Source organism: Plectropomus leopardus, chromosome 15 (assembly GCF_026936395.1).
Source record: "Plectropomus leopardus strain MGB_pleo_1.0 chromosome 15, ASM2693639v1, whole genome shotgun sequence".
Taxonomy (NCBI): Eukaryota; Metazoa; Chordata; class Actinopteri; order Perciformes; family Serranidae; genus Plectropomus; species Plectropomus leopardus.
This window is the reverse complement of record NC_142190.1, coordinates 8,761,265-8,870,012: the sequence shown is the minus strand read 5'-3', so window position 1 is coordinate 8,870,012 and position 108,748 is coordinate 8,761,265. Positions and strand designations below refer to the sequence as shown.

The window sequence follows — 108,748 nt, the reverse complement described above, 5'->3', positions numbered from 1 at the left end:
ATAGTTTAAGTAAATTCAATCTGTATAAAAATGGAAGTGGGTCAATTATTTTTAAATAACTGATGGAGTAAGGGTGGTATTTAATAAGCTGCACTTCTTCCCACTCCTTTTCGGATATGTATGTGTATGTTTATATTTTAATTCTTTTCTTTCTTTTTCTTCAAATGTTCAAAATGAATTTAAATTCAGTTCAGTTCAACTCAGACATAATTATAGTGTTATATATCCAGTTTGCAGTTCTACACATGTGAGATGAATGGCTAGCTGGCCTCAGAGTGAAGCTAAATTTCTTTGGAGCCGATGCCACATTTTCTTCTTTTTCAGCCTTCGACCTCTGTTCTTTGCCTAAAAATACAACTTTTTACGTTGTCTTCTAATTGATTTTTTAAATAGCTGCATATTTTAAGAGGATGACATGCTGTCCTGCAGTGTAAGTTACTTTTTTTTGTCTTTCAATCTCAGAAATCAGTGCTTTCCACATCAATGATTTGTCACCAATAATTAACCAGATTTACATTTAAACAGTGAACTCTGCTGTTCTCCGCTGTTGCATAATTGTGTTTCTCATCTCATTAACTGAATGAACATTAATCTTTTTTCTCCCAGCAGGAGGTTCAGAGGTGAACAGTAACCACATCAGCCGTTAACCCTCCGAGACCATCAAACTCCCTCAATGCAGGTTTCTGCTTAGTGAGTATCTGAACATCTTGACTTCTGTGTGGCACAAACTTGTTTTTGCCTGTTTACTCAATGATCTTCTTTTGGATGGATTTTAAGACATTCTTAACATAATTATTTTACCCTTAGAAATATTCATTCATGTAAAATAAGTAACCCTTTTTAACTAAACGTCTAAAAAGGTCAGTGTATTCTTAAAGGCTACAAAGTATGCTAAAAAAACCCCATAAAATTTTCAGATATGGAATAAAATAATGTCATGATAATACAATAATATACAATATAATAATACAATAGTAATGTTTTTATTTGTGTATAATTTTCATTCATTTTTATCTACATATGGAGCAGGTCCTTTTCCACAGAGCCTGCCAAGTTTCTACAGTAGCCCAGAATGGACAAACCACATGCATGTTTATTTTTTGCTGTAAAGTTGGTTATTAGGTTATTAATCCCACACCAGGAAATTTCACACACTGCAGCAGCTCAAGAGTCAGAAGCAGGATACAAATTTCTGGCTGTGTTCGTGCATATGGCATAAATTTGGCAAGATTGTGTATTTTTGTTTAATCTTTCAAACTGCATGCATTGTATTATTTCTGGGTGTAGTACTATTTTTTTTTTGTTGTTGTTTGTTTCATCAAAAAAAAACATAGTTGCATCATGACAACCTGGCATTCATAGGATTAAAATTGTAATTAAATAGATAGAATATTTATGATTAGGACTGATGTTGGTTAAAAAAATATTTGACACTACACAAAAAATAATAATGCGTAAAAATCAGTGTTGCTGCTAATCACTGAAAAATAATAATCGCAGTATATTAAAAATCATTCTTTTTTTCATCTAAAAACATAGTGGCATCATGACAAAAACCTGGCATTTAAAGGGATAAAAATCTGAAAATCAGTGAATATTTGATATTAATGTTTGGGACTGATGATGGCTTAAAAAACTAAACGAAAGTACAAAATAATATATTATAATATTTTTTAAAGCTTAATTTTAAAAAGGATATTTTGTGCACAGAGCAATACAAGTGTGTGTAATATTAACGCAGGTCTTAAGGGTTAAAGTAACAGTAACTTATAGTACATCAACACCATGACTGCTCGAAACTTAAAGCTCCTTTTACTCACATTGACACGTTCCTCCAAAAGTAGAGGAGCATTTTTATTCCCAAATTAAAAGTGGAGCGTGTAATGGACCAGTAGATGGCACCAGAGCAGCGCAGCTCCACACTCCACACTTTGGAAGAAGTGATAAGTAGTAAGTGTGCATGAAAGGACAACCTTATATTAGAAATGTAACTAAATGTGATTTATTTCCCTTAATGTCCCTCAAATTTGCACAAAGAGAAAAATTGCCTTGTATGTTCCTCAACTGTATTAGCTATATTTTTAAGACTGATGCTCCCCAATAACTTATGTGTAGTGTCGTGAGGTAAGAAGAAAGTGAAGGATATTGATTTTCAGAGGACTTTTTTGTGGATTGACTTGTTGTTGATCAATATCATTAAAAGAATTCCTATTTGCCGATTAATTGACCTGCAACAACACACCATTTAGTGTTGTCTGTCTCCAGTATGTGATGCAGTTTGACTGATTGCATTTTTGTTGTAGAATTGTTCAGTATTGTAGCTATTGATTGTTAACAGGAAACCCTTAACCTGAAACAATTATAATGCCACATTTGGTTTGGATTTTACAATATAGGTCAGTATATGAAGATTTGCCTCGTGATTATCGGAGGCTGCAGTCCTCATCAAAAAGGCATATATATAAATATTTATCTAACTGTCTGCAATGACTTTATAAAATGTTTCTAGCGTGGGTGTAACCACAACTGTTTGTTTAAAATCTAAAATGTATTTTTTTAATAATTAAAATTATTAATTAGGGTTACCCTGAACATCTCTAAAAACTTTTGGTTAACCTGGAATATGCAAGTTTTGGTTCCTTGCAAAGTCAAAAATATCCTGGTGGTCCCCAGAGCTGTATTCTCAAAATAAATGTTATTACACCTACCAACTGAGGCTGTCAAATTTGACAGCTTGAACTTTTGTTTAAAAAATAAAATAAAATAAAAGAAATCTATTTTTATTTATTTATTTATTTATTTTTGCTGGCTGGATTTTTAATTTTTTTTTTTTTTGCTATAAGCCTTTAAAAAAAACACACAGGCTATACCCAATAGTGCATTTTAAAGAATATAATGGTAATAAAACATTAAATTCTGTTAATGTCCTTATGCAATATTTGACCACATAGTATTACTTGTCCAATATCCAAAAGCTTCCCATGTTATTTTTGCTGATATTGTATTTCTCAAACAGAAACATAAATGCTTATTTTCCAGTTATATCTGCTCAGGTGTCAGCCTACACATAGAAAGCGTTGAAAGTGTAAGGCTGTAATTAGGCGGATAGTTTTGTCTTAATTACAGCATATTGCATCCTCTTGTTATTTGTGACAAAGGGGATTACAGCAGGCCTGTTAGCTGGGCGCATGCTCAGTCTGCAGCACCCCCCTGCCTGCATCCCTATTGAGGACCACTCATGGATGTATAAAGACAACCACTGTCACACTCCCATAGAAAATATAATACATCCTGTTCAGTCCTTCAAAATAAAACAGTGCGGCGTTAACGTGTGTGAGCCAAAAGGGAAAAAACTGACACCTTTACATCAAATTAAGAGCCATGTAGGGGAGACTGGGGATGGTTGCAACAATTTTTGCATTTGTCTGTTACTCAGACACAATTTATATAACACCAACCAAGTTTTAATATATATGAGTTACACCTGCTTGCTAATTACCATAGCATTTCTAGTCACATTGATAGCAATTATTTTATGCTGCCCTCCAGAAAACTTGGATATTTTAGCCTCCGACCTGAAAAAGTACAATGGCAGCATCCATTGAAGGCCACCGAAGCGCACATTGTAAATGGTAAGAAATCAATGTAAAGGCAACCGTATATTTGCATATATTTAATTAAAATAGTACATCTACCATCATATAGTAAAACCTGTTAAGCATGTAAATTTATTTCAAAATATTAGTATTTAGTATTATAATGTTAATATTTATTTATAATATTAGTATTAAATATTATTACTAAAATAAAAGGAGGCGACTCCGCCGATGATGCAAGTGTCCATGAACTAGCCACTGAAACACCACTGCCATGTTTTGGGTTTTTTTACGCTTGGTATTGTGCACCTGGAGTGCTCCTAAGTCGGAAATTTCAACAGAGAAATCCCAACTTCTAACTTTGAAAGGAACGCAGCATTAAATGTGAAACTAATAAAAGTATATGATAGCTACTAGGAACAAAATATCAAAATATATGAAAACATTTTTACCGTCAATTATTAACACTATTTCAATGCTTTCTGCCATTTCTGCGGAAAGCATTGAAATAGCATTGAAATTTAGCATTAAATAGCATTGAAATACCATTGAAATTTAGCATTAAATAGCATTGAAATACCATTGAAATTTAGCATTAAATAGCATTGAAATAGCATTGAATTTTTTTCCCAGTCGTGATTACAACTTTGGAGGACTGTTCACGTGCAAACTTGTAAATATGGTAAATTTGATATTTACAAGGAGCACGTGAATGCCTCATATGACTCTTGCAGGTTCGAAAATATGGTCGCGTGGTCTGTTTTGATATGCCCGCTTCGCTCGAGCGTTGGTGCAACCGTCCCCAGTCTCCCCCACTTTAAAATCGATACTTTCACAGCACTGACACTCAGTCAGGCCAACAGACGCTCACAGACGCTAACAGACGCTCACAGACGCTCACAGACAGCCGACATTGACCTACGGCTGTCCGTTTGCTTTGCGCGTTAGGGCTAAAACAATCTTGTCAGCAACATTTCGTATTCATTTACACAACCAGCAATTATGGAGTTACATTAAACATCTTTTGGAGTTTTGTTTCTGGCAACCTGGCAAATGTAAGTACAATATGAACCCCTCTTTCGCTCCGTTTTTTACGTCTCCGCTTGCTAATTCAACACAGTAATATTCGACCGTTAAGCTAGCTAACGTTAGCTGCTAAATGCCCCATTAATGCTGTTCCCCTGTAAGTTAGCTAACGTTAGCATGACTTTGTTTGCTGTTTGGTGGTGGTGCGGATAACACACATAGGGGCTTCGAGCTTTTTTTGTGCAAAAAACAGACCGAATTTACCCAAAAATGTAAAATTGTGGGATAAAAAACGAAAATTTAGTGTTAGCAGAACGAAGCTAATGTTAGCTAGCGCAACAGAGGGACTGTCTGGTGACAGCTGTCTGTGGCTGTTTTGACATGACACATATACATTGAATCCATTGTTATTAAAAAAAACAGTCGATTAAAAGATTAAAATGTTGTGGGTAACTGATAGAAATATAACTGCCTATATTTTAAAAATACTTTTTTATTTAGCTAAACTTTACTGGAGATTAAAAGTAGCCTAAATAATACAAAGACAGACGGAAATTGAACAATAAAGAAGGTACAAAGCCAATGAGACAATATTTTAAAATCATGTAGTTGACAAATTTCCATAAAGCAGATTTTTATGATAAATGGTTATTATTTATATGTTTCAGAGACTGTACTAGACTAAAAACAATCTATCAGAAAACTTTTAAACATTTGTGTAATCTATATTAAATTTACCAAGCAGAGGTTAATCATAAAATTCAATTAATTAATATTGCTTTCAAGATAAATAATAACATCAGTGAGATTGATCTTTACATAATGACCAGTATTCCTTAAAATATGTATTTCCAAAAATTAAAAAGAATTTAAACAACTGTAGAACAAATTTATTAACGTTTAAGGATCCTTTGCAAAAGTTAAATTATTTCATCTAAGTCAGTAATTCTTGACGCTGTGATATTAGAAGGATCGAAATTTTGCAAGATTTTAAAATAAATATCTCTGATTTTCTCTTTTTATAAGAAAAATATTGGGCCTCGTGCAAGAAACAATATCCAAACAAATGTTCTCTTATTTTTATTTGTATCCATTATTTGTTCTTATTTTGTTAATACCCATTGATTTTTGAGACTCACCAGTGTTTTCTTATTTTTGCTCTTCTGTTTGGTAAGTAAATTTCATGAGTGGTCAAGAACACTTACCAAGATAAGAAAAAAAAAACCTTTGTATTCACTGTCCACAAATTGTTACCTAGAGCAAGGAAATATAAGTTTACATTTGGTGAACAGTTAAAGAAAAGCACAAATATAATCTAATCAAATTTAGATTATGTTTTAGAGTAATTATAATGATAAGATTTTAAACTTTCTGGGCTAAAGAAATATACTTGTGTTGTTGTGTTCAAGTATGTATAATTCAGTTACCGTGCATCTGTCTGCTGATCAGTACAGCATATTATTACAGTACTTAAATACATAACTAAGTACATTTACGTATTTAAGTACTGTACTTAACTCCAAAACTACATTACTTCTACATTACTTGAGTATTTCAATCTCATGCCACTTCCCACTTCTGCTCCACTACACTTCAGAGGGAAATATTGTACTCTTTACTGCACTACAATAGTTTAATAACTACTTTACAAATTAAGATTTGCGCATAAGTCAAATGTAAGTATTCAAGTTCAGACAAACAATTAGTAGATTAATTATAAAATAATTGGCAATGATTGTTTTAATGGAGTAGGTCATTTTTCATGCAAAAAACATTTCATGGTTGCAGCCTCTCATACTCTATGTATGAAGACTTGCTGCTTTTCCTTTTAATTATTTGAATTATTTTGATTTATTCAACTTGTTCATACCTCTTTGACTGCATACTTTTACTTTTAATACTTAAATACAATTCACTTTCACACAAGGCTTATATCAATTTCACTACTGCAGAAGTTCTTTGTCTTACAACTTTTTTTGGTGTCATGTGTCCAGTCTTGGCCATATTTCAGAGTCTTTGCACATGGCACAAAACATGCGCTTATATAGTGTTTAGGTGTTTTACAGTCAAGTGGGTTTCATCATTGGGCACACCTGGCAAGAGCAAATTTGGATAATTAAAAACGTTGTTATATCTGGAGTTGACCTCGTCTATATTTGCGTTGAAAGAAAATATAATAGAAATTTAAGATAATGTTGCTGTATGAGGTCCATTGTCCTACATTTTTATTAGTACATTTTAAACACACCATATAGTGTTTTATTTTGACATGAAGAGAATGTAACTTCCTGTGTTCAGGCTGTCTCCTCCGCGGCAGCTTGACGCTGTTTGGGTGAGGAGAGGAGAGAGAGGAGCTCCGCCAGCGGACCAGGGAGAGAGAGCGTGGTGAGGAATCCCAGCAGCCCCAGGAGAGTAAGAGCCGGACCGGCTGGACCCCCGGAGGAAGACCCGAGAGAGAACCACGTTGCCACGGGAGAGGCCTCAGTTCAGGTAACCGTGCAGCGAAACTGGTTCAGACTGCTTCCCGGGGCAGGCAGGTGCTTTGAGGGCTGCTGGAGATGGTGAGGCGGCGGTCGGCGAGCCGCACGAAGCGGTTTGTGAAATCTCAGGAGATCCGAGATCCTATTACTTACTTACCGTAGCCGTCTGATATGGCCTTATGGCCTCTGTGTCCGGGGTTGCTGAGCCGATAACGTGTAGTAAGGTGCTGAGAGGAAATATTTATCAAACCACCGTGTTGTGCCGGTGTGAAATGGGCTATACGTTTTTACTTTGCGCAAAAATAGCGGCATATATCTGATATCAGAGCTGATGTCCCCGCTGTGCAGTTTCTTTTTGTATGCTGCTGCTGAGCTTTGTTTTCATATTCAGTAAGAATACATGGGCGTTAATTGGGTATGGCAAAGGTGGGGCTTTACATCCCGAATTATGATGTTTTTAAAATTATAATGCACAGCAAATATAAAACCACTGTTGCTGTTAAATCTGTATGAAAGCTAGATCTGATAATAACATCAGTGAAGCATCCAGGAGCAGTGATAACCTCAAGCTTATAATTTAGTAACATAAAACAAAATATTACTCTGATTAAATAGTAATATCAGTCAGCAAAACCGATGGAAGGCTTTGTAAGTTCTGGTGACAGCTGAACTTGTTTATGTGTCATGTTTTAGATGCCTTTACTACCTCTGTCTGTTGCTGTGGGTCCTGTTTTCCTCTGCATGAGGAGCAATAAATTAATAATTTCCAGAAATGTGTTGTTCTGCAGAGCACTAAGAGGGGACTGAATGCACATTAATAGTCTATGCCCATGTGTAAGCTCTAGTTTAGGCTACTTGCCAGGTATAATGGTAGAAAAAAGTGGAGTCTTGGGACTCCCAGTAAGTCTTAAAGAGGTTTAAACAGGGTCTAAAATCATTATTAATTGTTTGGGGACTTTGAACAGTGGCCGATTAAATAGCAGATTTCCTTCTTAGCACTTTGTGAATGATATATAGTCCAATAAATAGCAAGCGAACATACATTTTCACATATCGATTTTTAAAATTAATTCTTGTCAAATATAGCTCCATGATTTTGATGTGTCCCTCAACCTTCAAGCACTTCCCATATGATGCTGAAGATTTTTTTTTAAAATCTCAAAACCTAAAAGTCCCACCTCAAATGTGCCCATTTGTATATTGTTGTCAGAGAGAGAGAGAGAGAGATAGAGAGAAAAAAAACATTATCCCACATGATTGAACCATAAGAAAAATCAATGCATTATGAGAATGTGACTCAAGTAATGAGTGCATAGCAGCCTCATGTTTTATAGTATTACTAGAGCAAAAAAAGAAGCATATAACTTTGTGATTTTTTGATAAGAGCTGCTCTCCCTCACATAAACATATCCAAGGGTTCATAGCAGGTAACTGGGCAATGTGCCATTTAGCTGTACGGGTGATTGTGTGATATCAGGAGTTAAAGTGAGTCGAGTGGACTTGTGAGCAGAGGAAAGTGACTTTTGGTGCAAGTGTCGTATGTCACGGCCAAGACTACAGTAGCTGGCAGCAGGAGAAGATACTGCAGAGAGGAGATCACGATGCTGGGAGGATGGGAAGCTGGGATAGCCCTCCTCCCTGATGCAGGAGGGAGGGAGGGGGAGGTGGGGGTGGATGAGGGATGGTCTGGCGCACCCCTCCCTCCCTTTTCTGTCTCTCTTTCTTTTCTCCCACTTTGTCTCCCTCTCTCTCCCTGGTATACTGGTGCATTACTGCTCACTGTTCACTTCTGTGAGTGTAATCAGTCTGTCAGCAGTAGCAGACTCAATCAGTCACTCCCCCACCACCACCGGCACCAACACCCGAACACACTCCTCCCTGATCTCTGACCAGAACACTGCCAGAATCTGCTGCTGCCTGCTGCGCACAGTAATGAGGTGATGCACAGTTATATGAACAGTTATCGTTATCTTATCTAAATGTCAAAAACATCAAAATCACTGTAATTATCTTTTTGGGGACTCAAAGGAGTAGCTATGATTTCTTTTGTTCCCCATCACTGACGGCATCACTTTTATAGCCTCTAATATTCATTTATTTTGCCTCTAATGTTTGTATTATTCTTTAACCCTTTAACACCTGGATCACCATCAGTTTTATTGTCTTGCAATCAGACAGCTTTGACAAGCATTTACACCTCTGAAACCAGAGGATTTTTTTGTACTTTCTGGTTTTGTTTTGAATAGATAGGAAAAATGCAATGAAAAACTTGGCAAGAAATGTCTCGTAAAATGACCTTTAAATTAGCTGTGGGAATTATTAGATATTATCAGAAAAAAATGTGAAAATGTCCAGAAAACCATAATTATATATTTGAAATTATGTTGCAGGGTTAATTTGATAATCCTGCGGCCACCATCCACTGTCTAGTGCTACATGTGCAGCTATTACCATTGCTATTATCTTTTCTCATCTCTACGTGTAAGATGACTGCACACTGTATATCAGTATTGAAATGGTCACTCCACAGAAACTCAGTAGCCTAGAGTCAGTAGCAACAACATGGCCACATCATACCCAGAATAAAACAGTTAAAGTAACAGACTCTGCTCCCTGTGATGCCAGAGAGCGTGTGCAGAAAATTGTTTAAGTGAAGGCCGGCACACCATTATCCTTTGGTGATATTGCCTCACTGGATGTAAGTAAATTTCACTCTTTTTCAGACCAATTGATTGGAAAAAGGAAGGTCGTCTACTGTGGGCGAAACACTCTGGTCCCATTCAGTGCTGTAAGAGAGGAGCTGTCCGTGGTGCTGATCAGTTTGCTCCGTGTGGTTCTCAGATGAATATTGTCCATGGTGCTGGGAGCCCCCACTACTGCCTTTTCACCATTTCCTTCTCTACCCATGCCTGATTAGCAGCATCAGGTATGTTCAGCCAATCAGAACCAGGAACCAGTTTACAAAGACATTTTAGACTGGTCTGTAATGCTAGACCAGTCTTAACTTAGATAGTCAAATGCAAGGTATGGCCCTGACATGACAAGCCAACAGTTGGCCATTGGTAAATGTTGGGCTGTCAGTTAGCGTCTGTCACCATAGTTTTTTCTGTGTTTCCCGCAACGTTATTGCTAGTTAACCCTTGATGGCTTTTTTCCCCTGCAAATTCAGCATGCTGAATTGATGTTGCTCAGTGTACAAAAAGATAAACGTAAGTGAGGAAAGCAAATAAAGAACTGAATCTCATTCTTACTCAATCTTTGAGCTCTTTCGTAGAAATTGTATGTAACTTTTTGTGTTAGTGTTCTGTAGATTACGGTAAATAAACTGGCAAATTAGCGTCTTGAATCCGTCTTGCGGGTCTTCTGGTGCCCCTTTTTAATGACGAACACAGACTACCTCCACCTGCTACAACGGAGAGCTATTTTCTCTCACACAGGTGCAAAAAGTACATCAGTTGGTCATTGGTTGTCTTCTCAGTGTGTTAAGGCGCAAATTTTTGGTGACAAAATAGGCGACCTGAGGCCTTTGTCGACACTAGTTTTTTGATGATGGTTTGGAGTATTTGGGCCTTAAGACAGTGTCACAGAAATAAAGACTTGTCAGTCCCCAGGTTAATGCAGTAAGTTAACCTTGGTGAATATTTGCCCCCATTAGGTGTGAGTAAAGGGGAGATACAACATTTGCTTTCAGTGGCAAAGCAAATTTCCATCTTCGCATGGTGTGGAGTTCAACTTTAATGAACTGTAATTTCAAGAGTGACAGGCTTGCTTGTGTTAGCCGTGCATCAATTTGGCAGTTGTATTTTTGAAATTCTGCCAATTTACTGTTATCAAAACTCTGTGGTGCTTTTGCCTGGATACTGTACAGTGCGACAGCAGTAGAATGAGATGAATGTTGACATCTGCTGACCAGCATTTGCTCTTGCTCAGTAGGGCTAGCATAGCAGAATGAAGCCAGGGCAGTTTGTAATCTGGAGTGATGCTCATATTCAGCCGTTTGTGCACGTGTGTTGTTCAGTTGCAGCAAAGATCATAGCCAGTCTGGGGCTGAGAGTGGTTTATTAGGACTGCTTTGGCCTCTAACTTCACAAGATGACAGGCTTCTAATACTGCTCAGTAAACAATCAGTGAAACACTGGAGGACAAGCTTTGCACACAGTCAGAAATGAGAGAGCATTATGAATTATTTGTTATCCTGGAACAACACGTTGGAACTGAAGTGTAGCTGGTGATTAATACACACTGCTAGAAACACTGCATTACACACTGTATTATTATGTCCACGTTGCTCCCATCTGTTGGAAGGGGCACTTTGTTTCCTTCTGCTCGCTCCTCAGAGTATTGATCATTGATGGAACAGCTTTCCCCTCCAGCTTTTCACCTCTCCTCTCTGCAGGAGCTGTCATTTCTGAATCATGACTCAATGGTTTCTAGGGGACTGCATCATCTGTCAGTCATATATTCATTTTGTTTTTAACAGAGAATTTCCTCTTCTGCAACATGTTTTTTTTTTTTAAAAAAGTTATTTAGCGAACTTTCTTTTAAAGACCTTTGGTGATCAAATAACGTTGTATGATGAATGATGGGAATGCCATCTTGCCAACATCTCCTCTTTCCCAGCCATCTTGTCTTTCTTTTTTCTTTACAGCCCATTATCTCGGAAATGTTGTAAACAAACTGGCCACTTTATGACTAATAGATTCCTTCCAGTCTCCTGTGGTTTGTTGCAGTCCCATTCTTCCTGTAGCGTGGGCAGTTTTTAATGCATTTCCATCTTTCAATACTTTCCCATCTGTTTTGCTTCCTCACTTGTAGAAGAAGTCTTATATCATCACAGATCACATCTTCCCAAACATCTATCCCACAGTACTTTTCTACATTAAAGCATCTGTACGTACTTATATAGTGGTGAAAGTTTCGCGCTTTTTCTTTATGCGATGCTTCAATCATAAAATTATTATTACTGATATTACTAATAATCAAATTACATGACATTTCGACCCTCTTTCTGAGGTGTATGCAGAAACTGTCACAGCTCAGAGATGTTGATGTAGTTTAGAAACAGTTGAATTAAACTGTTACCAAGGAACATTGAACACAATGACTGGGGTCAGATAAGACTGTTCATAAAAGTCTGGTATGCAAATGAAAATATAAGAAGTTGAAAGTAAGATTTATTTAACAGTGCATCAGGTAGAGTCTGAAATATCTTAAGACTCTGTACATCATATAGAGCAGAAACGACAAGCATGGATAACTTTCATTTAGAGCAGAGACACAGGCAGACAAGATGCTGTGCAATTTGCAAGACTTGTACACAATTTCAAAATAATTAGGTCTAAATGAATTAATCATTACAGGGACAGCCGTGCAGAACAGGAGTGTCAATCTGGAAAAGGAATTATTTTTGTCAGGTTGTCTGTAGACATGGAAATACACTCAGAGAGCACAGAATTAGAATGCTTTTTAACCAGATAAATAGATCTAAAGTAATTTTTGTAGTGTCTTTTAGCCCCCATAATTTCCATACTTCCAGCAGTGGCATGGAGCGTACGGTGGCCAGATGTTTGGGGATTGCTCCGGTTGCAAACTGGGTATCCCTAGTACTAACAAACATCTGTAAAACACCAAAATGTCTCAGTCATAGGCTACAACGCTCGCGGCCCTTTCCGACAGAACGTGTCAGTGCAGTTAGCAGTCATGCTGAAGAGAAAGTCGGACTTAACTGAAGACAAACAAAAATGCTGCGCTCATAGTTTTGTAAGGTGCACTTGGTAGGTGTGGTAAGCACTAGGGCTGACCCAAATTCGTCGTAGCTTCAGTTGTATTCCTCTGCTGTCCAAATGAGTATTCCAGTGCTCCATTTCTTTTACCGTTACTCCAGAAATCCCAAATAGCACATAAAGTCAGGAATAGAAATTCAACATAATTCATTATGCATCAACACTAATAATAGTTACATTCAGATAAGGTAATTAAAACTTAATAATAGTCCTAGGTTGTGACCACAACAGTTTGACCACTATTTACAGAAGTGTAAATGGTATTGGGGACAGCCACGCTGAAATAATTGTTCCTTATCTTAATGGAAATGCCTTTGGTTCCTGCTTAAGTGCATACATGTGGGTGTGCATGAACATGTGATACACTGGGTCCTAGTTAGGGAGTTTGAAAATATGATCACCCTAAGGTAGATGTTTTCAGCAAGATTTTTTAAATTATTTTTTTTTGCAATGTTAGCATCTAGCTGGTGAAAATAATGCAGCATTCAGTAGTTATAGAGCCAGATTTTCTTCTCAGATGGAGACCAAAATGAGAGAAAAAATAGGTCAATATTGGACTTGCATTCAATGCACAGAAACACGACCCCATATGAATGCTAATATTGCTACATGTCTGTTGGATGTGCTCTGTTGTCATAAAGTGTCAGATGTTGTGTTTACAGCTTGTTTCACTGCCCCCAAGTTAGCACTGACATAATCCTTGGATAATTTGAGCATAATACAGTATATCCACTATATTCAGTTTTAACTTGGAGCAGTCCTTGTTGTTATGATTACCACAGCAGTGAAGGCATTCAGTGAAGCAGCTTCTCAGGATTCGTTCTCTGCAGGTAATGCTGTTGGCTGTCCACGGAGGCCAGATGACAGCATGGTTTTCCCCATTGCAGTCACGAGCCAAGACACCAGGCCATCTGTCAGATTTAGCTTCCAACTGCGACCTCCTTGTTCCCCCAGGAATTTACTTTATCACTTACTCACAGAGTCAGCTAGCTTGTTAATGCCTCCGAATTAAAGTTACTGGATATTTTTGTTTAATTAAGGTCAAAGACGGCAGAATCAAGGCCTTAGTTAATGATAAAACAACACAGATTAGGTGTTATTTGAGACTTACACTTGTGGACCTTATCTACCAGTTTGTCATGGTATTTAAAAGGGTTTTCTTTAGAGAGGACCAATTTATTCAACACGCATATTTGATCATAATTTATAATAATGTGGTTAAATGTGTATATTTAAGTAAATATTTACGTTGATATTGAGCGTTTAAGTGTTTTATAATGCTGCTCCATAGCATGTTTCACTGCCTGTTTAGATTTAGCATGAGTCCACTGAAATAATTGGACCTCCTTGAATGTCAAGAAAAGTTACTTATGAATGCCATCAGGTTAATGATGTTTGAAAGGTACAGTTGTCAGATTTCAAGTTGCTCCAGTCCTGTCCTTTTTGGTTTGGCGTCCCTCCATTTTCTGCCCACTTCATTTTCCCCAGATATTAGATGTTATTGAGCACCGCTTAGAGGTGAACAGGTCAACTCAGCCCAATTAAAAAAAAATTTTATAGTGCTGTTTTGTGGTAATGTGGCATTAAGAGACTTAACCCGGATCTGGTTTTATTTCTTGTTGTGCTGCAGTGTGCTGATTGGGATGGATGATGAATTCTATATTATACTACAGTTATATCATGGCATAACATTCATTTAATGCACGTTTGTTTTTTTCTTCACTTTTATCACTTTTATATTTTTGCATACTTACTTAGATCAAAGTAGGCTTTTTCTCAGTAAAGAGTCAAATGTTGATTGCTGTAATTTTAGTATAGCTGCAACAATTGCTGTCAGTGTTGATAAATCTGCACATACTTTCTTGATGAATTGATTAATTGCTTGGTCTATAAAATGACAGTAAATAGTGAAAAGTAGTGATTCCCAAGCTGGCAGTCAAGACCCCTGCAGTGGGTTAAAGGATGAATTTGAGAGTTTTTCTACACAAATGGGAATTTACATCACCAATTTTTAATTATTTTTAAAATATCAGATGTGATAAATTGCTGTAAAAACACAGCCTAAGTCCAACAGTAATGTAAAATACAGCAAAATGCTATATATTTTGGTGCTTTTTGGTGATAAAAACAACACTGAACATCAGCATAGGAAGCTGTAAGAATGGATGGCATTGTGCAATAATTCATTTTCATTTTTAACAGAAGTAATAGTCTGGCAGAAGCCACATACAGCCATTGAAATCATTCAGCAGTTGTTGATCCTACTGTTACCTGTTTTTAAAATGCAAAGCAGTGATCTGAACAGAAGTACACAGCTGACACACATCACCGTCCACAACTGTCTATCATGCATCTCCACAGGACCACTTGTGCTTAAATTTTATTACTGCCTAACATGGGCAAAAATGGCATAAAATGTTCAAGGTCTAGAGTGAATGCTCTATGCGTCAAACACGTCCTAGACAACCTCGACAAGTGGTTTGAGTGATCTGATCACAGTTATTGTTGGTGGTTGTTTTACATTTGTTGTTGTTTTTTTGTTGTTTGGTCTTAATTGGGTATTTGATGCTATAAAAAGGGTGTTTGATGCCATGATTGATAGCTTTGTGTGCTAATTGTACTCTTGTCATTGGTCAGTAATAACATATTGAGAAAGCAAAATGATATTTTGGCATCTGGTTACTGAATTTGTGACTGAGGATAAACAGTGAACATTGCTGTGATAACAGAGTTGTCACTTACAACTTTTAGACTTCTGACACCTGCAATGAGAGGAAGCAAGTACGCACTGTTTTATTTTAAGAGGTCACAATTTCACAGCATATATCTTTCATGACAGGATAAAATATGAAACATAATATCACCCAACACTTTTAGTCTACCGGTAATGAGTGCAGCTGTGCTTGAAACATCGTTGTTGACGCGTTCAGTGACCTGAGAGGCTTTGAATTTGTGTAATAAATCTCTTGTTCATCATCAATAGTTCTGGCTGGCTATAAGTATTGATTATGAAATGAAACGACATGGGTAGATGAGGAAGTATGCAAAATTGATGACCATGAAAAGTTCAGCCATGAATAATTTTTCTCATTTGAAAAACACATCGACTCTCCAGGATTTGCTGATTGTGGTGCTCACAGTGTGAAGGCATAGTTACCTCTCTCTAAGGGTGCAACAAATGAGCATTTTATTTATTTATAATTAATTAGCCATGTAGTCAGAGCTCAAAATAATGTCTAGCTACAAGCTAGCAACTGGTTGTCAAACATAGTGGAGCATATAGCAGCTAACAGTCAGATATATCCTTTAGTCATGGTGAAGACAAAATCATAACTAAAAGAAGTTTAGTGCGAGTTATTGTGCTGCATAGGCACATATTAAAATAAAATTTAGGTTAAAAGGCGTGTTAAAGTGTTTGTGTTTATTCAGTGTTTCAGTATTGATTATTCCTTCGGTAGCTCCATCTTAGTTTGCCACCACGTTGACTCACCAGTCCCTTTGTATGCCCTGCCAGTACTGAGCTGATCAATGCGTACATGGCTCCTTTAATGCATAGCAATGATAATTAGGCCTCGGAGGATATCAGTGTATTGACAGATTAATCATTTTGACCCGCTGAATCCGGACTGTGCTCAAGGCAGCAGTGCACATCGACTTCCTATTTCCACTGAGGGCTTTCACCGTTAAGGTATTAAAGTCTGCTGGATTCAGCTGTCAGTCAGCTGTGTGTGAGTGAGTGGAAGAGCAAGAAGTGTAGTAGGGAGGGAAATTGGTTTCAAAAATACCAGGGGAGGTTACTTGTTAGAGATGAAATACAGTGTTCTTGAAACTGTGAGTGAAAGCTTGATGATGTGATGGGTATCTGTGAAATGTGATGTACAACTCTTGGTCTGACTGATGTCCCTCCCTGTCATCCCCGTTTTGTCCCTCAGGGCTGCAGTATGTTCACTTCAGTGAAGGCCTTTGAGGGGCAGCAGTACTCCACCCTGAAGAGGCAGTGCTTGCAGAGTGGCCTGCTCTTTGAGGACCCCCGCTTCCCCGCCACCGACGACTCGCTCTTCTACCAGGGCAACAGGATCGGACGTGTGGTCTGGAAGAGGCCTCGGGTAAGTTGGTCTGTTCAGTAAAAGAGTTTCAGCTGATGAAAACGGATAATTATTGGGGTGCCTAGTAGCTCACCTGGTAGAGCGGGCGCCCCATGTATGACGATGTGATCTTGCTGCAGTAGCTGCGGGTTCGATTCCAGCCCATGGCATTTTGCTGCATGTCATCCCCTCTCTCCCCCCCTTTCACGCTACACCTGTCCTATCAAAAAAAAGTTAAAAAGCCCAAAAATATATCTGGAACAACGGATAATTATTCATGGTTTTTAATAGATCTTTGTAACCATTATCAGTCTCCAAAAGTTCCAAGAAATTTACAGTAGCTCAGTTAACTTGAAGAACTCGGTTTAGAAATATGTTAGTTTTATGCAACCTTACATATGTAAACAGGGAGCAGTTACTGCATCTTTAAAACTTGCTTAGCTGTCTGAGCCAAAGGTCCCTTCACGAAGAGAGTTTGATGACTTATGACTAAGTACTTTACCAAATAAGAATATGATAGTAGTCATCAGTCGTTGCTCCACTCCACTCTTCTTGTATAAGCCGATACTGTATGCATGTTTCTGTAGCAGATGATATCAGATGCAGGGCTTCAGGATTTAGTGAGCTGACTCCCCTGCCACTGTTATCCCCCCACACAGCAGGCTGTGGCTCTGGATGGAGTAACCTCCTTCTGCCTGTGTGCCGCTGCAGCAACAGCCAGCGTGCATTGCCATGGAAACTGGGTCACACAGATTATATGTTTTGGTCTGTGCTGATGTCAGTCATGCAAACTGAAAACTGGAAGAAGTCAAGAGGAGAAAAGCAGGAGGAGCATCCTTTTCATTATTGTCAGGACACGATTTTCACTGTTGGTGGTTTATGTCAGGAGGTTGGGAACTCTAAACAGGCACATTTGATCTCGGCATTTTTAAAAAGATTTTTATGGATGCAGATGTACTGTATGGTGAGGTTGCTGTTGCTGACTTGGAATTGAAGTCTAAAGCTGCATGCAGTATCTGTAGTGAATTACAAACAAGTAAATGAGACTCCCTTTAGCCATTTTGTAGAGACCATTGTGGAAAGCACATTCCCTTTAGTCACATTTTAGTGTGGAGATAAAGAGGGATGTAATGATTTAAAATGGTTCTGAAAATTAGTTTGGGTTCTCTCTGGCATCCATGAGTATAAACCAAATCACCGTGACAATCACCTCCAGGTAGACAGCTGGCAGTTAATTACAAATGCGGAGATAAGTAATATTGGTAATCTTGTTTATTTCTGTTGTCATTTTCAGCCATAACTATAATGTGTTCAGATATATTGTTTAACATGGTGGTCTAACATATCTGACGTTTCTGCTGCAATTATTTTAACTTCTGTGTAGCTTTTTTCATCTTTGATAAACCAAATCTACCAGCATGGAAGCTGAGCAATGTACCACTTTGGATGGAACCGCGAAATGTGTTTCAGCTACGTCAGAAAGTCTATATTAATTTAGGTGTACGCTACATTTGAGAGTCCAAAATGGAAAAAAAAGCTGTTGTAGCTCATAATCTGTGCTGCACATTCAACTTTTACAGACAGTTGTTAGACAGTTGTCTTTTGAATGCATTGTGCAACTTATTGCCCTCCAAGCTAATAATGCAGTTAGCAAGGTGGTTAGCCTGGAGAGCCTCTTTCCGCTGATCAATAGATCTTTTTATTGACTGAAGCGATCCTGAGAACAAAATGCCAGGGAGGTGTAAACAGCACAGTATAGAGAAATTAGGAAGAAGCTTGGGGAGCTATTTTGACTCATTATTGTGGAATGTCCTGGCTGGTTAGCGTGTTAGCAGCATCGACTGTATAAGAAATGGATAAATGGATAATTGTACAGTACTGAAGTAAATATACTTGCTTACTTCTGCCACTAAAATTACCTAACACTTTCCTTTCACTATACTAACGCAGATTGACTGGAAACCTTTAACACATGCCCAATTTCTGCCTCTTCCTCCTAATGGTAACTGAAAGCTCATTCTCAATGCAGTGTTTCATTCAGGGGAGAGTGCATGATAATTAAGTTAAACATCAAACTACTTTGGGACAGAGTGGGTTTGAGAGAATGAAATGTTCAGAACTATCAAAATTTAATGAAGTTCCTGACAAAGGCTCATTTAAAATATGGCGCACACACACACACACACACACACACACACACAGATACTCTACAGTGCAACTCCACACTGTCAGAGTTGGATATTAAAGTCTTTCCAACTCCATCTATAAACCACAGTATGGTCACATATAGGGATGACTGATCTGATTTCACAGATCAGTATTTGGGCCAATAAAGGCATTTTTTAACTGATCTGGATTGGCTATACTGAGCTGATTATAGAGTCATTCAGTCCTTTGTTTTCCGTCAGCTGTCACAAAAGTGTTTTTACTCAGATTAACTCAAAATTATCTGTATAAAAGGATTTCACTACATCATTGCAGATACATTTGTAAGAGTTGTGATTTGTTTTGATTTGATGAACGTGTTAAAAGGAGCAAAATGTCAGTTTGCAAATTGTAGCCTGCATGTTGCCAATTTGATGAAACATTTTCCTGGACTGCAGTTTAACGTGTAAATACCAGGTTGCCCTAGTCAAACTGTCAAAACTGGCAGTGAATGACGCAGCAGTTTCTCGTGGTAACCCACTATTTGTGGACAAAGATTTAAGATATGTAGCAATAAATGGGATTCTTAACAGTTAGAGCTGTAATGTATGTTTTATGGTGAAAGATCATGGTGATAAATATAACGTTGTTTTAGCTCTACATGAGTGTTGTAGTGTAGGTTTCTGTTGATATTTAAAAGTAGGGGGAGGATTTAGCAGTCTGATATGTAGAACTGAGTGGATACTTAAGAAAAGGACAGAAAAAAAGGAGAAACATCCAATCTGGTAAATCATCTTCATGGTTCTCAAGAGACTTTAAATTTTTAGCTCATACAAAATTTGAATCTTCTGTCTCCACCAGTGAAAACATGGCAGTGAAAGATGTTTTCTGACACTTCTGTTCGCCCTCTTTTATCTGACATGTTTATAGCTGAAACAGATATCAGATCAAGGCATTTTGAAACATATATTCTGTTTCCTTTGGTATGAATCCTTGCAGTTTTTTAGACCCACTGATATATAGTAATTCATGTGCATATCTGGAAAATTTTATCATTTATTAATGGAGAACTATAACCACTGGAGTGAGGCCCTCTGTACCAATTTATGATGTAGCTGCTTAATGTTTTAAAACTTACCCACCATTTTGACTGAGAGGAGTTGATGACAAAATGTTCATAAAAGCTCATAAAGGGCCACACAAGTCTTTCCCTTTCTTCACCAGTTCCAATTTTTTATCAAAGTTCAACTGTGAAAACTATGGGAACAACAAGCAAGCAGCAATATCTTCACTTTCTTTGTTTGTAGCAGCCTTATTAGTACTTCTATTTATTGGAAATCAGCACTAATGAAAGAGGTAGAATAGATGTGAGGGGTTAGTCTTAAAGGGGAACCTATTATGCTTTTCCATATTTTGTGCCTTATATATAGTGTAGTGTTACAGTGAAGGATATTTATATTAAACACGCCTAAAGTTTCAAATAATGAGCAAAATAGTGAGCAAAAACCTTCAGTCCATTCTAAGTACCCTGTTTCCATATTTTTTCTGCTCTGGCTCCAATGTGATGTTATGGTGTGCAGGATTTCTTTATATGGTCATCTGATCCAAGCAAGCTTCTGCAGGTGTTTCCATTACATACACTGCTACATGTAGCTACATGTAGCTATGTAAGCATATAATCTTGGTTGCAGATGCTGCAAATTTCCTTCCAGTTTCAGATTATAGTCTGACTGGAACATGTCTGGTTTTGTTGTAGTTTTAGTGGTGATTTTTCACACAAGACAGTGCTGCAACTCTCCATTACAGTCACTTTTCAGTTGCAGTCACGGTGCAGAGACAACAAGAGACAGGTGCTAAAACAGTGTCTCAGACAGAGGGTGAATTCAGGTGTTTCAGCACAGACAGTATTAGGAAAATAAAGCATGTATACAGGTTCTAGTGAAAACCTTAAATACAAGTATGAACCTGAAAATGGGCATAATAGGTCCCTATACTATTTCTGCAAAATTGTAGCTTTGATTAGCGATATTAGCATTAACCCTGAGAAGCCAGAACACAGGTGAATTGTTTTTTTGTGCTTCATGTGTCCATGTCACAAATTGATTCATTTCGACTTAGAAACATTAAGATTTTATGTTATTTACTTAATTTCATTTAAAATTATTTTAGATATAAACTAGAATTAATAGTTTGTTACAATTAGATTTTGATTTGTCTTAGTTTCTTTCTCAGGGCCGAGAAGATCCTCACTCTCCCCCACTGGTGTTTCATTAACAAAAATACATGAAGAGGTCATTCCCTTATTTTTTTTGGGCGCAATATAGAGCTTTCTTTCTAACCACAACTATCTGGGCTTCTGGTAATAATTTGCACTACTAGGAAAGCTCAATTTGTGGTTTGAAAGCAAGAAACCTTGATTGCTCTGCACTTATGTCCCCAAATACATCAGAAAATGAGGCAGAAAGCTCCTTTTAGATGCAGAAAGTAAAACATGACAGGAATTGAGTTTCATGGTTTGGGCAGTTTTTATTTTTTGACAGAATATGAGAAGAAATGTCCCAAAACAAAGGTGGTACAAATGATATAAGTTGAAATATGTATAGTTGATGGGGAAGTATTATATGTTGCACTTAGTCAGTCAAGTTGCTCACAATGTGAAGATCACAGAGGTCATGTTATCAGTGGCAGGGTGAAGGTTCACAGGCTAACCGCCGCAGAGGTCGTTGTGCTTGGTGTTATCCCCGCTCAGATGCATCTAGGCGATATTTATGGTTGCAGTGAAGTCCCAGTGGCAAAGCATGCGAGCATAAAGAGCAGGCTCTAATAAAATGTTCCCCCTCTCTGTCTGTCTCACATTGTTTCTCAGCCTGTCTGTCTTTCTCCTGCTGCCCTTCTCCTCTTCCTCTCCCCGCCTCCCCTCCACTGATTTGTGTTTATTTATGTCTTGACTAGGCGAGGGTGGGCCGATATGACGGTCTGTGCTGTGAGACGATGGAAAATTTTCAGCTGACAGAGTTTTCTATATCATTTAAACCATGTTAGCTAGTCCTTTTATACGTTTGAATGTGTCAGGTTATTTTGGACAGACATTTTTGTCATTATGAATGTCTAGGTTAAATTCAGTCAGTCATAGTGGGCTGTTGATTGTGGATCTTAAAAATGGATCTTAAGAAATAGAATAAGTAAAAACCATACAATTTTTATAGTAAGACACGATATAAAAGCCAGACTAAAAAGGTAGGTTTTTAGTTTGCATTTAAAAGTATCAACATTTCTGGATCCTCTGGTAGGCTGATCCACTGTTTAGGAGCGTAATGGCTAAAAGCAGAATTGCCAAATGTCTTAGTTGTTTTAGTTGGAGGATCTGAGGGGCCTTCCTAGTTCATAAACTAAAAGCCTCTCTGAGATTTCAAAAGTATTTGTGTCTTTCTACTGCTTAGGCAGCCTAGTTTTATGTGAGGATCCTCTCAGTGAAATATCCCTTTAAATGATGAGGAATACGTGTCAAAATCCATTTATCTGCAGAGAACAAGAATGCGGGTTTGCAAACCTGTATGTAAACAATGCAACAATGTTTTTTTAAAAAAATCAGCTTCCCAAATGTTGTATTTGTTAAGCCTCAAGGATATACAGCATGAGCTTTGATGAGAGAAACTCAATGTGCATTTACAACCTGAAAAGATCTTAAAATTCTTGCTGCTTGATTTTTGTATTCAGTCTTTTTGTGCTTGTGGCTGGTTGTGTGCCTGGTGGTGTGTGTTTGCATGTGTGGCTCCTCTCTTTTACAGGCTGATGGATGGTGCTGAGGAGGGCTATGAAGCTGGTTGAAAGGTTCTCAGTAGCAGGGTAAATGATTAGGCTGTGCTCAGCCACAATATTCACATTACTTCAGTGTCTGCAGGGCCGGGTAGGGATCAATACTCTATTACTCTTCCACCTGAGTCAATCCCTGCACAACGGGCCACCACAGGGAGCTCCCGCTGCTGCTCAGACTCCAACAATCAATGCTGTTGCGGACAAGGGGGGAAAAAAAGTGATCAGAGATCTTAACTCCGGCATAGGTCAGACAGACATCTAAACATTGCTTCACATAGTTGTGACATGCACGTACAGACACACGATTCAGACAGGAAGTGCTCCAGTGCTGGTCTTTGTAAGGTGAGAGGGGCTGCTGTTAGAGACTGAAAGCCTCCAGGGAGCACTGCAGTGGCCTCTGCTTCTGATTAAAAGTTTGCTTTTGCAGCAATCAGCTTTGCAGAGTCAGCAAATTACTGACCTTGGTTGTGTCCTTTGTGTGTGCGTGCTCCCCACTTGAACATTAACCATAGTGCAGTGGTTCCCCACTGGTCCAGCTACTGGTTCCACATTTCTCCTTAGTCATTGGTTCTAGGTCCACACATAAGAGAAATTGCCACATATTTAATTTTATTTGACAAAATGTAATTAACATGTCGGCTTAAAACAGAATATATAATAATAAAACATTTTGAAAGGAGAAAGTGCATTTAGTTAAAACCAGGGACGTTAAGATATGAGGACATTGGGGGGTTAGCCCGGACGTCTGTAGAAAAAAAAACCTCACGACTGGCTTTTTTTTTTTTCTTCTTCAGCATAGTGGGGGTTAGTGGGGGCATTTCGTCCATCTCTATACACAGTCTATGGGCCCACCTAATAAAAATGACCAAAAATGACACCATTTATCACAGCCAGAAATTTTCACATTTCTGATGGTCCTTGAACACATTATGTGGAATGAACATTTCATGTGTTTTCCCCGAGTCAAAAAAATCCACACCCCTCCTCTGATAAATAAGTACCTTAGGCCTAGTCATATTTTTGAAAAAAAAATCGGCCACATAATACCGAGTACAGGGCAATGAAATAGTTACTGTTATCTAAAAAAAAACCCCAAGAAACTCTCACTCTACAGCAAGAAACTGGACTTCAAAATAGAAGCTCTGTGCTACAAACTCACTGGACATCAAAATAAAGTGTCTTTTTCACAAACTTATCATGGTCGTGAGTCACTTGGGGTCTATTCAGAATGGACCCATGGCCCATTTTCTACTGAAATCAACCAGTTTGGAGTTTGATTGGCATGTATACACATACACATGACTGATGTTTATGGCTGAAGCAGGATGGAGGGCTGACACTCAGATGTCACACATGGCTCACACATACAGACAAACACATTCCCACTCACATTTGCACCTACGGGAAACAGGAATTCTCCACTTCACCAGCATGTCGTTGCACTGTGGGAGGAAACTGTTGTCTAGGGACCAGGCAAATCTGCAGGCTTATAGTTTATTTCCTCTGGCAGATGCATTTGGCCCCCTCAGCTTTGGGGAGATTTCCAGTGTCCTGAGACGTGCCTGGCCAATCACAACCGTTTATCTAATATGGGGCATTTTCAGACAAATACCGTAAAGAGGATCCAAGATGGCTGCAGCTGATAGGGATATTTCTGTTGAAGCCAATGTTACGTCAGTATAGAACAAACTGAATGTTTTTTTTTGTTTTGTTTTTTTTTTGGTCAAAGGAAGAAAATATTGAATCTTCTCCTGTCATACGATAACCTGCATTCAATCTCATTGGCTATAGCTCACTGACAAAATACCCAGACCAGGTATTTAGAATGCAAGATATCTGGTGAGATACATCAATGAGCCTCTTGGCTAAGTCTTTGAAAAGTTCACACATGGTCAAACTAAATATGAGTATGTTATAAGTATAAGTATGTTAGATCACACTGTAGAAGATGGCTAAAACAGTTATTGACTGTGGTCATCAAATTGATCCTGACTTTCCAGTATAACTCAAACGGCAGTTGTTCAGGCAGTCCCTGTGGTCGCTGTGTGTGCTGCAGCCGTCTTTTTCCTCTTTTACTTTTCTAACCCTATTTGAGTGCTGCAAGTGTGTAAAGATAAAGAGCTGTTAAGTGGTGCTGTGCTTTCCGCTGTCTGTTGAGTAATGGCAGTGGTGCTCATCGACCCGCCGCTCCCATAAAGCAGAGAGCAGAAACAGACCGACTGTTCACACCCAGACACTGCCAGCAGAGATCTGCAGGCTGTAGTAAAAATTAAGTTGTTCTGTATTTTATATTGGGCCAGGTGTTAACCTCTTACATGTTGATATTGGCTCATCACGGAAATGATGGATATGATGAAGTTTGATATTATTTTTTAATTTGACATTAACTAAAAACATTGTAGTATGAAAGTATGGATGAATGTTTTTATTAAGTGATGATCTGAATAACATTTCCTAACTGTGCAATCTCAAGTTTTCTCTTCTACTGACTAGTTAATATTTTATACAGAACTTTATGAAGTCAAAATGAAATGTTCAAACTTTTCAGATATAAAGAGAAATGATCTTGTAGCTATTTTGCATATGTTTTCCATTTCTCCAGAGAATTAATAAATTAAACAAGTTTTTGGACATGTTGTTCAAACAGTGTCCAAGCTTCAAGCCTCTGGGTGGGCGTTTCCCTTAGCAACAGGAGACGAGCTGTCAACTTCTGGTGTGTGCAAAAGACTGGAGCAAGTTATAGCCCTGCAAAGCTCAGACAAATCCTGTCTGTCATAGCGGTTGCACTAGTTTGTCTTTATTTCTTAATTAGATTTTACTTAAGTTATCTTTAAGAGATCTTTTATTCCATCCTCTCTCATCTTGCTTAACAAATGATGTTTATTTGATATTAGTGACTGCTGCTGCTTTTTTGATGTCTTTTAAATATATGAATTTATTATTAATATTTTAGCAATTATTTTTGCATGTATCCTCTATTGAAGACATGGATTAATTGGTAATATTTTAACACTTTCATCCCCACAATTTGGTCCACTTATTACTTATTTATTGATTTTATTTCATGTATTATAACCCACCGCAGTGGAAATTTTTAAATGCATTTATGTCTGTGAAATTTTAACGATGGGCAGTAAATATTTCTACTTTCTATCCTATTTTGACTTCAGTTACTGTATATATGGAGTTCATTTTTAGGAGGTGCAAATGATTCTCACGTCTTTGGCAAACTTCTCCTCATATGTGACATTTATGCTGAAGTGTAGCCATTGTGTGTGGACAAAAGAGTGAAGGACAGGGTGTCTCTCTGTAAATGGCTAGTGTCGACCCATAGCCTGTTGTATTCATCCCACACACTATCACAGGAACCACAGGATATCTGTGTGTGTGTGTGTGTGTGTGTGTGTGTGTGTGTGTGTGTGTGTGTGTGTGTGTGTGTTTTGCATTGATGCGGATAGGTGTGTGTGAGTCCTGTACAGAGAGAGCAGCTCATTGAGCACCGTGTTGTTCGCTGTGATAGAGGTCCATCTGTACACACTGTGGCAGAAAATGGACCTCAACACAGCCACCACAGGAAATGTGATTTCATAAATGCACGCAGCCCTCCCACACTTGGGCAGAAGATCGTGAATATGATACGTGGGTGCATCAGGACAGATGGTCTTTTTCTGATTCATGAATTTGCCTCGATAACCCATTTATGCTCCTCTGTGTCTTTTATGGTGGATCGTACACACAGTATGTTAAACATAAACTATATTTGAGAGGTTTTTATACCCTGCAGAGTTTCCATTTCTGTATAGTTTCCTGCTGAAATAATTAAAAACACCACAATGAAAAGCTTTAAATCCTAAAAGGTCAGTATGAGCAGCTTTAATCCTGAAAACTGAATGCCTCAGTTTGACTTTGAAATGCACAAAGTGTCAGTGTTGAACCTCAAAGCTGCCACACTCTAAACTATTCTTTGTATGTCATGTAGGAGCTGTGTGAAGACCCTCACCTGTTTGTAGACGGCATCAGTGCACACGATTTACATCAGGGACAGCTGGGGAACTGCTGGTTCGTCGCGGCATGCTCCAGTCTGGCCTCCAGAGAGTCTCTGTGGCAAAAAGTGAGTGTGTCTTTCTGTATTTGTGTAAGTGTGTTTGTCTGTTGTATGTTTCTTCTCCTTTATTTGCTTTGTCTTTGTTTTCGAGCATCAACCAAAATCTTTGGTAAATCTCATATAACAGTGTGTCTGTTATTGTAAAATTTACACAACTCAGTAATTTTAACCGTTTTTTAAAGAACTAAACAGTTTGGGAAATGTTCTTATTTGTTTTTTTCTGAGAGTGAGATGAGTAAAATAACTGGTTGCCTAATAACAGCTAACCAGTGAAGACCGGAGGGTGGGCAGTAAGCTCTATTTTTCTGCATGTTAAAGCAGCTAGCCAGCTGTCTGTTCGCAAAGCCAACAGAAAATAAAATAAAAAGCAAAACATTTACATCACAAAACATCAACATTTGGCCACCTCTTAATGGATAGCACTTTGAAATGTGGTGCTAAAGCGTAACGAGTGCTGGACTAAAAGGAAAGCCTTCATTTATTTTACATCTTTTTAAAAAAAAATATAAATGAATCGATTAGTTCCCATTTTATCAGTGTCAGGCTATCAAAAGCAAAATTACCTAAAACTGACATCCTTAGCAAATGCAAGTTGTTAAGTGATATTTCACGTAAAGTATATACATCTTAATCAGCCTGAGACCAAGAATTGAATATACTATTCCAATTCCCAGCACATTTTTTTGGGTGAGCGGCCACAGATGATCAATTGCTCAATGGCAAAAAGCATCTTTTTAAGAACGTGTTTGCAAAGAGTCAACACCTTAACAAACAGGATCTTATATGGTAGAGAAGTACTAATAAAGAGTCTCTTTCCTGCACAAAAGCCTTTTTGAAAAAAGAACTTTCTATGTACTCAATCGTAATTATTCCATATTTTGTGTTTAAGTGTCCATTAAGAACCATTATGATAAGAAGTAAACACCAGAAGACTCAATAAAGCATCACAACGCCTCCTCGGTCACAGCGGACTCCGTCAGTCACTAGAAGTAGAGTCTCCCAGGACCAGAAGCACTAAGGCTAGATGGATATCCTGGCTTCTGTCAGTAGTGAATGTGTTTTTATTAGTGTCTTGTTTTATTTCACATGGCGAATCAGCAAGGGAGGATCTATAATATTTTCAGTGGTAGAAACGACAGCCTTAGAGGAAAGACGCAAGTATAGGTGAATGAATGGATGAATAGATAGACAGACAGACAAATAGGTGGATAGATAAAACCCTTTCAAGCAAAGCTCTCAACGAATCACAATTATATCTTCTTACATTTTCTTCATTCTTTGTTAATTGTAATTAGATCTGCAGACCATGCATAAAGATCCTTGAATTGACCATAAATAATTCATCTGGCTGTGGTTTCAGAGATTCCCTTTCATGCAGTGCAAATAATGTTTGAAGTCTTTCACACACCAAATAGAATAAATGTGTAAACTTTTCTGTGAAGACTGGCACCACAAATCCACTACTGCACGCGTCACTCCAAAACTGGTGGTGTCATATTAATAAAAAAAACTATATAATTTGAACTGTAGTGAGCTCTGGAGTTTCGGATGTCAGGATTATTCTGAAATGTTCTTTGGCATCCATCTTGACAGAGGAAACAAAGTGATTGCCGAGGTTTAATGGGATTTGAAACAAGATGCCCCGGCCTGTTGCAGCGAAATGCTGGATCGTGACAGTCTCAGAGAGAGTGTGTACATACGGGCATGTTTACACAGTATCTTCCTCCCTGTTTACTCTGTTTCTCGAGCTCTGTTTCACCGTACAAACACACACAATCATTATGCAACTCTATATCCTATGAGCATTATGTTTACTGCTTAAACCCCCTTTTTTCTATGTCTGCAGTTTTTGGTCAAGGATTTTGTGATCTTTTCTTTTTATGTTTTTCAGGGAGGGTTCACTCCTTGTTATTTGCTTTCTTGCCAAGAGCAATGCAGCTTTAGACTGTCAAATCCATTTTATTTGTATAGCCCGATATCACAAATCAAAAATTTGCCTAAAGGGGCTTTAATCTTTACAGGACATCTTCTGTCCTTAGACCCTTGACTCAGATTACAAAAAACTTAGGAAAAAAATGGAAGAAACCTCTGAGAGGGCAACAGGTGAAGAATCCTCTGAAGCTGTGGCACACCAAGCCGATAGTTGGCTGAATTCCTACGTTGGGCTGATGGAAAGCGTCCACAACCTTCGTCACTGTGGTGTGTCCCGCACCGTTGGCCCTCGTCAACCCTTGTTGGCTTTTTTCCGCCAATTCAATATGCTAATTTGGCTTTGGCACCCATGGAGCCTGTCGGTGAATGAAATCACTCTGATTGGCTGTTAAACTTAGCTCACAAGAAAGGGAAGTGAATAATGTAAACAAACGGCTAAGGTCAAGAGGGAGTGAGATAGAAACAAACTTGTCGTAAAAGTTAAGATCATTTTTCCTCAGCCATTTAGCTCTTTAGCAGAAGCGTTTCCTGGTGGTCTGTGTTGTTGTTCACTGGTGCACAAGAAATACACTTACAAATTACATTGTGTTCTAAATGTGCTAACAGGTTAACTAGTGTCATGACGCTCATCTGTTTTCCCGTTTTGAATGACTATTACAGATGACCGCCGTCTGCTGATATGGAGGTTGGATGGTTTGGATGGATGGATGTTGAATGTATGTGCTGGTTGGCCTTTGTTTTTGTGTGTTCATGTGCAACTTTTTGGCCGAGACACGGTGCCGCTAGTTCTCTGATGTCGGTTTGGTGTGTCTGGTCCTTTACCCTGGATGGACAGATGTGCAATAGATGTCATGTGCACAGAACAGACCAACATAATAAAATTACAGTAAAGACAGTCAGCATGACAAAATTAGAGATGTAAAGATATGAATAATGAAGGAAATGAATCTAAGAAGACGCCAAGCATCTTCCAGGTGTCTCCAAAGAGACAGAACCTGAGCCACATGACCTCTGCCAGGGGGCAAATATACACAGAGGTAGAGACAGAGACAACGGGAGAGGTTAAATCTCTTGGAGGACGAAGATTAGACAAGACCAGACAGACAACTGTCTGTTCTCCAGTTAAACCTTTCTTTTGGGTTTAGAAAGAGACATTTGATATCAAGTGTCAGGTGCACTTTGGTAAATCAGAGTGCTGTTGGGTCTGCCTAATGTAAAGTGTAGTTTGACATTGTTCTCTTTACTCTAAACTTTTGCACATCCCCTGATAAACATTTTTAGACATCCTGCACAAAACTGTACAGCTTACTCATTTTAAAACAGTTATATTGTACACATTTTTATAGTATTTTTCCCCTTTTTCAATGTATATGTCTTGACTTTTGCCGGATTTTGCTTTTATCTTTATTTCTACCTAATATCTAATTGTAGGCACCAAACACCAAAGCATATTGCTTGATAATAAACCTTATTTTGAATCACTTTCTTGCAGAGAATTAGATGAAAAAATTAAAGCCACTCGCATATCTGTAGTTACATTTAAGGTTACAGCCAGGGGCCAGTTAGCTTAGCATATCACAAAGACATAAGACTACTTCTTGGTCAGACACAAACTCTGTTTACACAGATTGTGCTACAGGGATGCTACAAAGTCATTTCTCTGTACCTCCTTTGGATTTTTACACAGAACCAAACAATGCCGGCATAAATGTGCTCCAGTGTGTGATTTTAGACAGCATGCAGGCATCGCAGACCCAAAGGAGACATGACAGGCGTCACATTTAACCCAACAGCATCAGCCTCTCAACAGCAACAACATGTGTGTGGGCAGTGCTTTATAAACAATATCAATGTCGGTTATATGGCAGCTGATCTCGCCCTCTGTTCCGAGGTTGAAGAGCTCCTGAATCTCATTGTTTTCCAAGTTTGTGGTAACACAGAATCGTCCAGAAAACAGGTCAACAGTGTCAGATTTTTCCCACTTCTGGTGGCTAACTAAATAGATTAATTTATGAATATAAAATATGTTCATTGTCTTCCATGTCTTCCACTCTAAATAGGGTTGTTTTTCCAATATTGATGTAGAAAATCTAAATTTTTCACTGGACAAAAACAGCCATGATATATGTTACAACTAACATTTTGACATAATAAAATTGTCTTCCATTTTTTTGAATTAGAAAATTGGTCTTAAACTTAGTTCTGAGTGGCATTAAATGTCTTTAAGTCTTATATATACCTTGCCTTAAGCTGCAGGAGCCATGAATTAAGGGTATTTTCCAAACTTTTGCCTTTGCAGCCTTATTTGGAGAAAATGTATTTATTATTCTAAAATTAAAAGACTGGGGAGGTATCCAAACTGACCACAGCAGATGAAATGTCTGAAATCACTTTGTCAGATTTAAACAATAGTGGAGGTTTTTTTATTAATTGTGCCGAGATGTTCATCTTTGCAGTCTTGTGTGTTGGTCGCCAGCTTTACTTCCTATGAAAGCAAAACAAGTAATGGTCCAAGTCTCACAGGAGCAGATACTGTTCCCCAGTGAGACCTTGGTGCTGGTGCTTCAAAACATTTTTACTTTGTATTGCTTTTGTTTGTTTTGTTAATTACCTTGAAAAATCAGCTGGACTTTAAAGTGCCTTTCGTTTAGCTGTAGAGCTTCTGATTTTGCCTTTCTTAGATCCTTGTTATTACTCAATGCAGTATCATGTTTAATTAAATATTAGCAGGGTATCTTTGTTTGTCATGACTAAATAATGACTTCATAAAAATTGTTTTACTCTTGCCTGCCAATGGTTGACGGGCAAAAAGATGTATACCAGTGAGGACTCTTAGTAATAATTTATATTTATTCATTCAAGGCTGAAAGCGAGTTTGATTTAGTTGAGAGTCCTGCAGCGTTACATTTTTTAATTTATTTTTTTAAAGTGGGAGAGTGGTTCAGGTGGCAAGTTAGTTACATGCTTTCTAGCAGCAAGAAACGAGTCTAATACCTCCTGACATCTCAGTTATTTTCTTTTCTCTCACACCTCATCTGACACGCGTCCTCTCATTCACAGTCACAGTTACTGCTTCATCTCCCGCTGCAGTGTAAAGCAGGGAGAATTCATCAGGAGGAGGAGGCTGAGAGATGAAATCCACATGCCTCCCCTCTCTCTTGTTTGTCAGGTTCACCATGCACGACAGAGACGGATGAGGCAGCAGGAACCTGTTCCCCCGTCCACTGGGGAAAACGCAAGCACATACACACAAATACACACTGTCTCTATCCATTATCTCACATGGGACTCATTTCTACCAAACCCGTCAGGGCTGGCTGTTTGTCAGAGGAGGAGAGAGTGAATAACATTTTTGCTCAACACAGAAGCCCAGAGAACCATCAGACACTGGTTAAGAAAATGCAGATACACCTTTTTGATTCATTGGATTTATTTGTGTTTGTATTAATGCCCAACATTGAAAAATACAAAGAATATTATGATCATCAAGTTCAGTAATAAGCAGTTTTTGTCAATGAGATCTGATGCAAAAGGAGGAAGAGAAGGATGCAGAGTGAAGTCTCGTCCTTGCAGGTTGTCAGATGATGTGTGATGTAGCCATTCATGCAAAAAATGCAGGTTTAACCTAAATTTAACTCTGCTTCTTTAACTAAATGCACACAAGCACAGAAGAAGAGTTTGTAGCAAGTTTCTCTCCAATTTTTACTCAACTATCCGCTGTGAAGGCAATAGAGCAGTCAACGGTCTCAGGGCTGCAGCCTTCTGCAAATGCAAACAGGAAGTACATCACCTTCCTTACTGTTGCCAACTCAGCGATCCTCTCGCCAAACTCGTGTGCATCTGCCTCATAGCACTGGACGGGTGTGTTACTGGCATCGTCTGCCGCCCTCCAGAAAACCCCAGCAGGCTCCAGCAGCTGACGTGTCATCAGGTTGGTGAGGTCAGGCGTCCAGAGCTGCGAGGTGGCCGTGATGGTGAGGCGTCCCGCCTGAGCCAGCTGCACAGTCCACCGCAAAAATCGGAGGGACTGTTTGGAGAAGTCCAGCCGGTACACAGCTTCATTGGGCAGGAGCAGGCGCTCTCCATCCTGCCTCTTCTGGCCTCGTTGCTGCAGAGACTGAACCCGCAGGCGCATCACCTCCGTCAGCTGAGTGTCCGGTCGGAAGGGCAGCTCCAACTCCACAGACATACTTAGACGGCACACCGCAGCAGGCTGACAGGTCGATACCAACTGAAGAGGCTGGATTAGATTGGCAGCTATGTTGAAACTAAGCGTCTTCACCGTGTCTCTATGCAGTTACTCTTACTCTTTGCTCTTGCCTGCAGGCTTGTGCAGTATGCTTGTGCTCATGTTTGTAACGTATTGATAGGAGTGGGCGGGTCTTACACAGGAGTGCACATGAGCAGAGATGCTAGGCAACACAATCTAATGACATTTGCAACCTTAGCACAGAGGTTGCCCTGAGGGAACTCTGCTTAGTTCTGTTTGTCACATTTGTTTGTCTTGTGTTTTTTCTTGGCTACAGATCCTTTATTCATTTACCTGCCATCGAAGTTAGTCATGAAGTTGATGTAAATGTGAACATGTGAACGTTTTTTGAAGAGTAAGGTAGCCTCTTTTATGTTGGTGCTGGGAGGAGGAGGGAGTGAGGGGAAAGCCTCTTTATTCCCTTCGGTGTATTGATAGACAGCAGGGGAAGCAAGGGTGCCTTCTGCTTGTGTTTCTGGTCAGTCGTCAGGTCACTTACCTACCAGAGTTCAGTTGCTGCATAGCGACACTTGGCCCAGATGAAGGCTGAGATAGATAGAGCCTTCGCTCTCTCGCTATCCACAGTGCAGTCAGACAGTAAGCAATAGCAGGGTGGAGTGCGAGAGAGATTGGCTCCCGAAGGATTACAAAATGACTCTGAGGTTTCTGTGGTGCAGTGCTTTGTTTTTTTTTTAACTCCCCTCCTCCTCTTTTTAAAGAAGCTGTTGCTGCTTCACGGGGCCAGTCCTCTGGAGAGGCCAGATTCTCTCCATCAGCACAGTGTCACCTCCTGTAGAGAGGTTTGACAGGAACTGCTGTTCAGTTAGCGCACCTTGACATCTCCAAGGACACCCGCTGGAACACTGTCACTTAATTCACATGTGGTGTCGCTCACTGCATCATTTGCAGTATTTGTTGCATGCCATATTCATACTGGTAGGGGTTTCACAGGTGCCCACTGGCAGGGTGCCTCTAGGTCGGGTGCTCTGCTGCGAGAATGAGTCACAGTGGGATCATAAGAGAGCAATGCATCATAAATTTTCAAGTGCAATCATAACATAAGGCAGAAAATACCTTTGTGTTCCCAGCAGCTGTTTTTAAGAAAGATAAATCAAATGCGCACCATCTGTTGGTCACGAAAACAACACACCTGCTGATATATTCTAGCAAAATCAAGCAATTCATTTAGTTGAATGTTTAAAAAAGATTTGCAAACCTTTTAGAAGCGAAAACAGCAATAAGGAGAACAGTTGTGAGCCACAAAGAATAAAGCCATAATGTAAATATTGAGTTGTATGTTTCTCGCCTGCAGACATGTTGCTACTAACCTCTGACATCACCACATGACATCACATTTCCCACAATGCCCTCAAGTACACTGGGGTGGTGTTACAAAGGCCGTACATTTGAGGCAATATGTTTTTAACTAAACATATTTAAGTATCTATTAGACATATTTTTATCAAACCTTTTACATTTTTAATGGTGGTTGTGAATTTATAACTGAAACATACAGAATTAACATATCAATAAAACTGTCTCTGTGACAGTTACATTAACAATATCAGCAAAGGTCACAGCCTGTGATGAGGGGCCAGAATTACAGTAGAGCTGTAGCTTCTTTATAAGAACCACTGATGTCATTTAATCTTGACTTGTGTTATCTAATTAGGCTAGTATACCTGTCATCTATTGATGCTTTCCTTAGATAACGGAGATTATATTCACATTTTCTAACTCATTGCAGAAGGCTGGACTTTACGGACACTTTTGAGTCGTCAATTTGACTGTAGTCTTAGTGAGTTCTTTTTAAAAGGTAAATGAATATTATCTGTTCAGGCAATATCTCTCTCTTTGACTGCATATGATGCTCTGTGTTACTCTGTAGTGTGCTTATCAACGGTACAATTTCATACCCACATGTGATTTTCTATGAATATATTATTTGTTGTTTACCTCTCATCGAAATAATAACTACAGTTCACAAAATGGAGGTTGGGTTGTTATGGTTTTACTGGACTACAGCAAATGCAGGCAGCTGAAACACACAAAGGCGTGCGCGCACACACACACACACACACACACTACAGTTATTACCTCTCACCCATGTCCTATTACAGCTGGATTTATGACTGAGAGAGCCAAGGTGATAAATTTGTCCCCTAATCCTAAATGCATCAGCAGACATGAGGGTACGCTGTCTCTCTCTGGCAGCCCACTCCACCTTGACATTATTTATGCTCCATGGACCACCGCCTGTTTGTTTGGCTTACCTGCCCTGTGCTCTCCCTCCTCCATCCTCCTCCCCTGCCCCCCTCCTCTCCTGCAGGTCATTCCCGACTGGAAGGAGCAGGAGTGGGATACAGAAAAGCCTGACTCGTATGCTGGGATTTTCCACTTCCGCTTCTGGCGCTTTGGCGAGTGGGTGGATGTGGTGATTGACGACCGGCTACCGACCGTGGACAACCAGCTGGTCTACTGCCACTCCAACGACAGCAACGAGTTCTGGAGCGCCCTGGTGGAGAAGGCCTATGCCAAGTTAGTATCACTGCCAACCAATATACAGATCCAGTTTAAAACAAGAAACACCACAAAAAAACCTCACCGTTGGATTTAATTTTTTAAACTTCTGCCTACCTAAACATAAACTTAAAACTTAAATCAACATCATCAGGATTTCCACCGTCATGGAAAACCTGGAAAAGTTATGCAATTTTGCAGCATATTCTCCAGCACTCGAAAAATTATGGAATTGGTCAAAATTATAAGTTTTGCAAAAATTATGAAATGTTGTTTGAAATGGTTGCAGTAATCTTTTATGGACAACCTTCCATGTAATGTAGCTTAAGAGCAGATTTATTTTCTGTAGCTGCTGATATAATGTTAGTCTGTTGTGCAACGATGTGTGACATTTTGTGTACCATCATGTATATTTCTTCATTTTCATCCCACGTTCCAATTCTCTCTTAATGTATGCCAGCTAGCTGCAATTATGTTCGCATCTGATATTTTTGAAAAACAGTGAGCACGTGGGTAAAGAAATATTTGTTAGTATTTGTTTGGTATTTGTTAGCCATTAATCTGCAGATTATTTTCTTGATTACTCCATTAATCATTTTGTCTGTAAAGTATCAGAAAATAGTGAAAAATGTCCATTCAACTTTTCCAAAATCCAAGATACTGTTTTTAAATGTCTTAAGTTGTCTGACCAACTGTCCAAAACTCAAAGATATTCATTTTACTTAAATTATAGTTTATTTTCTTGACTTATTGTTGCAGCTCTGGTGAATATAGATCTAATCTCTTCCTCTCCTTGTCAGGGTTTATGGCTGCTACGAGGCTTTGGATGGGGGAAACACAGCTGATGCACTGGTGGATTTTACGGGTGGTGTCTCAGAGCCCGTGGACCTGCTGGAAGGTCAGATGGCAACAGACGAGGTGGCCCGTAATCAGCTGTTTGAAAGAGTTCTCAAAGTCCACAACAGAGACGGACTCATCAGCTGCTCCATCAGGGTGAGCTAAGAGCTGCATGACAGTTTTTTTAATCATTATCAAGTTAATGTTGATTGCTATAGAATAATGACACCATCAGCGTCGACACTGATTTCCTATGAGCCTGGCTTGTTGTTATGCCACTGCATACATTCTCCTTGGAAACTGAAGCCTTGATTTACAGCACAAAGGGAGTGCATCAACCATTGCACAACCAAACAGGAAGCTGTGCTTTTGTAGTTCTCTCCAGTCACCAAAGAGAATCAAAGTCAGTTCTTTGCAGTAACTATCTACAGTAGTGAAAATGGTGAATGTCAAAAAAACATAAGTGTCTGTGGAAACTACCCAGCAAAAGAAAAAGAGCCCACTCAAGCGTCACTCAAGACACTCAAGCGTCTGTTGATACATTAGGGGCTTTGTCAGGCTGTACTTAAGGGTAGACTAAAGCTGGGCATACACTATATGACTTTAGAATTTTTTTTGTTGATTCCAACTCATACTGTGGGAGTAAATCGTCTGCGATGTAAAGCCAAAGCTCACAATTAATGTGCCCACACAGTACAGTCCACTTGTCAAGCCACGACCTGAGAGCTCACACTGTAGGTGTAGAAACGGTCTGTCGGTCCCTGCGGGCCATCCTGCTATTAACAATTGTCAATAAAGATTAGTTTGAAAGCTCTGAGATAGGTATTAGCAACCATGGATATAGCAACAATGCTAAAAAGGCAAAAACTTGAAAATCTGTGCAATCCTGTGTGCCGAAACCTCCAAGAAAAAGAGGTGCTGTACATATGGACTCGCAGATAGCTTAGAAGACATGGACAATATGGCTTGTCCATTTTGCAGAGAGAACTGGAGGTAAGCTACTACTGTTGTTTATTTGATAACTAATGTTAGCCATTTTTTCCATCCAGCGTTGTGTTGCTATGGCATTTTCAGATGCTGTTTTTGCCATTTTGCGCAGGCTCAGTGAGAAAAAAAGGCACTGACTTTGGGGAATCGACTTGTGGCTCTGCTTCAACTACGCGAGAGCCAAAGCTTCTAACATGTCAGAAATGTATGCAGATGATCAGTCCTCGCTCCCCCCTTTACACTGCACGGTAAACGATGCCCATCGTCGCCCAAAATTTGTCCTGATTCTAAAATGAGTCATGCAGCTCAAAAACGGGCTAAAATTGTACAGTGTATGCTTGGCTTATGCAGGAGAGGTCAGTTACTGTTTGTAAAAGCACTCGCCAGCAAAGGTAAAGTAAAAGATTCCCTAGTTTCACTCCGCCTTGCGTTTTGCCTCACTATACCTGCTTTTTTGGGGTCTGTGTCCACCATTTTTGTATCTTCCTCTTGGAGGAGTGTTGCTTACAGTCTTTCATCTGATAACTTTATATTAAGTCCTAAGTTCCGACCTCACCTGCTACCATGCCCAGAGACATCATGAACACAGAAAGCAAGAACAAAATAAAGAAATACAGGCAGAGGGCAGAATATCTGCAGATAAATATACTGCCACGCACTTCTAGTGGGTTATAAGAGATGATTGAGAAGGATTACTTCCGTCTGAGTCTACGCTTTGTGTTTTTGTTTAGGAAGACCCTGTATAGTATTCCTTGAGACAAAATGGTGCTCTGAGCTAAATGCTAAGATTTGCTCATCAGCACACAAACACAAAGCACAGCTGAGGCAGAGGGGAATGTCATTGGTTTTGCAGGTTGTCTGTGGAAAACCAAAGCACTGGACAGGATCACCAAAGTTATTACAATTCATGCTGAGGAGCTCATGAATGTCTGTTCCAAATTTTGTGCCCATCCATCTGTGTAACATTTTAACATTTCAATAAACCATAAGAATACTTGCCCTTCACATTTTTTGTAGCATTTCAACACCTGTTCTCTGAAAATTGTCTAATCCACCAAAGCTGACCCCTTGTGCCCCAGAGCCCTTTGATAATTAGAGTATTTTTTGCTCTGATATTAAAATCCAGGGAAGAAAAACTTTCTGTCTGTTGTGACTTTGTGGAGACGCTCGCTGCCCATGTCTCACGGCAAAGATATTAGCCTTCTTTAGTGCCAAATCTCTGCATAAATTCTCTCTGCAACTTTTCAAAGGCTCTTCAAAGCAGTGTCGTAATTTGTTTGAGATTACGTGAGGTACACACAAATGAATAGCACTTCTGATTCATCCATTTTGATGATGTTGTGCACGCCTTTTTGCTCTTCAAAATATTTGCACAAAGCCTCTGTGTTGTTATAGGAACTTCTTATACAGAGCACATGTACTAATGCCAGGATAATGTCGTGTCTAGAAAACAGTTTCATGTATTCAAGTTTTGTGTTTTTGTTTGTGTGTTTCTAATAGAGCTTAATGAATAATACTTGAGGATTTGAGGCAATAAAATCTTGGATTTGCCAAGTTAAGAAACAAGTGTACGCTGTCTTATGAATTTTATTTCTTGGTCCTCTGTCTCATGCCAGTCTTATTCCCCCGACGTCCTGCTCCAGCAACAACTAATTCACAATCCCTCATTGTGATTCAGAATCCAGCGCAGTTCAATTTTTAAATGATATGGCTCTTTTATATGCATGAGTTTTTACACTGGAGGGTCTATTGTTCAACTGTGAGCGTAATAAGAGCTGAGAGAATATAACCAGCACCATACAAAAGTGCATTTTCCACCCTTATCCATTGTTGTTACTTCAGTTTGTATTTCTCAATCATAAACTGTTATTCTGGGGATGCATGAATTTTACGCCTATCCTCAGGGAGACCCTGCATTTACTTCAGGTTTCTGATTCATGGATCAAGTAATGTAGTTGCTGTTTTACTGTCAGTATCATTTCATTTTCATCTGTTTTGGACAAAACAGGGGGAATTAACAGGACAGAAAGGCATGGTGGCTCTGTGATCCCAGTGTCCAGTGAATTTTTGTTTTATTTTGGACCTGAACCAAAACTAACCCTGGAAAACCTACATGAAGCTGACATTCATAAATGTATGTGGCTCAAATTTGGACCAGTTTTACAATTTTGATGACCATGAAACTCTCCTGGTTGACTCTCAGTAAAAACCTAGAGGGGCAGCAGGGAGAGTGCAGTCCTCCGCCAAGGCCAAATTTTGCAATGTTAACGAAAGTAAAACAAACAAACAAAAAAAATAATTATGTAGAATAACTTTAAATTCATAATTCATAACTAGGATAATTAGAAATATAAAGCTCTGGAATTTTTGTTTTCTAAATTCACTTATTGTTTGCAATGTACGGAACTTTTCTACCAAGTTGCTTAGTGCCCTTTTCTCATGTTTTTCAAAGAAATCGCAGCAATTTGCTTCAAAGGGTTGAATGGCTTAAATGCTTGTGAAAGGCATCTGAATGTAGCAAAAAAAAGTGATATCGATTGTGGTTTCAAAGGGTTAATGAGCACTGTGGTGATCACTATTCTTTCTGTTGCCTCCTATTTGGACAAACCATTGCTTTAAAACTCCATTAAGATTTCAATCTATTTATCCCGTCTGTCTGTGCAGCTATCTGTTTGTCATACTAATCAGGTTCTGAGTTGTTGCAACGATAATAGTGTATGAAATTTTACAGTGTCTCACCAAAAAAGCCAAGTGCATTGAACACATGATTATTGGATCGAAGAACCAATTTTCTGATAACGCTTTCTACTGACTCTCACCCCTCTTTTCCTCTTACCATCCAAAAGCTTTTGATTCACAAATGGTGCATTGCTCAAATTTGAAAGTGTCTCATCATCACTGTTGTTGAAAATCTTCCAGTGTGTGTGGTTTCCCAGGCAACAACAACAACAAAAACCCCATCATCTTTTTAACACAACTTAGATCAATGAGAGTCATCAAGTAGCTTCTCTTATTGAAAAGATTTAAGATAAATTTGGTGATAAAGCAGCACTTAAGTGTTCCACATCAGTAGTTCATGTAACAATGAAGCGAATAATTAAAGTTAGATAATGTAACAAAAAGCGTAGCTCACACTCAAGATCCTTGAGTAAAGTGTGCGTCTTTTAGCTCATTACTTTTGCACTGGATGTGTAAAAAAGCAAGTTACTGAGGAAGCTAATGGGACAATAAGTTTATTCAAAAGACATGTTTGTACTGTGGATTCTTGTCGGTCTTTTGTGGAGCAGTTCAGACTTATCATAGCCTATAAGCTACGATGGCTTCCACAAAGGTCACTGCTAGTCAACTATGCAACTTTGCATGGAGTGAGTCATCCACAAACCAGAAGGTTGGTGGTTCAATCGCCGGTGTGAATGGGTGAATGTGTCTCATAGTGTGAAAGCTAATTAACTAAATTAGATATGAAAATATGTTGCCTCTCTAGGCTGTTTTTCCATGCTGCCTCTCTTTGCCTGCTGAGCAACGGCTCTCACTGGTTTTTGCTGGCAGACCATTAAGCAGAATAAAATGACAAAAATTGCCCCAAAAATGTGCGCAAAGAAAAACAACTAGAGATGTACTCAGTCAGTCACTGATAGTTGATATATTTGTTCAGTCACCTGGTCCCCCAGTTCTCAGCAATTACTTTAGTGAATACAATCTTCTAAACAGTAGTAATAATGGCTAAAACTACAAAAATAAGACCCATGTTGTAATATATATTTGTTGAAGTTTAGTGTAACAGCTGTGCAATATAAGCAATCAAGGTGCATTCCCATACTGCGAATGAACCACAGTGTCCCTCGGTCGAGTCCAGTGGACCTTTGTTGGATCTCTCTTTTTGGTTTCCTGTCATGTTCCTGCTGTTTGTAATAAAGGGAAAAAAAAATCTCTATTCTATGTTCCAGACGAACACAAAAGCAGAGCTTTTGTGCGTTTTTCACTGCAAATTGCAACAGTGTCTCTGTGTTCTTTTTACCAAACACCTACCTGTTTGTAAGTTCCCTGGGAACTGTGCCAGCCTCCCTCTTTTACACATTTCCACAGATCCACAGAAGCATCTGTTTCCAACCTGTTTTGCTGTTTTCCAGGCGACCACGGTAGAGGACATGGAGGCACGGCTGGACTGTGGCCTGGTCAAAGGCCATGCCTACGCCGTGACGGACGTACGGAAAGTGCGGCTAGGTCACGGACTGCTGGCCTTCTTCAAATCGGAGAAGCTGCACATGATCCGCATGAGGAACCCCTGGGGAGAGAAGGAGTGGAGCGGGCCCTGGAGCGACAGGTTGGTAAATTGCAACACTGCCACCTACAGGCAAGGATGAAAAACTGCACCTCATCAAATCTCAACCTTGTCTCATTGAGCCTCCCTCATCCATCTGTCCCAATTTGGCACAATCATCTAGGTGAGTCAGACATTTCCAAAACAACGCAAACGATGTCTTTGTCCTTTTCAAATGTCACCTTGTTGCGACCTGTACAAATTTAACCAATTTCACAAATTTGATTCTTAAAATGTCGAAGGACACTGGTCCCGTTTGTCTCCCAAAATTTGACACACTGGTCTCCAAGAGGTTGGATGTGATGAATGAGCAAACAATAAACGACTGACCAAAGACAAACAGCATATAAAATACCCACAACGTAGCCAAGAATCTTGCACAATAGGGAGAAAGTCGTGTAGACAATGAAAAATGGAGATGCAATCAAGCTAATGGGCCACAGAGCAAAGACGAATGACTGAATTTGACCCCGTTTGAGCGTTGCTTGTTTGCAGAGAACAATATGAAACCGTGCAGTGCAGCTCAGATATCATTTTTAAGGGACTCCCCCAAAACAGACATTGAGCTGACTAACCTTTCAATTCAAATCAAAATAACTGGTTCCCACAAGTGGCCATTCAGTCAAGTGGACAAAGCTTTTATTACTCCCTCGAAAAGAGTGTTTCCTTCCTCTTTTACTTTACTCCTTTACTTCTTAGGGGAATAGGTAATGCTGAGATAAAGTTGCTCCCTTGACATCTCTCCGTCTTTGAATTGTTGAGCTTACCAGACTCTGTGAAACAAACAGGGGAGGTGGTAAAGCCGGATCATAATGGAGCCTGAATTATTGATAAAGCCGAAAGAGAGAAAGATGTTGTAAAGAGACATGAGTCATCTCTCCTCTTTCTCAATCACTCACTCGCTCTTTTCTGAATAATTTATTCATGGCTTGATTGAAAAAAAAATCTATTACTGTAAATGGAGTCTGACAGACTGTTGAGACGCGGACGCTTGTCAGTGAATCATAAACAGAGAGACATAAACACAGAGCTAATGCATCCTGTAAAAAGCCCGTGTTTCCCCTGAGCAGTGAATACAGAGTGGACCTTGATGTTTCCGTATGATTCACAGTAACAAATACACATATTCATCTGGCTCTCAAACATAATAGTGCCCATGAGGGGAAGCCACATATATCATTTATACATCTGAACTTGTTACAATTCCTGAGCATTTAAAATCACAATTATTATGATTATTAAAATATTTGCACTGAGGTATACCACTATTAATATATATGAATATTCTACTAATCATGAAAAGTGTTTTGAATAATTCATTCTTTAGTTGTTTGTTGTCTTGTAGCTCATCAGATTGATTGCTGTTCTTCTGCTTCGTGTCTGTGTGTGTTTGCTCTCATGTCTTTGCTCGCCGCAGTTCGGAGGAGTGGAACAAAGTGAGCAAGAGCGAGAGAGAAAAGCTGGGTGTCACCGTGCAGGACGACGGCGAGTTCTGGTGAGAACCATAAAAGCACTCACAGTTTATTTTGGGGTTCCCTTATCATTACTGTTTATTAAGTTGGTGCTGGCATGGTAAAAAAAAAGAATAATGACTTGTTCCTTTTGTCCTGGTTGTGTGTCGCATGTCTTGTGACTAGGACGTCTTGGGCTATTTGTGCTATGAAAGCTTTAAATAGTATAACATTTTGGGAATTATGCTTTTTTGCTGTCTTGCTGAGAGTTTGACAAGGAGAACAACATAACTCTGTCCATTACAGTACATACAGTAGATGTGTGTTGGTATGCCCCCAGTTTGGGGAAGTAGCACGATACTGCTGCTGAAGCTAAGCAATGTACTTTTGTTAAGGGGGAAACAACACAGCATATTTCAAAACATCAGTAACAGTTTACAGAGTTCGTGTGGTCATGAATAACCCAGAAAAGTCACTGAGTTTTGTTCCACGGATAACCTTCCACATAATGTAACAGCAAATTCATGTTCTGTAATTGCTGACAACTGAAAGTAGCTTTGATATGTGTCGACGTGCGCCAAGGTTTTGTTTTCCATCATGAAAGTTTGTTGCTCCTTTTCTGTACAATAGCTAGCTGAAATAATTTTTTAATAGAGTTTGAATCTAAAATGTTTGAAAAATGCCAGGAAAGTGGGCCAAGAAAAAAAACTTTATGAGTCTTTAAAAATTTATGGAAAAGTTTGGAAGTTTTGTCCATCATTTTCCAAAAGGGAACAGTTCTCCATCTTCTCTGTTGTCAAAGCCACCAGACTCCACTGACAGAAACAGTATTTTAACGTTGCTGAGCACAGGAGCTGCTGGGCTACAGCTGCCTCGATCAGCTAGTTTGTGTTGTTGTGTGAGTTTGGTAAATATGAACTAACCCTTTCAAACCCCAAAGTCACACCGTAACACAAACAAAGTACACAAATAAAGCAGCAATAGACCAGCAGCTCCAGTGTTACATAATGTTAAACTACTGTTTTTCTTAACGGAGTCTAGTAGGAAACAACTAGCCTTGATGAGTCAAAGGATGGCAAACTCTGCTTACCAGCACCTCTAAAGCTCTCTAACATTTATGTCCTGTTTATTTAATCTGTTCAAAATCTAAAATGTAGAAGAATATATTTTGTAGTTTCATAGAGTAATGAACCTTGGCCATGCCATAATTAGAAATCTTTAGAGGCTAATTTTGATACCTCTGACAGAGCCACGTTAACTATTTTCCTCTGTTTCCAGTTTTTGTGTTAAGATAAGCTAAACTGCTGCAACATCCTGTTTATCTTACAAACATGAGAGTGACATCAATTTTCTCATCTAACAGCAAGAAAGTAAATTAAGGTATTTCCCAAAATGTGAAACTATTCCTTCAAAGAGACTTTTCCCCTGCTAACATAATACAAATCCTTGGGAAATCACTTAATTGTAGATTTTGGGGGGATTTTTTTTAACAAAAAAAGACAAATCATGATATTTACAGGTATGTTTTTCAAATGTTCAAATTGATCAACATTTAATCTTATTCCATGTCAGCACCAGAAATCCCAACCTCCCTTTAACATGAAACCCTTTTCTTTGTTCCTAACTTCATTTCATTTCCTCTATTTTTGAACCTGTTAAAGGTCTTCTTCTTTCAAACTTCACCCTCTAGTTGGTATCCACTCTCTCCGGTCTCTTCTCTCCTTTCCTTTTCCTGCCCTCGTGCAGGATGACGTTTGACGACTTCTGCCAGTACTTCACTGACCTGATCCTGTGCCGCCTCATCAACACCTCCTACCTGAGCATCCACAAAACCTGGGAGGAGGAGGTGATGAGGGGCTCCTGGGTCCACCGCCAGGACCCGCTGCGAAACCGGTCCGGAGGCTGCATCAATCACAAGGCGACCTTCCTGCAGAACCCTCAGGTTTGTTAATGGAGGTAGTGTTTGTCTACATGTGCACAGTGGGGGAGGAAGTGTTAATGTCATTTACTTCAGCCACTGCATGTGTGTGTGTTAGAGAAATGTGTGAGCACTGTTTGAGTGTGATATGGCCCTCTCTTAAGAGTTTCCAGCAGTATCGTCTTTCCTTTTTAGCTGTGCATTTCGGTGGTCTGGTTTGACTTTTTCAACTATATTTTTTATTTTATTGGTTTTATGTCAGGTGTGCCCTCTTTTTCCTCAAGTGTTATCTTTCATTGGTCTATTTATCTTATTTTATTCCTTCCTTTATTTATTTTGATTCATGTATCATGCTCTTTTAATGGTCTGCTTGTTTTATTATTTTATTTAATTTTAACATTTCTCTATCAGTTCTGACTCACATATCTTTGTATTTTTTATAGATTTTATTTCTCATTTTATGAGATTATTATTTTATGAGGTTTTATTCTTAGTATTAATGGACTTGATTCACTTTTATGGTCAGTTGCTGGCTTTGTTTTGTGCCTGCAACTTGTACCTCACACTATGTTTAGCACATTACGCTTCCACCTGGAATGAAATTTGCTATATAAATAAAGTTTGGCTTGCTTCCTCTCTTCCCAGTACGTGTTTGATGTGAAGAAGGTGGAGGACGAGGTGCTGATCTGCTTACAGCAGAAAGAAAAGAGAGCCACGCCCAAAGAAGGCAAAGGGGAAAACCTCGCCATCGGCTTTGATATCCACCGGGTAGAAACACTCAACAAGCCCCCGCCAAACCTGAACAGTTAATAGATAAATAATACCTCAGGTGTACAAATTTCTGCTGTAACGTCTTCTCATCCTTCAGGTGGAGCTAAATCGTAAGTACCGTATGCACTCAGCCCAGCAGAAAGTAGCGGGCTCCATCTACATCAACTCGCGCTGCGTCTTCCTCAGGAAGGAGCTGAAGGAGGGCCGTTATGTCATCATTCCCACCACCTTTGACCCTGGGCAGCAGGGCGACTTCCTGCTCCGTGTCTTCACTGATGTGCCTTCAGACTGCAAGTAAATCTGAAATCTTACCCCTGAACACATTTTGAATTTTGTGAATCTACACATAGAGACTGTGATGAGAGACTGAGTTATTTAGCTCTGTAACTTTTAACCCTCGAGTCATAATTAAGTCACATACTGTAGGTCTGTCTGTAATGTGCAACCCCTCCTTAACTCAGTGTTACATTGAGTGCTGTGAAGAAAAGATGTACTGGTGGATTTCTTTTATTCCCATATTGATTTGTCTGGATAGGAACAGAATGCAATGTATGTATGTGATGGTCAGTCATAAAAGCTCCACAGTCCACTCAAGTGTTATTCTGGCAGACGTGGTAGCTAGCTAGCCTGCAGAGTGTACTATTAAATGTTTAACAACTGATTTAGCACTATAAAATGCATTAAGTTCAATAAAAAGACTTGTAGGCTGCATTTCAAGTCAAATGTTCATGGAAAGTTTTAGGTCAATAATGAATATATTTGTGCTGAGAGCTTTTTATGAAATTACAAATTTTGCAAGAACATTACAGTAAGAAAACTTTGGAACATGTTTTCGCTAAATATAGGACATAGTGACGTCTATAGTTCCTTTGCAAACAATCTTAAAACTTGGCTAAAAAGCACCCAGACCGGCCATCATAGCTAATTATTGACCTGTCTGCTCTCATTTGCTTGGCTTTTTGTCAGATTGCATCCACCCTGGTTTTACCTCTGTTCTCTTTATTGTAATATCAGTGATAATTTCAGTAACGAACTGTGACTAAACAACAAGACACTGATGAGACAGCAGTGACGTCAGTGAGCACTAACTGTGACTATGTCAACATGAGGTGGTACTGATGAAAAAGACAAGGCTAAAATGTAGTTTAAAAAACACTAAAATCTCTTATTGTTGTTAACAAACGAGGAAACTTAATATTATAGACACAGTCAAAGAGGACTCGGAGTGACTGATGAGTAAAATGTCAACAGTTTTTTTTGACTAAAACTATATAAAAACATTTACTGTTTTCTTGATTGTGATAAGAATAGACTGCCCAGTCTTTTAGTCAAGTAAAACTTGACAAAAAAAACCAAAACATGGAATAAATGTGCTCAAAACTAACAAGGACATTTTACACAGGACTAAGACTAAATAAAAATTTTGTTGACTATATGAACACCAAGTGCAATGCAATGTAATTTTATGTTGTCATGTTTGCATTGCTTGTGCTCCTTTACATGTTGCAGTCTTACTTCTCTAAGCTGTTTATCCTTTTCAGATATTTGTCTTTTAATTTCTCCCGTTCTAAATTTACATCTTTTGTGTTTTGTTGTTGTTTTGATGCCTTATTTAACATCTGGCCCAGGGACAAAAGGTTTAGAATTAGTGTTTTGTCAAAAACTGGCACATTTACAGGGATGGTGATCAATATGTGTTTAACAGCAGAACAGGGACTGTGGATTTCTTCCTCCATGACATTCGAAAATGATCTTTTATTATCCAGTATGAACAGGAGGAATAATTACAACTAGCTAAAACTGTTTCATTGATGGGATTTTACTTTTAAGATTGATTTGAAAAGTTGTAAACCAGTCCTTTAAATATGTAGCCATTGTAGAACTCCTACTTTTCGCTAGCTGCACACACAGTTGTTACTGCTGCGGCTCTTTGACTTCATTTCTTAGGAGTTTTTCACAAAGTTTTGCTATAATTTCAGCTCTCTGAACAAAAAATTATGTTGTGAAGTTTGCCTTTCAGCATCTGACTTTGGTACTCTTGTTCAAGAAAGAGAAAGTTTGAGGTGATAATGTGAAACAGATGCCTGGAAAAAAAAGTAATATCTTAATTTTAAGTCCAGCTGGCTTTAACAGCTTTACAACTGTCACTGTTTCTTTTCCAGAGAGCTGACTCTGGACGACCCCCCTCAGACATGTTGGACGGGGATGTGTGGCTACCCTCAGCTGGTCACTCAGGTCCATGTACTGAACGCTGAGGGTCTGCAGGGACAGGACTCCAACGGAGGTAGGACCAATGCACCCTCGTGTCATTGAATTTGCAATTTGATGGTTATGTTTCTATATTGTAAAGCGCTGTAAACTCCTGTGAACACCCACAGAGCTTCACTGCCTCAATCCCAATAAGGAAAGACTTCTGAGCAAAACACGAGGTACCACAGCACCATCTGCTGAAACTGTAGTTAGTTAGTTAGTGTTAGCCTGCAGTGTACAGTCCTTACCCCCTGGAAGCTCTTACACTGTGTGCACAAACCTGTAACTTCTGCAGCTCACTCACCTCTAAAGCCACTATGTGGAGTTTTTTTTAATGTTGTTATAGTTCCAACCTATTCTGTCAAATCTTAAAAATGAGACATTCCCGGTGAAAATTGGTGCAGCGCTGTCAGCCTTTTCACTCTGTATCTGCTGATCAGAACCTCATCGTGACTGTCACTGTGTCCACCAGAGGGCGCCACAGTCAGAAAATCTCATATCTTACACATAGTGGCTTTAATATGTAGATTCCTTTGCTGAGAGAGTAACAGTGGTGGAAGAAGTACACTAATCTTTTACTTACCAAAAAGTAAGTAAAGGTACTAATAAAGTAATGAAAAGATACTCTACAGCAAGTAAAAGTCCTGCGTTCAAAATCCTACGTAGTGAAAGCAAAGAAGTAACAGCAACTAAATGCATGATCTGCACCTAGGCTTGGCGGTATCTATTTTTTCATACCTTTATACGTTTCTGGATTTTCACTGGGGTGTACGGTATATGACAGTATCAGTGTGCGCCCCTCACTGCCGACTGGCAAGTTCGCTACGAGATGTCAACAAAAGGTAATATCCTTTCACCCGTTCCCTCATTCAACAGAGAAAGACAACCATACACCTTCTGAATAAATGTTTCTCTCTTCTGCCTACAGAATTTCTTCAGTTGTTGACACAAGGCATTTTACTATAAAACATTTGCAGGATCGTGTTGTTGACAATGCAGTAGCTTGCATGGCTTCAAAAATGAGCGGAATATGTGCTGCTGATGGAAATACAGTAGCTATAACAGAGGGCAGCTCTGCAGCAGCACCACAACAACAAATGCTGCCATTGTGAACACACACTGCTTATGCATGCAGTGTGGTCTGGGCGTAACCTCCAGGGCACGTAATACAAAACATCCTTAATACAACCTCTCTAGTATGAAGTTAATAGAAAGATGAGGGTCTGTATTTTTGACAGTATGTAAAATCACACCATCGGGATTTCTAAATACCCTAGTAAACCATATTACCATGATACCGCCCACGCCTATTTGCACCTGTCTCTATGACTTGATGGTGTGCAAGAACTTTTATGATATCACGACCTAGAGATGATGACCTGAATGATAATGAAAATAATCACACAGTGCAGTGTTTTGGAAATAAATTCTTCCCCCAATCAGTGCATATAATCTAATGTAGACGTGTGTAAACAAACCAGAGTAATCACACTGTCTGTTATCAGCACAATGTACTGATATAAAGACTTTTTCTCCCCTCAGCTGTAGATCCGTACGTGATCATCACCTGTGAAGGAGAGAGGGTTCGTTCACCAGTTCACAAGGACACACGCTGCCCAAACTTTGACATCAAAGGCCTGTTCTACCGCAAGAAACCCAAGGAGGGCATCCACGTCGAGGTGAGCTGTCGCTCTCTGCAGCCATCCAACTGACGCACTACATGCTGAACCACACATTAATGAGGGCTACAGCCAAAATGCAGCAGCTCGGCGCCTGCTGTGCTGCTGTTGTCAAAACCCACAGGTGTTGCAAGAGGTTAAAGTACTGGAAGTAAAATGAACTGTAAAAGATTTTGGCCATGAAGTATCAAACTTCACAACTTTATTTGAGACGGGTGACTTTCTGCTTTAAACTCATTAATCTTGCTGACATTTGGTTGAAGAACATGATCTATTCTTGACTAAAGACATCTCTCAACCAGGTTCACCCAAATTTAAAATAAATAAATCATCCCTTAGTTACTTCTAGTGGTGTCTGGCCATGTAGATACTTTAAGTTTTGTCTGTCTTTGTTTTAAGAAACCTGCCTTTTATCCTGCTACTCCTGAAGAGCTTCAATTGATGACCAGACTTTGGCGTTTGTTTGATAGTAACAGTCAAAAGGAAAGAGAACAAGTCATTTATGCACCTTATGAGAGTTTTTTAGCGACACATTGTGGCCATCTCTGTGGTGTTTTTAGCTGAATTTGGGTGTGTTTTAGTGAGACATTGCAACATTTCTAGCACTGTTTTTGCACTAAACATAGGTGTTTTCCAGCGACACATTGCGGTGTCTCAAGTGTGCACTTTCAGCTGTGCACTTTTTATTTTTATTTTTCTCAGCCCCTGTATCCTTTGACCATATTTCTCACCTGCCGTCATCATCCGCGTGTGTGACTATTTCAAATGAGAGTGCAGCTGCCAAGGAGATTTGCTGAACATCCATTACCAATCAATTACAGGCCAAATATCAGGCGTTGTTCGTAAACCGTGCAAGTGCACTTGTTAGGAAATTATTTACTTGTTATGGCAATATCAAGTTGCATTTAGTCAATCAGAGCTGGAAAATTGCAATTCTTGTATCCCGGTGAGGCATAAGTGTTTATCTGCTGCTCTGTCTGTGGAAGAGCTGGGCTTGTAACAATCTCCAAAATGAAAAACATGATATCCTCTCTGTGTCAACCTTGTAAAAATGTGTGTAAGCCATTGTAAGGCTATAACTGTGGACTTTCCTTAGTCCCTGCCCATAGCACAGGAGTACTCAACTTGCTTTGCTTGAGGGCCACTTTTGCAATATAAGCGATGGTCAGGGGCCAGCTGTAGCAGCCCCGTGCGTGTTTCTGGGATTTTATGACATTTCCAGGAAATTTCTAGGAATTTTGGAGATTTCTTGGATTTTCTGATGTGTGTAGAGTTACAGGACATTTCTAAGATTTCGGAACGTTTCTAGGATTTTAGGATGTTTCTCAGATTTCTAGAATTATGGGACATTTCTAGGGTTTTAAGACATTTTGGGGATTTTCAAACATTTCTAGGACTCTAGGACATAGCTCTGATTTTAGGACATTTGTAGGATTTTAGGACATTTCTCTGATATGAGGACATTTCTAATACCTTTGGACATTTCGGGGATTTTAAGATGTTTTTAGGATTGTAGGACATTAGGGCTTAGCTAGGATCTCTGTCAGGGGATGAGGGGGGTACCTTCACTGGCATTTTTTTTTGATAAGGAGCCCTATTTTGATGCTGTTTTATGCACTTTGAACCTTGTGTTTACTTAAAGTACAATAACAGTTCCCAGTGTTTATCATTTTATTTCTGTTGTGAATTAGAAAATGGGTGGGGGGCCACCCAGCACCCTATCGGGGGGCATATTTGGCCCGTGGGCTATAATATGAGTATCACCCTAGCACTTCTTATTCCTCTCTGTGCTTCTTTTACCTCCTTTCATCTCTTCATTTCTGTCCATGTGTATTTTCTCCTGTGCTTTTCTCTTTTATGACTGCTTATTGCCTTTTGTCTTTTCTTTCCTCTCTTTTACTGCTTTCCCACCTTACGCTTTTGGATCTGTGCCTTCATCCAACGAGCGGCCAATAGATCTACAACAAGAACATGATCGTGGACACCTTCCTGGGTCAGGTGATCATGTTCAGCGACCCCAACGAGCGGCAGGAGCAGCACACTCTTCACCTCCGCGACAAGGGCAGCCGTCAGGACAACGACCTCCCGGGGACGCTCACTGTGCGCCTCATCACCTCGACCACGCTCACCAACATCTGATGCAATCAATTGTGTGATTATGATGATCAACACTCAAGGTGGCGTTCAATCGTACCCGCCTGTCATGTCCGCCGTTGATCCTCCAACCATGGCGGGAGCTCACTGTGTCTTTTTTTCTGCCGCTTGCGCTTTTCTCTTCGTGTCTCCTCTTGTTTCCCCTTTTTCTTTTGCGTCACTGTTTCAATTCTTAAAAGGTTTTTGACGACCTTTACCTATATTTATGGGTGGTAATTGTCTACAAACAGTATTTGGGGTTTTGATAATATTGCTGAACACATTTTTGCCAAAATTATCCTTTATTTAGTGTTTGCTTCAGACGTGTGTTCTCACAGCAGGTTTCATTGCAGCTCTTGTAGCCAGAATCTCCAACAACATCTGAGCTACATTTTAACTGATTTTTAAAAATATTAGCCGAAATCAGTTCATTGGTGTGACCCGAAATCCACAAACTTCTTATTTTTCTTCTGCATATTGTTGTAATCAAATACACACACTCATCCATGCACACACAACACATATACAGACATTTCTGCACTCTCCATGCATGTGCCAATGTTTCCAAGGGCTATGCATTGCCTTAAGGTTGAGTCTGTCTCTCCACCTTGAGGAGGCGGGGGGATTAAGTTAAATATGTTCTTCATCAGCTGTCTGCAGTGTTAGCACAGCCTCCATTTCCGCTTTTTTCCCTCACAGTTTTAGTTTCTGTCTCCTATATATCAACATAACGTATACTCTTTAAATCTGTGGATAATCATCCCACGCCGTCGGCTCACCCAGACACCTCAAGTCTTCACCAGTTTGCCGGTGCTTTGGAGAGCATGCAGCACTGTCTGTCACTTTTTATCGTGGACTTTACAAAAGGAAAGCCAACAGCAGCTATTCTCTCCCTCTTTACTGAGAGCTTTTCTGTGTTGTTCTGTGAGCGCGCTCATGTGTGAAATCTTGCCTCCCGTCTTCCATCACTAGAACCACTTCAAACTCCCCGAGACGCTTTTCTGCCGGTTGCTATGGACGATCTCCAAAAACTGCATGGCTTAAAAAACTGAACTCTTTGCCTGTGATGCACATCTCTCCAGTCGTAGCTTAGCAGCCGGTGCTTTTGATAGTGCTACTCTTGTTCTTTGATCCCGCCCCCCACCCATGTGTACACCTTCCCAGTCCAGCGGAGTGCAAAGATTCACCCTGACATAATCAAGTGCTTTATGGGACCAAAGATGAGCCTCCGCTCTCTTAGTCCCTTTCAGACCGCCCTGGTCTGGCCCAGCTCGGCCTGGCCCAGCTCGGCCTGGCCCAAGCCTAGCTACAAACCACCACCCCCTGTGCCACATCATCTCTTAATGGCAACACCACTGCCTGACGCTTCCTCTGACTTGAGTCTTTTGGCCCAGGCCAGGGACTCATGCCACGTGACCCCGAGAGAAACAGCAGCTATGCGTCTGCTGTTGGCACAGAACAGGCGAGAGTGTGAGTACGGGTGTGGGAGTGTGTGGGAGTGTGTGGGAGTGTGTGGGAGTGTGTGTGTGTGTGTGTGTGTGTGTGTGTGTGTGTGTGTGTGTGTGTGTCCTGCTAGTTCTAGCGTTGCTCCGTGTGCAAGTATCTGGGAGTGTTTGAGAGTGAATGAATGTATATCTGTTAATCCACCTAGAAAAGAATTTTTGAGGAGAGGTGTGAACCGAAAGGAGAAGAGCCCTTTAGCGGAACACACACCTTGCACTTTATTTCATTATTAAAAGGGAAAAGAGACCCTTACGGATGAAAGAAAGAGGAGGGCGAGCAGAGAAGGCGTCCTGCCAAACAACCTGTGCCATCGCCTTGGTCCTGAATTTGCCTCCACGGCAGGAAAACAACATGGGACAAACTGTTGAGTGATTTCAGAAAGATTTCAGATGGCTTTTGCATATTGAACCAACACTGGTACAATGTAATCTATCTCTAACGAACTACGGCATTTCTCGATCATGTGGCCATCCGATTTGACCTTTTAGCACCTGAGCTTCTCGTGACGGAAGCCCAGACAGAAAATCACAACTTGTGTTTTGTTTTTTTAAAAGTGCAATATCATTGCAAAGACTTTTCATTCCAAATTTTATTGAGTTTGTGTCTTTGTCTTTTTCTTTCATGATAAGAATTTAAAATGTAAGTCATTATCGAGACATTTCCTTTGAATGTAAGACAAACAGTTAGTGGACTAATCTCTCAGTTAAACTATCAAGTCCGTTTTCCGTTTTCAGCGCCTTTTTCCATTACTTGAACTGTCACACATGGCATTTAATTGATCACACACACCTTTGTGTACAGCATCTTTATAAATGTGTCTTGCATGGGTTATTTTCCAATATGTTCATGGCCTTGTATTGTACTGTTCAATTGTTACTAATATATATATTTATTCTTTCTATCTCAAAAGAATCGGAAATGCTAGTTTGGAGCAGTCAGCATGTCTACACTAATGCATCTCATGTCAGTCTGATCATATCGACAGGTTTGAAACAGTTATGTCTTGTAATACAGTGATGCATTCATAATGCCTCTAGCATCGTGAACATTAGCAGCAGTTGTCGACTTCTATTTAGGTGCTATTTATCTTCTCTGCGCTATTTAGTATATTGTTTGGGACAGAAAATGAGTGCTGGGTAAAAAGACTGAATTTAGAAAATGTCATGTTAGCTTGCAGACAGACAGTGTTAAAAACTGCAGTGCCAAGCAGTGTTAGGTTAGACATGTTGAGCCTGTGCCTGGATAGCTGCTGTTTTTTATTTGCAGACCAGGTGGGCAAAGAAAGAAGCCCTTCTCCCATCATCACTGGGTACCGTCAAAGTGTCCTTGTGCAAGGCACTGAACTCCTAACTGCACCAGTGGAGCCTCGTTATGGCCAGTTATTGTACAGCCTCCCTGTGTGACTGACTGTACATATTTGTGTGAGTCTAATCCCCCCCCCAAGGTCAATACTGTGAATATGTTCAAATTCAGCTTGAAACGAGGGTGGAATGAAGGGTTGATTTGAAAGATTATTGGTGCCAAAAGAGTATTTTGTAGCTAAAATTTGGTGAAACTGACAAACCAGGGGGTGACACTTGCACCAGTTTGTTCTCCTCATGTTTACTGTTACAGTAGAGTCCCAGGAATAAATAACCAGCAATCTTTGAAAATGCAGAGGGTTGTCTGTGAACCCCAGATCGCCTCTAACCATCTGGATGAAACAAAATATTTTTCTTGCTGCAAGACGAGCAGGCACCCGTCACGTTGCCTTATACACCACCTCTTGTAAAAACATTTTTACCGTTACTGTTAGCAGCACGGTTTTGTTTTGACAGTTGAAAGTTTAGTTATAGGCAGCAACTCTGTGAGAAACCCTGAATTTATTCCTCCAGACGAACATGTTGCAGATTTAGAAAGAATTTAGGGTGAATTAAAGTTATTTTTCTGCTTCTTCAAAATTGATTTATTTTTTGAGTTAAAAAAAAGAAAGTCTAAATTAATTTTTTATGCAACCTGTCACCTTGATTCTAATTTCTGGCGGCCTATTAGCCTAATTGGATTAATTTAAATATATAAAAACATCTTGAGTAAAAAATGACTAAAATGACATGAATTTTTGTTGACTAAAACAAGACTAAAACTATTAAGGAAAACAATGACTAAGATGCGACTTAATCTAATAAGCATTTCTGTCTCGGGACAAAGACTTAATCTATAATCGCTGCCAAAATTAACACTGTTAGGAGGTAAGAGGGATACAGCTAATTTAAAAGATCAATAACACACAATTCACATGCTTTCTGCATTTGTATAATTTGACCCAAACTCAGATAATCACTTATATCTTGTGTACAAAATAAAACAGGTTAAACATTTTCTCATCCAAATGGTAAGAAGAGTCTTGGAAGATTATAGAAATCCCTTCTAAACAGTATTCATATTAGTAAGTAACTGTCTTGAATTATTTTTTTCAGAAAAATTGTCTCCTGGCTCTGATTTAAATGATAAAAGTAGTACAATAGAGGAACAAACTGGGTCAAGGTGACATTGGCATCAACTTTAGACTAACAGACACACATTTGAACCCTGATGTGGCTCGCTAAAATCACACACAATCTTCACCAAACCAAATTAACATGGACATTTTACATCACAATCAATTTTTGCTGATTGGACTGTCGCGAATTTTATAATCCTGAATTTGTCTTTTGCTGCCAGTACAATATTTACATTGAGGTTTCACATCAGGTGTTTCAGCTGCAACCAGTTGTGTTATTTCCTCCCTGTTTTTTTTTTTGTTTTGTGTTTTTTGTTGTTTTTTTCATCAGTATGGATGTGGCACAGAAATATATCAGCTAACACACAACCTGACAGCTTTGATATATGGGAGTATTTGGGGCTTCAGAGTCGCTGTGTCGCACACAATCCTACAGTAATAGTGAGAGTAAGGAGCCGAAATAACAGTGTGTCAAGCTCAATGTGAAATCTTATCAAACTTATGTGCCACAGCAGTGCCAAAAAGACAAACAGCCTATTGAAAAGGGATGCTTTTGTAAAGACGTGACTGTTGGATAAATGTAAGACAGGTTCCTTTTGTACCTTTTTTTTTTTTGTTGTTCTAAACTTCATGTCCTCTTTTGTTTTCGGAGTGATTCCCATTGCATCGCTATGGTTACTCATTTGTAATTGTTGCACATTATGATTCTCTGCCAAAAGTGTTACGGCTTTCACTGTTAACCACTACACACACACACACACACACACACACACACACACACACACACACACACACACACACACACACACACACACACACACACACACACACACACAGTATACTCAAAACACTCCAGCTACTAGACTAACCAGGCTTGGTTGGAGTGTGCGGACCTTGACTGGTTTTTTGACAGTTGCTATGAAGCTTGTCGGTTTTCTGTACATATTTTTCGCACGGCCATGCCAAAGCAGGTGTAGAGAACACGAAACCCTTCGAATTAACTGCTTACAATGGTGGTGACTTTTGTATGAATAAAAAAAAAAAAAAACCAATGCCAGTGCATGTAGCAAAACCGCTTCAAATCTGCTCGCTCCATTACAAATCACAGAATATATATTTTTGTTTTTCTCAGAGCGTTGTTAACCATAATATCCGCTGTTGCTACTTTGATAAACATACTGTGTGAAGTAGAAGGCTTCTGTTGCACACTTGCATGCGTTAAACAGTATCCAGTTTTCTAATATTTTGTATTCAGTAACCTGCAGTATACAGTATGTATATAAAAGTAGCAGCAACTTATGAGTTATTATTGAGATCCATGTTTTGATGGATGTTAAACAGTATATTCTAGACATTTAATTACAGAGGAAGATGTTCTTGTTCACTTCTTCTTGTGATCAGCAAGAATACTTTGAGGAATCAAGTAAATTATTCACCTTATTCTGAGCCCAATGATACCTTGCACGACTTCATTCACTGCACCGGCGTCTGTGAGAGTCAGTGGTATGCTACAGATGTCTTCACTTTCCTTGGAGGTTTGGGGAAAATATGTGATAAATTTGCCAATTAGCGTTATTGCAGAAAACTAGGTGAGAAGATCAATCTCACTCTCGTGTCAGTACAGCAATGTAAAGCCACCACCAGCAGAATCTTAGCTTAGCTTTGCTTAGCATGACATGGTTTCCCACACACTCACTCATTTGTGGCGGCCCATCACGTATTGATTTTGTATATTTATAGCTGGGTCATTCATTAGGAGCACAGTTGTGCCAGGAGCAGTGAAAATAAAACTTAACCAATAAAGCTTGCTTTCACTCACCTCTGCAGCAGCTGCTCCTCTGATCCATATAATCTGATCCGTTCTGATCTGATCAGCAGATCAATTATCCACCCTGTGAGTAAAACTCCGTAAACTTTTCTCTGTAACTATCCAACAAGAGGGCAAACAAGCCTATTTCCCAAACAGTCAAACTATGAACATATCTTTAAACTATCGATGGATGGGAGACGACCTGAAGACGAGGCCTTGGATAGTGTTAACAGATTAAGTTAGTTTAGCTTTATCTAAAGCTTTAGACAAACATGAAGACATAAAGATTCATTTGACATTCTTATCTTGCTGATCACTGCGTACAAATGACTAGCTGTTGATAAATGTGGCCGCTTAAAACAAGCGTCATTTACATATCCCGCCCCAATATGTTCTGGGTTTAGAGACCTCGCCCAGGGAGTTTATGGCATGAAGAGGCGTAATATGGCCAAGAGGAGAAAACATGTCTGAGCTAGAAATGGAAACACTGATGTCCCATGTCCAGTTTAACCATCTGGTTCTGTTTAGTTGCATTAAAGGGACTTGAAAAAAAAACGCTGCCTGGAAATAAATCACTGATGCAGTCAAAAGTGTTATGGAAGACAATCCAACTCCAGCTGAGGTTGACGTATTTAATTTATACATCCATATATACACACATATAGCCGACATGTATTAATAACATGACCCTACATATTACATAATGTTGATATTTTTATAATATTCATATAAAAGCTTATAATTGACCCAGAACATGGAGTGTGTGGCTAGACATGGAGAAAATGTAATTGCCTAGGCGGTTAGTATTTAGATACCTACAATGTTGCAGAGTTAATTTTAATGATAAATTATGTAAATATTTTTTGGCTTGTCAGTGTCAGATCCGGGACACTGCCAGCTGTGATAGAGGCCGTTACAAATGTAATATTTTCTCAAATTTACTTTACATTTTTAAGTGATTATATGTGGCTGCAAATACTGGCAATCAGAATATGGTCTAATAACGTTGACTCAACTTTGTGTACACAAGCTTAGACCTGACATGAGATTTGATCTGAGCCTCCATGTCCACATTGATAAATGCAGAGTTTTGCGTGGAAATGACCGTACGTCCAGTTTTCTGTCACACGTTCGTTTCAATGGGCCATTGTGTGTTTCTATCTTTGGGGATGTGGGATTTAAAAGCTTGATTTTCTGCACTATTTCTGCTTTGAGATAGGCAAGGTACTTTATCATAGTGCAGATAATTCTCAGAGCTTCAACAAAGTAGCTAAATATACTGCTGTCCATTCGCTGTGGACAGTTCCTTAGGTCGTCCCCTCATCCATCACTGCAGGAGGCAGATGTATGGTGGCATTATCTCATCGCATTATTTTGAAAAATAATAAAAAAAACCTGTAGCATAGTGCTTGCAAGGTATCATGGGACTAGGCACAAGGTGGATAGGCTAAACTGAAAAAATTTAGGATTCAGTGATCAGAAAAGTGATTGGTTTTTGTGATTGTTGTAGGTTTTTTCTCCCTGTTTATCACTTATAGACAGAAAAATGACATGATGGCAGTCAAGGTTTGCTTGCCTGCTAATCTGACGGCCTCGTCGGCTTGGATACTATTGCATGTGTCTAAGGTTACCAGACGTTGGTTCCTGACAGAGTACACTAGGTACTGTACTGAATCTGACTCTTGCTGACCCAGGTCACCTTCCGCATTCTCGTCATTGACATTTTTATCTGAGATCGAGTCTTGTCCACTCAAAGGAATGAGCTTGTGATTCTTCTTGTATTTTTCTGCTGATGTTTATTAACTGGAGACTGGAATACCTACTGCATGGTGACACTTCTAGAAGATGCTACGGTCTTTATAACAAGTATCTTTTATCAGTATTTTATAACCTTGTTAATTTTATATATCCACTTTACCTTGCGTTCCAAACTGGTATGTTTACTGATAGCTAGGTTTCAGAGAGCTGTGCTGTATGTTATGTACTGTGTGCTTGTCTGTGTGTTCTTTTCAGCGTGAGCTTTCCTTTTTCTTTTTTCAAATGCGTGTTCGTTGAATTTGGTTCTCGGTTACACTGTGGTTATTTTATAGCTACAATCTGAAATTATTATTTTTTCTTTTGTATTTAATGTCAACTTGTGGCATGACTTTGAAATAAAACAGGAAAACCTAATCTGGGTTTGTTTTATCTTTATTTGTCCAGAAGGACACCGTGCCGGAGAGCACGCATTCTCCGACAAGGAGGAAAACATTCATTCATTTCACTTATTTGCATTTAAAAATCAGGATACTTTCAATATGTTACCGTGTCATTTGAGGTGACTCTCTATACAGTAATGTGAAGTGAAACTACTTCAGATTTTATATGGAATTGTTCTGTTCACCAGCCGTGAACAAAAAACAATTCAGACTCAAGTTCATTATCATGAAAAATGATCCTGTTATAACCGCCTTGCTCTCAAACTTGTGGAAAACTGTGCCATACATAATTGGCGTTTCACATTTTCCGATGCCATCCAACTAGCCACCCGTTTGGGGATAATTTAAAAATGCTTGCTTTTTCTTGAGAGTGCCTAATCAATACTGTGCATGTGCATCTCTCCACAGAGATGAGAGGACAGCAAGATGCGTCACTTCTTGGAACTTCTATCATCAGCTCCTCGATTCATTTTGGCTGGACCGCAGCATGCGAGGCCTCCCTTATAAATGCAATAGTTTGTCCACGAGTAAGTGATGAAGTTACACCATTAGTCGGACTGAGTGATGACGTGAGTGTTGGTGTTTTGACTCCATTGACTGTTGCTCGTTTTGAAATTAATAGGCGCTGATAGTCCTGTAATACCTCAGAGAGGTGTTTTCTTTAAGGCATTTGGATTATTGACCGCATTATATTTTTCCATAACTTTCTGATGGGGCGTAGGGATCAGCGTTGTAAGTGCAACAGGCCATGATTGAGTGAATGCTGCCACGTCTGTTTCAAATTAAAACCCTCTAGCGTTTCATACACAATCCAGCCATGTATGAGGCTTTGACCTCGTCTTTTTTACCACTTGCATGATATTTTAGCAACAGGATGTGGTATTTTACTTGACCCAGGCAATCAGACCATCCTTTTTGTTAAGCTTTGTAACTGAGGTGTTTGGGAATGTTTTTAGTTTGCAGATATTAGGTCACAATACAATGATACTGGACAACTTTGAATTTTGACCAGCCAATGAGGTTTTGTCATTTATGTTAACTAACCCTAAAGGGTATAGTATTTGTGCAAGTCCTTAAAAACTCCTAAAATGACTTAAATTGTTTTTCTAACTTTATTAATCCATGTTTTAATTTATTATTGTCAAAATGAGTAAAGCTCTTCTGTGCATTTTACAGTTTTTTAAATATACCACTTTTGATTTTTGCTTTATACATGCACTTACTTGCTAGTAAAATGTAGATTTAGCAATCTAACAACCATATTCCTGCATAAAAACTGCAATACTTAAATCAAAATCAAATCAGTCAAACACGTTTGCTGTCATTTTACTGTTTTCTGTGCAGGGCAGAATGGGAAAGCATTTGTCTGAGAAGAAAAAGATCATTTTTCAAAAACAATCTGTCTTACATTTGATTAAAAAAAAAAAAATCATCTTGACAAGATCCTAAACAGCATTAGATTTAAGTGTCTGATACCTGTAGGCACCCAGTTAAATTTACATGTGATAACTGAGCAACAAGTTGAAGTCATGACCTGTTTAGCTCCCTCTCCACCTCCCAGCTGGTCTACTGTATCTGCCACCAACAGGCTCCACCTCCCAGCTAATCAGGATCAGCAGCCATGAATGAGACGCAGGGAGAGAGCCCGGAGAGTCCTGTCAACTGACCCAGACATCAAACTGTGACCGGGCCACAAACGCTGAACCACGACCAGAGAGTCCAGGAGGCTGGGATCTGAAGAGGACAAAAGTAAGGTGAAGGCCACGGGAAATATTTTTGAACAAAGAAGGACAGACAAAGCAGGAACACAGAGAAAGATTTCACCCATCAGCTTCTCCAGTTCTGTACCATCTTGATGAACCATCTCACCATCCTCATCTCACCTTCCAAGAAAACGCAGGACTGAAAAGACCAGGAGAAAGAAGAGGGGACCCCTACGAAGTGTGCTGAAAGGTAAGAGGGTCAGGTGAACGTGGGTTGAGGCCGAGGGCTTAGCCTGCAGCCAGGCCACAGCACTGGTGCTGCCCTGCTGTAGCTTTAGGCCAAAGCCTCTTACTGCTCTTCAGCCTGTGCCAGCACTTTAAAGGAACCATTATGTACCCTTCAAGTAAATACAGGTGGCTGCTCTGTCTGTGTGTGTGTGTGTGTGTGTGTGTGTGTGTGTGTGTGTGTGTGTGTGTGTGTGTGTGTGTGTGTCTTTGTTGCTTTAAGTTGACTGCGTTCTTCCAATTTAGATTCTCTTGTCAGATAAGACAACACCTATAAGTCTCTGTGAGAGACTTGATTCAACACAGCAGCAGCAGCAGGTAGAAATTACATGGAGGGAAGAATGAGAGTCATATAACTGTTGCATTAAAAGAAGTTAGTACACTGTAAAATTTGAGTAAAAGTTTATCTTACTTAAAATAATCTTAGGAAGTATTAAGGTACTTGAAAAATATTTACTATTTACATAATTTTGTGAAGTTGTTGCAACTTAAAATGGCAAGTGAAATTCATTTGTTAAGTGTGAGCAACTTCAGTAAAGTAAAGTTAGTCTCACTTTACTTTATCATGACAAAGAGAATTTTGCCAGTGATGAAGTTCGGAGATCTGCAAGTTCTGTTTTCTTAACTACAAATATGACTGACTAGTTTGCAACCAGCAGAATACAGATATATAGCGCAGTATACTTGGTTTACTGAATTTGCTAAAAGTCAGAAAGACTGGTTTAATCAAAGTTGTCATTTTTAAGTTGCAACAACTTCACAAAATTAAGTAAATAAAACTAAATTGATGCCAAAAGTGATGTCTTCTTGAAACTTAATTCCAAAACCTAAAGATATTCCGTTTACAGTGAATAATGACCATGAACATAATTATTTTTGCTTGAAAAATGACTCCAAAATAATCAAAATAGTTGCCCATTATTTTTCTGTTCTCATTTTTACATTGTTTTAGTATTAAATTTGAGGTTCAATCACTGGCTTCTTGCAGAGTTTTTAACTTCATCTTCTCATCTTGTGAAAATGAGACGCACTCAGAAGCTCCACAGAATATTAGACCTCAAATAAGGATTATTGGGAGGGCTTCAAACTACAGTTTCCAAGGTGAAGAATTGACTTTGCAGTCACTTTAACAGCTGAGAATATCTAGATGGCTTGACCAAAAAAGGATCTTAATTTAAGATTAATAACCAGATGAATTTTACACTTTGTAAAATTAAAAAAAAACATCCCCCCAAAGTGATGCCTTCAAATGTCTTTCAATGTATTTCTTCAAACTAAAGTCCAAAACCAATTTACAGCGATAAAAAGCAGTAAATCCCTAAATCTTCACATTGAGAAGCTCAAAACAATGAGATTTTTTTTTAACATTATTTGGTTCGAAAACAACTCAAACACTGTATTATCAAAATAATCGCCCATTATTATTCAGTTCTGTGTTGTTTTATTGTATCAGCACAAAACTCAAAATCCACTCACTAGTTTTTTATACAATTTTAAATTGCATCTTTGTGAAAATGGGACACACATAAGAACTCCAGAAAAAAATAGTTAAATAGACATAATTAAAAAAATGTCTTTGGAGTTCAGACTACTGTTTCTAAGGTCAAGAATGAACTTTGTGAACACAATTCGACAGCTGAGAATATTAAAGATGAACTGAGATAATCAATATGTGTGCTTTAAAGGCCTTCAGGTTGCACAATCAAATCAGTAATTTTACGTAAGCAACGTTGACCGTATGATGACGGGAGCATTGGGACACACTTCCTTGTTTGGCTTGTGCCTCACTGTGCTGCAGCTGAGCTCAGAAAAATGTGAATTAGCTTTAAACAAAGCACCAGTTCAGTACAACCAGTACACACGTCTCCCCTGAGCTGCAGTGTTTCTGTCACTGATAATTCTACCTAATACTGGTCCAATGCATCAGTACCTTTATTTCTTTTTAAATGATGTGTGCCTGTACTGCAGTGATACTCAACTTACCGCCCAAGGGCCAAATCTAGCCCCCAGTAGAGTCCCAGGTGGCACCGCAGCCATTTTCTAATTCACAATAAAAATGAAGTGATTCACAGCAGGAATTGTTTTTCATACTTTTATATACATAAGGTGCCAGAGTGCATAAGACAGCATCAAAATAGCTTGTTTATCAAAGCAAAAGTGCCAGTGGAGGATCCCCACCACCATGACAGAGGTCCTTGCAAAGTGCCTAATGTCCTAAAATCCTAGAAATGTCCTGAAATCTAAGAAACATCCCAGAAACATATATGCATTTTGCAAAAGTGGCCCCCAAGCAAAGCAATTTGAGTATCCCTGCTGGACAGTTTAACGTATCAGCTGAGCGTCTAGCACGATAACTGCTGTTTTCTTCTCAAATTAAACCCCTTGTCAAATTGCTGATTGAGTTTTGTTAAAGAAATAGTTTGATATCTTGAGAAATGCACATATTTATTTTCTTTTGGATAAAGTTTTTTTGTGCTTTATTTTTGTAGCATCTTATGAATAAAGTGTAACAGGAATAAAAATGGGTAAAAAGAACGTAAACAAGATTCAAAACAGTCACATCAGAACGCAGCTATGAATGAAGGATTAAAAAACTATGGGAAAATGTATTTCTCAAACCTGATTCTGTTATTACTGTTTGTTAAGATTTAAGTTTAAGTAAATCCCTTTTCTGACTAGTAACTTTAGCTAGAATTGAAAGTATTATATATGCTTCTGAGAAATATTGAAGAAGCAGTATAAAAGTACCTAAAAATTGCACCTTGCAATTGTACTTGAGTACTTACAGAAGTTCGACTGCTGAATTCTACATTAACACTGTTAAATTTTTTAAAGTCAGGACACATTTGTATTTTTTTTTGTTTTTGTTTTTTGCAGAAACTGAACCAGCAGAACTCATGGAAGACATGGAAACATTGAACTTTCCTGGTCAGCGATGAATGCTTCACGCCTCTCAGGGCCTCTGAATCCCTCTAAAGCCATGTGAGTCACTAACACATACAGTGCACATGCTTGTTAGCATAATGGGCCACACACACACACACACACACACACACACACCAAACACACAGATTAGCAGCCCAGGCATTAGCTGTTGGCTATAACATGAAAATCTCTGAGCAGGTTGACTTAAGGTCTCGTGTGTGGTGATGACAGAGTTTTTTTTTCATTTATTCTGAATTATTAGCTTGAAACATCTGAGTTGGCGTTGGCACCGTGAACCACATTTGAGACCTTTGTCTTCTTTCAGCTCTACTTTCAGTCTTGACCAACTCATGAAGGAAATATCTGCTTATTTAGCTGCTGAATGCTGCACTACGTTCACCAGCTGGTTGCAAACTTTGTCTGTCTGCTGTTTGGTGTGTGGCTTGGATTTAGAGCTTTTTTGTGCCTCCTGCTGCTTGAAACAGAAAATCCGTAGGCTAGAAAACCAAAACAATTGAAGTAAAATGAGGGTTTCCACACGTTTCTTTCAAAACTTCTAAACTTTTCCATGACTTTTCAAAGACCCAAAATACCAAAAAAAATCCATGTCCCACTCACCCAGCATTTTTTCAAACATATAAGATTCAAAGTCTATTCCAAACATAGTTTTAGCGTCTCCAATGATGTGTTCAAGGACCACTGGGAATGTGAAAATGCAAAAATAATTTTCTGTTTTTTTACAGTTTGTGCCATGATAAGCAGTGTAATTTTTGCATTTAAACAAAAAAGAAAATATGTATTCTAAACTGATTTTCTTAAAACAGAAAGAAAGAAAAAAAAGAAATTTTAAGACAAGAAAAATTGAATCACCAAAAATTAGTTTTCTATGAAAAATTGTCAAGAAATATTAATGAAAAAATTGCCAAAAATTTTAAAAGAAAAAAAGAAATGCTGACATTTTTTAAAAAGAAAACATGCACTAAAACCTGCGGGCCCAGGGGTTTTCTTTAAAAATTGGAAGTAAAATAAATACAAAATACAGCCATTTCAAGGTTTATGCCCCACCCCTAAGCCAAAAGTGTTAAAAAAAATCATCTGACAAGCTCAGTGGGCGGACATGAAGGGAGAGACAGATGATGTGGACAAAAATAAAGATACGCATGTGATGAACAAATACAGAAACAGAAAATAAAATCACCGTTATGTTACAATAATGTAATTTAATTTATTATGCACAACAAATTTCCATTATGGTGTATGCAAGCAGGGGAGCCAATAATCCACAAATGATGAGTGAACAAGTCTACCTATTACAGACCAATTTCAACCTAATAAAGCAACTTCATGCTGTAAAATTAGACATAGGAGAGTTGGAGCAGAGATAATCAGCCATGTGGTTCAGCAGGACATGGGAGACCAGTGAAGGGAAGGGGGGTTGGGGGGTTAAAGGGTCTGGTGGGGGCTGTTAAAGGCTTACTTGGATTCCTGGGCCTAATCCCATCGCTTAAGTACGAGCCATAGTTGTTGCAGTTATGACTGCTGAATCATTTTCTCCCCCACTGAGCTGTCTTTCCTTTGTTAGCCTCATTAACAGTGATGAAGGTGCAGTCCTGCATACAGTATGGCCTTTTCTCTCCACTTGACTGTGGCAGGCAAAGTAGAAGAAGAATTTTGAATCTTTATTGTAAAAATAATGTACATTAACGTAATATTATAGTTATTATAGTAAACACAGAAACATTACTTCAGTTTACTGATTCAGTGTCCGCTGCAGTCTGTGTTTGTGTGCAATTGCACCGTTTAAATTGCAGAAACACAAATCAAGTTAGGAGCTATACTGATATCAGACAGATTCAGTTTGAGTGAATTATTAAAGCACAAATGAATGATTTTGGATGAAAGGTGAAAGGGGAATGAGGTGATTTTTTTCCTGCTAATTCCTTATAGGACATAAAAACAACATAAATAGCTTGTGTGGCTAAAAAACACCATGAGCGATAGAGATAACCCATCCCATGTTTTAATGATCCATTAGTGGTCCAATAAGTAGATTAACATCTAGTTGGACGTGCTCTACTACAAATCAAAGCAACTTGTATTCAAGATACATTTTATACATACATAAAAATCCATATATTCACCTCAAAGAGGTGCAGTGAACCGATTGGAGAGCAGCAATGCAGATATACAGCATGCACTTTATCTCCAGCCAAGTTCATCCATATGCAGCAAGTCTTGATGTGCTCAGTTAATGCCAAGACATGAGCTGAGCTGTGGCCCCTCTTATCCACATCCACAGGGTGCCAATCTGGCAGCTGTCCTAAACACAGACCCATAGATCTGCACTAAAATTTACAGTGTGGTTTCCCTGTATCTATGACCTTACTTTACTACTTATACACCCAAATGGACTGTATGTCAGAGACCCGAACATAAAACGCTGTTGTGGTGACAAACTACGAGGTGAAACTCAAGTCACTGCTCCTGCTAACAGCACATTATTGTAACTGCACTGGAATCAATAGATTGCGTAACTTAAAGACTGCTTTTAATCCCTCGTTGAGCATACAAAGTAAACTCTCAACCATAAGAGTCTGAGCCCCATGAGGGGTCACGTGAAATGTAAACAGACATAAATTCATGGTATCATGGTTTCATTGGTATAACAGCATTTTCCCCCATGCTCTTGAAAACAGAACATACACTATAAAATTTAATTTAAAATAATCTTTGGAACTGATTGCCTTGAAAAAGGAAATTTAATATTAATTTAAATTTTGATTTATGTTTACTTTATATCTAAGTTTCAACTTTACTTGAAATTTTATCTGAATTTACTTAATTTTGTGAAGTTGTTGCAACTTAAAAATGATAAATGTAATCACCTTGTTCTGTCTAAGTGTTAAAAACTTCAGTAAATCAGGTTAGTCTGACTAAACTTGATCATAAGAAAGAGGATTTTGCCAATTATGAAGTAAGGAGATCTGCAAGTTCTGTTTTCTTAACATGTTGAAGAAAATACAAGTATGTCTGACTAGTTTGCAACTAACAGAATACAGATATATAGCACAGTATACTTGGTTTACTGACATTTTTAACACTTAGACTGAACAAGGTCATTAAACTTTGTTTCTTAAGATGCAACAACTTTACAATATTAAGTGCATTTTAAGTAAACTTAACAAACAGATGTTAAGTTAATATAAATAAAGATTGATAATTATATTTTCTTACATTTTTCAAGGCAGTCAGTTTCCCACATTTTAAAAAAAAAGTAAAATCAACTTGTCAGATTTTACCTTGTAGTAGTATACCTTAGTGTTACGGTGTAGCGGTATACCTTACACGTAGTATTTATACATTCACGTGCATAGGTTTAGTATGTTGGGTTTCTTTTTGTATTGTCCTTAATGCATTTCACTTTTCAGAATAATATGAAGTGTATAATCACAGTTTTTCCGATGTTGAAGATTTGCATTCCTCTTATCTATTCAGCCACGGCCACTGCTCATTCAAAAGACCTACTATGTGAATTTATTCTAAAAACAGTTTATTACAAAGGATTGTTTTCAGTCTTTTTACATTGAAATTTTCAGCATTTTATGTTCAATCCATTTTGAAGACATGGTTTGTTCCTACAGTTGGATAACATCTGTGACTTGTCTCCTTTGCAGAGCCAACACATGGTGACTTCTAATGTCCTGCTATCAACCCGAGGCTGAACCATGGTCATTCTGCAGCAGGTAGGTCACGTACAGCAGAAATGTCTCGATGTCTGTTTTCGTCTTACACCCTGTTTTTTTTTTTTCTTAATCTCAATTTCTTTGAATGTTGCAACACCTGCCAGGCTTTCTGTTGTCAAATGACACATAATGTAGTTTACAGTGATAACAACTGTATATCTACCACTTTAAAATTCACTGTAAGTTTTTAAATAATGGTACTTTTAAAAGTCGAAGTGGTGTTATGAAAAGGATAGTGTTTTATGGTATAGTACATATACTGCTGAAATCCAAAGACTGACACAACCTGCCAAGTTACTGTTGCTGATTTGTGATTCGACAACAGCTGTTCAGGACGGGGCTAAGCGGGAACAGTTTTTTTTTTTTTTTTTCATAGAGTCCCCCTAAAACCCAGAATTTAGTTGGTATTTCAGCACTCCTGGTTCCCTTGTCTTGGGAAAGTCAGTGAGGTTTTGAATGGGTTTTTGGTTAATGTCTGAAATAAGGTCTGTAATACAAGTTTAAACAACTTTCACGTTTTGTTTGACAACATAAAATACACCAGTAAATATCCCACTCATGAACTTTGTTTTTTTTAACAGGCGGTTGCCTAGTTTGTTTATAGCCTAAGTTAGCTTTAACTTCTGGCGGTTGCATTTAGGCTTCAAAAATCGTAAAAGTGGCGTTCATTTGTGAGGATTATCTTACTGAACAAAATATGAGTATCATACACACTTGTTTGCCACAGATTAGTTTTTTGCTATAATCCAAAATACAATGGAAAAATCCCGTAGACTTTTTGACGAGGGAATCAGAGTGACAGTAACTTTGCTGGCCTACAGTAAAACATCATCGCCGGGGCACTCTATTGTGATATACACTGTTCATTCACTGTCACACACAGTTTTAATGACAACAATATGCTGATGCATCTTACCCTACCCTACATACAGCAGAAGGTGATTCCTTTCTGGGCTGCAAAACTCACTACATCACCTTGTAGGTGACAGTGTTCATGAAAAGCTTAAATGTTTTAAACTCAGATAAGATGAAGGCAATTATAATATCAGTAAGAGATTAGATAGAACTTGATAAATTAATGAAATTGTGGCAAGCGTAAAATCAGATTCAGGAAATACTGTAATAATAGAATGGATTAATTTTATAGCTAAAAGAGGATGTTAAAGGGACAGTTCAACAACAAACCATAAATTCATATTTTTCCTCTGACCTGTAGTGCTGTTATAAATGTAGATTGTTTTGGTGTGAGTTTCCATGTGTTGGAGATATCGGCTTCTCTCCAATATAATAGAACTAGACAACACTCGACTTGTGATGCTCAAAGTCCCAGAAAAACCCCAAATTTTTGAAAAACTCAACAGCAACGTGTCTTTACAGAAATCATGACCTGTTTACTCAAGATAATTCACAGATTTCATGTAGGAACTATTTTCTGTCTACTGAACAACACCTGAACAACACAAACAAAAACTATGATTAATAGCATGATATGTGGATGAAAAATTAAACACAGTTAAACATAATGCAGAGATGTATGCTCGTTGTTTGAGTCCCAGCACTCGAAATACAAAAGCAAGTCTCCTTAGTCAGTCAGATGCAGTTACCACAAATCAGGCCATCAACTGTTTGTCTTCAATTACTGGATCCCGGTACCTCTTCTCCCCCCAGAGTCCTGCAGGGCACGACTCAGACACACTGATCTGTTTCAGTCTCAGCTCACAGCCTCAGCTATGAATCTCATTGGATGTGAGACATCTGGATGTTGTTAAGTGGAAGCAAAAAATAGCATCCTTAAGGTCATGGTCTAGACTGAGCATTGAGAGCTTTGTGCTGCAGTGTTTTCTAGCAGCTTTTTTATGAGAAGCATTTAAACAAAAGGTGGGCAGTGCCACTTTTACTAGTTTAACTGCTTATAACCTGGGTGCAAAGTAAGGTACAAGGGGAAATGGGTTTCATTTATGCCTCTTAATTAAGCACAGGTGTGTTTTGGGCACAATATGAATTCAAACTATCAGTGTCATCTCCCGTTTCCTTTGAAAGCCAGATAAACCTGCACCAGGTGCACTGCTAATAGAGTAATGCAGTAAGAGCAGTATTGTCACTGCAGCAAGTATGTGAGATGTTTAAACAGCGAAACAGAAAACTCTCATTTTAAATGTAACAGAGGAAACAGAATTAAATTTTAATTTTTGAAATAATCAGTGAAGTTACGCTGGTCCTTGTGCATAAATGCTCACAGCATCTCTCCTCCGAATGAGGAGTCGGACAGCAGCTCTTTTCTGGTCTCTGCTATGTTCACATTTTAGATGTGTATTCGGTGTTTTTCCCTTTAATGATGTATTATTTCGAGGGTTGACCCAATGCTTTGAAGCTTCAGTTGTTGCTGTCGTAATTTATGTCTAAATCTATATTTGAATGGTCCGTTTCTCTTTATCATAATCCCAGATAGCCCAAACTTTAGAGACAGTAATCCAAAATGATTAAATATGCATCATCATTAATTATTGGTTATTCTCAGACAAGGACGTTTAAACCTAGTGATATTCCTAGTTTGACTACCTGTTACAGGCTTACAGGTATGTTAGCAAGATGTTGAAAGCGTCATTTCAAAATCTGCAAAAGAGACCCTCAAAAGTCGAGTGCCAGATCGGAATATTGCAAATCTACAACCAACTCGGCAATTATTCTTCTTCTGTTGAGTTTTTATGGCAGACTAGGCGCGTCTGGCTCATTGTTGCCTCACGCTTTTGATACCGGTCATTACACCCTAGCTGGCACCTACTGACCTAAACCCTGGGATACAGGCCTGTAACATGGAGATAATTAAGGACTGTCCTGTCAGTTAGATGTTTATTGTGACTCTCCTCTCAGAGCTCTCAAAGAGACCTTCTCCACCCCAAACTTGGTCGCTTCCTAACATGGCAAATCACCTGAAAAAAGCTTTTTAGGTGCATCCACTGAAAACTGTTTAAAGAAATGTCCTCTTATGTCTCATTAACACCCTTCGCCTCTCTTGAAGCCTCAATTAATCGCGCATATTTTTCGCTGAAGCTTCAGTGCCCAAAAACTGGTATTAGAGACAGTCAAAATTATCTCACCCACCAGCAGCCCATCCGTGCATCCCTGCGTGTGTAAACAAATCGATGTGCCTTGTGAATCTGCCTGTGTAGGCGCATCTTAACATCTGAATAATACGCCTTTAATTAGCAGAGAGATATTGCCCCACATTGACTTTACACCAGGTTTTTGTTGGTCAATGGTGCAATCGCTCACTGCTGCCTCACAGTAGCAGTATATCAACAATGAGCCCGACTTCACCTGACACACCCATGGGTGCACAGATGGGCACAAGTACGTTTACTTTTTACACAATGTGGGCGCTGGCCCTGAAAATGACAGCTGTGTTAGTCTAAATGTGTATAATTACTGCAGTATGAAATAATTGGATTGCAAAATAACATACATTATGCACCCCACTAAATTAAGACTTTCTCTAACATTATCAAGCTCAGAGGTCAGGGGTTACATCACGTCCATACTGGGCTGAAGGCGGTCAGATTTAAGCCTTTTTCAGACTTAATCCTCCCATTCAGAGAGCTGGAAACTGGAAAAGCAGGAAACTCTGGCTGTGTGATGCAAGTCACATATTTTCCAGTTATTCAACATACATTATTAATAACCACACACATAAAAACAGTAAGATTAAAGAATAAACAACATGATAACGTAATCACATAACAACTAGCTAACACTAATCTCTGCTTGCTGTTAAAATGTGTTGGTAGTTACTTTTGGGTTGTTTATTGACCTTTAATAAAACCCATTTATATGTTGCACATTCCAGCATATTTGGGATATATATATTTTTTTATTGTGAATTTATTTATTTCCTTTTTATGGTTCTATTGTTTGGACTGTTATATTATGTGTTTTTTTCCTCTTACTATATTCATTTGTATTCACCAACATATAATTCCATGTAAATGAAAACTTGCTTGGGACCAAACCTGATTCTCATCATTTATTTGCCATTTTCTCTTGTAATTTTCTATTTCCTCTTTTATGTTAATTCTTTATAATAATTAAAATGATTCATATTAAACCAAAGCTATGTTTGTATAATAATCCAGGGGGACTATGTGTGGTTGGACCTTAAAACGGGCCGAGAGTTTGACGTCCCTGTGGGAGCCGTGGTCAAACTGTGTGACTCGGGACAGATCCAGGTTCTGGATGATGAAGGAAGGGTAAGTCAACAGCAGTACAGAGAGTATATATCAGTTATTGTTATTGTGTGTACAGATGTGATGCACGCATAGCTTGCAGTGTATCATTTTTATATCTGATGTTTGTAGTTTGTGATATTGTCCTTTATGTGTTTGTTTAAACTGCCTTGAGAATGATGATCATTCAGTGGTGGGAAGTACATTTATTTTAACAAAGACAAATAAACTCAATGAGGATAAAAAATATATATATATATATATATATATATATATATATATAAACAAATATTATTAATAATAAAATAATATCAAGCAAAAGAGACAACATAAAATGAGATGTTGATAACATAAATAAAACATAAATAAAAAATAATGTATATAAAATTCTTAATCATAAGCTTTGCTGAATAAGGAGGCCTGAAGTTCATGGTTAAAGAGTTTTGTTGTAATAAACCAAAATACCCCAGACCACCGTCCACTCTGATCCACTCTGACTTCTTTTCCCACTCACGCAGGAACACTGGATTTCCCCCCAAAATGCAACAAACATCAAGCCCATGCACCCCACCTCCGTCCACGGAGTGGAGGACATGATCCGTCTGGGCGACCTCAACGAAGCTGGCATCCTACGAAACCTGTTCATCCGCTACAATGAACGCGTCATCTATGTTAGTAACACCCCCTGCAGCTCTTATCCACAAAGAGAACACAAAAGTTTACAGTCATCTGCAGTGTAACAGAGACAGAGAGAGCTTTTGTCTCACTTTACATGGCAGGAGGAACGTGGGATTTGGCTACAACCCAGTGACGTTCTTACTCAGGTTAAGCTGTTTATCTGAGATACTCTGCAGTTGAGTTTACATGTTGCTATAAATAAAGCAATAAACAGAAGTACCAGGTTTACTTATGAAGGGGATAGAAACAGGGATTGAGATGTGCTCTTGTAAACAGGAGGGCGTATTAGGGCCATTGTCGGTTAACAAACAAACAAATAAATAATCGAAGCTGGAGGGGTAACATTCCAAGAAAAAAACTCAGTGTATATCCATGATTAAAACTGTAAATTTAACATAAAAAACTTGCATATTCTCTCATATTAAAGTGGTAAATTTAAGAGAAAAAACATAAATTCACTGCCAGTTTCAGTTCTCATTTATAGACTGATTGACCTAGTATTTTCAGTTTTTAACTGTGTACATAAACTGGGTGAAGCACAGGACTTTGCCCGTTGCTTGAGCGTCCAATCAAGATTATGGTTCAAAAGTAGTTTCAAAATCAAAGTTGTGTCAGCGTTCGTAACAACTTAAGTGCTCCATATTTTAATTTTTTTTTTACAATGGCCTGAATATGCTGTTGCATGTAAGTGTCACTTGCATATAATTAGAGTTACAAAAATTGCTATATTTTAATTAATATTAATAATATTACTACACTTAATTTTTATTCAGCACCTTTCAAAACAAAGTGCTTTACAGTAAAACAGTACACATTTAAAACACAAGTAGAATGAACAAACTAAAATGTCGCCAAAGTTAAAGATAAATACAAGAAGGCAAAAACTGAAATAAAGATAATAAACAAGAATTCAAATCAATAATATATCAATAGTAAAGACAGCTCAGATAAAATTGGGATATTCTCTCCAATTCTTTACATTTTTAGGAGAGACTCAAATGCAAACACAGTGACTCAGACAGACAAGAGTGTCTTTATCTGTTGTGAATGTTTTTATTTAAAGTTAAAAGCAACAGCTAACTACTTACTTTTTTAAATACATAGATTAACCCAAAACCTGGCTACTTTGGTTACCATGGTTCAGGAAGTAAAATCTCTGTGCCATAAACAGCTTCTTCTCACCCAAACTGAGCTGATCCTGGTCACACCTTTGTAGGCGGTATCGTTTGTAGTTGCCGCTAAACAGTTCAGTTGACTAAAGGGGGGTAAGCTCCTAAAAACTCGTATGTTGGTGTGTATTCCTTTTGACTGTGAGTCCACGTTAGTTCTGTAATAGTTTTTGGTTGTTTTGCTCTCTCTCTCCATGTAGACAAATTGTGGTGGAAGGGTAAGTATGAAATTGAAATAGATTTTTTTGTTGCCACATCTTCCTAACGTTTGTTTTTCTGAGGTTTGTTCTATCTAACTAATAGCTGTGGGTGGTGAGAGCAGCCATGGATGTCATTTTATTTTAATTTTCTCCCATTATCACAAGATTGCGACTGAGGCAAGTTCATTGTGAAGCACACTTTGTGCACAAAGGCGCTTTACACGAGTGAAATCAAGAATTAAAAAAAATGCATCTGAAAAAGAAATGAACTGTTTTAAAGAAAAGTTAAATGATCACATTCAAAGCTGCTCAAAGCAGAGAGCAACAAGTTTTAAAGGTTGTTTTTTTGTAGCTGTGTGGTGCAAAGAGACAAAAAAATGTGTGTCGTTTCATCTCCAGGATCCAGATGACATAAGACGCATAGATGGTTAAGAGTACGGTAACAGACAGTCAGAGATTCATTTTTTGTCTTAAACCACTGAAAGACTGAAGGAGAGTTAGATGAGACGACTGATAAAACTCTTATGAAGACTTAATTTTAAGAAATGATTTTAATTTTAACCAGGGTAATATTGCAGTTTTATTCATGGCTTCTCTTGGTTTCTGTATGTTTTCTTGCTTTTTTAATGACTGCTTTTAACGTCTTTTTTTTTATCCAGCTTATTCTGTAGATGTTAAAACACATTTAAATGATTAGATCCATGATATAAATCTTCACAATGATTCTAGAAACTTTAAACGTGCTGCAAGAATTAAACTTTCATGTGATTAATTTAGTTAATTCTGTCAACGCAATACATTTTTCAGTCACTCAGATTAGGACAACAATCAAATTAGAGTCAAATAAGCTGTAATTGTCAATGAATCAAAGAAAAAAATGATAGGAGGAAATCAAGTATGATCATATCTGAAACTATCTTAATTATCTGAAAACTGAACAACAGTGGTTCATATAAGTAGAGAATATTCTGTTTCTAACATGCATTAAAGCATTTTTTTTTTTAAACATCCGCTGTTCTGTTTTTTGGGTTCCTGCAGACGTATACTGGCTCAATCCTGGTTGCAGTCAATCCATACCAGCTGCTTCCCATCTACACTGCAGACCAGATACGCCTCTACACCAACAAGAAGATTGGCGAGATGCCGCCGCACATATTCGCCATAGCAGACAACTGTTACTTCAACATGCAGCGGAACAACAAGGACCAGTGCTGCATCATCAGGTGCGAGCTGAACGTGCGGTTAACATCCGCTCAAAGTAATGAACATATGACATTCATAAACCACATAAAAAACAAGACACACACAACCTCTCAGCTTTAAAAGGTTGTAAACTACTGATGTAGAGCACTGACAGTTAAATAATTAGAAATGCTGTATTATTATTGCACGACCACAACTTAAATCGATAAAACATATGTTTAATGTATACTTCTTACAAGCTTATTTGCTTTCTTGCTGAGAATTAGATGAGAGGATCAATACCACTGTCATGTCTGTAGGCTATATATGACCTGCATTAGAAAGACAGAGCGTGTCTGTGTGTTTTTTCGAGTGTGTAACGGTCCTGTCTTGACAGCGGTGAGTCTGGAGCGGGGAAGACGGAGAGCACAAAGCTGATTCTGCAGTTCCTTGCAGCTATTAGCGGTCAGCACTCCTGGATAGAGCAGCAAGTCCTGGAGGCCACGCCCATCCTCGAAGGTCAGACGGCAGCAGTGTTTCTGAACTCAAAAATAAATGTAAATCCAGAAAAATACACTACGAATCTAGTCAGGAATACAGTCATATACATTTTGATTTTTTTAATTCATTTTTTCCAAGATTAAGAATGAACTTTAAACCTTAGAGGTTAAATTGAATCAATTTTTCATCAGCCCTTCATATTTCTACTTTACACTAAAGCCACACTCTCCTGTCACCCAGCTGTGTTGCTTTTTTCTCATCGAATGACTTGTCAATTTATTCAGCCTTTGGAAATGCCAAGACCATTCGTAATGACAACTCCAGCCGCTTTGGGAAGTACATAGATATCCACTTCAACAAGCGAGGGGCCATTGAAGGAGCCAAGATAGAGCAGTACCTGCTGGAAAAGTCCCGTGTGTGTCGACAGGTGAGACATCGAATCGTAGTGTAAGTTTGAACACCGTCAGTGTCAGTGAAGGAAACAGTTGTGACTTCAGGCCTTTTCGGTTCAGTTTTGTCCAGTTTTCTGACTCTCCCCGCTGTTTCGTCAAGGCTCCAGATGAGAGGAACTACCATATTTTTTACTGCATGCTGAAGGGGATGGGCCCAGAGATGAAGGCCAAGCTGGGCCTGGGCCTCGCCACAGACTATGCCTACCTCACCATGGTGAGTCTATGATGGAGTGAGACATCATTCATACTGTATGTCTTTGTGTTGAATGATAAAAAGAAGCCATAACTGAGCTTTAATTAAAAGTGAGGTCTGGATCTGTTTACATCCACTTCCAGTGTGGTATAATATATTGACAAATAAACGTACTTTTTCATTAAAACTGACCAGTACTTTGATCGATGTGATGAGGATCAGTTTGTGTCTTTTGAAGTTGGGTTGTATGACGTACTTATCCATAGTCAGTGAATATGGTTGGATGAAGTACCTGGAAGCTATACATGAGTGCAGGTACAGATTTCTTACCAGAAATCGCTGTACTGGCCGCGGGTTCGAGTCCGGCCTCAGCCCTTTGCTGCATGTCATCCTCTCTCTCTCTCTCTACCCCTTTCACGCTACGTCTCTCCTATCTGTCAAAGGCAATAAAAGCCCCCAAAAATATCTTTTAAAAAAAGAAACGGTAGTGGAGTAAATGTAAGAGTTGACAAAAATATGAAAACTCAAGTCAAGTACAGATACTCCCAAAAAGTACTTAAGTACCTTAACAAAGTATTATACTTTGTTACATTACACCACTGTCAGAGTATTGTATACAGCAGAAATCAGTGTGAATGCCTCCAGTTTGGAGAAGCAGGCAGGAGTAACCTAACCTAAAAAGCACATAAAAACAATCAATATCTGCATAAGTGTACACTATATTTAGTATATTTTCACTGCTTTACCTCACTGACAGGCAGCACTTTCTATCAGCAAATCCACCACACTCAAAAACAGAAATTTTATTCTGCAGAACACGGGAGATGCTGGTCGGTTAGGTAATTTGTGTTATTGTGTGACTTAGGTGAATCCAAACTTGCTCTTTAAAACACCAAAGTCACACAGTAACATTAGATAAGCTAAAGTTCTCTGTATCTTTAATGTTACAGGGTAACTGTACAGCGTGTGACGGTCGAGACGACCTGAGTGATTACTCCAGCATCTTGTCAGCCATGAAGGTCCTCATGTTTACTGAGACGGAGAACTGGGAGATCTCCAAGCTGCTGGCCTCCATCCTGCACATGGGCAACCTGCGCTTTGAGGGTATAATAAACTGCACAATTTGCTTATAAGGGTCTGTTTTTGTCAACTGTGTCGGAGAAGTGATGCTAATGTACTTTATTGCATAATATTGAGCGGTAGTGAAAAAAAAAATATGACTACACAGTACAGAGTACACAGATCAGAAGAGATCTGTGAGGAAAATGATGATCTTTTTGTTTTTTCTCAGCTCGGACGTATGACAACCTGGACGCCTGTGTGGTTGTGAGATCTCCTGACCTGAGTACTGCGGCTTCACTCATGGAGGTGTGTACCTGTTTGTTTGTGAGCATGTGTGTATGTACTAGAAGCAGTGGTGAGGGAAGTTTTCAGATCCTTCACTCAAGTAAAAGTATTAGTACTACACTGTAGAAAAGATCCTTTACAAGTAAAACACCTGAATGAAAAATGTGACTTTAAGGGTTACTTTGGTATTCTCTACCTGGACCCTATTTTCCAATGTTTTTGTGTTGAGTGACTAATGGGAACAACAACTTTTTGAAAAAATTGATCCAGTTCTAAGCAAGAGGGCTGCAGCCAGCAGCAGCGAAACAGGCTGCATTGTAACCACTAAGGGCATTTGTGCAACATCAATGTATGCACATTTTAAGTGCTGTTTTTTGTTACTGACAGGCTCAAACTGTTTTCATAAGTAGAAAAAGGATCCCTACAGAGATACACCTTTTTGTTTAATGGAAACAGCTCAGAAATTACTTTCATCAAACCCACCAGACTCTATACTCTAATTATACTACCAATTTACTAAGTATACTCTGAATTCGTATTATTAAAAAAATCTAAAGCGATGCCGCAAACCTTCACATTTGAGAATCAGGAAACTCGAAATGTATTTACATGAAAAAATATGATTAAAATAATCAGCAGATTATCAGTTGACACTGAATTGATTAATTGACTATTCATTTCAGCTGTACTTGTTTAAATTGTTGGATTATATTTTCTATAAGAAAATGACATATTTTATAACGTCTTTTTTTTTTTTTAATGTAAAAGTGTTATTGTATATCTAGTAGTACACATAACTAGGACTTTCAACTGCTTCAAACTTGAGTCCATTTCCGCTCCTTTTTTTTTTAACGCTGTATATTTTGCACTGCTGTAGGTGGAGCCCAAAGATGTGATGGTGTGTTTGACCACACGAACCCTGATCACGCGTGGTGAAAGTGTCGCCACGCCTCTCAGTGTGGAACAAGGCCTGGATGTCAGGGACGCCTTCGTCAAGGTAACGATATTTTACCACAAATACAGAAATCTCTTATCAAAAATCCTTTAAATTTCTGATCATAAGGGCTTGATTGAGAAAATAGCTTATATTTTATGGCAGTGGATCGACACACTTTTGTCTTCCAGGGGATCTACGGGCGGCTGTTTGTCTGGATTGTTGATAAGATCAATGCTGCTATATACAGACCACCATCCTGCGAGAGTAACATCATGCGCAGGTCGATCGGGTTGCTGGACATCTTTGGTTTTGAAAACTTCACCGTCAACAGGTGATTTTGATTTGAAGCCTTGTCTTAGAAAAACCTTGTTTGAACCCCTGTTTGTCAAACTTAATACTGAACTTTTACACCTCCTGCTCCCTGCTGTCTCTCTAATTTTTCTTCACTGCAGCTTCGAACAGTTGTGCATCAACTTTGCCAACGAGAACTTGCAACAGTTCTTTGTTCGCCACGTCTTCAAGCTGGAGCAGGAGGAGTACAACCTGGAGGACATCAGCTGGCAGCACATCGAGTTCACAGACAACCAGGACGCTCTGGATATGATCGCCAACAAACCCATGAACATCATCTCCCTCATCGATGAGGAGAGCAAGTTCCCGAAGGTGCAATACACGAGTGACTCACAAGTTTCAGTGATTTATAGTTTTCCAATTTGGGGTATTTTACAAGATCAGCCACATTTGTAGATACAGTTCAATATAGGAAGTCAACAGATTTATTTTTCTTTTCTTGTCTTTTGTCAGGGGACTGATAATACGATGCTGTACAAGCTCAACTCGCAGCACAAGCTCAACACAAACTACATCCCTCCTAAAAACAGCTACGAAACCCAGTTTGGTATCCAACACTTTGCTGGAGTGGTGCAGTACGAGACCAGAGGTGTGTTCCTTTTCTTCTTTTGTTTCATGCTACTGCTTCTCTTGGTTATTACCTGTTTGTGAAGGGTTACATTGCATCTTTTTTCTCTGACTCACAAGCAAGGATTCACGAAAAAATAAAGGTCAGATAGGGTGCAAGAAGGAGCGATCCAAAATTCTGTTGACTTGAACAAACTCACCAGCCTCATATTGCCACATATACACAGATGTAAAGACATAGAAAGAGGCCTGTGGCAATAAACGAAACCCTTCCTGACATGAACTGTTTGAACTGTTGGTTGGACAAAACAAACACTGTGACGGTGTCACATTGGGCTCTGGGTAAATGTGAGTGCATTTTTCACTATTTTCATAATTTTTACAAGCCAAAGAATTAGGGTTTTCACCAGTGTAATGCAATTTTAAATGTATTTTTAAAAAAATTAACATCCAGTAACTTGAGGGGTCAAAACTTAGCAACAGCTCAAATCATTTCTCTAACCACTTACTGCTCTTCACCCCCTGTTGCATATAAGCTTCTCTCTGTTGCATTTTGTCCTTGGCAACATGCTGTGACTCTCCATGACACACAGGGCTGTTTTTTTCTAGCTTTTTGGGACCCATGTAATCTTGTTTTGCCCCTATTTCTGTCACTCCTGCATAGGCCGACACACCAAATCTGCATAATTTTCCATATTCATATGAAACCAAATGCTACTTTTTTTAAACATAAAAAAATCATTTAATGTAACCTAGCTGCATTATATCAAAACCAAGTGTCTCTGCTGCCCCTCAAAAAAGACACTTGCCATCTGGCCCAACAACCTCTCAGGGGAAAGAATCAATTCATTACTGGAGAACATAATCAGCAGATTAATCCATAATGAAAATAAAAATAAGCTCCACCTCAACCAACAACTCATTTTACATCATTAACGCACAAGTAATAATATTCTAATGATATAATTTATAATAGTGTAACCGTCATTTCCTGATTATACTTACATACCTATACTTTTGTAACTTTTTTAATGCAAGACTAATTTTTCCCCTGAGCCCTGATGATGCAGACTGACAGTCACAAAAACTGTCTAATGACTTCATGTTTAAAGCTCTTGGTTTGTTTGTAAAAAAAAAAAAAGGAAAAAAACAGTGTGAACAAAAACTCTACAAGAACTGAAAGGCAGCCATGTATTTTTCGGACCACAAATGACTTTACAGTTTTCTCTCTCCGTCCCTCCTCCAGGCTTCCTGGAAAAAAACCGAGACAGCCTCCACACCGACATCATCCAGCTCGTCCACTCGTCCAAGAACAAGTTCATCAAGCAGATCTTCCAGGCTGACGTGGCCATGGTGAGACCAACAAATCCTTAATACCTCTAGATTTTTGCTTGCATGAATACCTGTAATTAGGGTTGCCACCCGTCCTGTATAATACAGAATCGTCACATTTAAAGGTAAAATGTGCTTTCCCATATTGAATCACACACTCAAAAAAACCCTCTTATTTTGTTTCCCTCTGGCACGGGGCTGCGAGGTGTCCTTTATTTTTCCACCCAGAAGGTGGCAACCCTACCTGTAATACCAAACTCTTCTTTTTTTTAAACTTTTGTTATGACTTTTGTTTTGCTGTCTTTAAGTGATAATGTCACCGGTGACTTTTGCCTCCCTTTAGCTTTTCTCCTCCCGGTGTTGGCTTTTAACTAATGCCGCAGCTCCTCCTCTCACTCTGCTGTCTCTCCTCTGTTTCCTCTGTCTTCTCCTCTCACATCAGTTTCTGTGTGGCTATCAGCAGCCCAGCACCCCTGCTCCCAAGGTAATCAACGGCCTTTAGCAACATGTGGTCTCTCAAAAACCCTGTGTGTTAAACTGAATAAAACCCATGAACCCAAACTCCCCTTCCCTTCCTCGAGCTCTTTTTTATCCTGCAGGTGTGCAGTTTGTTGTAGCAGAAACCAGAGGGAGAAATGTGTTTATTCCATGAGATTCATTGTTGAGAATTTAACTAGCAAACTCTTTGACGTGCACCTCTCACTCGTTATCCATGTCCAATACACGGAGAACTGTGGGGCTTTTGAAACAGGAAGTGCTGTGATGTCTTTCTGCTTCACTGAGAGGATAACAGCTGTCAGAGATTTGTTTTGTTTCCTGTTTCATTTGTCTGTGATGTGCAGTAGTCATGATGTGTTTGTGCCCCCCGTGTTTCCATTGTGTACCACTGTGTTTAAATGTTCTGCCACATGCTGCAAACCATCAACAAAATGTGACAAAACAAAAACCCGACTGTCTCCGACAGAGTGATTTGGATTTTTAAAATTAAAGGGACAAATTAAAATTTTATTAAACAACAGGTCAGTTCTGGCATTTTTATGTTTGGCTTGAGAAAGAAGTGACATGCAGCGATGGCCAACTGAAGTGGTAAAAATTAGAAAATGAGTACAAAATTCAAATTGCATGTTCTGAAAGGGGACTTCTGAAACCGAGTAATTGTGTTTGTTTTAAGTAACCAAATATGAAAGCCCACTCTTTTGTAATATTCTTGAATTTAGTCTTGTAAAAAAGAGTCTTGTGAAATAAGTTTTAGCTCTAGGTCAGAGAAATGAAAGCAAGGATAGTTTACTGTCTAATAATGATACATTTTTGGAGGCACGATGAAGGTAAAAATAGCATTCTAGTTATGAATATGATCGAAAAAAAACACAAAATTTACTTTTCTGTAGTTTCAAAGGAGTGGAAGTGTAAAATTCTGAGGCATATGCTCATGTGGGTTGGCAGTAAATCAAAATGTGATGATTTACTGTATCTAGTTGTATGTGTACTTGTTCATTTGGGTTGGTGAAACATAAGTTTATGTGTTTCTACCGTGTGTTTGTGTGTGTGTTTGCAGGGTGTTGAGACGAGGAAGCGCTCCCCAACTCTGAGCAGTCAGTTCAAACGTTCCCTTGAGATGCTGATGAGGACGCTCAGCGTGTGTCAGCCGTTCTTTGTTCGCTGTATAAAACCCAACGAGCTCAAAAAGCCCATGGTGAGACCATTTCCTCCCCGTTCTTCACAAAATACTTTCTAATTTTGCGCTGTTCAGTCTCTAAAATTTTTTGCTCAAGCTCCCCAAAAACATTGATCTTCTCATTTAGCTGTCGGCTAGAAAGCATCTCGCAACATTGAATATAAACACCTGCACAGACTGATTATGTTACATTTTCATGGTACTTTAAGCTTGTTTTTACTGTGTCCTCTTAAGTTCTGTTGCTCTTGAAATCTCTTCTCTTAATTTAATAATTGTGTCTGTTCTTACGTGTTTTTCTCCAGTTGTTTGACAGAGAGCTGTGTATTCGTCAGCTGCGCTACTCCGGCATGATGGAGACCATCAGGATACGACGGGCCGGCTATCCCATCCGATACTCCTTCGGCGAGTTTGTGGATCGTTACCGAGTCCTCATGCCCGGCGTCAAACCTGCTCACATACAGGTCAACATCACAAAACACTGCTATCTGTCACGATTCTGTTTCTGTTGTCTTCTTCAGTCCTGATTTAACCTGTTCTTTCTGCCTACAGGAAGACCTACGAGGGACCTGCCAGCAGATCGTCCGCGCCCGGCTGGGAAAACATGACGACTGGCAAATTGGAAAGACCAAGATTTTCCTAAAGGTGTTTTTTTTTTTCTTGTCTGCGTGTGTCAAAAAGTTCTTCAGTCTTGAGTTGTCTTAGGTTGTTACTGCAGCATCGTGTTCATCATTGGTCCTCGATAAAAAAGGCATTTCTTGAAACCAAGTCTGTGTATATACAAGTGCATCCTAGAGTTCACACACTTTGGTTCTGATCCAGATTTATTTTTAGTGGTACTTGTTTATTGACAGTTAAAGGACTTTAGTTAAATCCATATGCATTTAAAGGATGGTGATGTCCTTTTTTTGTCATCATATCCAATGAAAACACCAAAACAAACCAAAAGTTTCCAGCTTTCTTAGCTTGTCTTTTGCTCTCTGTCCCAGCCTAATTCATTCTGACTTAAGGTATAAATTGTTAAAAATATTAATAAAAATTTTAATGTATTAACCAGATGACAACACTTGTTGTAGACCCAGTTTTCAACCCCCCACCTTCAGTTACTTTATTGCAAGTTAATTCTAAATATCCTGTTCACACAAAAAGTGTATGATTGAAAAATGTATTTAGGAATATGTTCCAAGTCAGCATTATATCAATGGATTTAGTTGAGCTTTTAAAAAGTAGACTTAAGACCCTAAACATTTCAGTTCATTGTTAATATTATAGAATAAAATGATAAAAACTGGACTTTGGAGAGTTGGGGCTGCTGTTGCTTTTCTTTACTTTGTTTTTATTTGTCTGCCCATTTCCTGTCAGGACCATCACGACATGCAGCTGGAGATTGAGAGGGACAAAGGCATTACCGACAAGGTCATCCTCATCCAGAAGGCTGTGCGTGGACTCAAAGAGAGGTAAAAAAAACTTTCTAAGATAGAGCTTGATGCATAACAACAGAACCCACAAAACCTCACAGATCTTTTGGGATTTTTTTAATCTTGGAAAAAGACCATCTGTCAGGACTTTAGGGAACTCCCCACCGTTAATTTCCTGTCTCCTTTTCTGTCGTAGGACTCACTTTCTCAAACTAAGGAGTGCTGTGACTGTCATCCAGAAGGTTTGGCGGGGTTATCGATGCAGGAAGAATTACCAAATTGTGAGTCCTGTGTACCTTCAATGTGTAGTTTTGTAGTATTTTTGTTGGTTGAAATATTCTTTTCTTCTCAGGTGCAGTATGATATTTTTGTTGTGTTTATATGAGCTGCATGACTCAGATCATTCACTCAAAAATCCTCTCACCTCTCCTCTCCCTCAGATGCAGTCTGGCTTCTTGCGCCTCCAGGCCATCTACAGGTCAAGGAAGTACTACAGAAGCTACCAGGCGACTCGCCGTTGCGTCACCCTCATTCAAGCCCGCTGCCGTGGTTTCATCATCCGGCAGACATTTTGGCGCCGTCTTCGTGCCGTGGTGACGCTACAGGCCTACACCAGGGGCATGATAGCCAGACGCCTCTGCCAGCGGCTCAGGGCAGAGGTAAAAATCGATCATATTCACTACTGCTACATATGTGATGTTAAAGTGCCAGAGAGAGAGGGCTATTGGTGTTGAGGGCAGATGTTGAAAATAAAGTGGGGGAAAGAAATTGTGATTGATCGGACTAAAAATAACCTGTGAAGCCTTATATATTTTCCCTGTAATGCCCTTATTGGATACACCAGCACAAATAATAATTCGACTGTTTTGGACAGTTTTCGTTTATTTGTTTACTGAGAATTAGATGATCAATACCTCTCTCACTGGGCCTCATTCACAAACAGCGCGTACAAACAAATGCTTAAACTGTGCGTATGAACATTTTACACACAGATCGGGGATTTATCAGTATTTTTTGCCTGAATTTGTTTGTGCTCTGTCAACAACTGTAGAACTGCCTCAGACCATGCATGCACAAATAATGAAGGCTGTCTTACAAAATGTAAACACACATCTTTTAACTAAATATATAATATATTAAAACTACTCTTATTTTTTAGGGCTTTAAATTACAACAATATTCGGAAACGGTTAATTAACTAATGCACTGGCCATATGTATTAAATGACCATGAAACTGACCCCCATTCATATTCATTAATTATTGTCATAATTACAATATTCAACTATAGAAACAGAATGTCTGACTCCTCGCTTACAGTAGAGTATCTAGAGTACCTAGGGACGCCCACTAGCTTAAGTCCGAGGTTAAGTCCTTAGCTCCCCTTAGGCCCCTGCCTTTGGGAGAGAGTGCACCTTCAGAGATGGACATGTTTGGAGAGTGACAAACGTTTTAGCCGTTTCCGACAGCTAAAACAAGTTCATCTGCAGATATTTATTTCCCTTGAGCGGCATCTAAGCTATAAGACACACTGTTCTCACCTGATACACGTGCGCACGTGACAGAAATCCAACAATAATATTTCATGCACACTTGTTTTGTGCTCAAAATAAGTATATTTCTGCGCACATATTAGTGGATGAGGCCCATTGTCAGAATGCAAAATATGGAGCTACAGCCTGCAGCCGATTACATTAGTTTAGCTGCGCATAACACCCGAACACAGGAAAAACACCTGGCTCGGTCCAAACTTAAAAAGTACACACTTGTAAGTAGTTGGGTGAAGTTAAAGTTAAGATCCTGCCTGCTTTTCATCTCTGCACACAAGTCCAATCACTGTGCAAAGCCAGAGTAAATTTCAAATTGTCTGTTTTATAAAGTTTTCCACAAAAGAGGTCTGCACACTTGAGGCTCCAATTAAATATTTGCTGATAAGGAAAAAAGTGACAGAGATTGAGGTGATTGCTGCCTCTAAAAGAAAAGCTGTTTTCTCTTTAACACTTGCCAAAGGAAGATCTTTTAGATCAAAAACGTTGCCTTAAAAGAAAAGAGAATTAAACTATTAACTTGGAGGCTAAAGTTTGCAAACCCCCTTTGTGACCTGCAGTGAAGTATTTTTGGTCTTTCACCTGAGTACCTTCTCCTCTGATGTTTTTGAAAAATTACAAGAGGGTTTCAAACGCTGTGAGAAAACACAATACACACTTTGTTTGATGCATACTGAGGCCTTTAAACATATTCCATCTCAAAAAAATACCAAGTCATGATAAGTCTCTCATGGGATCCTGGCCTAACATATGTCACCGTGAAACCTTCTTTTATATGTTCTTTTAGATTAGTTTGTTTAACCTGGTTGCATGCTGTCTGTTTGTGATATGAGGACATGTTTGTGAGCTTTTTAAAAATGTTCGTAGTTTTTTAAAAATGCCATTTTATCTGCCATTGTTGGACCTTTTTCTCTGTTCCTGTTCTGAAAGACGATGTTGAATAAATTATTTGTTTTGTAAATGTTTGTTTAATCTCAGTTTGTTATCAGCTTGATAAGATATAAATAGCTTTCGGGGAACTATCAGATAATATTCCTGTGCAAGTCTGCAGTTCCAGTGACCCGACAAGGAAGAAGTTAAGTGGCTGGAAGCCTCTTTAAATAACCTACTGAATAGAGATAAACGTACTGTCTACTGCGATCAGCTTTTAAGAATAGTTTATATTCTTTCTAGTCCATCTGTGATGTTCCCCTTCAGCTCCTCTGATCTAGTTTCAAACAGACAAGTAGTAAAAAGCTAACTCTGTATACTGCGTCTCAGTGTAACACCCTACCTGCCTCTCACCTCCCCTCACAGCTGCAGCATCGCCTGGAAGCCGAGCGCCAGCGTCTGGCCGAGGAGGAGCAGCTGCGAAACCAGATGACGGCTCGGCGGGCCAAGGCGGAGGCCGAGAGGAACCACCAGGAGAGGCTCGTCCAACTGGCCCAGCAGCAGGAGGAGAGGGAGAGGGAGGAGAAGGAGGAGGCGAGGAGGAAGAAGGAGCTGCTGCAGCAGATGGAGAGGGAGAAGGAGCAGCCCGTGGATCACTCAGACATGGTCGACCGTATGTTTGGTTTCCTGGGGAACTCCGGGCCTCTGCCCAACCAGGACGGACAGGCACCAGCTGGTTTTGAGGTTTGTGTTTATGTTTTTTTTAGTCCAATAAAGATGTCTGACTAAATGTTCCAACAGCTGATTTTTGTACCAATTTTATTTAAACTATAATTTTAGCCACATTGTCAATTTGAAGGAGCTGTCAGCTGGTTCAGCAGATCTTACAGACGTCAATGATACACTGACCTTTTCCTTAAGCACCACCACAAGGTTCACAATGGGCCTTATTCAAGAAACAACATACAAACAAATTTCTCTTTTTTTTTTTTATCCAGGATTTGTTTTTATTTTGTTCGTACCCACTGTTTTTTTGGATTCGCCACTGTTTTCTTAATTTTGCTTTTCTCTTAGGTAAGATAAAATTTTACAAGTGTTCGAGAGCACTCTTACCAAGATAAGAGAAAATCTTTCACAGTACACAAATTGTTGTCCAAAACAAGCATAAATGAGTTTTATATTTAAGGAAAATTTTAAAAATGCATGACAATAATTCAATCAGATTTAGATTAGGTTTTAGAGTAATTATAATGATGGTATTATTAAATTTCAGGCTTAAAGTGATACTACTGTACTTGATCCCAGTGACTGTAATTTCAGTCTCTGTATGTTTCCTCTGCTGAACAGTGCTGAATGTAATTAAGTTCGTTTACTCAAGTACTGTACTAAAATACAACTCTGAGGAACTTTTTATGAAGTAGAAAAACCCAAATATTATTAAAACTAGTGCTATTTAACTAGAGAAAACAGAGAAATGGCTGTGGCATTGGCTTTGCTTAAGAAGTAATGAAAACTACAACTACCAGAATGCACTTCACCGGATTTCCCTCCAAAAAAAATCATAAAAGCGCTCGGTGTGGGTGACGTCACACTATTTGCCTGTTTGAAAGTAAAATGGCGGCAGGTAACAAGCGGTCCCAAACATTTCAAACTGCAGTCAAACGGTAAGCTATTTTATGTGTTTAAATACATTAAAGGCGATAAATGTGCAGCACTGTGACAGAATATTGGTTTAAATTTCATCAACAGTGCTTATTTTTATCGTCTGAGCTCAGTATTTTCGGCTTGCGTTTTCGTGGGAAAACAGTATGGAGCGCGCTTGTTGTTCACGAGCTCTGGTATTTCAGCGCATTTGAATTTGAGTTTTGTTTGAGTTTGAGGTACCAGGTGATGACCGTGTAAACCATGGATGCATTATAGTGAAACTGACAGTTGATCAAACGTAGGTATCGCGTTATTTTTGTTGCACGAGACTTCCGAACAAGAGCAAAGGGGATCACGAGCACGAGTATGTTTTCGTATGTTTTGATGCGTTTGCGGCTTAAATCTGACCCAACCCGTTTTGTTGCGGTTTGATACTCATAGCACTTATCACTGTGCGTTTTGGTGTGTTTTAATTATTTTAGCCTTTATTTTCACTTGAAGCACTTACATCATTCTATTTAAATTTTTATTTAAAAAAAAAAATTATTGTTAATATTTCATCTATTTTTCCCCTTGCTCTCTCTTTTTCTGAGATATTAGTATCACATGTTTTATAGGCTTTTAGGCTTTATTACTTAAATTGTCATGTTAATACAACTTTCATTATATACTTTATTAAACAGAAAACACACATTTTTATTTACTGTTCATGAACAGAGACCACATGCAAACATGGCATATGAGTTGTGATCTGGGGCATCTGACCACAAAAGTTGCATTGAAAAGACAAGTGTAGTCACAGCCTTTTTGTGTTTCCTGTCTCTATTTAATTTAATATTAAGCTGTATCATTAAAGGTTTAAGTTGGTTTTTTTTTGTCATCTTAGAAAACAGGATTGCAAAATGAAATCCTAGCCGCCTCTGCTCTAAACACATTGAACATGTAAAACAGACGATTAGATATTCAAATTATAACTGAATATAAACAAGAAAACAGAGCAAAGTATATACAAGTAACACTAAAGGAAGAAATAAAAAAGGAAAAAAAAATATGATATGAAATACATAGAGTCATGTATATACACAAAAATATGTGAATTATCAGTGTGATATGCAGGTTATGGTGGCAAAAAGTCTAGTTTATTTAAAACAATAAAAAGTGATAAAAGAAATACATCAGTGTGTATTTTCCTGCTCCTCAGGACTTGGAGAAGACTCCTCGCGGTGAAGAAGCTGAAGAGGAGGTGCTGAATGAAGCTCCTCCCTTACCTGATGAGGAAGATGAGGATTTGTCCGAATACAAGTTCTCCAAGTTTGCCGCCACATACTTCCAGGGTGTTTCCACTCACACCTACATCAGACGACCACTAAAGCAACCTCTGCTTTTTCACGAGGATGAAGGAGACCAGCTGGTGAGCACATAAACCTCCTCTTCACCTCTCGGCCGTGTTTTTTTGTTATTCAGAGGATTGATATGAAGATAAATGCCACTCTCACATCTGTTCAGTATGAAGCTAAAACCAGGATGAAGTTATCTTGGCGTTAAGACTGGAAACGTGGGGAAACACCACAGGTTACAGAGTGCTGATATACACATCCTGTTCTGTCTTTCAGGCTGCATTAGCCGTGTGGATCACCGTGTTGAGGTTTATGGGAGACTTACCGGAGCCAAAATGCCAGATGGTCATTAATGATGGTAGCGAAAAGATTCCTGTCATGACAAAGATCTACGAAACACTTGGCAAGAGGACCTACAAGAGGGAGCTGCAGGAACTTCAGGTGGAGGGAGAGGTGAGATGATGCCAAAGGGTCATGTTTTTTCCGTTAACATCACGGACTGTCAGATTAACTTACAAAATGTCTTTGTCGCTCTACAGAACAGCTCCATAGACAGCCAGAAGAGGAACAGTGTCAGACATAAACTCGTGTCTCTCACTCTGAAGAGGAAATCAAAAATCACTGAAGAGGTGAGTTTCAAAGCCAACAACAGAATTTGCTGTTTATACTTTGGATTTTTTTTTGTGTTTAGCGAGCACTTACAGCCGAGGGACCATTTGCAAGGCCATGTTTTATTTGCTCTTCCAGATTTGTCTGGTGTTTCATCCAAAATGTTTCCAAAATTCAAAAGTAAATTCCCCCACATAGTTACAAAATATGAAGCTCTGTGATTGGAAGTTTCTTGCCAAAAATGCACCTTAGAAGTCCATCAAAGCTTTTCCATGCACAGGCTTGCATCTTTTAGTACTGATGATACAACCCAAAAGACTTTCATGCCAATTTAAGCAGCACAAGTGCTCCAACCGTTAGTCATGTAACATTTTATAAGCTGTGAACAAAAGAGACCTGAAACGTTTCCCACCTCTCAACTCTACATTGTTTCAGATGTGGATGACACTGGTTCATTTCAGTTTTTTGAATTGCTGAACGTTTTTTTTCTCTCTTGTCTTCTCAATGTCGGCGGCAGGTAACCAGGCGGTTGACGGAGGGGGATTACAGCCTTCAGGGGAACAGCATGCTGGAGGACCGACCCACCTCCAACCTGGAGAAACTTCACTTCATCATCGGAAACGGCATCTTACGGCCCGCCCTCAGGTAACCTCCTGTCTCTCCCTCCTTTAATGTCATCACCAGACCCAGAGTAATGCATGGGATCAGGGGTGCTTGCAGTGTTTGTCACGCCCTGCAGTATGAGTTTGTCCAGCGGATGGCGCTATATCAGTATTTCTCAAACCTCTCCTCCAGGACCGCCGCTTGACCTACATGATTTAAATCTCCCCGCTGCAGCACAGCTGATTCAAACCAGCAGCTCGTTGTGATCTGCTGCAGCGGCTTTCTGATCATCAGCAGGCAGAGATTCAAACCATTTGTCCTCCAGCAGAGGCTTCACAAATGTAATGATAAAGTAAAGGCCATGGAGGTGTTCAAATCTAAAGGTTTTATCCACCTTGGTACGTAAAATTTGGCCAGTGTATTTAACTGCAATTTATTTAAAATTTTGACATTTTGACTAGAGGCAGGGTTCTGGCAGATCTTTAAAAAGCATTAAAAGGCATTGAATTCATTAATCTATTAAAATGTCGAAAATCAATCTTTCAAAAGACACTGAAAGGAGTTTTTTTTTTAATTGCTTTTTTTTCTGATGTTGGACTGCAAAATCTCAAAGTGTTAATTATGGCTATGAAAGTTGTGGCAAAATCCCATTTACAGAGTGAGACACAAAATCATTAATAAAGAGCATCAATACATGCTAGGTATTTCCCAATTCTGACTATATCAAACTTTTCAACTTTCAACTTTAAACGTGGTAATTTCAGCTCCTTAACTGGTGAGATGCAATGAAGCATTGCCACTAATTACCGTCCGTCTCCTCCTAAGCAGCACTGAAACACAAATCCAAATTAATCTGCACTGAGTTTGAAATAGAAACCAAATAAGTAAGATATATATATAAAGGGATGTAACCACTATAAAGTTATTATAGATCTCTGTTACCCTTTTGCCAGCCTGTCAGTGAGGTCAAATGGATACACCCAAAAAAAAAAAAACCTGAAAAAAAACAAACAAACACGTCTGCTGCAGAGTCACATACAAGCCCTGCTCTCTGGGTAATGAAAAAGCAGTCTGTACTCTATTTTTATTGGGTTTAATAACATCTCATGAATAGTTATGAAAGATTTAATTTCAATTGTTACCATTAAAATGAAATTTTATTTAAATTTATTACAGCACTCTGTTTTGGATCTCAGTTGTTGTTTTTCTGCCACAGGGATGAGATCTACTGTCAGATCTGCAAACAGCTCACTCAGAATCCGTCCAAGAGCAGCCACGCCCGCGGCTGGATCCTGCTGTCTCTCTGCGTGGGCTGCTTCGCCCCCTCCGAGAAGTTTGTCAAAGTAAGGAGCCTCTTATTCACTTTACACAGGAAATATCACACTCCCTTCTCTGTAATCAATTCACGTTTTAATTATCGATGAAAACACTCAGGAAATAAAGGCTAAATGTGAGTGATGAATGCACTTTTGAAGAGGCAAAAAATATGTTAAAATGTTAAAAGCAAACATAAAAGTTTTATTGAGGTTGGTATTATTCCAAAGTATTTGGGTGTTAGCAATTTTGTCTAGATATATTCCTTTCCATTGTCTAACCTTCACAGATCTCGTAATGAAAGGCAATTTCTGCTGTAAAGAAACACAATAAACACAATGAAAACAACTGTTACATCGAGAAATCCAGACTGAGCAGAGCTGAAGAAATCAATCCTGCTTTCACTGCATCGAGGGTTTAGACAGGACAGATCAATGACTGAAAACACACACTGAATAAACAGCAGCACACTGTGCAGCACAGCCTCCTCATCATAAACACCGGGGAGTCCTGAGCTCGTACCATTAAAGCATCCAAAATAACACCCAAAATGAATCATCAAAGTCTAGTCTCATCTCCTTATTGTAAGGGTTCATGTCTGATTTTTTCTTCTGAAATAGTAAACTGAATATATTTTGTTTTATGTTACTTTGGCCTTCTGATTTTTTTTTACACTATATTATTACACTTATTTTACATGATTTTCTGGCATTTATTAGACCAAATCTGTATGTGCTTTAAGCATTTAATTTAACTCAGAAAACCTTCATGAGATCATCGTTAGCACTAACTCTCTCTGTTGTCTTTTATCACCCCCTCTCCTTCCCTCTGTTGCCAGTATTTACGGACATTTTTAAATAACGGTCCTCCTGGTTACGCTCCATATTGTGAGGAAAGGTTGAGGAGGACGTTTGTGAACCGCACGAGGACCCAGCCGCCATCTTGGTTGGAGTTACAGGTACTGAACATGCTCGCTGTTCTGTGTTTGAGTTGTAAGCTCACTTCGGTGTCGGCACGTCTTGAAAATTCTTTAAAAAGCATTGAATTCAGTTTGTTCAATCCTGTTTTTGATTGCTGGCTGTCAGGAGGGCTGATTGTTACTACTGCAACTACAGCATCCATAAAGCTGTGAAGCACATAAACTCACAATAGGCAAATGTTGATTTTAGCAAAAACATAATTGGTTAGTCTGGTGTTTGCCACTTATTTATGTCAAGGTTTTATGAATTTTATCAGTTATATCTGAAATTGTTGTGAAGCAAGAAAAAATTCTGATATAAAAATAAACAGTTTGACACCACATCATCCCTATTGGTTTTCCATCATACTTTGGCCGATATGATCATGAAGTTGACATTAAATCGAATTCTATGTGGTACCTAAAATAATAATAATAATAATAATAACACATAGGACTTAAAAGTCTGAAGTTTACCTTCGTGAACTCTGCTGGAACCCAGTTGATGTTTCCAGCCAAACCAATAGGATCTTTTTCATTTTATGTGATTTAAAAAATGTTTGAAAAAAACAGATCTTAAAGTTAAGTAAGACAAATTAACATTTGTATTTCAGTTATACATCAAGAGAGTAAAATATACCTTATCTGAGCCAAATTGTAAACTTGATTTTGAAAAAGAGTAACATTTGTCGCATTTTGTTATGTGATTTTTTTTTCCTAAGGCCACTAAATCTAAGAAGCCTATCATGTTACCAGTAACGTTTATGGACGGCACCACCAAGACTCTCCTGGCGGACTCTGCCACCACCGCCAGTGAGCTCTGCAACGCTCTGGCAGACAAGATCAACCTGAGAGATCGCTTTGGCTTCTCGCTGTACATCGCGCTGTTTGACAAGGTAAAACCAAGACAACACATCTGTGTGTGTGTAATATGAGGCCATGTTGATCTATAATTAAAGGTCAGCGTTGTCTGAAACAGTGGATGCTGTGTATGATGCTGACTTCAGTGTTAATTGAATACTTGCGTGACTTTGCTTTGTTCAGGTGTCGTCACTCGGCAGCGGCAGCGACCACGTCATGGACGCCGTCTCTCAGTGTGAGCAGTATGCCAAGGAGCAGGGCGCCCAGGAGAGGAACGCACCCTGGAGGCTCTTCTTCAGGAAGGAAATCTTCAACCCCTGGCACAACCCGGCTGAGGACTACGTGGCCACAAACCTTATTTACCAGCAGATTGTGCGAGGGGTGAAATTCGGAGAATACCGCTGTGAGAGGGTGAGCAGCTTCTTTTTCTTTTTTTACTTTTTTTGGTTTTGTTTATAATGCAGTTGATGTGCTTGAAAGTAGGACACTACCTGACTCAGAATTATGTCAATCAAATTTGATGATATGGAGTTGCAGCGTCTCAAAAAATGTGCTTCTAGAAAAATAAAACATCGACAGGATGACATGAGGTTAATATGATTTAGCAAAATGAATCATTATAAACAAGCCAGAATCTCAAATCTGCTTAATAAATCAGTCTGTTGAAGCTTGACATTAAACATTTGCATTAACCCTATGTATGTAGCATGGTTTGGTTTTCAAAGTGAATGACTGTGACTATTTTAACTGCCATGACATGTTAGAAAAAACTGTCAATCCAAAGAAGAGGGTGCTGGAACAAAGTAAACTCTTACGGGAGTAAGGGAGTTTCGGTTTTCCCATGTAAAGTCAACCAGGATCTATTGAATAATTGCTCAGTTTTCTTTGTGTTTGTTATGAAATTTTCTCTGTAACACAGCTGCAGAAGAACAATCTGTCAGTCACTCTATCAGAAATATGATTTTGTCTTCTCATGATCGTCTCCTGTCTATTCAAACAGGAGGAGGACCTGGCAGAGCTGGCCTCTCAGCAGTACTACGTGGATTACGGCTCTGAGATCCTCCAAGATCGCCTGCTCAGCCTGATTCCCTCCTACATCCCCGACAGAGAAATCACCTCCACAAAGACTGCAGAGAAGTGGGCTCAGCTCATCATCAACGCCCACAAAAAGGTTAGCTGTCACCAAAACTTTTTTTTCTTTGGGGTCTTTTTGAACATCTTTTGGGACAGAAACTAATGACGGCTGACTGTGCAGGGATTACACACTAAAAGGAGGCTGAACACGCAGAAGGTGAAGGAGGACGTGGTGGATTTTGCTCGTTTAAAGTGGCCTTTACTCTTCTCACGCTTCTACGAGGCCTTCAAGTTCTCAGGTTGGTGTATATATATTACTGAGAACGGGGTCTTACGATCTTAGGGATTAATGGAAGCCAATTTCAGCGAGAGTGATGAGAAAAAAAGATCATGTTAGGTCATTATGACAGACTTCCTCAAAATAGTTAGTGTGTCAAAGCAATAAGAAACAATACTAACTTTTTATTTTGAGAAAGTTTCTTATACTCAAACATGGGTTTTTTCCATCACAATGGCAGAAATGGGACGGTCTGTTTTTCTTTTTTTCTTGAAAAGCTCTTTGTGCTTTTGGCTTGAAAATTGTTCTACAAATAAAGTTATTATTTTTATTATGACACTACACTATCTGTCCACACAGGACCCAGTCTGCCCAAGAATGACGTGATCGTGGCGGTGAACTGGACTGGAGTTTACTTTGTGGATGAACAGGAGCAGGTCCTTCTGGAGCTCTCGTTCCCAGAGATCACTGCTGTGTCCAGTAGCAGGTGTGATAATGCCGTGTCCTTGGAGCGATACTGATGAAAGAAATGGTCAAAAACCGTTTATTTCTGGGGCGTCGGCGGCTCAGTGGATAGAGCGGACACCGGGTTCGACTCTGGCCTCGGCCCTTGCTGCATGTCGTCCCCTCTCTCTCCCCGTTTCACACATACACCCTGTCCTATCAAATAAAGGCCAAAAAAAAGCCCCAAAAATGTCTTTAAAAAATAGTTTATTTGCTGTTTATTTGGAGCCAGCTGAGTGGAAGAAAATCTTTTTTTATCTTGTACTTGAGTATTTTTGCCTGGATACGTGCACACTTTCAGTATCCCTCTTCTAAAATTATATTTTGTTACATCATTTGCAGCCAAATTTAATTCAAAATTTATGCCCATTTCCAACCACAGTATCACAAGAACGCGAGTGTTTAGCTGTCTGGTTCAGCAGTTTGTTGGTTGTTACCCAACTCAAGGACCTGAAGGATGAAAAGTCTTAAGTATCATAACTGAGGATTGAGAGGAGCTACAACATCAGACATGGCTGTTCAGTTAAACCCTCATTCTGTACTTGGTATATTAAAAGTGGAATTCAAGATTTGTTTGAATATAATGAAATTAAACTATTTTTGGTTACTTTTGCCCAATTATCTTACAAAAATACAACCCAAGTTTCCTAAACATGTTGTGTAGTAACCCTGAATTACACTTATATTCATGCACTATAAACACATCACATTTCTTAGTCCACCTTTTAGAACTACACGATGATCCTGCTTTTGTGTGTTTTTGTAAAAAGTATATGATTAACGCTAAAATTTCATTTTCCAGAGGAGGTAAACTCCAGGGCCAGAGTTTTACATTGGCCACGATCAAAGGAGACGAGTACACGTTCACCTCCAACAACGCAGAGGACATCCGCGATCTGGTGGTCACCTTCCTTGAGGGTTTGAGGAAAAGGTCCAAGTATGTGGTGGGACTGCTGGACTGTCCCAACCCTGGTGAGATTCACTGATGGTCCCAAAAGAAAGCATGATTTTGATGCCTTGGGCCAGATTTTTCTCCATGTTTAATCTGAATCTGCAAAGTAACTAAAGTTATCAAAGAAGAATTATAAGAAGAAGAATATTGAAATGTAAAACAATACAAGTATAAAGTAGCAAAAAATGCACTACAGTGCTTGAGAAAACGTACTTTGTCTCTTCCCACCGTCGTCTCGCAGCAGGAGTAGATTCCTCATTCCTGAGTTTCTCAAAGGGCGATCTGATCATCCTGGACGAACACGACGGAGAACACGTGATGAACTCTGGCTGGGCTCACGGCATCAACGACAGGACCAGACTGAGAGGAGACTTTCCCGCTGACTGCGTCTACGTTCTGCCCACTGTCACCAGACCGCAGTATGACATCGTGGTGAGTTGAGCCCACGGTCAGGCTTCAAGGGAAATTAAGTTTTAATTAATCTATTTTCAATCACTCTTTAGTGTTCAATATTTTTTCATCATTTTTTTTTTTATTTGTTTTTTATACTTAAGATCCTTTTTCCCACACCGTCAACTCCAATTTACAAAATACCTAACTCACTAACTCACTACATGGCATAACACACATTGCATATATCTAACAAATTAAGAGATTTATTTGACAAATTAGTATTGTTATATCTGCTTAAGTTGTTGTAAATACAGATTCTGCAAGTAACCCCAATACTTAGATTTTTTATATAGCTAATTCCAATAAATGTCCCATAAGTCCTTGTAAATTCTCTTAGAAAAAGTTTCCACCTTGAATATTCTGGTATCTGTGTCCTCTATATTCTATAAAAATCGGTATGTTTTTTGTTTCTGCATGTTAAATGATCTTAAAACTCCTACATCCCTTTTTTTTCTCCACTTTCTCTCTCTGTCAGGCTCTCGTGACGATGACTCCTGATCAGAGGCGAGAATCCATCGGTTTGTCCCAGATGAGCCTGTCTGACATTGAGGAGAAAACAAAGGCCTACACACTAGAGGAATTCTCTTACGACTACTTCAGGTGTATTTCCTGATCCTTTACATATAGATATTAAGTATGTAGTTGCTTTGCAAGGAATTACTATGCAAAACGTTCAAAAGTCCTAATTTCTAACCCCTCTTGCATGTTTCCAGGCCTCCTCCTAAGAGCACTCTGAGCAGGGTGATGATCTCCAAGAGCCGGGGGAAGGACCGTCTGTGGAGCTGCACCAGGGAGCCTCTCAAACAGCCTCTGCTGAAGAAAGTCCTGGCCCACGAGGAGCTCTCCCAGGAGGCCTGCCTGGCCTTCATAGATATCCTTCAGTGGAAGAAGTGTGGCCTCTGTCGGTCAGTTTTTTTAGTATTAGCTTGACGAGTTTCTGCCTTTAAACTCATTAATGAACAGTTTTACATTTAAACCTTGAGAAAATATGTTTTGAAAACATGTCCCATGGGTCTATGGAATTAGCGCTTAAATGGACAGTTCTCCCCAAAATCAAAAATACATATTTTACCTGTAGTGCTATAAATCTAGGTTATTTTGGCGTGAGTTGCAGACTGGTGGAAATATTGACTGCAGAGATGTTTGAGTCTTTCCAGTATAATGGAGTTAGATGGCTATCAGCTTGTGGTGCTCAAAGTGCCAAAAAACCTGAACTTGAAACCTGAAAAAACCTAACGACAATGTCTCTTTAAAAAAATCATGACCTGGTTATTAAAGATATTAAAGATAATCCACAGACATTGTTGTGAGCAGTTTAATATAGGAACTATTTTCTTTCAGCTGAATTACACATGTCACCTGTATCACTGTGCAAAAGAAAGCATGCATCTTCTCATGGATATGAGCCTCATGCTCGTGACAACGCAAGATGTAAATATTAATGGCGTCCTCCACGGCTGTGCTGTAGCGTGAGCTGGCTCAGTGGAGAGCTAGCAGTAGATGCACACTTTTGCGCAGTAAAAGTACCTCGATCAGTTTATTTTTCTGTTGCAAAGTCAAAGACACCTGCTGCAGCCCGCTGTGTTAAAGGTTGATGTTCTTGACCTCGGCTCCACCTGTGATGAAGTATATGGGCGACTACCCGTCCAAACGAGTGCGTTCTGTCAACGAGCTCACTGATCAGATCTTTGAAGGAGCGCTGAAGGCCGAGCCGCTCAAAGACGAGATCTTCTGTCAGATTCTCAAACAGCTGACTGATAATCACATCAAGTAAGTGTGAAACGCACACACGCAAAAAAAAATCTATCATCTGTCTTTATTAGCAAAGAACAAAAGTGTCCATGTACACTCCAGCTCACACCCTAGTATCGTCTCTTTTTTTGTTTTATTTTAACCATGCTACCTTTTTGTGCTGTGCGTGTGTGCAGGTACAGTGAGGAGAAGGGCTGGGAGCTTCTGTGGCTCTGTACTGGTTTGTTTCCTCCCAGTAACATCCTGCTGCCTCACGTCCAAAAGTTCCTGCAGGCCAAGAAACACTGTCCGCTGGCTCCAGACTGCATGCAGCGGCTACAGAAAGCCTTACGGTAAAACACACACACACACTTTCTCCTGATCTTCTTTAACAGCCTTTATTCTATTGTGTTCAGTTTAAATCTATTTTTCATCTCGTCTCTGTGTTTGTTTTAGAAACGGATCAAGAAAGTACCCCCCTCACCTGGTGGAGGTGGAGGCCATCCAGCACAAGACAACTCAGATCTTTCACAAAGTTTACTTCCCTGATGACGCAGACGAGGTTAGAGGCGACTAAAATCCAAAATGTGTTATTACATCATATATAATTACTGTAGTATTTTAAATGTCTTAAATTTAGTTTTATGAATATTAGGCTTTAAAATATTAAGTCTTAAATTAGAATTACTACAAATATTTTATCAGATGTATTTATCCATCTTTAAATTTCTGTGTCAAAATGAGTCAAGCTCTTCTTAAATTCTTCCTGTTAAACTAACACCATATATGGGGCTCATATTGGCCATTTAAAAAAGTACACTTGGGTGTAACTTTTAAACGAAGAAGTAACATACTTTCCTATTATAAATGAGAAGTGGAAATATTAATTATAAATGCATTCATTTAAAAACACAGTAAAATATAGGCAATTTTAAAAATAACTAAAAATGCATGAAAACTGTACAAATAATTAATATAATGTTAGCGCAAAGTACGCCTTTCACATTATTATAATAACATGAGCTGTATGAGAATTAAGATAATAGTGCAAAAAAAGCTGTAGACATTGTTGATAAAAATATGAAAATAAGAGTTGCCACTAAAATAATAATTTTTATTAAAATATACTTGGCCCCTCTGTAAACCTGTACTATAAACATATTTGCCATAACACACACTTCTCTCTCACTACATACACTTGAGTATTTCTTTTGTATATATGCAGTATTTTATATCTAAGCAGCCTGTTTCTGTTCTCAGGTGTTTGAAGTGGAGTCGAGCACAAAGGCCAAAGACTTCTGCCACAACATCTCCGGACGTCTGCTGCTCAAATCCTCTGAAGGCTTCAGCCTCTTTGTGAAGATCACTGACAAGGTGACGACAGCCTGATTATCTGTATTCTAGTAAATATCTGTTGAGAAACTGTAGTTTTCGTCAGTAGAAATCATAGCAGTCATAAATAGTCACACATTTCTTTCTTCGTAAGCGATTACGAGTTTTTACTTTGTGATTATTTGCTTAAAACACAGTTTTTCTACAGTGTGGAGTTAGTATCCAAATACTTCCTTCATTACTGTTGGAGACACATCTTACACATAAACATCTTCAAATATTTGTGATTTTCTGGTTTTCCAGGTCATCAGTGTGCCCGACGGCGACTTCTTCTTTGACTTTGTGAGGCACCTGACTGACTGGATCAAGAAAGCCAGACATGTGAAAGATGGTAAAGACATTTTTTAAAAGAACTTGTGTTTTACATCGTCTCATTGATTTCCTGCGCCTGTTTATCTTTATCGCCTGTGTGTGTGTGTGTGTGTGTGTGTGTGTGTGTGTGTGTGTGTGTTTGTGTTTGTGTTTGTGTTTGTGTGCGCAGGTGTAGTGCCTTCACTGACGTATCAGGTGTTCTTCATGAAGAAGCTGTGGACCAATACGGTGCCAGGAAAAGACTCCATGGCGGACTCCATCTTCCACTACTACCAAGTGAGCAACAGACCTCAGAAATGTTCACACACGAGTCCTAAATTGTTTTTTTATTCAAAACAACTTAAACACATCAGAATTCTGAAGTTGTTTTCAGCATTTTTTAGGGAATTTCATTCTCAATATTATTTGCATGATGCTAATGATACATTACATTCAGTAAGCTGACAAATCAAATGCGAAGTAAATAAAATCCTCAATTTAAATATTCTAAACGCAATAACACACATAAACTACTTGTTGGTCTGTCTGTATTAATGCTACAGAACTTTAGTAACTTGCTGTCTGCAGTATTATTAAAACAATCTACTGCCAAAATGATGATTATAATAATAATAATGAACTTCACTTGATAATACTAGTAATACTATTGCCTTTTTGGCCATTTTTTTTGACATGCTAAATTATGAGGTTTTTGGCCTTTTCTGGACTTTATTTCCACTATGTATACTATAATGCGTCTCCTCAAGTTATTCTATGGTGTCTTTAGCCATTTTTTGGAGTAGTCAAAATTTGACTATTTCGACATACTATACTATTGCCTTTCTGGCCATTTTTTTGACATGTTAACTTTTTAGGTTTTTGGCCTTTTCTGGACTTTATTCCCACTTCGTATACTATAACACGTCTCTACGAGCTATTCCATGTTGTTTTTAGCCATTTTTGGGAGGGGTCAAAATTTGACTTTTTTCAACACACTATACTATTGCCTTTTTGGCCATTTTTTCTGACATACTAAAAAATGAGGATTTTGGCCTTTTCTGGACTTTATTCCCACTTTGTGTATCATTACGCTTCTCTACAAGCTATTCTATATCGTTTTTAGCCATTTTTTGGAGTAGTCAAAATTTGACTTTTTCGACATACTATACTATTGCCTTTCTGGACATTTTTTTTGACATCTAAAATTTTTAGGTTTTTGGCCTTTCCTAGACTTTATTCCCACTTTGTATACTCTAACACGTCTCTACAAGCTATTATATGTCGTTTTCAGCCATTTTTGGGAGTAGTCAAAATTTGACTTTTTCAACATACTATACTATTGTCTTAATGGCCATTTTGTGACATGCTAAAATATGAGGTTTTTGGCCTTTTCTGGACTTTATTCCCACTTTGTATACTCTAACACGTCTCCTCAAGTTATTCTATGGTGTCTTTAGCCATTTTTTGGAGTAGTCAAAATCTGACTTTTTCGTCATACTATACTATTGCCTTTCTGGCCATTTTTTTAACATGCTAAATTTTTCATTTTTTGGTCTTTCTTGGACTTTATTCCCACTTTGTATAGTATAATGCGTCTCTACAAGCTATGCAATTTTCTTTTTCGCCCTTTCGGGAGTAGTCAAAATTGAATACTAGTAATGTAAGATAAGATAAGGATAAAAATTTAGAGCACATAGTGCATAACATAAATTGGAAAATAAAATATAACCCACTGATATTATTAATAAAATAAGCATAAAATAGAGTATATGAAATCAAGGAAAATACAGCATCTTAAAGCTCTGCAGCAGAATGCAAAGCAGCCACGTTAGAGCTAGTTAAAGGCTAAAATGAAGAGATAAGTTTACATCGTCAGACTGACGTACAGTGTCTGTCTGTCTCTGTTTTCAGGAGCTGCCCAAATATCTGCGAGGCTACCACAAATGTTCGAAGGAGGAGGTGAACCAGCTGGCAGCGCTGATCTACAGGGTGAAGTTTGAGGAAGATAAATCCCACTTTCACAATATTTCCAAGATCCTGAAGGAGCTCGTCCCCCAGGACCAGATGAGACATCTGTCCCCCGACGACTGGAAGAGGGTGAGCTGACGATTTAGAGCAGTCTGCTTTAAATTACTTAATATACCGTCGTGCAGCTTAACATATGAAAACACATCATAATATTTTAGTTGATTTTATATTTTGTATTAACAACCTGAATCTGCATATATGACGAAAAGCTGGAATCATTAATAGTTAAGCATGCAAGCATTTGCTAATTAGCAATAAAAACACAGTAAAGCTGAGGCTGATGGGAATGTTTTATTAGTTTTTGGTCATTGCTCAATACCAAATTACACCAATAGTCCAAGGAAAGAGAATTTGTGTAATAAATTCTGATAATGTTATTCAGATGTGTTGATATCTGAATGGATGCTGATCTCTCCCTGGTTTGTCCGTTGTGCGTCTCTCTGTCAGTCCATCATGTCGCTGTTCAACAAGCACTCAGGAAAGACACGAGAAGAAGCCAAACTCGCCTTTCTCAAAATCATCTACAAGTGGACCACGTTCGGTTCGGCCTTTTTTGAAGTCAAGGTAAATATGTTATACATTAATAATCACTTTTTAAAAGCTGAGTATAAAAAGCATGTTTGGGTGGTGTTTTTTAATCCTTATGTCATTATATTGGTTTTTGTAAGTGGTGGAAAAGGTACTCAGATCTTTTACTTAAATAAAATTAGCAATACCACAGCGTAGAAATACAATGCGTTCAAAATTTTACTTAAAGTAGAAAAATATCAGCATCTCAGTATACTTACACTATCAAAAATAAAAGTACTCATTATGCAGAAAGCTCCATTTCAGGATAAATTAATATATTACTGGATTATAACCACTGATGCATTAACAGAGACGTAGTCAAGTCACAAATTTGAAGACTTCAGACTCGACTGGGACTTGAACACCAGCGACTCGTGACTGAACTTGAGCCTTTTGGCTTAAAAAGCTTTATCTTCCCCCCAAGCCAAAAGATTAAAAAAAATAATAATAAAAAAGTATGGGTCAGCAATGTTGTATACGACATGAAATATTTAATATTTTAGATTAAGTTCATCCATATTTGTTTTAACAACCTTTAAGAAATAAATATAAATTTTAAGAAACTCATGATATTTGGGAATGTCCCTTTACTCTGTTGTTGGCATTACATTTGGTGAAGAACACACTATGACTTGTTGCGGAGTCGAGTCTTGACTTGTGACTTGCATAACAATGACTTGGTCCACCTCTGTGCTATAATATGCACATTAATGCACTTTATATACTGGCAATTAGTTAAATCTATAATATTTATAATAATATATTATTATTGTATCTGTTTCTGCAAAGTGACAAGCTGTAAAATAGTTTTTGCAGTAAAAATATAAAACATAAACTGGACAGGCCCAACTCAAGTGAAGTTATCTCAAAATTGGATTTGAGAAAATTTACATTTGTGGTTTTTTTTTTTCCTTTCTGCAGCAAACAACTGATCCAAATTACCCAGAAACCCTCCTGATAGCAATCAACAAACACGGAGTCAGTCTCATTGATCCAAAGTCTAAGGTGGGTCCATATTAGTGTTTTTTAACTTCATGTATGTTTGAGTGTGTGCACATGGCACTGCGTCTGCCAACAACAGGGTATGGTTATATTTATATTTCGTTTTATTTCCTGCAGGACATCCTCACCACTCATCCCTTCACGAAGATCTCCAACTGGAGCAGCGGAAACACGTACTTCCACATCACCATCGGAAACCTGGTCCGAGGCAGCAAGCTGCTGTGCGAGACCTCGCTGGTGAGAAACTCGGTTTACCACGATGCAGCACAGCAGTCAGAATAACCGTGATTTTTTTATGCCGTTTTGAACACTAAACTATGACTTTTTTGTGCCATTTTGGACTATATAATATAGTTTGACAGTTTTATAGTACTTTGGACGATACACTATAGAATTACTTTATTGTGCTGTTTTGGACGTACTACACTGGCATTTTTTTGATATTGTGGACCACGTACTATACTATGACTTTTTGTGCCATTTTGGACTATATAACATTTTTATAATGTGAATTTTTTGTGCCATTTTGGGCTGTATAATCTTTGACTTTTTTGGATGACATTTTTGATGATTGATGATTTTTTTTTACTATAATACATTTTTTCGTTATTAAATAGTATAATATAATAGTAAATAATATAAATAGTGTGAGTTCAAATGCACATTAAAAAAAAAGCAATAGTCATACAGTGCATACAGATAAATAACCTTTGACCTCCAACCCCTCAGGGCTACAAAATGGACGACCTGCTTACTTCTTACATCAGCCAGATGCTGACGACCATGACCAAACAACGAACCTCCCGGGGCAACAGCAAGTGAGCAGAACGGCTGGAAACTCGTCAGTTTACGGTCGATCACACACACACACACGCACACACACGTGAATTATCCCGCAGAGGGGTTATTGAAGTAGTTTGTTGATGGTTCACTGTAACACTGTAATGCCAACATTTTCATTTGTTATGTATTGGCCCTGTCTTAAAAACTCACCTACTGCCTTTAAATGACCTGTTCCCACCGTTAATACTCTAACGCGGAAATGTGGATAATTTTCTAAAAACAGTAAACTGCTGGTCACAACACCGTTCAGAAGTTTGGATTCACCTGCAGAAATCCTTGATCGGGTTCACTCAGAAGTCTGCTTATTGTTAAACGGTCTTTTATGCTTTCGTCTGGTAGAAAAAGTAGTTTTAGTGGTTCTCACTTTGCCTTCAGTTTAGCAATTACTGCTTTGTTTTTACAGACGTTTAGCTAATGTTAAATCGGGGAGCTTCGGCATTTGTTGTGCTGTTCGCCACACGAAGCTAAGACACAGTGTGTTGAACGTGCAGTCGGAACAAAAAGGATTGTTTCTCTAACCGACTGTTTACATGAGAAATATAAAAACCAAAAAAGAGTTTCATGACATAGCATTAGATCAGAATTTGTGAAAGAGCGACACCCAGAATCAACGTCTGTCCGTCACTTCTTTCCTACCCGAACTGCATTATATCCTACATTAGAAAATAAACTCTGCAGTATTTGCTGTACTTCTGTCATGTCGTATAACTAAATTCAGCATGTTTCATTCAGTGGAACTCAGTTTAATATCAGCAGTTTTAAAAATGTGTAAACTGCGTCATTTGAGCAACACATTTGGTGAAAATACCACGTTTATGCACGTTAATATTGAATTATGTTAATGATCGCTGAACGTGTTTGTGAAATCTTTAGGATGTTTACAGTAAACTTATATTAAACATATTAAAGTTATGTAAAGTAATGAATTTAATGGATGATTTCAAACTTTTGAACGGTGTTAATTATCACTGAGACTGCACATTTAATGTTTGTGCTGTAACAGACTTTAAATGCAACAATTTTTGAATTTTTAGATAATTGAACACCACTACTGTCAAATCCCATCAAGATAAGACAAAAACATTTTACCTTCTTGCTTGATGTGCAAAAATTAAGATGTAAATGAAAAAAATCAGTCGTTGAAAAAGACCAGCAGTTACCTGAAACAGTGATAACCCCATAGTCAACGTGTTAATACTGTATTGTGAAGTAGCTTCATTTTCCATCCGTATTTACGCTCAAATATAGACTTTTAAAACATAGACCACACCAAAGGTAACCTGTCGTCCAACAAATAACTCTTCAGATCTCAGTGCTCGTTTTCATTTGATAAATTGACAGTTTTAACAATTTCATATATTAGCAAATCTGGTTTTAGAGTTATTTAAATACAAACATGTTTTTAGTTTAAGTAAACAGACCATCCGTGTGCCACAAAGTTAAACACCACCTTTGTATGTTGATCCACAGTAGTCACTGTTTTAGATCGTGTACACACTGACTGTAGATGCCGTCTTTTTCTAAATGTAACAGCTGTAAGTGTTGATTTTGAAAGCATCCTAAATCAGAACTCTGTTGGACCTCGCGTCCTGATGTAGAAGTCAATAAATGACGTTTTGCAAAGAGCTCAAAAGACGTCTGCTTCTCATTGTGACGCTGAGACGACCGCCACGGACACGACTGCACCAGAGGTTCTGGGTAAGAACCTGATCAGTGTTTACACTCATCTCGACTTACTGTACTGACATTGTATACGACAGCGTGTCTTTACAAGCTATAATATGATTTCAGCAATTTTATAAGTGGTTAACATTTGACTTTTTCGACATACTATACTATTGCCTTCCTGGCCATTTTTTGACATGTTAAATTTTTAGGTTTTTGGCCTTTCTTAGACTTTATTCCCACTTTGTCTAGTATAACGCTTCTCTACAAGCTATTTTATGTTGTTTTTAGCCAGTAGTCAAAATTGGACTTTTTGGACATACTGTACTATTGCCTTTTTGGCCATTTTTTTGGACATGTTAAATTATGAGGTTTTTGGCATTGTCTAGACTTTATTCCCACTTTGTATACTCTAATGCATCTCTATGAGTTAGTCTATGTTGTTTTTAGCCATTTTTTGGAGTAGTCAAAATTTGACTATTTTGACATACTATACTATTGCTTTTCTAACCATTTTCTTGACATAATAAATTTTTAGTTTTTTGTGCTTTTTTTGGACTTTATTCCCACTTTGTATACTCTAACCCGTCTCTACAAGGTATTCTATGTCATTTTTAGCCATTTTTTGGAGTAGTCAAAATTTGACTTTTTGGACATACTATACTATTGCCTTTTTGGCCATTTTTTGGACATGCTAAATCATGAGGTTTTTGGCATTTTCTGGACTTTATTCTCACTTTGTGTACCATTATGCTTCTCTACAAGCTATTCTATGTCATTTTTAGCCATTTTTTGGAGTAGTCAAAATTTGACTCTTTCGTCATACTATACTATTGCCTTTCTAACCATTTTCTTGACATAATAATTTTTTTGTTTTTTTGGGCTTTTTTGGACTTTATTCCCACTTTGTATACTCTATCCCGTCTCTACAAGCTATTTTATGTTGTTTTTAGCCATTTTTGGGAGTAGTAAAAACTTTGACTTTTTGGACATACTATACTATTGCCTTTCTGGCCATTTTTTTGACATCTAAAATGTTTAGGTTTTTGGCCTTTCCTAGACTTTATTCCCACTTTGTATACTCTAACCCATCTCTACAAGCTATTCTATGTTGTTTTTAGCCATTTTTTTGAGTAGTCAAAATTGGACTTTTTGGACATACTATACTATTGCCTTTTTGGCCATTTTTTGGACATGCTAAATTATGAGGTTTTTGGCATTTTCTGGACTTTATTCCCACTTTGTATACTATGACGTGTCTCTACAAGCTATTCT

The 108,748-nt window shown here is 38.7% G+C and overlaps 3 protein-coding genes across 4 annotated transcripts; 2 read left to right on the top strand and 1 right to left on the bottom strand.

The window, feature by feature from the left end:
• The first annotated feature begins 4,446 nt into the window (after window positions 1-4,446).
• On the top strand, window positions 4,447-60,048 carry capn5b (calpain 5b). Its single transcript, XM_088088555.1, has 14 exons — window positions 4,447-4,651; window positions 6,921-7,112; window positions 16,818-16,991; window positions 26,911-27,042; window positions 35,547-35,755; window positions 36,538-36,730; window positions 41,692-41,885; window positions 43,300-43,377; window positions 45,080-45,275; window positions 45,897-46,019; window positions 46,120-46,316; window positions 48,185-48,306; window positions 49,815-49,951; window positions 51,908-60,048. Exons 3-14 carry the CDS (start codon window positions 16,827-16,829, stop codon window positions 52,088-52,090), a joined length of 1,929 nt encoding a protein of 642 aa, XP_087944681.1. The 5' UTR covers window positions 4,447-4,651; window positions 6,921-7,112; window positions 16,818-16,826; the 3' UTR covers window positions 52,091-60,048.
• ompb (olfactory marker protein b) lies at window positions 32,448-33,276 on the bottom strand. Its single transcript, XM_042499662.2, has one exon. It carries the CDS (start codon window positions 33,155-33,157, stop codon window positions 32,675-32,677), a length of 483 nt encoding a protein of 160 aa, XP_042355596.1. The 5' UTR covers window positions 33,158-33,276; the 3' UTR covers window positions 32,448-32,674.
• A 447-nt stretch (window positions 60,049-60,495) lies between the features above and the next one.
• Window positions 60,496-107,433, top strand: myo7ab (myosin VIIAb). 2 transcript variants are annotated; one of them, XM_088088553.1, is made up of 52 exons: window positions 60,496-60,601; window positions 61,663-62,027; window positions 64,940-65,044; window positions 68,662-68,730; window positions 72,861-72,974; window positions 73,469-73,621; window positions 74,998-75,015; window positions 76,036-76,220; window positions 76,577-76,698; window positions 76,965-77,107; window positions 77,233-77,346; window positions 78,276-78,429; window positions 78,617-78,693; window positions 79,550-79,669; window positions 79,798-79,940; window positions 80,062-80,272; window positions 80,414-80,549; window positions 81,774-81,880; window positions 82,302-82,343; window positions 83,415-83,552; window positions 83,837-83,995; window positions 84,084-84,176; window positions 84,894-84,988; window positions 85,146-85,230; window positions 85,390-85,608; window positions 87,792-88,109; window positions 90,211-90,420; window positions 90,623-90,799; window positions 90,886-90,975; window positions 91,473-91,600; window positions 92,775-92,901; window positions 93,711-93,830; window positions 94,553-94,726; window positions 94,875-95,102; window positions 95,692-95,862; window positions 95,947-96,064; window positions 96,403-96,529; window positions 97,349-97,518; window positions 97,740-97,930; window positions 98,427-98,551; window positions 98,665-98,822; window positions 99,568-99,721; window positions 99,880-100,035; window positions 100,139-100,244; window positions 100,943-101,056; window positions 101,318-101,405; window positions 101,556-101,662; window positions 103,277-103,462; window positions 103,841-103,957; window positions 104,885-104,968; window positions 105,083-105,202; window positions 105,695-107,433. In XM_088088553.1, exons 4-52 carry the CDS (start codon window positions 68,713-68,715, stop codon window positions 105,785-105,787), a joined length of 6,603 nt encoding a protein of 2,200 aa, XP_087944679.1. In that variant the 5' UTR covers window positions 60,496-60,601; window positions 61,663-62,027; window positions 64,940-65,044; window positions 68,662-68,712; the 3' UTR covers window positions 105,788-107,433. The 2 variants fall into 2 exon arrangements, with proteins under 2 accessions (XP_087944679.1, XP_087944680.1); XM_088088554.1 differs by lacking the exon at window positions 60,496-60,601 and having other exon boundaries at window positions 61,522-62,027.
• Window positions 107,434-108,748: the final 1,315 nt, after the last annotated feature.

Bases quoted from the DNA above. Each gene is read 5' to 3' on its own strand.
- capn5b (XM_088088555.1), top strand. From the start codon at position 16,827: ATGTTCACTTCAGTGAAGGCCTTTGAGGGGCAGCAGTACTCCACCCTG. The intron at 16,992-26,910 runs GTAAGTTGGTCT...TATGTCATGTAG, and splicing joins TGGTCTGGAAGAGGCCTCGG to GAGCTGTGTGAAGACCCTCA. The intron at 45,276-45,896 runs GTTTGTTAATGG...CTCTCTTCCCAG, and splicing joins CCTTCCTGCAGAACCCTCAG to TACGTGTTTGATGTGAAGAA.
- ompb (XM_042499662.2), bottom strand. From the start codon at position 33,157: ATGTCTGTGGAGTTGGAGCTGCCCTTCCGACCGGACACTCAGCTGACG.
- myo7ab (XM_088088553.1), top strand. The intron at 97,519-97,739 runs GTGAGATTCACT...GTCGTCTCGCAG, and splicing joins GCTGGACTGTCCCAACCCTG to CAGGAGTAGATTCCTCATTC. The intron at 97,931-98,426 runs GTGAGTTGAGCC...TCTCTCTGTCAG, and splicing joins GACCGCAGTATGACATCGTG to GCTCTCGTGACGATGACTCC.